This window comes from Mustela putorius, unplaced genomic scaffold, assembly GCF_011764305.1.
Source record: "Mustela putorius furo isolate JIRA1106 unplaced genomic scaffold, ASM1176430v1.1 tig00000250_pilon_pilon_pilon, whole genome shotgun sequence".
NCBI lineage: Eukaryota > Metazoa > Chordata > Mammalia > Carnivora > Mustelidae > Mustela > Mustela putorius.
In genome coordinates this window covers 600,691-744,869 of record NW_025421328.1, presented here as the reverse complement: position 1 = coordinate 744,869, position 144,179 = coordinate 600,691, and the positions used below count along the sequence as shown (strand labels likewise).

The 144,179-nt window shown below is 39.0% G+C and overlaps 1 protein-coding gene across 3 annotated transcripts; it reads left to right on the top strand.

The window, feature by feature from the left end:
- Positions 1-59,883: 59,883 nt before the first annotated feature.
- ZC4H2 (zinc finger C4H2-type containing) lies at positions 59,884-128,526 on the top strand. Of its 3 annotated transcripts, XM_004781755.3 has the most exons (6): positions 59,937-60,066; positions 60,916-60,971; positions 122,673-122,844; positions 124,740-124,912; positions 125,788-125,950; positions 127,083-128,526. In XM_004781755.3, the coding sequence occupies exons 3-6, from the start codon at positions 122,689-122,691 to the stop codon at positions 127,194-127,196; spliced, it is 606 nt and encodes a 201-aa protein (XP_004781812.1). In that variant the 5' UTR covers positions 59,937-60,066; positions 60,916-60,971; positions 122,673-122,688; the 3' UTR covers positions 127,197-128,526. The 3 variants fall into 3 exon arrangements, with proteins under 3 accessions (XP_004781811.1, XP_004781813.1, XP_004781812.1); XM_004781754.3 differs by lacking the exon at positions 60,916-60,971 and having other exon boundaries at positions 59,884-60,066; XM_004781756.3 differs by lacking the exons at positions 60,916-60,971; positions 125,788-125,950 and having other exon boundaries at positions 59,900-60,066.
- Positions 128,527-144,179: the final 15,653 nt, after the last annotated feature.

Below are 144,179 nucleotides of genomic sequence, written 5' to 3'. Positions count from 1 at the left end.
TTTCATGAGTCCTGAGATTGACCTCTGCATGGAGCTATGCACTCAGTGGGTAGTCTGTGTGAAGATTCTCTCCCTTCGCCCCTCACCCTTCACATGCATGGTCTCTCTCTCTCTCCCTCTCTCAAATAAATAAATCTTTTAAAACAACAGTTGGAAGTATTAGAAACTAGAAATTAGAAATTGTAGATCATTTATTATAAGTATAATTTAAAAAAATACTGGAAAGACAGGGATTATAGTACTGAGTGTGAAACTAGAAATTAGAAATTGTAGATCATTTATTATAAGTATAATTTAAAAAAATACTGGAAAGACAGGGATTATAGTACTGAGTGTGAAAATTATTATGAAGTGAAATTATATGTGTTTTCTTTTCTTTTTTTTAAGATTTTATTTATTTATTTGAGAAGGAGAGAGGGGGAGAAGCAGGCAGAGAGAGAGGGAGAAGCAGGCTCCCTGCTGAGCAGAGAGCCCGATGAGGGGCTCTATCCCAGGACCCTGAGATCATGACCTGAGCCGAAGGCAGAGGCTTAAACCACTGAGCCACCCAGGTGCCCCTATTTTTTTCTTTTTTTGATCATTTATGCAAATTCTAAACTGTAGAACATGTTCAAAAATGCTTTTTAAAATAAATTCAGGAGGGAGGAGCAAGATTGCAAAGAAGTAGGAGACCCTGTTTCAACAGGTCCCCTAAAGTGAGCTAAATATCTACCAGAACACTCTGAACACCCATGAAAGCAGCCTGAGTTGTAAGTTTATTCACTTCTGGATCTCTATGTGGGCAGAATTTAATCAGTGGAGAGGTAAAGCAGAGTTTGAATGCTCAGACTGATATCCAAGGAAGATAAACAGAAGGGGGAGGGAGCCACCAGAAGCGACCCATTGGAAAGTAATATTCCAATATGAAAGTGCCCTGTGATTAGGGACCAGCATTAACTTGGAGTCTGGTCAAAAGCACTCAAAAAGAGCAAAAGATCTTAAGCGGCAACTGGAGGATTCAGGAGGGCACAGGCACAGGCCCATGTTCCCAGGACTGTCACCACCTAACCACCTGTGCCAGAAAGAGCCTGGCGGGGGCTCCGGTCCGTGGTCCCTGAGCACTCAGCTTTCCACTGTTTGCACCACCGCTCGGGCTGGGGCACTCCTGCCTATGCCTGATAGAGGCTGGTGTGGGCTCCAGCAGGTGGTCTCTGGACCCACAGCCTTTGGCAACCTGTACCACCACCAGGTGTGAGCAAACCTGGCACGGGTGTGGGCTCCAGAGAGCAGTCCCTGCAGTGGCACCACCCAGATTCTGGCTTGCCTGAACCAATATCACTTGTGGTATAAGTGGCATGGGCGTGCAGAGATAAACAGGAGCCTTGGGCCACCACTGTGATGGTGGCTGAGGGTGTGTATGGCCTATGGGAGGTTGCGCTGTTCAGCAGAGTTTGCAGAGGGGGAAACTGTGTGTTCTGGACCACGCAGAGGGGAACAGACTGAGGCTACTCTCAAGGCAGAGGTCAGACAGTTTACCCGGCACTAAACCCACCAAAACTTTGCAGTTTTGCTTTTTGCAAAGCCACCAAAGAACAAAACCTCCAGAGAACTAAAGCCTGAAAAACTGGTTTCTACAGAGCCCAGCCCCTTGATAGGGGGTAGGGAAACTCACCCCAAGCAAGAATGACTGAAAAACAATGCAGCAGTCCCTGCTGCCAGAAGACAAGTCAAAAGAACAAGAGGACAACCACTACAAGGTCCTCATAAAACTGTAAAACCCTAATAACAGGGGAAAACAATATATTAAACACTCAGTATTGTCCTAGAACCTATATATTTCATAGATATAACTTTTCAATCTTTCTTTTTCTTTAAATTCATTCTCAAAATTCTTGTTCTTTTAATTTTTAACCCACTTACCATTATAACTAGAGGTTTAATGCAACATATTCCATAATAACTTTTTAACTTGAAATTTTTTCATACATATAACTATGTTTCTTTTTTTCTTTTTTTAATATGCATGTAGATATAAGCTTCACGGTAATCTTTTTTTCCTATTCAATACTACCCTATATATAAACTTGTTTTAATTTCCCTGTATCTCTGGAAAGTTGGCTCCTTTAACAAAAATAACAAGATTCACCCAGGAAGAACTGAAATAACCTTCCTCACACACATGGAGGGTTTAGAACCACCTTCCTATCTTACTCTTCTGTACATTTGCTTTTGTTTTTATACTATGTAAATCTTATTCTTGGGGTTCATTTTAGCTAAGTTTTTCTTTTTTTTTTTTTCTTTTACTTTTGTCAGTCCCTTGGTTTATTCGTTTTTGTTTATGTACTTTATAAATCTTACTTTGGGGGTCTCATTTTGGCTGGGTTTTCTTTTTTTTTTTTTTCTCTTTTTCTATCTCTTTTTTTCTTTTTTCTTTCCTTTTGGTGGTGACTTCTGGTTGCTCCAAAACTTTTCAGGGTGCGCCTTGCCTGGATTGTACTTTATATATTCAGCTATACATCCCCTCAACCACTTCTCACCAAAATGACTAGGAGGGGGAACACCCAACAGAGGAAAAATTCAGAGACTCTGCTCTCTGCAACAGAAATATTGGATAAGTACATGAACAGTATATTAGAAATGAATTCAGAGTAACAATTATCCAGACAATGGCTAAGTTGGAGAAGACCATTAACAGCAACATAGAAACTCTATGGAAGTGAGGGTTGATCTGGCAGTACAAAAAAATGCAGTCAATGAGATCCAATCTACTCTAAATACTCTAACATCTAGGGTAACTGAGACAGAGATAGAATTAGTAATCTAGATGACAAACTGATAGAGAATAAGGATCTGGAGGAGGCCTGGAACAAATACCATAGAAGCCCTAAAAAGAGAATTAGGGAAATAAATGACCATGAAACATTCCAGTGTCAGAATTACTGGGATCCCTGAGGAGGTGGAAAAAGAGAGAAGACTAGATGAAATAGTTTAACAAATTCTGGATGAGAATTTCCCTAATCTGGGGAAAGGAACAAATGTTCATGTCCTAGAAGCAGAAAGGACAACCCCCCAAATCAACGAGTCTACAAAGACCTCCAGGCACTTAATTGTGAAATTTATAAATCATAATTTCAGACAAGAGGTCTTACAGCCACTTAGGGGGAAGAGATTCTGTACATAGAGAGGAAGGACTGTCAGAATAATGTCAGACCTGTCCACAGGAACCTGGCAAGACAGGAAGGGCTGGCAAGACATATTCGGTGCACTAAAACAGAAGATCATGCAGCCAAGAACACGTTATCCAGCAAGGCTGACATTCAAAATGTATGGAGAGATAAAGAACTTCCAAGACCAGCAAGGTTTAAAAGAGTATGTGACCACCAAGGCAGCACAACAAGAAATATTAATGGGGGTTCTGTAAAAGAAGAAAGAACCCAAGAGTGACAGAGAACATAAATTTACAGAGACAATATATAGAAACAAAGACTTCTCAAGCAACATATGTCAATAAAAACATATCTTCAATAATCACTCTCAAAGTAAATGGCTGAAATGCTCCCATTAAACAGCACAGGGTTGCAGACTGGATAAAATGACAGGAGCCATGCTTATACAGTCTTCAAGGACACATTTGGAACCAAAAGATAACATATAGACTGAAAGTGAAGGGATGGAAAAGCATTTTTCATGCCAATGGGCCTCAAAAGAAAGCTGGAGAAGCAATTCTCATATCAGATGAATTAGATTCTAAGCTAAAGACTGTAGTCAGAGATACAGGACACTACATCATTCTTAAAGGGTCTATCCACCAAGAAGTTCTAACAATTGTAAATATTTATGCCCCCAATATGGGAACACCCAACTACAAAAGCCAACTGTTAATCAAAATAGTCATATTGATATGAATACATATACACTCCACTTTCAGCAATAGACAGATCATTTAAGCAGAAAATCAGTAAAGAAACAAGAGTTTTGAATGACACATCAGACCAGATAGACCTCACAGATATATACAGAACATTCCACCCTAAAACAACAGAATACTTATTCTTCTCTAGTGCACATGGGACTTTCTCCAGAATAGACCACATACTGAATTACAAATCAGGGCTCAACTGATACCAAGGATTGAGAGTATTCCCTTCATATTCTCAGACCACAATGCTTTGAAACTGGAACTAGCCACAAGAAAAGATTGGAAGGGATTCAAACACTTGGAAGTGAAAGACCATCCCGCTCAAGAATGTTTGGATCAACCAGGAAATCAAAGAAGAACTTAAAGAATTCATGAAAACCAATGAGAATGAAAACACATTGGTCCAAAACATATGGGATACAGTAAAATTGGTCCTAAGGGAGAAATACATAGCCATCCAAGCCTCACTAAGAACAGTTGAGAAATCCAGAATACACCAGCTCTTTTTACACCTTGAAGGACTGGAGAATCAACAACAAATTAAGTTAACCCCACACACAAGAAGAGAAATAATCAAGATTAGAGCAGAGATCAATTATCATTGAATTGAAACTAGAAATAGAAACTAGAGATACAGTAGAACACATCAATGAAACTAGAAGCTGGTTCTTTGAAGGAATCAATAAGATTGAGAAGTCACTAGCCAAACTAATTCAAAAGAAAAGACAGAACCCAAATTGCTAAAACTATGAACGAAAGGGGAAAGATCACAACCAACACCAAGGAAATAGAAACAATAATGAGAAATTATTATCAACAGTTATATGCCAATAAGTTAAGCAACCTAGAAGAAATGGATGCATTCCTGGAAACCTATAAACTTTCAAGACTGAAACAGGGAGAAATTGACAACCTGAATACACCAATATCTAGTAACAACATTGAAGCAGTGATCAAAAACTTCCCAAAAATGAAGAGCCCAGGACCTGATGGATTCCCTGGGGGAATTCTACCAAACATCCAAAGAAGAAATAATACCTATTATCCTAAAGCTGTTTCAAAAAATAAAAACAGAAGGAAAACTTTAAGACTCTTTCTATGAAGCCTGCATTACCCTGACCCCTAAACCAAGCAAAGACTCCCTCAAAAAGAAGAATTTCAGGCCAATATCCCTGATGAATATGGATGCCAAGATTCTTAATAAGATCTTAGCTAATAAGATCCAACTGAAAATTAAAGAAATTATCCACCATGACTAGTGGGAATTTATCCCTGGGATGCAAGTGTGGTTGAACATTCACAAATAAATCAATGTGATAGAACAAATCAATAAAAGAAGAGAGAAAAACCACATGGTCTTCTCAATGGATGCAGAGAAAACATTTGACAAAATACAGCCTCTGTTCCTGATTAAAACTCTTCAAAATATAGGGATGGAGGGAACATTCCTCAATTTCATAAAATATATCTATGAAAAACCTACGGTCAATACATTCTCAATGGGGAAAAGCTGACAGCCTTCCCTTTGAGATCAGGAACACAACAAAGATGCCCATGCTCACTACTATTGTTCAGCATAGTACTAGAAGTCCTAGCAACAGCATTCAGACAACAAAAAGGAATAAACATTATTCAAATTGGTAAATAAGTCAAACTTTCTCTTTTCACAGATGACATGATACTTTATGTGGAAAACCCAAAAGACTCCATCCCCAGACTACTAGAACTCATACAGCAATTCAGTAATGTGGCAGGATACAAAATTAATGTACAGAAATCAGTTGCTTTCTTGCACACTAACAATGAAACTTTAGAAAGGGAAATGAGAATTAATTCCATTTACTATAATACCAAGAACCATGAGATACCTTGGGATAAACATAACCACGAAAGTAAAGGATCTGTACTCAAGGAACTGCAGAACACTCATAAAAGGAACTGAAGAAGACACAAAAAGTTGGAAAAGCATTCAATGCTCAAGGATTGAAAGAATAAACACTGTTAAAATGTCTATAGTGCCCAGAGCAATCTACACTTTCAATGCCATCCTGATCAAAATACCATTGGCATTTTTCAACGTGCTGGAGCAAACAATACTAAAATTTTGATAGAACCAGAAAAGACCCTGAATTCTTAAGGAGATGTTGAAAAAGGAAAACAAAGCCGGGATCATCAAGTTGCCTGATTTCAAGTTTTACTACAAAGCTGTGATCACCAAGGCAGCATGGTGCTGGCACAAAAACAGACACATAAACCACTGGAACAAAGTAGAGAGCTCAGATATGGACCCGAAGCTCTATGGTCAACTAATCTTTGACAAAACAGGAAAAAATATCCAGTGGAAAAAAGACAGTCTCTTCAATAAAGGGTGCTGGGAAAATTGGACTGCTATGTATGGAAGAATGAAACCTGACCATTTTCTTACACCATACGCAAAAATAAATTTGAAATAGATAAAAAGATATCAATGTGAGGCAGCAATCTATCAAAACCCTAGAGGAGAACATAGACAGTAATCTGTTCAACATCAGCCACAGCAACTTCTTTCAAGACATGTCACAAAAGGCAAAAGAAACAAAAGCAAAAATGAACTTTTGGGACCTCATCAAGATCAAAAGCTTCTGCACAGCAAATGAAACAGTCAAAAAAACAAAGAGGCACCCCAAAGAATGGGAGAAGCTATTCGCAAATGACAGTACAGACAAAGGGCTGATATCCAAGATCTATAAAGAACTCCTCAAACTCACCTCTCAAAAAACAGATAATCACATCAAACAATGGGCAGAAGACATGAACAGACATTTCTCCAAAGAAGACATACAAATGGATAACAGACACATGAGAAAATGTTCATCATCATTAGCCATCAGGGAGATTCAAATCAAAACCAGTGCACTTTTAAAATCCATTCATTTCAAATGTAGTCCATCCTTGACCACACCTAGAATTCCTTTCCAAGGATTTCCCTTCACAAACCTTCTAAAACTTTCCTTTGCATTCATATTTTGTCCCCAAACATTCTTTTTTTTTATTATGTTATGATAGACACCATACAGTACATCATTAGTTTTTGATGTAGTGTTCCATGATTCATTGTGTATAACACCCAGTGCTTCATACAATATGTGTCCTCCTTAACACCCATCACCAGATTCACCCATCCCCCCACTCTCCTTCCCTACAAACCTTCAGTTTGTTTCCTGGAGTCCATAGTCTCTCACGATTCTTCTCCCTCTCTGATTCCCCCCCCCCCGCCGTAATTTTTCCATTCCTTTTTCTAATGTCCTCTGTGCTATTCCTTAGGTTCCACAAATAAGTGAAATCATATGATAATTGACTCTCTGCATGACTTACTTCACTCAGCTCAGTTTCTTCCAGTCCCATCCATGTTGCTATAAAAGTTGTGTATTGGTCTTTTCTGATGGCTAAGTAATATTCCATTGTATATATGGACCACATCTTCTTTATCCATTCTTCTGTTGAAGGGCATCTTGGCTCTTTCCACCATTTGGCTATTGTGAATATTGTTGCTATGAACACTGAGATGCATATGGCCCTTCTTTTCACTACATCTGTATCTTTGAGGTAAATACCAGTAGTGCAATTGCTGGGTCATAGGGTAAATCTATTTTTAATTTTTTGAGGAAACTTTATACTGTTTTCCAAAGTACCTGTCCCAAACCATTTCTTTCCAAACAACCTGTCTCACTTAGGACAAAATTATCCTCTTCTACCTCCAACAAAATTAATTCTCATGTCTTATAACTTTCTTGCATACCTACTACTTTTCTACCTACAGATTTGCTTCCCTTATTCCCATCAGTCTTAATTACACTTAGTAGATTTTTGCACTCTTAAAAAACTTAGACTCCAGTGAAGACTAAGCAGTAAGCAATTGTAACCTGTTAAGCCAGAATTCTTTAAATGTTAATTTTATGAATCAATCAAGTGCAAAGAATGCTTTCCAACAGACCCAAATATCTTTAGTTTAGTTTAGTTTTGTTTGATTTTGCAATAAGTCAAAAGCACAAACCTACATCCTTTGATCAATGCTTTAACACTTTATCTTATTGGAAAAGGCCTAGATGTCCAAAGAATTTAACCTCATTTGTCATCCAAGCAAAACTTTAAAGTTTCAGGTTACCGAAGGCTATCTTAACAATTACCCATGAAACTTTTGAGACAGAGAAGATTAACCATCATTTTCTATTCATCAGAAGCAGGTCACTTGATCAAGCCTATGGTCAAGGAGAGGGGACTTCACAAAACGATGGATTCCAGGAGGCAGGGATTATTGGGGACCCTTGTAGAGACCACCTCCTACAGACTCTTCTATATTCCTTCTTAGGGAACCTCTCCCAGGTGCATCCCCAACAAGGCAGCCCTTATCACTATGTTCCCTCATTTCCCGTAAACAGGGAAATGTAAACAGTTAAAAAAATAAAAAGAGTAAACAAAGACCAGGTAGCTTGATGCAAGGAACTGAGCTTGGCAAGTCATTGTAGCAGAGATCTTTAGCTGTTGGTAATACCTATTTTCATATTCTTTCTTAAATATTTAAGAACTGAGATTTTTGTTCAGGGCAACAATGTGCCTAGCTCTTTTTCTCTGCCCCTTCTGTAGCTTGAGGTGACTATGAGACTTAGTTCTGGCCGTTGAAATGCAAGGAAAAACTTGATAAGAATTTCTTGGAATGTTTTGTTTTCCTGATTTAAAAAAAAAAAAAGGACAGGAAACATTTTCTTCTCTACCTGTCTTCCCTTTCCCTGCCATGATTATGGCTACGATAGCTGGAATTCAAGCAACCATGTGAGGTAAGACTATGAAATACTGACTCTAACATGATGAAATAGTCTATCAACAGCAAAAACTCCCTGCATCTAAACTTGTTTAATTCAATTTATTTAAATGAAACAAAAACAGTCCATCTATTTCTCCTACCCCTTCATCCCTCACCTTTGACAACCACCAATCTATTCTCCAGATCTATGAGCTTTCTTTTTTTTTTTTAAGATTTTATTTATTTATTTGCCAGAGACAGAGAAAGAGAGAGCGAGCGAGCACAGGAAGACAAAGAGGCAGGAAGAGGCAGAGGGAGAAGCAGGCTCCCTGCCGAGCAAGGAGCCCGATGTGGGACACGATCCCAGGACCCTGGGATCATGACCTGAGCTGAAGGCATCTGCTTAACCAACTGAGTCATCCAGGCGTCCCTCTATGAGCTTTCTTATTTATTTATTTACTTTCAGATTTCCACATGTAACAGAAATCATATGATGATTATCTTTCTATTACTTGTTTCACTTAGTTTAATGTTCTCAAGGTCCACCCATGTTGTATTAAATAGCAAGATTTCATTCTTTTTTATGGCTGAAAAATATTTGTGTGTGTGTGTGTGTGTGTGTGTGTACAACAGTTTTTTAAACCGTTCGTCCATTGTTAGATTTACTAAATGAAAAAAAAAATCCTTATTTGTTTAAGTCACTCTAGTCATTCCTATTTATTGTTGCTGAAAGCATGCCTATCTTGTGTAGTCATATAGACTGGAGGGCTGAAACTTCCATTTTTGAACAACCATAACTGGTTGTAATAAATTAATGATTGGTTCTGATAAGTAAGAGGAAGCTGGATTGCAAGAAAAAATGGGGTTGTTGAGCAGATGTTTCAAGGGAAAAAGGTAAGATATGCAGTTCAGTAAAATGAATAAGAGCAAGAGACCGAAAAATAAGTCTCAGATTTCATTTATTTATTTAACAGAGAAAGAGAGAGCGGCAGCAGAGGGAGTGGGAGAAGATGACTCCTTGCTGAGCTGTGAGTCTAACACAGAATTTGACCTGAGCCACAGGCAGACATTTAACTGACTGAGCCACCCGGGCACCCTAGAAAAATTTTCCAGTCCCTTGAGACATGATCTAGTTCCTCTAATTGGGTTCCACAAGATGGTCTGCCATATCATTACAATAAAATACTTTATCCTTCTGTTAATTTCTGTAACTGGCAAACAAAAATGCCTAGGGTGAACACTTGAGTTAATAAAAAAGTCAGGGGACTGGTGTAAGGTGGTATCTCAATGTGGTTTTAATTTGAATCTCCCTGATGGCTAGTGATGATGAACATTTTTTCATGTGTCTGATAGCCATTTGTATGTCTTCATTTGGAGAATTGTCTCTTCATATCTTCTGCCCATTTTTTGATATGATTCTCTGTTTTGTGTGTGTTGAGTTCCAGGAGTTCTTTATAGATCCTGGACATCAGCCTTTTGTCTGTACTGTCATTTGCAAATATCTTCTCCCATTCGGTAGGTTGACTCTTTGTTTTGTTGACTGTTTCCTTTGCTGTGCATAAGCTTTTGATCTTGATGTAGTCCCAAAAGTTTATTTTCGCTTTTGTTTCCTTTGGCTTTGGAGACATATCTTGAAAGAAGTTGCTGTGGCTGATATCGAAGAGGTTACTGCCTATGTTCCCCTCTAGGATTCTGATGGATTCCTGTCTCACGTTGAGGTCTTTTATCCATTTTGAGTTTATTTCTGTGTACAATGTAAGAGAATGCTCAAGTTTCATTCTTCTACATATACCTGTCCAGTTTTCCCAGCACCATTTATTGAGGAGACTGTCCTTTTCCCACTGTATATTTTTTTCCTGTTTTGTCAAAGATTATTTGCCCATAGAGCTGAGGTTCCATATCTGGGATCCCTACTCTGTTCCACTGGTGTACATGTCTGTTTTTGTGCCAGTACCATGCTGTCTTGGTGATCACAGCTTTGTAATAAAGCTTAAAATCAGGTAACATGATGCCCCCAGTTTTATTTTTGTTTTTCAACATTTCCTTAGTGATTCAGGGTCTCTCTTTTTTTTTAATTTATTTTTTATTTATTTTCAGCATAACAGTATTCATTATTTTTGCACCACACCCAGTGCGCCATTCAATTCATGTCCTCTCTAATACCCACCACCTGGTTCCCCCAACCTCTCATTCCCTGCCCCTTCAAACACCTCAGATTGTTTTTCAGAGTCCATAGTCTCTCATGGTTCACCTCCCCTTCCAATTTCCCTCATCTCTCTTCTCCTCTCTAACTCCCCATGTCCTCCATGCTATTTGTTATGCTCCACAAATAAGTGAGACCATATGATAATTGACTCTCTCTGCTTGACTGATTTCACTCAGCATAATCTCTCCCAGTCCCGTCCATGTTGCTACAAAAGTTGGGTATTCAGCCTTTCTGATGGAGGCATAGTACTCCATAGTGTGAATGGACCACATCTTCCTTATCCATTCATCCATTGAAGGACATCTTGATTCTTTCCACAGTTTGGCGACCGTGACCATTGCTGCAATAAACATTGGGGTACAGATGGCCCTTCTTTTCACTACATCTGTATCTTTGGGGTAAATACCCAGTAGTGCAATGGCAGGGTCATAGGGAAGTTCTATTTTTAATTTCTTGAGGAATCTCCACACTGTTCTCCAAAGAGGCTGTACCAACTTGCATTCCCACCAACAGTGTAAGAGGGTTCCCCTTTCTCCACATCCCCTCCAACACATGTTGTTTCCTTGCTAATTGTGGCCATTCTAAGTGGTGTAATTTGATATCTCAATGTGGTTTTAATTTGAATCTCCCTGATGGCTAGTGATGATGAACTTTTTTTCATGTGTCTGATAGCCATTTGTATGTCTTCATTGGAGAAGTGTCTGTTCATATCTTCTGACCACTTTTGGATATGATTCTCTGTTTTGTGTGTGTTGAATTCCAGGAGTTCTTTATAGATCCTGGATATCAATCTTTAGTCTGTACTGTCATTTGCAAATGTCTTCTCCCATTCTGTGGGTTGCCTCTTTGTTTTCTTGACTGTTTCCTTTGCTGTGCAGAAGCTTTTGATTTTGATGAAGTCCCAAAAGTTTATTTTCACTTTTGTTTCCTTTGCCTTTGAAGACATATCTTGAAAGAAATTGCTGTGGCTGATATCGAAGAGATTACTGCCTATGTTTTCCTCTAGGATTCTGATGGATTCCTGTCTCACATTGAGGTCTTTTATCCATTTTGAGTTTATTTTTGTGTACGGTGTTAGAAAGTGGTCAAGTTTCATTCTTCTACATATAGCTGTCCAGTTTTCCCAGCACCATTTATTGAAGAGACTGTCTTTTTTCCACTGTATATTTCTTCCTGTTTTGTTGAAGATTATTTGCCCATAGAGTTGAGGGTCCATATCTGGGCTCTCTACTCTGTTCCACTGGTCTATGTGTCTGTATTTATGCCAGTACCATGCTGTCTTGGTGATCACAGCTTTGTAGTAAAGCTTGAAATTAGGTAACGTGATGCCCCGAGTTTTATTTTTGTTTTTCAACATTTTCTTAGCAATTTGGGGTCTCTTCTGATTACATGCAAATTTTAGGATTATTTGCTCCAGCTCTTTGAAGAATACCAGTGGAATTTTGACTGGAATGGCATTAAAAGTATAGATTGCTCTAGGCAGTATAGACATTTTAACAATGTTTATTCTTCCAATCCAAGAGCATGGAATGGTCTTCTATCTTTTTGTGTCTTCTTCAATTTCTCTCATGAGTGTTCTGTAGTTCCTCGAGTACAGATCCTCTAACACTTTGGTTAGGTTTATTCCCAGGTATCTTATGGTTCTTGGTGCTATAATAAATGGAATCGATTCTCTAATTTCCCTTTCTGTATTATCATTGTTAGTGTATAAGGAAGACACTGATTTCTGTACATTGATTTTGTATCTTGCCACGTTACTGAATTGCTGTATGAGTTCTACTAGTTTCGGGGTGGAGTCTTTTGGGTTTTCCATATAAAGAATCATGTCATCTGCGAAGAGAGAGAGTTTGACTTCTTCATTGCCAATTTGTATACCTTTTATTTCTCTTTGTTGTCTGATTGCTGTTGCTAGGACTTCTAATACTATGTTGGACAAGAGTAGTAAGAGTGGGCATCCTTGTCGTGTTCCTGATCTCAATGGGAAGGCTGCACGCTTTTTCCCATTGAGGATGATATTTGCTGTGGGTCTTTCATAGATATCTTGTATGAAGTTCAGGAATGTTCCTCTATCCCTATACTTAGAAGTGTTTTAATCAGGAACAATTGCTGGATTTTGTCAAATGCTTTTTATGCATCAATTGAAAGGACCATGTGGTTCTTCTCTCTTTTCTTATTAATTTGTTGTATCACATTGATTGATTTGCGAATGTTGAACCATCCTTGTTGCCCAGGAATGAATCCCACCTGGTCATGGTGGATAATCTTTTTAATGTGCTGTTGGATCCTGTTTGCTAGGATCTTGTTGAGAATCTTAGCATCCATATTCATCAGGGATATTGCTCTGAAATTCTCCTTTTTGGTAGGGTCTTTGCCTGGTTTGGGGATTAGAGTAATGCTGGCTTCAAAGGAAGAGTCTGGAAGTTTTCTTTCTGCTTCAATTTTTTGAAACATCTTCAGGAGAATAGGTGTTATTTCTTCTTTGAAAGTTTGGTGGAATTCCCCAGGGAATCCGTCAGGTCCTAGGCTCTTGCTTTTTGATATACGTTTGAACACTGGTTCAATCTTGTTACTAGATATTGGTCGATTCAGGTTGTCAATTTCTTCCTGGTTCAATTTTGGGAGTTTATTTTCCAAGAATGCATCCATTTCATCTAGGTTGCTTAGCTTATTGGCATATAACTGTTGATAATAACTTCTGATGATTGTTTCTACTTCCTTGGTGTTCATTGTGATCTCTCCCTTTTCACTCACAATTTTATGAATTTGGGCTTTCTCTCTTTTCTTTTGGATTAGTGTGGCCAATGGCTTATCGATCTTATTGATTCTTTCAAAAAACCAGCTCCTAGTTTCATTGATACATTCTACTGTATCTCTGATTTCTACCTCATGGATCTCAGCTCTAATCTTGATGTTTTGCCTTCTTATGTGTGGAGTTGGTTTGATTTGTTGTTGATTCTCCAGTTCTTTAAGGTGTAGAAACAGCTGCTGTGTTCTGGATTTTTCAATATTTTTGAGGGAGACTTGGATGGTTATGTATTTCCCCGTTAAGACTGCTTTTGCTGTCTCCCATAGGTTTTGGACCAAAGTGTCTTCATTCTCATTGGTTTCCATGAATTGTTTCAGTTCTTCTTTGATCTCCTGGTTGGTCCAAGCATTCTTAAGCAAGGTGGTCTTTAGCTTCCAGGTGTTTGAGTTCCTTCTGAACTTTTCCTTGTGATTGAGCTCCAGTTTCAACGCATTGTGATCTGAGAATATGCAGGGAATAATCCCAGTCTTTTGGTATTGGTTGAGCCCTGATTTGTGATCCAGTATATGGTCTATTCTTGATAAGGTTCCATGTGAACTTGAGAAGAATGAGTATTCTGTTGTTTTAGGGTGCAATGTTCTGTATATATCTATGAGGTCCATCTGGTCCAATGTGTCATTCAATGCTGTTGTCTCTTTATTGATTTTCTGCTTCGATGATCTCTCTATTTCTGAGAGAGGCGTGTTAAGATCTCCTACTATTATTGTATTCATATCAATATGACTCTTTATCTTGATTAACAGTTTTCTTATGTAATTGGCTGCTCCCATATTGGGGGCATAGATATTTACAACGGTTAGATCATCTTGGTGGATAGTCCCTTTAAGAATGATGTAGTGTCCTTCTGTGTCTCTGACTACAGTCTTTAGTTTAAAATCTAATTTATCTGATATGAGAATCGCTACCCCAGCCTTCTTTTGAGGCCCATTGGCATGAAAGATGCTTCTCCATCCCTTCACTTTCAGTCTGGGTGTATCCTTAGGTTGGAAATGGGTCTCTTGTAGACAACACATGCGTCCTGTCGTTTTATCCAATCTGCAACCCTGTGCCATTTTATGGGCTCATTTAGGCCATTCACATTGAGAGTGATTATTGACAGATACATTTTTATTGACATCGTGTTACCTTTGAAGTCTTTCTGTAGATTGTCTCTATATTTCTTTTCAATGCTATTCTTAGGATTTTTCCTCTTTTATAGAACGCCCCTTAATATTTCCTGCAGTGTTGGCTTGGTGCTTGCATAGTCTTTTAAGCCTAGCCGGTCTTGGAAACTCTTTATCCCTCTATCCATTTTGAATGTGAGTCTTCTCATTTAGTAACCTGAATATGTCTTGCCAGCCCTTTCTGGCTTGCCAGGTCTCTGTGGACAGGTCTGACGTTATTCTTATGGGCTTTCCTATGTAAGTAAGGAGCCTCTGTCCTAGCGGCTTTCAAGGGATTATACCTACAATTATGATTCCTCAATTTGACTATCAGGTGCCTTGATGTTTTTCTGGAATCTATAATTTTGGGTGGAGGCCGTTTGGCCTCTAGTACATGAACGTTGGTTCCATTCATGAGATTGGGAAATTTTTCATGAATAACTTGTTCCACTCTATCTTCTAGATCTTTCCTTCTCTTCCCCTTCAGGGTTTCCAATAATTCTGATGTTGGAACGTTTCATGGCATCATTTATTTCCCTGATTCTGTTTTCATGGCTTCTAAGCTGTTTGTTCCAGGCTTCCTCTTGATCCTTTCTCTCTATCTGTTTGTCCTCCAGATCACTAATTCTGTCTTCTGTCTCAGTTACCCTAGCTTTGAGAGAATTCAGGTTAGATTGGAACTCATTGAGAGCATTGTGAACCTCAGCACTGGTAGCTTTTAGCTCTGCCCTAACGTTGTGAACATCCTGTCTGGTCGCTTTCAGCTCAGCCCTAATCAATTCTGTTTGGTCATCCATGGCTTTCTCCAACTCAGCTATCGCCTGGATAATTGTTAGCCTGAATTCTCTTTCCGACATATTGTCTTTGTTGATAGCCATTAGCTCTGTTGCAGAAGGCCCATCCTCTGTATTTTTCTTCTGTTGGGCATTCCTCCTCCTAGTCATTTTGGTGAGAGATGACTGAACAGATGTAGCTTGATGTATAGACCATGGTGCAGTCAGGGTGCACCCTGGAACACTTCTGAGCAATCAGGATTCCCCACCCAAATGAGAGAAAAAAGAAAAGAAAAAGAAAAAAGAGAGAGAAAGACAGGAAAGAAAGGGAAGATAAAAGAGAAGGTTCAGCCCAAATGGGCCCCAAGGTAAGATTTATGAAGTATACAAACAAAAACAGACAAACAAAAAGACTGATAAAAGTATATGACAAGAGAAAAAAAAAATATATATGCAAATAAAGGAAGAACCTCGTCAAAGAACCCTGAGTGTAAAATTTATATACTATCAGGACAAACACAAAAACACAGAAACACTGGTGGAAGAAAAAGATGGGAGTATGGTTATAAATTTTCAGTGTGGGCGATGAAGTTTGTTCTGATTATTCCTGGATGTATCTTGATATCTTTGTTAAAGGACTCAACTTTCCTAAGATCAAGGGGGATTAAAAATTGGTTTACCTATGGGGGTAGTATTGATTGGGGAAAGGGAATTACTTTGAAGTTTAACTCTATATGAATATTAGAAAATAAAAATAAAAAAGGAATAAACTAGACTAAACTAAACTAAAATTAAAAAGAAATTTAAAAAATAGAATTGCAAAAGAACAACACAAGTGTATGTATCAAAAAGTTCAGGTTAGAAGGTTATTATGGAATTTGATGTACTGGACAGATCACTGTAATGCTAAATAGGTTAAAAAATTATCTATATTAAAAACATGGGCCAGAATAGTGGGAACGAAATTGAGAATAAAAGTTGTCCAATGAAATAGTGGTGGTTGTTCTCTTGTAGTCTTTTTTTTTTCTTTCCTGGTTGGTTTTCTGGGGGAGGGATCTGCCACGTGGGTTTTCAATCAGTGATGTTCCCTGAGTTAAGTCTTCCCACCCCCCTCAAGGGGGTGGGCTCTGAGGAAACTGTGTGTTTTTTTAAGCTTTTGTTCTCTGGAGGTTTTTATGTTTCTTCACTTATTTTTTTCTCTTGCCTTGACCGCTTTTGATGGTTTTTGTAGGTTTAGAGGAAAGCAAACTGCACCCTGACCTCTCTTTCAGAGAGAAGCCTCAGTCTGGCTGCAGAGCCCATATAAATTCCCCTTGGCCACTGCCAGAGAGGTTCCAGGCAGCAATCACACACTGAGATTTTCCCGCTGGACTGTGCTGGGAGTCCCTGGTCTTTCTGGGTCTAAGAGCGCCCAGCTTGCGCGCACCTTTCAGGGGAAGCTGTGGGTCGAACGCACATCTCAGGATGCAGGTCCAAAAGCACAAGGCTAGTCCTTCGCACAACTCTCTCAGGGGAGAGTTTGGGGCGCACGGCTTAGGCTCTGAAACAATGGCGTGGGTCAAAGAGCGCTGGCTGGGCCTTTGTACCTCTCTTAGGGGAGGATGAGGGGCACGTGCATCTCAGGCTCTGTAGCAGGGCTCTTACATTCTGCCATCTGGCCTGGCTCCCATCCCCTCACAGGAGCCAGATCCCATGCAATCTCAGGCTCACTGGCAGCTCAAGGACCAAGGCCTGGTTTCTCCGTTGCACTCTCTCTGGCTCAGCACCAGGGAAGGCTGTCCTGGGACCGGGGACTTAAGCCCCATCCCTAGCCACCCCGATTCCCACAATTCCCCCCCGACAATGATCCTTTGCTCTTTTGGAGTGCTTTCAACCAGTCTCCAAGTTAATGCTGGTCCCCACACGTGGGGCACTCTCAGATTGGGTATTAGTTTCCAATCGGTCACCTCTGGTGGCTCCCTCCCCCTTTAGTTGATCTTCCGATATCAGTCAGCCATTCCCACTCTGCTTTACCTGCCCACTGGCGTCTTCTGCCCCTGTAGACATCTAGATGTGTATAATTCTGATATCAGGCTGATTTCATGGGTGATCGGAGTTCTTTGGTAGGTAATCAGCTCATTTTAGGGTACAGGTTGAAAAGTCGCCTCCTCCTACTTCCCTGCCATCTTGTCCCCCCTCGGGGTCTCTTGTGATTCCATACAAATTTTAGGATTATTTGCTCCAGCTCTTTGACAAATACCGGTGGAATTTTGATCAGAATGACATTAAAAGTATAGATTGCTCTAGGCAGTATAGACATTTTAACAATGTTTATTCTTCTGATCCAAGAGCATGAAATGGTCTTCCATCTTTTTGTGTCTTATTCAATTTCTTTCATGAGTGTTCTGTAGTTCCTTGAGTACCGTTCTTTTACCTCTTTGGTTAGGTTTATTCCCAGGTATCTTATGGTTCTTGGTGCTACAGTAAATGGAATGAGAATCCACCTTACACCAGTTAAAATGGCCAAAATAAGCAAGACAGGAAACAACATGTGTTGGAGAGGATGTGGAGAAAGGGGATCCCTCTTACACTTTTGGTGGGAATGCAAGTTGGTACAGCCTCTTTGGAGAACAGTGTGGAGATTCCTCAAGAAATTAAAAATAGAACTTCCCTATGACCCTGCAATTGCACTGCTGGGTATTTACCCCAAAGATACAGATGTAGTGAAAAGAAGGGCCATCTGTATCCCGATGTTTATAGCAGCAATGGCCATGGTCGCCAAACTGTGGAAAGAACCAAGATGTCCTTCAACGGATGAATGGATAAGGAGGATGTGGTCCATATACACTATGGAGTATTATGCCTCCATCAGAAAGGATGAATACCCAACTTTTATAGCAACATGGATGAGACTGGGAGAGATTATGCTGAGTGAAATAAGTCAAGCAGAGAGAGTCAAATATCATATGGTCTCACTTATTTGTGGAGCATAACAAATAGCATGGAGGAAAAGGGGAGATGAGAAGGAGAAGGGAGTTGAGGGAAATTGGAAGGGGAGGTGAACCATGAGAGACTATGGACTCTGAAAAACAATCTGAGGGGTTTGAAGGGGCAGGGGGTGAGAGGTTGGGGGAACCAGGTGGTGGCTATTAGAGAGGGCACGGATTGCATGGAGCAAAAAAAAAACTGGAGAAGATGGCGGAGAAGTAGCAAGCTGAGACTGCTTCAGCTAGCCGGAGATCAGCTAGATAGCTTATCTAAAGATTGCAAACACCTGAAAATCCATCGGCAGATCGAAGACAAGAAGAACAGCAATTCTGGAAACAGAAAAACAACCACTTTCTGAAAGGTAGGACCGGCGGAGAAGTGAATCCAAAGCGACGGGAAGATAGACCCCAGGGGGAGGGGCCGGCTCCCGGCAAGCGGCGGAGCAACCGCGCACAAAATCAGGACTTTTAAAAGTCTGTTCCGCTGAGGGACATCGCTCCAGAGGCTAAACCGGGGCGAAGCCCACGCGGGGTCAGCGTGGCCTCAGGTCCCACAGGGTCACAGAAGGATCGGGGGTGTCTGAGTGTCGCAGAGCTTGCGGGTATTGGAACGGGAAAGCCGGCTACAGAGACAGAGCTGACAGTAAGCTCGCAGCTCGGGGTTACCTTGAACCGGTCGCAGGCTCGGTGAGCTCGGAGCGCGGCCGGAGGTCAGGCAGATGGGGGTACCTGGGCGCTGTTCTCTGAGGGCGCACTGAGGAGTGGGGCCCTGGGCTCTCGGCTCCTCCGGGCCGGAGACCAGGAGGCCGCCATTTGTATTCCCGTCCTCTGGAACTCTACGGAAAGCGCTCAGGGAACAAAAGCTCCTGAAAGCAAACCCGAGCGGATTACTCACCCCGGCCCCGGGTAAGGGCGGTGTAATTCCGCCTGGGGCAAAGACACTTGAGAATCACTACAACAGGCCCCTCCCCCAGAAGATCAACAAGAAATCCAGCCGAGACCAAGTTCACCTACAAAGGAGTGCGGTTTCAATACCAAGGAGAGCAGCAGAATTCCAGAGGAGGAGAACGCCAAGCACGGAAGTCATGGCTTTTTTCCTGTGATTTTTTTTAGTCTTGCAGTTAATTTAATTTTTTCTTTTTCATTTTTTTTTTCTCGCCTTCGGGTAAAATTTTTTTTTAACTGTTACCTTTTTCTTTTTTAACGATTTTTTACTAGTTTATCTAATATATATATATATTTTTTTACATTTTTCTTAGGTGTTTTCTTTTTTTTAAAATTCTTTTCTTTTCTTTTCTTTTTTTTTCTCTTTCTTTTCTTTTTGTTTTTTTTTCTTTCTTCCTTTTTGAACCTCTTTTTATCCCCTTTCTCCCCACTCACGATTTTGGATCTCTTCTAATTTGGTTAAAGCATATTTTCCTGGGGTTGTTGCCACCCTTTTAGTATTTTACTTGCCACTTCATTTACTCTTATCTGGACAAAATGACAAGACGTAAAAATTCAACACAAAAAAAAGAACAGAGGCAGTACCGAAGGCTAGGGACCTAATCAATACAGACATCGGTAATATGTCAGATCTAGAGTTCAGAATGACAATTCTCAAGGTTTTAGCCGGGCTCGAAAAAGGCATGGAAGATATTAGAGAAACCCTCTCGAGAGATATAAAAGCCCTTTCTGGAGAAATAAAAGAACTAAAATCTCACCAAGGTGAAATCAAAAAAGCTATTAATGAGGTGCAATCAAAAATGGAGGCTCTAACTGCTAGGATAAATGAGGCAGAAGAAAGAATTAGTGATATAGAAGACCAAATGACAGAGAATAAAGAAGCTGAGCAAAAGAGGGACAAACAGCTACTGGACCACAAGGGGAGAATTCGAGAGATAAGTGACACCATAAGACGAAACAACATTAGAATAATTGGGATTCCAGAAGAAGAAGAAAGTGAGAGGGGAGCAGAAGGTACACTGGAGAGAATTATTGGGGAGAATTTCCCCAATATGGCAAAGGGAACGAGCATCAAAATTCAGGAAGTTCAGAGAATGCCCCTCAAATTCAATAAGAATAGGCCCACAACCCGTCACCTAATAGTAAAATTTACAAGTCTCAATGACAAAGAGAAAATCCTGAAAGCAGCCCGGGAAAAGAAGTCTGTAACATACAATGGTAAAAATATTAGATTGGCAGCTGACTTATCCACAGAGACCTGGCAGGCCAGAAAGAGCTGGCATGATATTTTCAGAGCACTAAACGAGAAAAACATGCAGCCAAGAATACTATATCCAGCTAGGCTATCATTGAAAATAGAAGGAGAGATTAATTAAAGCTTCCAGGACAAACAACAACTGAAAGAATTTGCAAATACCAAACCAGCTCTACAGGAAATATTGAAAGGGGTCCTCTAAGCAAAGAGAGAGCCTACAAGTGGTAGATCAGAAAGGAACAGAGACCATATACAGTAACAGTCACCTTACAGGCAATACAATGGCACTAAATTCATATCTCTCAATAGTTACCCTGAATGTTAATGGGCTAAATGCCCCTGTCAAAAGACACAGGGTATCAGAATGGATAAAAAACCAAAACCCATCTATATGTTGCATCCAAGAAACACATTTTAAGCCCGAAGACACCTCCAGATTTAAAGTGAGGGGGTGGAAAAGAATTTACCATGCTAATGGACATCAGAAGAAAGCAGGAGTGGCAATCCTTATATCAGATCAATTAGATTTTAAGCCAAAGACTATAAGAAGAGATGAGGAAGGACACTATATCATACTCAAAGGGTCTGTCCAACAAGAAGATTTAACAATTTTAAATATCTATGCCCCCAATATGGGAGCAGCTAACTATATAAACCAATTAATAACAAAATCAAAGAAACACATCAACAATAATACAATAATAGTAGGGGACTTTAACACTCCCCTCACTGAAATGGACAGGTCATCCAAGCAAAAGATCAGCAAGGAAATAAAGGCCTTAAATGACACACTGGACCACATGGACATCACAGATATATTCAGAATATTTCATCCCAAAGCAACAGAATACACATTCTTCTCTAGTGCACATGGAACATTCTCCAGAATAGATCACATCTTCGGTCCTAAATCAGGACTCAACCGGTATCAAAAGATTGGGATCATTCCCTGCATATTTTCAGACCACAATGCTCTAAAGCTAGAACTCCACCACAAAAGGAAGTTTGGAAAGAACCCAAATACATGGAGACTAAACAGTATCCTTCTAAAGAATGAATGGGTCAACCGGGAAATTAAAGAAGAATTGAAAAAAATCATGGAAACAAATGATAATGAAAATACAACGGTTCAAAATCTGTGGGACACAACAAAGGCAGTCCTGAGAGGAAAATATATAGCGGTACAAGCCTTTCTCAAGAAACAAGAAAGGTCTCAGGTACACAACCTAACCCTACACCTAAAGGAGCTGGAGAAAGAACAAGAAAGAAACCCTAAGCCCAGCAGGAGAAGAGAAATCATAAAGATCAGAGCAGAAATCAATGAAATAGAAACCAAAAAAACAATAGAACAAATCAACGAAACTAGGAGCTGGTTCTTTGAAAGAATTAATAAAATTGATAAACCCCTGGCCCGACTTATCAAAAAGAAAAGAGAAAGGACCCAAATAAATAAAATTATGAATGAAAGAGGAGAGATCACAACTAACACCAAAGAAATACAAACTATTATAAGAACATACTATGAGCAACTCTACGGCAATAAATTTGACAATCTGGAAGAAATGGATGCATTCCTAGAAACATATAAACTACCACAACTGAACCAGGAAGAAATAGAAAGCCTGAACAGACCCATAACCAGTAAGGAGATTGAAACAGTCATTAAAAATCTCCAAACAAACAAAAGCCCAGGGCCAGACGGCTTCCCTGGGGAATTCTACCAAACATTTAAAGAAGAACTAATTCCTATTCTCTGGAAACTGTTCCAAAAATTAGAAATGGAAGGAAAACTTCCAAACTCATTTTATGTGGCCAGGATCACCTTGATCCCCAAACCAGACAAGGATCCCATCAAAAAAGAGAGCTATAGACCAATATCCTTGATGAACACAGATGCGAAAATACTCAACAAAATACTAGCCAATAGGATTCAACAGTACATTAAAAGGATTATTCACCACGACCAAGTGGGATTTATTCCAGGGCTGCAAGGTTGGTTCAACATCCGCAAATCAGTCAATGTGATACAACACATCAATAAAAGAAAGAACAAGAACCATATGATACTCTCAATAGATGCTGAAAAAGCATTTGACAAAGTACAGCATCCCTTCCTGATCAAAACTCTTCAAAGTGTAGGGATAGAGGGCACATACCTCAGTATCATCAAAGCCATCTATGAAAAACCCACCGCAAATATCATTCTCAATGTAGAAAAACTGAAAGCTTTTCCGCTAAGGTCAGGAACACGGCAGGGATGTCCATTATCACCACTGCTATTCAACATCGTACTAGAGGTCCTAGCCTCAGCAATCAGACAACAAAAGGAAATTAAAGGCATCCAAATCGGCAAAGAAGAAGTCAAATTATCACTCTTCACAGATGATATGATACTATATGTGGAAAACCCAAAAGACTCCACTCCAAAACTGCTAGAACTTATACAGGAATTCAGTAAAGTGTCAGGATATAAAATCAATGCACAGAAATCAGTTGCATTTCTCTAAACCAAGAGCAAGACAGAAGAAAGAGATATTAAGGAGTCAATCCCATTTACAATTGCATCCAAAACCATAAGATACCTAGGAATAAACCTAACCAAAGAGACACAGAATCTATACTCAGAAAACTATAAAGTACTCATGAAAGAAATTGAGGAAGACACAAAGAAATGGAAAAATGTTCCATGCTCCTGGATTGGAAGAATAAATATTGTGAAAATGTCTATGCTACCTAAAGCAATCTAGACATTTAATGCAATTCCTATCAAAGTACCATCCATCTTTTTCAAAGAAATGGAACAAATAATTCTAAAATTTATATGGAACCAGAAAAGACCTCGAATAGCCAAAGGGATATTGAAAAAGAAAGCCAACGTTGGTGGCATCACAATTCCGGACTTCAAGCTCTATTACAAAGCTGTCATCATCAAGACAGCATGGTACTGGCACAAAAACAGACACATAGATCAATGGAACAGAATAGAGAGCCCAGAAATAGACCCTAAAATCTATGGTCAACCAATCTTCGACAAAGCAGGAAAGAATGTCCAATGGAAAAAAGACAGCCTTTTCAATAAATGGTGCTGGGAAAATTGGACAGCCACATGCAGAAAAATGAAATTGGACCATTTCCTTACACCACACACAAAAATAGACTCAAAATGGATGAAGGACCTCAATGTATGAAAGGAATCCATCAAAATCCTTGAGGAGAACACGGGCAGCAACCTCTTCGACCTCTGCCGCAGCAACATCTTCCTAGGAACAACGCAAAAGGCAAGGGAAGCAAGGGAAAAAATGAACTACTGGGATTTCATCAAGATCAAAAGCTTTTGCACAGCAAAGGAAACAGTTAACAAAATCAAAAGACAACTGATAGAATGGGAGAAGATATTTGCAAACGACATATCAGATAAAGGACTAGTGTCCAGAATCTATAAAGAACTTAGCAAACTCAACACCGAAAGAACAAATAATCCAATCAAGAAATGGGCAGAAGACATGAACAGACATTTCTGCAAAGAAGACATCCAGATGGCGAACAGACACATGAAAAAGTGCTCCATAGCACTCGGCATCACGGAAATACAAATCAAAACCACAATGAGATATCACCTCACACCAGTCAGAATGGCTAAAATCAACAAGTCAGGAAATGACAGATGCTGGCGAGGATGCGGAGAAAGGGGAACCCTCCTACACTGTTGGTGGGAATGCAAGCTGGTGCAGCCACTCTGGAAAACAGCATGGAGGTTCCTCAAAATGTTGAAAATAGAACTGCCCTATGACCCAGCAATTGCACTATTGGGTATTTACCCTAAAGATACAAATGTAGTGGTCCAAAGGGACACATGCACCCGAATGTTTATAGCAGCAATGTCCACAATAGCCAAACTATGGAAAGAACCTAGATGTCCATCAACAGATGAATGGATCAAGAAGATGTGGTATATATACACAATGGAATACTATGCAGCCATCAAAAGAAATGAAATCTTGCCATTTGCAACAACATGGATGGAACTAGAGTGTATCATGCTTAGCGAAATAAGTCAAGCAGAGAAAGACAACTATCATATGATCTCCCTGATATGAGGAAGTGGTGATGCAACATGGAGGCTTAAGTGGGTAGAAGAAGAATAAATGAAACAAGATGGGATTGGGAGGGAGACAAACCATAAGTGACTCTTGATCTCACAAAACAAACTGAGGTTGCCGGGGGGAGGGGGTTTGGGAGAAGGGGGTGGGATTATGGACATTGGGGAGGGTATGTGATTTGGTGAGTGCTGTGAAGTGTGTAAGCCTGGTGATTCACAGACCTGTACCCCAGGGGATAAAAATATATGTTTATAAAAAAAAAAAAAACTGGAAAAAAAATGTCCTTAGCCTTTCACATAGTTTCCTGTGGTTAAAATCTTAATAAAGCTCTTTTTTCAAAAAACAAAACAAACAACAAACAAACAAACAAACAAAAACAACAAAAAAATGCTAAGACAATTTAATATATCTATGTATTTATTTACAAATTTATGTGTTTTATATAAGTCAAATCACATTTTAAATGCAGAATAATGCATAATAAATCTTTCCATTTGTTAAAAAAAAAAAAAACAAGTCAGGAGACTGAAAGATTGCAATTAGTCCAATGTACTAAATTTCCCAATGGCTTCTATAGTTCTAGAGCCATCTTTGACTGGAGTCTATCAGAAAGCTCTATCAAAGATGGCATACATTATCCCCTGCATCTAAACCTTACTGACCCATCAGTGCAACTGACTCTTCAGCCCCCACAGAATACTTAGTTCCTTGATGTGCATCTGTAGATCTCAGTTTGTGTTCTGATCTATAAGGGTGTCACCTTTTTGTTTACCACTCATGATCTGATTGTCACACAAAGGCCGTAAGAACTCTTAGAGAATACCTTCTCTGCCTCACACTTTATATAACAGAAGGACTAGGTCTCAGACCTCTCCCTCTACTGGGGCCCCTCTAAATCTAGCTGATTCTCTCACAGACAACTGGGCCAATAATAAGATCAGAAAAACTGAGCTAAGAGAAAGGATTTAACAAAGAGGTAATATGTTATAACACAGTGGGAAAAGAGCATGGGCTTCAGAGTCCGACAGACTCAAATCCAGGCTCAGCCACTTCTTAGCTGAGTGATTCTAAATAAGTAGGTCACCTCTTTGAGCCTCAGATTCAACAGTAATATAGGAATAATAATACCTAGAGAGGTAATAATAATGAGGAATAAAACTGGTAATATTTCTAAAAAGTACATTACCGTATCGTGTGCCTGGAAGGATTAGGTATTCTTTCAGTGAAAAAATACCTAAAGCTTATACATTTTTCTCTGCCTAATGAAGTCTTATCCAACTCTCAAGACTCAACTCAAACTCCATTTCTTCAGAAAGCCCTGATATTGAAAATGAAAAAAAAAAAAAAAAAAAGAAAGAACTAACTTACCAACAATGTTACTTAAGTTATTGAAATGTCCTCATTTTATGTGATTGGACTTAATTAAGTACTATTTTTTAAGAATTGAAATATTAATTTGGAAACAATAACTATAGAAATAAATTCTGTGTTTATACAAAATAACCTTTTTTTGTTCCATCAGTGATATTTTCTTTATATTGGCTTTAAATTATATATTTTACTGAATATATCTGAGGAAATACATAATCCAAAAGCTGTTAATAAACAAACATGTGATCTCTCTCCTAAATTAAATTTAATTATTTAAGTGGCTTAAATATAAATATTTTGGAAAAATTCCTGCTTACCTACCTTCTTTAAAAGACTAGATAGAGATCCTCTGAGCTTCAGTAAGAGAAATAGAGAATTGAAGAGGAGAACAAGCTAGTTCATGGGCGCTCTTAAAAAGTATGTCATTCCCTAATCCCACCCTCCTCCTATCAAGAAATGGCTTCAGTAAGACTAGAGCTGACAGAAAGATTGGGAATGAAAAGCAGGTAACACTCGTGCTTGCTTTTTATCTGAAAACTTGAGAGTAGGGGACCATCTTGCAAGGGTTTCTGTGATATTATGGTGTAAAAACTCAAAATGGAGAAGACTATTTATGGTTACAGAAACAGATAGCCTAAACCAAAATATTCCATAGACTTGGAGTGGTAGAAAGGGCACCTGACCTTTCCCGACCATGCTCAAGAAAAAAAAAGGTACACGTGTCAGCAAATGTCAGCACAGAATACCAGAGGCATGCATTATGTATGTTCTTGGAACTTAAATCAAACCCAGAGAAAAATGAAAAGGAAGATTAGAAAATCCTGAATTGTTAGAGTGAGACTAAGGAAAACCCTGATGTGACTTAACGTAAGTTTGGTTGTGGAGCAATAAATTTATACATTTTTGCACATCTGAGTAAACAGATTGAAAATAAATAAATAAATAAATAAATAAGGATCCTGAAGTAATAAGACATCCAGTTCCAGGGTGGAGATCAACAGAACCAAAACAAAGAGATATTTACTTAGGACCAAAAAAGAAAATAAGGTTTACACTAATTTGTGAATGATGGATACTTGGAATTTGATGTGTATCTTTTAATGGTTGTTTTATACATTACCTTATGTTAATAGAGAGGAAAATTTATATTGTTCTGATTCAAGAGAATAAGTTTAATAATTCTCAGTATATCCCTTTGGTGTCTTTGAAAATTCTGGAATTAAATGTGACCCCTCCAGTCTTTCCTACCTAGGCTGTTTAGTGCCAGAAATTATAAATTATAAATAATTATAAATTATTTATCCTATCTTGAAAGGATTCCCTTGACACAGTTTCATAGGTATTGAGGGAAGACATGGAACTCATGGGTTAAAGACAAAGGAATTTATTACAGTACAGCAAGCATCATGATCATCATGTTTCTGTTCCTTCCCTTTTTCACCCAAGTTCCAGCGGGGTCATACAGGGGGGCCAAAGTGGGCAATGCACATGCAGTGGATTTGTATCAAACGGAGGGATCCTTACTTTTTATAATGGTTAGTAAGCAAACGTGCCTGACTTTTGCTTTGGAGGGAAGTACTACCTTTATTATACTGGACAGTAAACAACCTGTTCTTTGCTCTGGAGGAAGGCAATATCTCTTATTTTCAAGGTTGTTGTCTATAAAAATATCCTTGAAAAAATATTTGAAAACAAAAGGGCCATTAGTACCGCTGCTTACAAAATGTATAAAGGCATAAGAATCCCAAGAGTTATCTCCTAACATGTAGACTTGTCCTTACCATTATAGCCAAGATTCTGATGCCCAGAGACAAAAAAGCCAGGTAGGACTCTTTTTAGGATGGTGTCAGTAAGATGTCTAATTCTGCTTGGTTGTCTAATTCTGTTTGGATGTCCAACCTAATAAAAAGTAGTTACTATGGCTGGAGATAAAGGGCTTTCTGGAAAGTACTGTTAAATGAAGCTAGAGAGTCAGGCAAAAGCCAACAAATTACTCCAAATTTTGTCCTGAAAGCCTATAAGGATCCATAAACAGAATTGATGGACAGGAGGAAAGGGATTAGATAGAAGTAAGATTACAGGATTACCAGAGTGACATGATAAGATTAACATTTTTTAAAATTTTTTCAGTTTATTTATTTTCAGAAAAACAGTATTCATTATTTTTTCACCACACCCAGTGCTCCATGCGATACGTGCCCTCTATAATACCCACCACCTGGTACCCCAACCTCCCACACCCACGCCACTTCAAACCCCTCGGATTGTTTTTCAGACTCCATAGTCTCTCATGATTCACCTCTCCTTCCAATTTACCCCAACTCCCTTCTCCTCTCTAACACCCCTTATCCTCCATGATATTTGTAATGCTCTACAAATAAGTGAAACCATATGATAATTGACTCTCTCTGCTTGACTTATTTCACTCAGCATAATCTCTCCCAGTCTCATCCATGTTGCTATAAAAGTTGGGTATTCATCCTTTCTGATGGAGGCATAATACTCCATAGTGTATATGGACCACATCCTCCTTATCCATTCATCCGTTGAAGGACATCTTGGTTCTTTCCACAGTTTGGCGACCATGGCCATTGCTGCTATAAACATTGGGGTACAGATGGCCCTTCTTTTCACTACATCTGTATCTTTGGGGTAAATACCCAGTAGTGCAATTGCAGGGTCATAGGGAGGTTCTATTTTTAATTTCTTGAGGAATCTCCACACTGTTCTCCAAAGAGGCTGTACCAACTTGCATTCCCACCAAAAGTGTAAGAGGGATCCCCTTTCTCCACATCCTCTCCAACACATGTTGTTTCCTGCTTTGTTAATTTTGGCCATTCTAACTGGTGTAAGGTCATATCTCAATGTGGTTTTAGTTTGAATCTCCCTGAGGGCTAATGATGATGAACATTTTTTCATGTGTCTGATAGCCATTTGTATGTCTTCATTGGAAAATGTTTGTTCATATCTTCTTCCCATTTTTTGATATGTTTACCTGTTTCGTGTGTGTTAAGTTTGAGGAGTTCATTATAGATCCTGGATATCAACCTTTTGTCTGTATTGTCATTTGCAAATATCTTCTCCCATTCTGTGGGTTGCCTCTTTGTTTTCTTGACTGTTTCCTTTGCTGTGCAGAAGCTTTTGATTTTGATGAAGTCCCAAAAGTTCATCTTCACTTTTGTTTCCTTTGCCTTTGGAGACATATCTTGAAAGAAGTTGCTGTGGCTGATATTGAAGAGATTATTGCCTATGTTCTCCTCTAGGATTCTGATGGATTCCTGTCTCACGTTGAGGTCTTTTATCCATTTTGAGTTTATCTTTGTGTATGGTGTAAGAGAATGGTCGAGTTTCATTCTTCTACATATAGCTGTCCAGTTTTCCCAGCACCATTTATTGAAGAGACTGTCTATTTTCCACTGTATATTTTTCCTGTTTTGTTGAAGATTAATTGACCATAGAGCTGAGGGTCCATATCTGGGCTCTCTACTCTGTTCCACTGGTCTATGTGTCTGTTTTTATGCCAGTACCATGCTGTCTTTGTGATCACAGCTTTGTAATAAAGCTTGAAATCAGGTAACGTGATGCCCCCAGCTTTATTTTTGTTTTTCAACATTTCCTTAGCGATTCGGGGTCTCTTTTGATTCCATACAAATTTTAGGATTATTTGCTACAGCTCTTTGAAGAATACCGGTGGGATTTTGATCGGAATGGCATTAAAAGTATTAACAGATTACCATTTTTTACTGTTATGTTAGAAACCATACAATACATCATTAGTTTTTGATGTAGTGTTCCAAGATTATAACACCCAGTGCTCCGTGCAATATGTGCCCTCCTTAATACCCTCCACTATGTTCACCCATTCCCCCCGCCCAAAACACTCGGTGTGTTTCTCAGAGTCCACAGTCTCTCATGGTTCATCTGCCCTTCTAATTCCCCAATTCATTTATCCTTTCCTACTCCAAATGTCCTCCATGTTATTCCTTATGTTCCATAATAAGTGAAACTATATGATAATTGACTTTCTTTGCCTGACTTATTTCACAGAACATAATTTCTTCCAGTCCCATCCCTGTTGATGCAAAAGTAGAGTATTCATCCTTTCTGATTGCTGAGTAATATTCCACTGTATACATGAACCACAGCTTCATATACTATTTCCTTCTAACACTCGAGTTTTACAATCTTATGGTATCTGTAAAGCTGCTCTGCCCCTGTTCTTCCAGTTGGTCTTCTAGGGGAGGTGCCTGCTGTGCTGCTTCTCAGGTGCCTTTGCCTGGGTAGAGTTGCACTGCTCCTCACCAGGTGGCTGGGCTCAGTGTAAGCTGGTCCTCTGTGCTTTTTGTTCTCTGAAGGTTTTCCTTCCTTCTTTGAAGGATCAAAATAAAAATGGCTATGTCCCAATCTCCATCCCAAGAGTCAAAAGATCACAGCCCCCTTTCTTTAGTAAACCTTCAGGGATAAACCATTCATTTTTTATGTGCCAAACTCTGTAGATTCCTACTGTACAGGCCCGCAGTGATCCTCCTGGGGGAAGTTAAATAGTCCCCTGTTACTGCCCTTTGTAGGGCCCCAGCACTGAGATCAGTCATGGGATCTTGCATGTACTGCTCTTTCCCTCCCAGAGAAGATAGGTCACCCTGTACTGTTCTTTACAGGGACCTCACCCTGAGAGTTTTTCCCTGGTCATGCATGCAGTTGTTCTGCCCCTCCCAGGGGATGACACACATCTCTGGGTAGAGAGCAGTCACCCATTCAGTCCTAGCTGGCAGTTTATGATGAATAGAGCTGAGTGCCCCCTCCTGGGCTTTCTGACCACAAGTTTCTCTGCTCCACTGCTTGGGAACTCTAATGACTCAGACATTCCCATTAGTTCTTTGACTCCTGAGATCCTAGGACCACACTGACCCACCTGGAATTCTGCCAGTTTCATCCCCTGAACACCTTTCAGGCAGGGATGCTTCTCAACTGGAGCAGATTTCTAAGGATTTCCATTTTGTCCTCCAGGGCTATAACACACTTTCTGGTGCCTACTTGTCAATGCTCTCTCTTGCCTCTATTTATCTTCCAATATCTCCCCTCAGATTCACTTCTCCACACCTCCTACTTTGCAAAAAGTGGTCAATTTTCTACTTGTAGAATTCCAGATATTTTTTTTCTTACATCTCAGGTTGAATTCATTGGTGTTCAGAATGGTTTGATAGCTATCTAACTAAATTCAAATGACCAGATGAAATGAGGTCTCCTACTCTTCCACCATCTTTCACATGGTCAATCATCATTCTTCCCCAAGATTTACTGTTATGGGTTTCTTAAAGCTGTGATAGTCTGTCTAGTGACTTTGTTTAATTTGCAGAGCTGTATTTCTTATTGTGTATGGCTTTTGAATTTTTATTTTCTTAGCTGGTGTCCCCCTTGTGTAAACATATTGCTCTAAATGTCAGGACCTTACCAAGAAAACAATCAAAATGTCACCTCTTCCTGTCTTTGTAGATTGATGATGTGGTGGGCTCTTTCTTTGACACTTAGCCTGCACCTCACCTGTACTCATCAAACCTAAGAATCAGCTCAAACTTACACGTTTAAGGTCTTCACAAGACTTTTGTGAGCATGCATCTTGCCCTGTATACTATGTGGCTTTCTAAATTCCTCCAAATACATGGGTACTTTATTAAAGATTTATTTATTTATTTTAGAGAGCAGGAGGGATAGAGGGAGAGAGAGTTTTAAGTACATTCTGCACTGAACAGGGAGCCTTATATGGGCTTGATCTCATAACTCTGAGATCACAACCTGAGCCAAAACCAAGAGTCCAATGTTTAACTGAATTCACTACCTAGGGACCCCAACATAGATACATTTGAATGCCCTAACTTTCCAAGGAAGCTCTCCTCCAAATTTTTCTCCCAGGCCTCAGGGGGTCTATTGCATATCTGCACAGTAGTCTTGCCCCCATTAATGTGTGGTCTGTTTGCCATGACCAGGTTTTTAAGCAACATCCACCAGTTTTCTGGCCTGGGTAAATTCCAAGTTAGGTGAAACAGACATGAATGTTTTCATCAGTCTTTTCGTGAGCCCACAGAGAGATTAGAAGAGCTTATATGATAAATTGCAAATGAAGTCTGTTGTGCTTCTTTTGGAACCAGGTACTAGAGTCTCACTTCGCAAATGCAACTGGCCTCTTCAAAATCATTGTCAATCTGAGGAGAAGGTAGGATAATGACAAATAAAAACACTACAAGATTTCCTGCAATATCTTTCCACAAGAATTTCTTGATTAAAAAACTCTTGATTGCTGTGAACCTTTGACTGTTTTCCAGAATTCTAAAAAAGAAGGTTGTAATGATATTTTGCTTGTTTTTCATTGCTTTGTTAAGGGATGGAAATGGAGCTGCCTGCTCTTGTCATTTTCCTGATGTCACCTAGAATCCATTGTTTTTTTAAAGATTTTATTTATTTATTTAACTTAGAGAGATAAAAAGTAGGAGGAGAGGCAGGCAGAGGGATAGGAGGAAGCAGACTCTCTTCTGAGCAGAGAGCCCAATGCCTTGATTCCAGAGAGCCAGAGGCCTTGATTCCAGGACCCTGAGACCATGACCTGAGCTGGAGGCAGAGGCTTAACCCACTGAACCACCTAAGCTCCCCTAGAATCCATTGTTTTAAGGAAAAGGAAATCCTGAGAAACTTTTCTTTTTCCAATGAATCCTATGGGAAGCATGATTGGGTTTGCAATTTCATTCTGCCTTTGGCTGCTCAGAAACTCAGAGATAGATTATGGCTAGTACCAACAATTATGCAAGAATTCCTTTTTCTGCATTTGCCCCTGCCTTTATCTTTTTTTTTTCTTTTTGAATATTGATTGATTGATTTATATTGTGTTATGTTATTCATCATAAAATAAATTGTTAGTTTTTGATGTGGTGTTCCAAGATTCATTGTTTACATATAACACCCTCTGCTCCATGTAATATATGCCCTCCTTAACACCCAGCACCATGCTCAACCATCACCTACTTTCTCCCCTCTAAAACCCTCAGTTTATTTGTCAGAGTCCAAAATCCCTCATGGTTTGTCTGCCACTCTGATTTCACAACTTCACTTTTCCTCTCCTTTTTCTAATGTCCTCCATGTTATCCCTTATGTTCTACAAATAAGTGAAACCATGTGATAATTGACTTTCTCCGTTTGACTTATTTCACTCACCATAGTCTCCAGTTCCCTCCACGTTGATGCCGAAGTTGGGTATTGATCCTTTCTTATGGCTGAGTAATATTCCATTGTATGTACGGACCACATCTTCTTTTTTTTTTAAGATTTTATTTATTTGACAGACGGAGATCACAGAGAAGTAGGCAGACAGAAAGGAGGAAGCAGGCTCCCCGCTGAGCAGAGGGCCCAATGTGGGGTTCGATCCCAGGACCCTGGGACCATGTCCTGAGCCAAAGGCAGAGGCTTTAACCCACTGAGCCACCCAGGTGCCCCAAGACCACATCTTCTTTATCCATTCTTTTGTTGAAGGACATTTGGCTCTTTCCAAGTTTGGCGATTGTGGAGGATATTGTTGCTATGAACATTGGAATGTATAAGGCCCTTTCTTTCACTACATCTGTATCTAGGGTAAATACACAGTGCTGCAATTTCTGGGTCACAAGGAAACTCTTTTTAATTTTTTGAGGAACCTCCACACTGTTTTCCAAAGTGGCCGCACCAACTTGCTTTCTCACCAACAATGTAAGAGGGTTCCCCTTTCCCTACATTGTCTCCAACATTTCTTGTTTCTTGCCTTGTTTATTTTTGACATTCTAACTGGTGAAATGTCATATCTCAATGTGCTTTTGATTTGAATTTCCCTAATGGCTAATAATGATGAACATTTTTTCATGTGTTTGCTATCAAGTTGTATGTCTTCATTGCGGAATTGTCTGTTCAAGTCTTCTTCCCATTTTTTGACTGATTATCTGTTTTTGTGTGTGTGTTGAGTTTGAGGAGTTCTTTATAGACCTTGGATATCAGCCCTTTGTCTGTAATGTCATTTGCGAGTATCATCCTCCATTCCATGGGTTGCCTCTTTGTTTTGTCAACTGTTTCTTTTGCTGTGCAGAAATTTTTTATCTTGATGAAGTCCCAAAAGTTCATTTTCACTTTTGTTTCCTTTGCCTTTGGAGATATGTCTTGAAAGAAGTTGCCATGGCCAATGTCAAAGAGGTTACTTCTTATGTCCTCCTCTAGGATTTTGACAGATTCCAGCCTCATGTTGAGGTCTTTCATCTATTTAGAGTTTATCTTTGTGTATGATGTAAGAGAATGGTCAAGTTTCATTCTCTTATACATAGCTGTCCAATTTTCCCAGCACCATTTATTGAAGAGACTGTCTATTTTCCACTGGATATTTTTTCATACTTTGTCGAAGATTATTTGACCATAGATTTGCGGATCTATATCTGGATCTACTCTGTTCCAGTGGTTTATGTGTCCATTTTTGTGCCAGTGTCATGATGTCTTGGTGATCACAGCTTTGTAATATAGCTTGAAATAATAAAATGTGATGCCCCCAGCTTTGTTTTACTTTTTCAACAATTTCTTGAAAATTCAGGGTCTTTTCTGTATCCATATAAGTTTTAAGATTGTTTGTTCCAGCACTTTGAAAAATGCCAGTTTAATTTTAATCGGGATGGCACTGAAATATAGATTGCTCTAGGCAGTATAGATATTTTAACAAGGATTGTCATTCTTTTTTTAATTTCATTTTATTTTTTCAGTGTTCCAAGATTCATTGTTTATGCACCACATCTAGCGCTCCCTGCAATATATGCCCTACTTAACACCCACAACTAGATTCACTCAATGATTATTCTTCTGATCCATGAGCATGGAATACTTTTCCATCTTTTCCAGTTTCTTTCATGAGAGTTCTGTAGTTCCTTGAATACAGATCCTTTACCTCTTTGGTTAGGTTTATTCCCAAGTATCCTATGGTTCTTGGTGCTATAGTAAATGGAACTGATTCTCTAATTTCCATTTCTATATTTTTACTGTTAGTGTATAAGAAAGCCACTGATTTCTGTGCATTGATTTTGTATCCTGCCATATTACTGAATTGCTCTCTGAGTTGTAGTACTTTGGGGATGGAGTCTTTTGGGTTTTCTGTATAAAGTATCAAGTCATCTGTGAAGAGAGAGAGTTTGGCTTCTTCGTTGCCAATTTGCATACTTTTTATTTATTTTTGTTGTCTGATTCCTGTTGCTAGGACTTCTAGCACTATGTTGAACAACAGTGGGGAGAGTGGACATCCTTGTGTGCCTGATCTCAAAGGGAAGGCTGTCAGCTTTTCCCCATTAAGAATGATATTTGCTGTGGGTTTTCCATCGATAGATTTTATGAAGTTGAGGGATGTTCCTTATATCCCTATATTTTGGAGAGTTTTAATCAGGAACAGATGCTGTATTTTGTCAAATGCATTTTCTGCATCAATTGCGAGGACCATGTGTTTCTTATCTCTTCTCTCATTGATTTGTTCTATCGCGTTGATTGATTTGTGAATGTTGAACCACTCTTGTCTTCCAAGGACAAATCCCACCTTGTCATGATGAACAATCTTTTTAATGTACTGTTGGATCCTAATAGCTAGGATCTTGTTGAGAATCTTGTCATGTATATTCATCAGGGATATAGGCCTGAAATTCTCCTTTTTGAGGGGATCATTGCCTGATATGGGATCAAGGTAATGCTGGCTTCATAGAAAGAGTTTGGAAGTTTTCCTTCTGTTTATATTTTCTATATTTGAAACAGCTTCAGGAGAATAGGTATTATTTATTCTTCAAATGTTTGGTAGAATTCCCCAGGGAATCTGTCAGGTCCTGGGCTCTTGTTTTTTGGGAGGTTTTTTTTTTTAATTTATTTATTTATTTTCAGAAAAAACAGTATTCATTATTTTTTCACCACACCCAGTGCTCCATGCAATCCATGCCCTCTATAATACCCACCACCTGGTACCCCAACCTCCCACCCCCCCCGTCACTTCAAACCCCTCAGATTGTTTTTCAGAGTCCATAGTCTCTCATGATTCACCTCCCCTTCCAATTTACCCCAACTCCCTTCTCCTCTCTAACACCCCTTGTCCTCCATGATATTTGTTATGCTCCACAAATAAGTGAAGCCATATGATAATTGACTCTCTCTGTTTGACTTATTTCACTCAGCATAATCTCTTCCAGTCCTGTCCATGTTGCTACAAAAGTTGGCTATTCATCCTTTCTGATGGAGGCATAATACTTCATAGTGTATATGGACCACATCTTCCTTATCCATTCGTCCGTTGAAGGGCATTTTGGGAGGTTTTTTATCACTGCTTCAATCTCATTACTAAACCTTGGTCTATTCATGTTGTCAGTTCTTTCTGTTTCAGTCTTGGAAGTTTATAGGTTTCCAGGAATGCATCCATTTCTTCTAGATTGCTTAACTTATTGGCATATAACTGTTTATAATAATTTCTGATGATTGTTTCTATTTCCTTGGTGTTATGATCTCTCCCCTTTCATTAATAATTTTATTAATTTGTGTCCTTTCTCTTTTCTTTTGGATTAGTCTGGCTGGTGATTTATCAATCTTATCGATTCCTTCAAAGAACCAGCTTCTTGTTTTGTTGATGTGTTCTACTGAATCTCTGCTTTCTAACTCATTGATCGCCATTCTAATCTTAATTATTTCCCTTCTTGTGCATGGGGAAGGCTTAATTTGTTGTTGATTCTCCAGTTCTTTAAGGTGTAAAGACAGTTGGCGTATTCAGGATTTTTCAATTTCTTTCTTTCTTTCTGTTCTTTTCTTTTCTTATTTTATTTATTTATTTATTTATTTTTTTTAGCGAGGCTTGAATGGCTATGTATTTCATCCATAGGACCACCTTTGCCATATCCCATAGGTTTTGGACTGATGTGTCTTCATTCTAATTGGTTTCCATAAATTGTTTAAGTTCTTCATTGATTTTCTTGTTTATCCAAACATTCTTCAGCAGGATTGTCTTTAGCTTCCAAGTGTTTGAACTTTTTCCAAACCTTTTCTTGTGATTCCCCTCCAGTTTCAAAACACAGTGGTCATAGAACATTCAGGGAATGATCTAAATCTTTCAGTATCAGTTGTGACCTGATTTATGTCCCAATAAGTGGTCTATTCTGGAGAAAGTCCATGTGCTTTCGAGAAGAATGAGTATTCTGTTGTCTTAGGGTGAAATGTTCTGTATATATCGATGAGGTCTATCCAGTCCAATGTGTCATTCAAAGCTCTTCTTTCTTTGTTGGTTTTCTGCTTAGATGATCTGTCTGTTGCTGATAGTGGCATTTAAGATCCCCTACAATTAATATATTCTTATCAATATGTCTCTTTATTTTGATTAACATTTGGCTTGGGTAGTTGGTTGCTCCCATGTTAGGGGCATAAATATTTATAATTATTAGATATTCTTGGAGGATAGACCCTTTAAGAATGATGTGGTGCCCTCCTGTATCTCTAACTACAGTCTTTAGGTTAAAATCTGATTTATCTGATATGAGAATCACTACCCCAGTTTTCTTTAGTGGCCTATTGGCATGAAAGATGGTCTCCATCTCTTCACTTTCAGTCTGGGTGTGTATTTAGGCTCAAAATGAGTCTTTCATAGACAGCATATGGATGGTTCCTGTCTTATTATCCAATCTGCAACCCTGTTCCATGTTATGGAAGCATTTAGGCCATTCTCAATTATCATATTGAGAGTGATAATTGAAATATATGTTTTTATTGTCATCATGTTGCCTGTGAGGAAATTGGTTCCATAGATTGTCTCTGTGAATTCCTGTTCTATATCACTCTAGGGGTCTTTCTTCTCTTATGAAACCCTCTTCCTATTTCTTGTTGTACAGGCTTGGTGGTCACATATTCTTTTAGTCTTTGCCAGTCTTGAAAGTTCTTTGTCTCTCCGTCCATTCTGAATGTCAGCATTCCCAAATAAAGTATTTTGGATGCATGTTTCTCTAATTTAGTGCCCTGAATATGTCTTTCCAGCCCTTTCTGGTTTGACAGGTTTCTGTGCACAGGTCTGATGTTATCTTGAATTTCCTCCCTCTCTATGTTAGGAATCTCTTCCCCCTAGCTCCCCTTGTGACAATTTCTCTGAATTTGCAATTCAGGATTTTCACAATTACATGTCTGGAGGTCTTTCTATCCTTGTTGGTTTAGGGAGGGGTGTCCTCTCTGCCTCTAGGACATCAACACTTGTTCTATTCCCCAGATAATATTAATTCTCATCTATGATTTGCTCAACTATATCTTCTAGTCCTTTCTCTTCACCCACTCAGGGATCCCAATAATTCTGACATTGGAACATTTTATGGCATCATTTATTTCCTTAAGTCTGTTTTCATTGTATTTATGCTGTTTGTTCCAGGCCTCCTCCTGATCCTTCTTTTCTATCAGTTTTTCTTCTAGATCACTAATTCAATCTTCTGCCTCATTTACCCTAGCTGTTAGAATATTTAGATCAGATTGGATCTCACTGATAGTATTTTTAAATTCTGCAAGATCAGCTCTTACTTCTGCCCTTAGAGATTCTATGTTGCCACTAATGTTTTTCTCAAACTCACCAATGGTCGGAATAACTGTTACCCCAAATTCTATTTCCAACATCTTGCCTGTGTGCATATTTAATAGTTCTGTGGAAGAGGTCACAGTCTCTGAATTTTTCTCTGTTGGGGATTCCTTCTCTTAGTCATTCTGGTGAGAGGTGGTTGAGGGGATGTATCACTGAAAATAACAAATGTAATCCAGGCAAGCTGCGCCCTGGAAAGTTTTGGAGCATTCAGAAGTCACCACTAAAAAGAAATATGAAAAAGAAATTTAAAAAAAAACAGCCAAAATGAGCCCCAAGAGTAACATTTATTAAGTACAAAAATGAGAACAAACAACAAGAACAACAAATAAAAAGAAAAAAGAAAAACCCAGCCAAAATGAACCCCAAGAATAAGATTTGTAAGGTACAAAAACAATACCAAACATACAGAAAGACAGTCAAAAGAGAAAGAAAAAAATAAAAACACAAAATAAAAAGGTAAGGGTGATGGGAAGCTGGTTATAACACCTTGACGTGAGTAAGGAATGGTATTTCAGTTCTTCCTGGGTCTTGCTATCTATATTTTGATATATAGTTATATCAATATCGATATATCTATATCTGTGTGTATATATATACATATTATATATATATATATATATAAAAGTATATGTATGAAAAAAGTTTAAGTTAAAAAGTTCTATGGAATATGTTGTATTAAACATCTTATTGAATAGGTAAGTAGATAAAAATTAATTAAATAAGTAAAAGAACAAGAATCATGAGAATAAATTTAAAAAAAAAAGAAAATTTGTATCTAAGAAATATGCAGACTGTGAGGCAATACCAGGAGCTTAATATATTGTTTTCCCCTGATGTTGAGGTTTTACAGTTTTATGGGGACCCTGTGGTTTTGTCCTCTTGTTCCTTTGATTTGTCTTCTGGCAGAGGGGGCTGTCCTATTGTTTTTCAGTCAATCCTGCTTAGCTGAGCTCTGTGGAAACTGGTTTTTCCAGGATTTTGCTCTCTGGAGGTTTTTATTTTCTCATAGCTTTTTGTGCCTTTGCAGAGGGTTAGAGCAATGTAAATGGTCTGCAACCAGACCACAACCTCAGAGAAAAGCCACAATCTGCTACTCTCTGCATGGTCCAGAGCACACAGACACCCCCTGCAAATTCTGTTGAACACTGCAGCCTCCCACAGGCAGTGTGCACCCCAGCCACCATCTCAGTGGTTTCCCAAGGCCCCTGCTTGTCTCTGTACCCCCATGCCACCAAAACTGAAAGTGGTACTGGTCCAGGTGAGCCTGCTCCTGGAGCTGCCTTTCCCAGGACCACTAACTCCAGCCCATGCCAGGTGCGTTTAGCCCCAGTGGTGGTGGAGGCAGTGGAGGTGGTTGTGGTGGTCACAGGCAGGCCCAGGGACCACTGACTGGAGCCCACAATGGGCCTGCTCAAGTATGGGCAGGTACCAGCTGCAGGAGGGTGCTTGGAGGAGGAGGGTACCAGGTGCAGGAGGCAGTCCTGGGACTGTGGACTTGGGTCTGTGCCTATGGCTGCCTGGTCCCAACAATTGTCCTGTAAGTCCCTTTGTTCTGTTTGAGTGTTGTTATCAGTCCCTTCCTGACTCACAGCCAGGTTATTACTTGTTTAAGTTATTACTTGTCCTCAAGTGCAGGCACTTTCGCATTGTTGTATTACTTTCTAAAGGCTCCCTTCTGGTGGCTCCTTCCCCCTTCTATTTATCCTCTGATATCTGCCTGCCCACTCCCAACCTCTCCATTGATGATTTTGTGACCCCATAAAGATCCAAAGGTGTGTAATCTCACATCTCCGGTTGAATACATGGGTGTTCAGAGTGCTCAAATAGATATCTACTTTAATTCAGGGGACTGGTTGAAATAAGGTCTCCTACTCCTCTGCCATCTTGCCCCTCCTCAATCTCTGTCCTTTTCTTATTTTATGCATTTATTTCCCATTATTTCTCTTTCTTTCTCCTCTTCATTTATTCAATTTTTTTTAAGATTTTATTTATTTATTTGACAGAGAGAGATCACAAGTAGGCAGAGAGGCAGGCAGAGAGAGAGGAAGGAAAGCAGGCTCCCTGCTAAGCAGAGAGCCTGATGCGGGACTCAATCTCAGGACCCTGAGATCATGACCTGAGCCGAAGGCAGCGGCTTAACCCACTGAGCCACCCAGGCACCCCCATTTATCCAATTTTTTAACAATGTGTGTATCTCTGTAAACTTCATGAAATTCTTTTTGTGGAAGGAGGTGAGATATAAATAAGAGAATATGATTAAAATGCCAGTATTTTCACTTACTACCTATCCATCTTAAAACTGGGAAATAATTCATCTTAAGTATCTGTTAAGATCCTGTTGCTTTAACACTATTTAAGGGCATCAGTGAAAAAAGAAAGCCTAGAAGAACACAAAAAACATGGCTTAGCTAATAATTCATAATTGTGTTTCTGAACATGTCTTTCAACTAAATGTCCATAAGCTGGGATAGATGAAGATTACTGCAACAACTCAGCAATACAAGAGTACAAAGTTTCTGGACATTGACTAATATAAAGAAAAATGCATCTTGGATCCCTAAGAACACCCCGATTTTAAAAACACAGACATAAGAAACTAAAATTTTATATAACTTATTCATATAGAGTATTACATAGTGTTAAGTATATGAGCCCTTCACCCAGTTTGCCTCTGTTTGATCCTAGGGGTGTCACTTATCAACTAAGTGATCTTGGACTAGTCATATTATCTACCTCTCTCTGACTCTGTTTATGCAGCTATAACATGAGTATAATGGTAATGCATAGTTCATGAAGTTCTTTTAAGATAAATTTATTTATACATTGTGCCTAGAATAGTAAGTACTCAATAAATGTTATTATTCAATGATGAATCATCATGCAAAAAAAAATGAAGTGATATTTCCATAACTAGCAAACAAAAAAGTTAATTTTTAAAACGAAAACACAAAATTTTAAAAATTCTGATGTAGACCCCTAGTAATGACCCAAGTAAAGGCACTGGTAAGCAATAAAAGCAGGGTGAAGAATAATGAACCCTGGTAGTGCTTTGTATCTGTGGGAGGAAAGGAAGGAGTTAAACTTGGCAGTATCAACCATAGCAACCATCAAATACAAATGGGAAAGTAGCAGAAACTTAGCTCTACAGATCTGAGCAAAAGTAGGGCAGAACCAGCAAGTTGGAGTTAGGGAATGAGATCAATGACATGACCAGGTCTGGTCCCTGAGGCCACTGGGTCATTAGTATACCTGGGAGAAAGAAGGCTTGGGACAGTCAGCTATTGTGAAGGAACACCCAAATTTGAGAATGTGAGTAATTCTAAACCCCACAGAGCAGTGGGCAGAGATATATGTCTTGCCAAGTGCTCAGAAACAGGCAGTTTGGAGCCTAGATAGCAGCATTAAAGGATTCAACTACAATTTTAACAGACATGTGGATGGCATACATGGAGGGATTCTCAATCACAGCCTAACATAGGACAGGGTCAGGAGGTATGGGGGATGAGAAGACCCATTTGGCCTATAAGTTACATTCATGTAAGGTCTTAAGTTGAGAATTTTGGCATTATCTCCAGATATGTTTAAATACTGTCGCTGGTACAAGACATGATTTGACAATGTTTTTGAGATATAATTCACATAACATAAATTTCACCCTTCTTAAAATGTACAATTACTTTTTAAATTCAGTGGTTTTTATTACATCTACAGTGTTGTGCAACAATTTCCATTGTCTAATTCTACAACATTTTCATAACCACTGAAAGAAAACCCATACCCATCAAGAAGTCACTGTATTCCTCACTCCTCCTGGCAATCTACCTTCTGTCTACAGACTTGCTTATTCTGAATATTACATATAAGTAAAATCTTACAATCTGTGGCCTTTTGTAGTTGGCCTCTTTCACTTAGCATGTTTTCAAGGTTCATCCATGTTTTAGCAGGTTATAAGTATTTCATTCTTTAATGGATAAATAATATTTCATTTAAGGATAGACTATATTTTAGTTATCCATTTGTCAGTTGATGGACTTTGGGAGCATATTTCTACCTTTCAGGGTTTTATGAATAATGCTGCTATATTCATATACAAGTTTTTCTGTGGACATAGGCATAGGTTTTCATTTCTTTTCTTTTTCTTTTTTCCTTTTTTTTTTTAATTTGGTTTTCTTTTCTCTTGGGTGTATGTCTAGGTGTGGAATTGATGGGTTACATTGTAACTTTGACTTATTGAAGATCTATCAACTTTTGCTTTTTAATATTTCCAAGAGGCTTCAAAAATGGAATTAAATCTGAGACTCTTCACCACTGAGAAATCCTATCTTTAGTCAGTTTTCACTACTGGGATGATCTTCGGGTTCCAAAAGAAAGAACTATACCAATATAACACTGCCATGTGCAAATGGGGTCTTACTTTCCTTCTTCCCATACATTGTCTCGTGTATCTATTTACTTCACAGAGGTAGGGAGGTGTAAAATGGATTTTTACATGTCTTTTAGATACATTGTATTTTCCAGCTTACAAAACTTTTCTGACAAGAAGGTCTTATTATTCCCATTGGGCAGATGAGGAAACTGAGTCTCCTAGAGGTAAAGTGACTTGTCAAATGACCTAAAGTACTGAGTTTCTGGTCTTGCATTAGATGCTAAGAATTTCAACACTTGGTCGAGGTTCCTTTACACTAAAGTGTATGCCTTTTAACACCTCTAGAAGAGGTGAAGATCACTGATAAATTTGGGCTCATAAACTGAATCCAGATTGCTTCAACAATGTTGAAAATTGATCTTTATGCCAAAAGGAAAATAAATACACATGGACAGAAGGAGACAAGGAATTCTGTTTTTCCCTGTGAAGGTAGAATTACTAGGAATAATTTATCTGAAGGAAATTATTCACTCCCCACCTGTACAGTGTGAATCCACTGAAGGCCTGGTCTATGCTAGGCCATGGGATACAGAAAAGAAAGTAAAAGGCTGGCCATAAGGGGAAATGAATGAGGCTTTTGTTTTGGGAAGAATTTTAAGGGGATCCAACAAACAGAGTAATCAAGATAAACCATATTTTTTTCTTATTTTTTATTTTTAGATAATTGTAGATTCATATACATCTCTAAAAATAACACAGATAGATCCTGGGTACACTTTATTGTGTTTTCCCCAATGGTAACTCCTGCAAAATCTATAATACAATATCACAAAGAGAATATTGATGATACAGTCAAGATACGGAACATTTTTACCAGTGCAAGGATTCCTCATGTTGCCCTTTTATAGTTACACCCACTTCCCTCTTTTAATCTTGGCAACCATTTATTTGTTCTGTTTCTATAGTTTTTTCATTTCAAGAATGTTACATAATAGAACCATATAGTATGTAACCTTTGGAGATTGGCCTTTTTTTCACTCTGCATAATTGTGTTTTTATTGCTTAGTAGTATTCCATGGTATGAATGTACCGTAGCTTGTTTAAACATTCATGTGTTGAATAGCATCTGGTTTATTTCCATGTTTTGGTTATTAAAAGTAAAATGGTTATAAACATATGGCTTTAGTGTAAATATAAATTTTCACTTTTCTAGGATAAATGCCCAAGAGTGCAATTACCATATTGTATGATAATTACATGTTCTTTTTTTAAAAGAGACTTCCAAACTGTTTTCCAGAGTGACCATATCATTTATATGCTCACTAGCAATAAATAAGTGATCCAATTTCTCTGACTCCTTGCCAGCATTTAGTACTATCACCATTTTTTAAAAATTTAGCCTTTATGATCAGTGTGTAACAATATTTCATTGTGGTCTTAATTTTACTTCCTAAATGGCTAACGATGTTGAACATTTTTTCACTTACTTAGTTGTTATCTGCACATCCTCATCTGTGAAATATCTCTTCATATCTTTTGCCCATTTTCTAATCAGATTGGTTGTTTTTTACTGTTGAAATTTTTTTAAATTTCTTTTCAGCATAACAGAATTCATTGTTTTTGCACCACACCCAGTGCTCCATGCAATCCGTGTCCTCCTTGATACCCACAACCTGGCTCACCCAACCTCTCACCCCTCGCCCCTTCAAAACCCTCAGATTATTTTTCAGAGTCCATAGACTCTCATGGTTCCCCCCCCTTTCCAATTTCCCTCAACTCCCTTCACCTCTCCATCTCCCTATGTCCTCCATGTTATTTGTTATGCTCCACAAATAAGTGAAACCATATGATAATTGACTTTCTCTGCTTGAGGTATTTCACTCAGCATAATTTCTTCCAGTCCCGTCCATGTTGCTACAAAAGTTGGGTATTCATCCTTTCTGATGGAGGCATACTACTCCATAGTGTATATGGACCACATCTTCCTTAACCATTTGTCCGTTTTTACTGTTGAAATTTGAGGGTTCTGTATATAGTCTAGATGCTAGTCCTTTGTTGAATATATCATTTTCATATATTTTCTTACAGCTTGCAGCTTGTCTTTTCATCTTCTCTTAGCAGAAGTTTTAAATCTTAATAAAGCCCAATTTATCAATTTCTCCTTTTATGGTTTATGCTTTTGGAATAAATATAAGAAGTATTTGCCTAGCCCTAAATTCCAAGGATTTTCTCCTGTTTTTCTTTCCTAAAATTTTTATACTTTTACATTTTGCATTTAAGTCCATCATCAAGTTTGAGTTAATTTTTGCATAAGATGTGACGTTTAGGTCAAGATTAATTTATTGTTGTTGTTTTGCCATTGGATGGCCACTTGGTCCAGCATCGTTTATGGAAAAACCCATCCTTATTCCACTGAAATGCTTTTGTACCTTTGCCAAAAACCAATTGGGTGTATTTGTCTGAATCTGTTTCTAGGCTTTCTATGTTTTTCCATTGATTTCTGTGTTTATTCCTCCACCAATACCACAGGGTACTAAAGACTGTAGCTATTTAATAAGAGTTGAAGTAGGTTATCATGATTTCTTTCACTTCATTCTTCTCTTTCAAAATTGTTTTTACTTCTTCCAGTTCCTCTACCTTTCCATACCAATTTTAGAATTATCTTGCCTCCAGCTACTCCTATTTTTGTGTATTTTTATATCAGTTACATTAAACTTATATATCAATTTGGAAAGTGTCAACATTTTGTCCCAGTGCTAATCATTAGGTTCTCACCTTTCTCCCTATGTCTTAATTTGTAGCTCAATTCTCCAATCCCTATACAATGGAGACCTGTTTTTATCTCACTGGACAGTGTGTCTACCTTCCTCCATTATTTTCATATCAGAGACTAACCGAAGTCTAGTGGCTAGAGCCCTTGTCTTTATGAACACACTACTTTGGAGGCAGCTACCTACTGGGATCTTCCAACTATGTTAGTCATTCGGAGCCTTCTTGCTTTACATCTAGCACTGGTGGGCATACTCCTGTTAATTCATATTACACTCCAACTAACTCTCTGGTCTGTGTCTTGTCAGGTAATATACCTAGTCCAGCTTTTTATGTAGGGCCTAGGTCTTCCCTAAACACTGATCTGACACCAACGTGCATTTGTTGTAACCAATGTGCATATGTGGAATGAGGAGAATTATTGGCCCTGGATTCTGGTCCTCTTCAGCTTTACTGGGTTTTCCACTGCTAATAAGGCCACACTAAGCAGGGCTTCTTAAAATGCACATGCACACACACACGTACACACACAGAAGAGTTTATTTATTCATTTGAGAGAGAAAGAGAGAGTATCTGAGAGAGGGAGCACAAGTTGGGTGAGGGGCAGAGGAAAAGAGAGGAGCAGACTTTCTGCTAAGCAAGGAGCCTGACCCAGGATTGCATCCCATTCCAGGACCCTGGATCATGACCTGAGCCAAAGGCAGATGCTTAACCAACTGAGCCACCCAGGCACTCCTAGGCAAGACTTCTGGCTTGGGACTGGAAGACTTAGAGCCTAAAAGGAACTTTGGCAAAGCTGTTTTTGACAAACAAAAGATAATCATGTTTGTTTCAATAGCATTTGTTTTCTTATTATATTTCTTTGGTCTTTGGCCAGGTCCTGCTTACTCTGATCCTCAGTTTACTTACCGTTAAAATAAAGACAAGCAGGACTAAATTACTGTTTTTTTTAAATCCAGTATGTTTATAAGCAACATAGCACTATGTTGAAAAATCTCTTTTATGAAAACCCCAAATATAAAAGCAATACTAGCTGCGCTCTAGTTGAACCAGGAATGGGGTGGCTTCCCTTTACTCTGAAGCTTTTGGAGCTTTCTCAAAACTAATTTGAAAACCATTGAGCTAGTTGACTTCTGAGAGGCCTTTCCTGAGCTGATATTCACTACCTTTGTGGCACTAAATATACCAAGAAGTAAGACTGTCACGAGGAGGAGAAATGTTGAGTCAGTCTTTATTCAAGATGTGTTGATTTAGAAGGGCTATGGTTCTAGGAATATGCATGCCTTTGCCTGTCATAGGGAAATTGATTCAAGGTTTTTAATGGAGCCTGCAGAAGTCCCAGCTCTGATAATATCTGTCTGGGAACACCCTCCTGATTATCCAGTTTGGAGTTCCTTCATCTTTTCTATGTGACCCCAGAGCATGCTAACCACTTCTTCATGATAACACAACTCACAGTGTACTGCTATTGTTTGTTTACCAGGCCATATCAAACTAGGCTTTAAACATTCTGAAAGGAAGAACTGTTCTTATTTCTCTGGACCTCCAGCCCCTAGAATAACACCTAAAATAAACAGCTTATTCAATAAACATTTGTTGAAGTGAAATGTTGGATCAAGAAAAAAATATTTCTACAGTATAGAGATTCCTCAAAAAGTTAAAAATAGAGCTGTCTTATCACCCAGCAATTGCACTACTAGTTATTTACCAAAAGGATACAAAGGAAGTGATCCAAAGGGGTGCAATCACCCTAATGTTTATAGCAGCAATGTGCACAATAGCCAAATTATGGAAAGAGAACAAATGTCCATTGACAGATGAATGGCCAAAGAAGATATGGTAAATATATATGTAACACACACACACACACACACACACACACACACACTGGAATATTACTCAGCCACCAAAAAATGAAATCTTACCATGTCCAGTAACATGAAAGGAATTAGAGGGTATTATGCTAAACAAAAAATGACAATCAGAGAAAGACAATTATCATATGATTTCACTCAATGTGGAATTTAAGAAACAAAGCAGGATCATAGAGGAAGGGAGGGAAAAATAAGACAAAATCAGAGAGGGAGAAAAACAATAAGAGACTTTTAATTATAGGAAACAAATTGAGGGTTGCAGGACATGAGATGGGAGGATAGGATAAGTTGCTGATGGACATTAAGGAAGGCATGTGATGTAACGAGCATTGGGTGTTATATGCAACTGATGAATAACTGAACTCTACCTCTGAAACTAATGATACACTATATGTTAATTGAATTTAAATAAAATTAAATTAAAAGAAAAGAGAAGAAAAAATGTTTCTTAAATTCCTTTCTTCCTTCCTTGAATAATTTTGCCCAAGAAACCCAAATCATCCCAATTATTCTCCAAAAAGCTTACCTTAATTTAAAGAAGGCAAACATGTTAATTAAATTTTTAGCCTTCAATAAAGTTAGTGTATTGATTTTTATCTGATTTATGATAAAGTTGAGATGGATTTTTATGTGCCAATGTACTATCAGTAGGGTTTGTCTAAGATTATTAGATTAACATAAATAGCAGATCATGTGATCAATGTGTATAGTAAATTAATGGCCATTTTATAGGACCAAGAGTATGATTTCTCTATTTTGTTTATTTATTTGAGAGGGAGAGACATAGTGACAGGAGTGGGGCATGGGAGTGTGGAGAGGGAAAAGCAGACTCCCCACTAAGCAGGGAGCTTAATTCCAGGATGCCAGGATCATGACCTGAGCCAAAGACAGATTCTTAACCAACTGAGCTACCTAGGTGTCCTGTGATTTCTCTATTTTTAAAGGATGTCAGAAATTTTAATTTTTTGAATATTCAATTTTATGACAGATTGGCTGCCACATCATTGCTGTACTTATTTGGCATTTTTCATTTCTAAGCAGATAGGCTCAATCCTTCCTTTCAATCCTTAAGATCTAGAGGATAATGGGAACCTAACTGATGTTAGCTAGGCTGCCAATGGTGGTAAATAAGAAGGTGACAAGAAATTTATTGAACTATATCCATCTTGTAATAACAAATATTTCTATATTGCTTACTATGCTGGTAACTAGAACTGGGTTTTAGCCAGTTCCAAGTATTAACTCAAATTTCTTTGCAACTCTAAAAGGTAGTTATAATTGGTATTACCCAAATTTTCCAGATAAGAACAAAATTCAGAGAAAGCAAGTGATTTGTCCATAAGTCAAACAGTTAAACATATTGGGGCACCAACATGCAGCCTGACTACAGAGTCTGGGTGTCTCAGCACTCTGCATACTGCCACCTGTGCTAAAAAAGGAAGGACTATATGCAGCAGTCAACCTGTGTAATTATATGGGCTCCATGCAAGGGGATATTGAAAACTCAGGGAAAAGAGATTTGCCTTTTCACTTATCTTCCAATCAATTCACTTGAAGATGCCTGATGGTGTTTCATTAATTTAGATTTATTCCTTTCACTTAAGATTTAGTCTGCTGTTCATAATGCAACCAACACTTGGGTGAGGTAACACTAAGCCTTAAGAGTTTTTATTTCATAGTCTGTTTTTATTTTTATTTTATGAGTATCACTTTTTATTGTACAGTTTCAATCTTTACATAGTTGAATCTGTCCATATTTTCCCTTTGGGTTGTTTCTCTGTTTACAAGTTATCATCCCTCTAAGCTTCTACTATAATTAAAGCTGTTTTTGCCTTATATTCAGGGAGAGATGATGACTCCAACCTTCACACCATATACTGCCCGGTCTGAAGTGAAACTTCTATCATTGTCTTCTTATGCATAAATCAAGACAAACTATCATTTTTCATGATCTGCTCCTACTTCTATTCATTAAATTCTCTCTGAATTTTGGGGCACAAGAAACTCTGAGAATTAGGAGAGGTGGAGAGGACAGTAAGTGTATTAATAGGTACTGAATGACTACAGTATTTCAGCCATTGTGCTGGTGCTTTTCCACACCTTATATTTTTTCATTTAATCCTTAAACAGCTGTATGAGGGGGAGGAGGGACCTATGGGTAGTTCCAAGTTGCCCCAAACTGGGAAAAATATGAAAGGACCCTGATAACATTCAGCCCTTCTAGAATTCCAGCTCTATACTTAGTCTTGGAGATATAAAGCAGGCATTTTGCAATGATGGCCTGAAGGTCATTTGAGTTAGACATACAGCTTGGTCATCCTCAAAAAGGTAAGAATTGAAGGAAGAGGGAGGGCTGTTGTTACTTCCCTGAGGGAAAAAGCAGAAAAAAAAAGAGAAGAGATTTGATGTCAGTACCTTGAGGATTGTTTCTATTTTGAAGTCAGGAAGAAGAAAAGGAGAAAAGTAGGAGAAATGCACTCAAGAGAAAAGCCAAGGGAATGAATGCCATTTCAGTATGATGTCACTCCGAGAACATGGTTCTAACCATCTTCGTGGGCAGCAACATAGAGCCTAGAAACAAGCCTGCTGCTCCTCTACCATAGAAGCCAAATCAGAACTATGACAGATTGAAAAAAAAAAAAGAAAGAAAGAAAGAAACATATAGATGAAAGCATTTAGTAAAACAGCAAATGTATTCACACTCAAGTGAACACAAATCTTGGAAAATTCTGACCATTACCAGCTTATGTACTTGGGAGCAATATCCAAGGAGTAAGAAAAGTGATAAATGTAGTTATCCAACTATACAGCTCTCTTATCTACCTAGAAATCCTCAAAGATAAATCAATCTTCAAAGATCATAGAATCCAAAAGTGACTAAACTAGAATACCAGACCAACTAGTCTAACCCCATTGTGTTAAAAATGTTAGAACAGCACATAAATCAGTGGCATTTCTTTACACCAACACTAATATGGAAGAAGGATAAATTAAGGAGTCAACCCCATTTACAATTCCACCCAAAACCATAAGATACCTAGGAATAAACGTAACCAAAGAGGCAAAGAATCTATACTCAGAAAACTATAAAGTACTCATGAAAGAAATTGAGGGAGACACAAAGAAATGGGGAAATGTTCCATGTTCATGGATTGGAAGAACAAATATTGTGAAAATGTTTATGCTAACTAAAGCAATCTATGCATTTAATGCAATCCCTATCAAAATCCCATCCAATTTTTTCGAAGAAATGAAACAAATAATCCTAAAATATATGTGGAACCAGAAAAGACCTCGAACAGCCAGAGAAATATGGAAAAAGAAAGCCAAAGTTGGTGGCATCACGATTCCAGACTTCAAGCTCTATTATAAAGCTGTCATCATCAAGACACTATGGTACTGGCACAAAAACAGACTCATAGCTCAATGGAACAGAAAAGAGAGCCCAGAAATAGATCCTCAACTCTATGGTCAACTAATCTTCAACAAAGCAGGAAAGAATGTCCAGTGGAAAAAAGGCAGTCTCTTCAACAAATGGTGATGAGAAAATTGGACAGCCACATGCAGAAAAATGAAACTGGATCATTTCGTTACACCACACACAAAAATAGACTCCAAATGGATGAAGGACCTCAATGTGAGACAGGAATCTATCAAAATCCTTGAGGAGAACACAAGCAACAACCTCTTTGACCTCAGCCACAGCAACTTCTTCCTAGGAACAACACCAAAGACAAGGGAAGCAAGGGAAAAAAATTAACTATTGGGACTTCATCAAGATCAAAAGCTTTTGCACAGCAAAGGAAACAGTTAACAAAACTAAAAGACATCTGACAGAATGGGAGAAGATATTTGCAAATGACGTATCAGATAAAGGGCTAGTATCCAAAATCTATAAAGAGCTTATCAAACTCAACACCCAAAGAACAAAGAATCCAATCAAGAAATGGGCAGAGGACATGAACAGACATTTCTGCAAAGAAATCATCCAAATGGCCACAGACACATGAAAAAGTACTCCACATCACTTGGCATCACAGAAATACAAATCAAAACCACAATGAGATACCACCTCACACCAGTCATATTGGCTAAAATTAACAAGTCAGGAAATGACAGATGCTGGCAAAGATGTGGAGAAAGAGGAACCCTCCTACACTGTTGGTGGGAATGCACGCTGGTGCAACCACTCTGGAAAACAGCATGGAGGTTCCTCAAAAAGTTGAAAATAGAGCTAACCTATGACCCAGCAATTGCACTACTAGGTATTTTCCCTAAAGATACAAATGTAGTGATCCAAAGGGGCACATGCACCTGAATGTTTATAGCAGCAATGTCCACAATAGCTAAACTATGGAAAGAACCTAGATGTCCATCAACAGTTGAATGGATAAAGAAGATATCATATATATATATTCCACGACATCGCAAATGGCAAGACTTCATTTCTTTTGATGGATGCATAGTATTCCATTGCAGCCATCAAAAGAAATAAAGTCTTGCCATTTGCGATGTCGTGGAACTAGAGGGTATTATGCTTAGCGAAATAAGTCAATCGGAGAAAGACAGCTATCATATGATTTCCCTGATATGATGAACTGGAGGCGCAACATGGGGGGCTTTGGGGGATGGGAAAGAAATAAATGAAACAAAATGGGATCAGGAGGGAGACAAACCATAAGAGACTCTTAATCTCACAAAACAGAGGGTTGCCGATGGAGGGGGGTCGGGAGAGGGTGGTGGGGTTATGGACATTGGGGAAGGTAAGTGCTATGGAAAGTGCTACAAAGTGTGTAATCCTGGCGATACACAGACCTGTACCCCTGGGGCTAATAATACATTACATGTTAATAAAAAAATAATAAAAAATGTTGGAACAGAGCACAGAGAAGGAAACAGACTTCCACAGGTCACACAGAGAGTTAATGGTAAAACTGGGCAGAGAAGCCAGGTCTCTTGCCTCCTTCTCTCCTTTGCATGATTCAGAGTAAATGAGAAATGAACAAGGAAAGGAATGGTGGCAAATGTTCCCAGTAAGTTGATGAATTTTTAAAAGTATATGTGTTAGAAAATAGAATCTGAGAAAGTTATTTATAGAGCAGGCCCTGGAGTTCATCATCTAGTGTGAGGTTATTTTACAAATAAAGGAAACTGTGGCCCAGGGAATTCTTGGCTAGTTAGTGGTGCAGCCAGCCCCTCAACACAACTCTCCTGCTTCCTTATCCTGCCCCTTCATGGAAGCTGATCTATACAGATTTAGAAAACCTGCATACATTTAAGAAATTAATACAAAAAAGCATGTTGTTCTCATGATATCTCACCTGTGCTTGTCAGAATACAAGGGCTGTGGGAACAAGCACATAAGGAGGAAGTTCAAGGAAAGAGAGAATGACTGTATCCTTTAGAACAGGATAAACAGGAAAGAGCAAGGGCAGATGGCTTAAATGACTCACATCTACTGGGAGTTGGGGGAATGGAAGATGCAGGGAAACAAAGAAGAAAGGACCCTAGATTCACATCTTGTTGGTCTTAGAAAATGGAGCTTTTAAGCATGTATACTCTGTTAGATATTTTCTTTTATGTTCCAAGGTACATTAGAGAGTGCCATCCTATCATTTTAAAGATGGGAAGATTGAGACTCAGTAGGGGAAGGGAATTTTCCAAGACACAGGGAAGGAGTGTGAAAGTGGGATTTGAATCCCAGGTCATAGACTCAGTAGTCAGTGTATCTTTTTCCTTGAGTTCTGGAGGAAGTTGATGAATGTTTACTGAGAAAATTCAGTAGAGGCATACTAGGCTACTTTTATAATATATTTCTTCACAATAGGGTTTATGGACTTGGAGTGGATCTTCCCTATTCTAACAGCATTGCTTTATGCTCTGGACTTTCATTGAGGTATTTAGGTCAGTGGCATTGGGTAAGTGAGAAAGAATAGAAGAGCAAGACAGTTCAGCGACAAAAGGTCATCAAAAATAGCAAGAATCTCAGCTGAAATATTGCCTGAAAATACCTAGCACAATCCATGCAGCAGGTGCAAATTACATGCTCATCACCCACAATTCCCATCTCCTAAGGTAATCTTGGGTAAGTCTTCAATTACCCCCTTCCATATGCATTATAAGAATTACTAGGCCAGATTAATTGAAGAGATAGAGAACATAAACTTATCTGGAAGACTGTGAAAATGGGATTGCCTGTCTCTGCTCCCAACTCACTGGTTGACCCCAGACAGATCAGTTACCATATCTGATCTTCAGTTTTTCCATATGCCACATGTGGGAGCTCTTCTAAATCTAATGTCCTATGGTTCTCTTCCATTCTTCACTATCTCAGTTAATGGCACTACCCTATTATCCACTCTATAAATCCAGGAGTCATTTTGGTTGCCCTATCTTCCCCTCTATACTTTATCCAATCCATGAGCAAATCATACCAGTTCTGCATCCAATAATATGTTTCCAGTCAGTCTGTTTTTCTTCATACCCACTGTTACTACCCCAAACCATCACCTATTTCCTGGATAACTGCAATATCCCTTGGATGGTTTTTCTGCTTCCACTCTTGACCCAGTACAATCTATTATTTTCACATCAGTCAGAGTGATCTTTAAAACTTAGATGATGGGGCACCTGGGTGGCTCAGTCTGACTTTGGCTCAGGTCATGGTCTCATGGTCCTGGAGTAGAGCCCTAAATTGGGCTCTGCACCCTTGGAAGGTCTGCTTGTCCCTATGCCCTTCCCCCTGCTGGTGCTCACACTCTTCCTCTCTCTCTCTCAAATAAATAAAATATTTAAAAAAATAAAAATAGAAATAAAAATAAAACTAGATCATGTGACTCCATTACTTAAAATCTTCAATGGATACCATTGCAATTAGAATAAAATCCAAACTTCTCACTAGTGTTTAGAAGATATTATCTCTGCCTATCTCCTCAATCTAATACTGCTGCTCCCCTCAGTCAGTCAGAGTCCTGCCTACTTTCGTAAGTCAAACATGTTTCTGCCTCAGGACCATTACACTGGCTGTTCTCTCTGCCTGGAATACTCTTTCTCCAGATCATTGGATGACTGGTTCCTTTTCAGTGTCATCTCTGAAGAGAACCGTTCCTTGGCAATTCTTCCTAAATTATTACACTACTGTAATTCCGTTTTCTTCTTTTAGTTTGTTTATTGGCTTTATCTACACATAAAATTAATATATATTTTTTTCTTCCATGATTATTGTCTTTTCCTTCCACTAGAATGTAAACTTCATGAGGACAGAAAACCTAGGGAAGCAATAGAACATAGTGGTTAGGAGCATGACTTCCAGAGCCAGACTGTTTAAATTCAAATCTCAGTTCTTATTAGCTGAGTGACTCTGGGAAAGTTACCTAAGTTCTCTATGCCTTAGCTTGCCTGTCTATAAAATGGGGATAATAACAGTAATACTTCTTTGAGTTCTTGCAAAAATTAATCTGAATTAATACATGCAAAACACTACATCCTCAATATCTACAAGAGCATCTAGCATATAGTAGGTGCCCCCAAAATATTTGGAGGTTGACTGCAAGAATAAATCCTTGATGCCTCCTACTCCTTTGTTCCTTTCCTGCCTCGTTTCCTTTGGGAAGATTTCCTTTTACTATAACCCTGCCCTCTGTTCAGGACTTAGTTTGTTCTCCTGTTATGTGTACTCACAGAACCCAGACTTCTTCCAATCCCTAATTGCTGGTTATTGCTATATAATTTTGTGTGATATTTGTCATATAACTGGTCTCTCTCTCAAACAAACAAACAAACCAACCTGCAACTTGCTGAGGGCAGGGCCTATGTCTGTTATATCTATTATGGTATCTTGCCTGCCTACCATAGCGCCTGACATAATAGGTACACAATAAATGTTTTTTAGCTAAATGATCCCAAAACTTTGACTTATTTTTCTCTTAGAAATGTTACTTAATATGGGGTGCCTTGGTGGCTCAGTGGGTTAAGCCTCTGCCTTCAGCTCAGGTCTTGATCCCAGGGTCCTGCCTACTTGTGATATCTCTCTGTCAAAAAAAAAAAATTAAAAAGAAATGTTACTTTAAAAACATGATTTGAGAAACTTAATAAGCACTTTTTGAAAGGCATTTCAGATTTAAAGTTGTCACACCTCTGCCTCCTCTTTTGGCTCAGTTTGGTATTGAAGCACAGGAAAAGATACATGAATTCAAACATTTTGGCCTCTATTCTTAAATCTTGATCTATTTCCCGAAAGCAAAATGTAAACAAGCATCTGGCTGGCTTCTCCTTTGCTAACTTCTTGCATTTTAATGATACTTACCCCAACATTCCTTGTCCTTCTTACCTGTTTCTTATTAATAAGGACAATGTTGGACCTGATAGAACTAATTTTTCCCCCACTACCTCAAATCAATCAGTTTTTCTAAATAAAATAATGCATTAGAACACACTGTTAGTAGGGCTCCTAAATATTCTCTCATCCATTACAGACTTCTAATCAATTGAGAGTTATTAAACACTTACTGTAGGAAGGTTACCAGCTTGGCTTAAAGGTTTTGTTTTAAGTACTGCTTCAGGAGAAGGAGCAGAAAGCTATAATTTCTTTCTATTCCCCTCTCTTATCTTTAAAAATTCCCTTCCCTTCTTGCTAGCCTGGTTTCTTACAACTCAGTAAAGAGTAGATGAGATACCTGTTATTAAAGAGGTTAAGAAGCCAAGATAAACTCACAGATGTTAAGAGGCTTAAGAAACATTTCCTTAATTGGACAACTTGATTGTGACACATAGCATAAACCTTTCAAGCTTTAGGTGCTCCCAAGATCCCTACTCCTAGATTAACTTTTCATCTCCTTTTAATATCTATGGATTGGGAGCATAGTACATACTTGGTGCTCTGCAGGTTCCCCAATTGGAGAATACCACCTGGCTGAAGTAACAGAGACATTTGGATTCCTTGGGGACCACAGCAGCTTGATATTGACAGTATGGGGCTACAGAAAGAGCACAAGACCCTGAGTTAGGAGTCCTGTTTCTGTGTCAGACAGGGTGGGTGACTTTGGGCAAGTCTTTTGCCTCTCTTAGACTGTTCCCTTGTCTGTGAAATAGCGATTTAATGAGGCTTAAAAGGCAAGATATTTGCAAAATTACTTTCAAAATCAGTCTGTGAAGCTATTAATACATTTAATTTAAACAGATGCAAAGCCATATCTAGACCCTTACCAGATATATGAACAGAGCAAGACTAAGATTCTAAGAGTGAGTGGATAGTGAGATAAAGAAATATTCGTTTTAAAATCTCTAAGGAAATTCCTAAATTGCTTCCCACACATCACCATACACACCTTCCATTTCTCCTCAAACCATTGTTAACTTGTATTATAATGCAATTTATTTTTGACATAAATACATAATCTAAAACCCCAATTTTACTTTTGATCTCCATATTTTTTCATACATATTCCCTTTTTAATCTACAGCTAACTGGGTCCAACGTGAGCCCAGGCTCTAGTTTTGCAACTTAATGTGTGGCCCTGGGCCAAACCACTTTCTTTATATGAGTCAGTTTTCTTCCTTGTAAAAGGGGATGAATCTACTTACCACCTTCATAGAGGTTTTGAAGATGAAATAAGTGACTGCACGTGCGCCTCTCAGCACACTAGCTGATACAGGCCAGGCATTTACATGGACCTGTTCCCTTTACCTTCCTCTTATAAGACAGGGCTTGGGCCAATTCTTGACTCTGGACTCTATGGTAGGGTAGCTCAGACCCAGTCTTTGTGGTCAACTAACTGTAGAGTCTTCAAATGCTAGCTAGTAGCACTATATGACAAGGATCTTCAAGACCATAAAGAAAGTATCGGGTGACACTGCCAAGAATTTCTTTGTTGTGAAAGGTATGTCTAGGATTCAAAGAAGATAAGGGCATCCCCCCCCCCCAGAGATACCTTTAAATCAATGTGGACATTCAGGATGTACTGAGATTTATATTCCACTAACTTTTTTCTAGCACCTAAAAAATATCAGACCCTGTATTCTGTACCATTGGGGAAGTTTTCACTGCGTACTCACAACAAGCCTTTAAAGTAGGGCTAAATAGAGAGTTCTGATTCACCTTTAGTTGGGAGTGAACCAAAGTCCTCTTTTTGTCTGAAGCCCGGTTCTCTGGGCCTATGCTCTCAGAGTAACTCTTTCTCACATGCTCTCATCACCTCTAAACCATTTTTTTTCACTTTGCCTCTAGAGTCACCTCCCTAAGACATCCCTCCAATCTTATTATTCCCATGCTTTGAAACATAAAATCATTTGGCATTATTTGGCACACAAGTAAGCATTTAACAAATGTGTATTCAATAAATTTGTGCCTATATGATTAAGTCCAAATTCTTTAGTGTGACATTCAAGGTCTTTCACATTCTGGGCCCAGCCGACCTTTTCTAAATACTTTTCCCACTCCTCTTTCCCACCTCCACACCCCTTATGTGAACCTTATACTGTGACACTGCTTGTTCTTTCCTTTCTACATGTGTTGTGCCTTCTCCTGAAAAGCCCATCTTCCTCAATGGTCTGGCAAATTCTCAGTCACTTTTTTTTAAATTTATTTATTTGACAGACAGAGATCACAAGTAGGCAGAGAAGCAGGCAGAGAAAGAGAGGGGAAGCAGGCTCCCTGCTGAGCAGAGAGCCCTATGCAGGGCTCTATCCCAGGACCCTGAGATCATGACCTGAGACAAAGGCAGAGGCTTTAACCCACTGAGCCACCCAGATGCCCCTCTCAGTCACCTTTTAAAAACTATTTACATCTTCTCTGCTCAGGTTACACCATATCCATTCCTGTATTATGATAGAACACTGTACTATAATTAATGGGTCACTTTACAGTCTCCTTTTCCTCAAAGCTAAGGACTTGTTTTTATTTATTTTTGCCTCACCCAATGATCTCTCCCCACCACACCCCCCCACCAGTATCTCCTTCATTGACTGGCAAAATCTGTCTCCAACATCCAAACTGGAAGGAGCCAAGATATCCTTCAACAGATGAATGGATAAAGAAGATGTGGTTCATATGTACAATAAATATTCCTCAGTCATTAGAAAGGATGAATACTTACCATTTACACTGACATAGACAGAACTGGAGGGGATTATTGTAAATGAAATAAGTCAATCAGCGAAAGATAATCATATAGTTTCACTCATATGTGGAATATAAGAAATAAAACAGAGGATCATAGTGGAAGGGAAAGAAAACTAAATAGAAAGAAATCAGAGAGGGAGAAAAACCATGAGAGACTCTTGACTCTGGGAAATAAACTGAGGACTGTGGAAAAGGGAGGTGGGTGGGGGATGAGGTAACTGGGTAATGGGCATAAAGGAGGGCACCTGATCTTATGAGCATTGAGTTTACACACAACTAATGAATCATTGAACACTACACCAAATTGAATTTTAAAAAAGAAAAAGAAAAGAATAAAAAGATCTGAGCTCAGTAACTGTTTTTAGAATGGATGGAGGACTGAAAGGAACTAGGTCACTCCCCCATTCCCCCAGCTTTAGCAGCTGCTCCCTCCTCCCTCTCCCGCCTCTTCTCTAATCCCACCCCCCTCATCTCCATCTGAATGCCAAAGCTACTAATTCCCGGGCTGCAGCCAGTACATTCAACATCTCAAGAGAATTCTTCTGCAGGATTTCTTTGCAGACTGACAGCATCCACCAATTAGGGACTCCTGGTTACCTTTTGGGAGTGTGTAGGCATAGGGGCCCCAGGAAGGGTGTGAGTGAGTGTGTCTCTTATCTCTGCAGTTGCCTTCTGAGGTATTTTTTCCCATTTTTTCCGCAGGGGCCAGTCGAATAGCCTAATTCCCTTGAACACCTCACAACCTTTGACACAATTATCCGTGACAAATTAATCTAAAATGTGACTGCAGGAAGAGAAACTGGCATATCTCGCTTGGCCTTCTGGGATTTGTAGTCCCGCTCCTCCGTGGGCTGCCTGGCTAGTCCTGGAGCTGCGGACTACAGCTCCCAAGGCTGCTTTGAATCCCTACCGCACAGACTCAGAGCCCCATGCCCGAAGGCGTTGGTTGCGCCGTGTCTATTGTATCCCTGGTCGTGTGTGTTTGTACATTTCTCGGGACGTGAAATTGAGAGTGAAAAGCATGGCAGATGAGCAAGAAATCATGTGTAAATTGGAAAGCATTAAAGAGATCAGGTAAGCGGAACGTTGCAGCGCCCCCTCAGACCCCTTGAGGCCCCCAGAATCCCCCCGCTGCGGGAGGGATAGAGCAGAGTTACCAACAGAAAGTATCTATTGTTAAGCTACTTGTGGAGAGGGGCGGGAAAGGAACAGATTCACGGAATTCAAGGATGGGAGGGAGGGGGGAAAGTGTCGGAACTGAACCAAGCGGAGAGTCTGACCAAGAGAGACCATTTGCCAGATGTCAGAGAGAAAGCCAGATGGAGACACACGGGGGTTGGGGAGAACACGGCATGGGTGGAGTGGGAGTGGGCTGTGGGTGGTGGTAGTGGTGGTGGTGGTCGTTCCAAGACAGCTTTTTTCATCTTGGAGTGGGAGTTGGGGGGACGGCATTCTTAGATCCATTTTTCAAAAATATTTATTTATTTATTTGTTTGTTTGTTTGTTTATTTATTTAGTGTTTGTTGGCTCCGTGGTGTATGTGACTCCTTTCTCTTTCCGAGTAAAGAATTTTTTCAGCTTCATTAACTTCAGGACCTAGAGCTCAGCCTAGCCTTTTGAGAGCAACAGCGCATTTGGGCTGGTGGTGGCCGCCAGGGACTGAGAGCTGAGGATGCAGAAGTATCTGGCAGGCTGGGGCTAGTAGGACCGCTAGCACTTGCGCGTGATTATTTTTTGCATTCACACATTCACCACCTTCTTCCTCTCCTACCCGTTGCTCTGTAAGGGGGGTGGGAGCAATGGAGACGGAGGAGGTGGTTGCTGTGCCAGATGGTGGGAGCTCAGCTGCAGCTTTGAGGCGCCAGAGGTGAAGCGCAGGCCAACAAAGTGGGAGTTGCCTGCGTCCTGACCCTTTCCTTCCAGGCGCAGCTTGTGGCAAGGCGATGATGTTGTTCTTGCTCAGAACACAGTGTAGTCAGGTAAGTGAACTGTTTGGGCTGGTAGCAGGTTTTCCTTCACCTACTCTGCTTTGCCAGAACAAGTCCCCCATCCAGGACCCCAGCTTCCACCCTCATTCTGAGGGTGGACTGGGTTGGACAGTTTCCCTTTAGTGCTTTCATGGAACCTAGGGGAAATGATGTGGATATCAAGTGTGCCTCTTTAAGAAATAAGACCTTGGAACAAGAAGCTTAACCCTTGGAGTAAATGTCTTTGATGAGACTCACACATGTGAGTATAAGGAAGCATTTGAGCTTTTTTTTTGTCCTTTGAAAGGTTGCATCTCTACTTTTACAAGGGTATAAAGGGAAGGGAACTATTATTTATTGAGCACCTGGTGTACACAGTTCATTGACCCACTATTGATTATTTCCGCAAATGTCCTGAGAAAGAATCAGGACTAGGAAGGTACTTAAAGAAATAGTGGCTAAAACTTCTCAAATTGAGCAAAGAACATGAACTCCAGATTCAACAAGCAAAGCAAACACTCTCAGGAAAATGTGAAAAAATTCACACCAAGACACATCATAATCAACCTTCTAAACAAAGGGCAAATAAAAGATTTAGAAAGCAACAAAAAAGAAACAACACTTTATCTATACCTTCAGGGGAAAAATTTTAGAAGACAATAACAGATTTCTCATCAGTCAGTGATGAGGTCCTAGCAGAAAGTGACACAAATTTTCCAAGTATTGAAGGAAGAGAATCATGAACCCTGAATGAAATTCCAAATGAAACCCAACATCCTATATCCAGTGATAATGTCCTATATGAATAAAAGGATTAATCAAGACATTCTGAAATGAATTGAAGCAGGGAATTTATCAATAGGAGGTCTACTTTATAAGAATGTCTAAAGTAAGTTCCTCAAATACAAAATAAACAATAAAAGGACATTTACAAGGAAGAATACAGTGAGAAAAAGCATGGGTAAATACAAAAGAAGTCTTTTCCTCTTGAGTTGTCTGAATTATGCTTGATGACTGCATCAAAAGTTATCATACTGTCTCATGCGGTTCTCAGTGTATGTAAACATTTAAGATATTCATGTCACAAATAGAGGAGTGTAAAGGGAGGTGAGGTTTGTATATTTCACTTGAGCTGATACAATGATGACATTAGATGACTGTGATAAATTATGCATGCATAATGTAATAAGAAGAAACACTAAAAACTGTACAAAGAGATGCATGCATTCAAAAACATTATAGATAAGTCAAAATGGAATTTTAAAAAGTGTTCAAGCTACCCACAGAAAAGCAGGGCACAAAACCAAAACAAACAAAAACAAAAACTAAAACTAAAAACTAAAACAAAAACTAAAACCAAGAAGAACAAACAGGTAACTAAAATGGCAGGCTGAGCCTTAACATATCAATAATTATGTGCATATAAATGGTCTAAATACACTGATGTGAAAGAGTGGATTAAAAAAATTTAACCATATGTTATCTATAAAGAAATGCACTTCAGATATAATGATATAGGTAAGCTGAGAGTAAAAGTTGGGGAAAAATTACTATGGAAACTTTAATTAAAAGAAACCAGGAGCAGCTATGTTAATGTTAATGTTAATAAAGCAGATTTCAGAGCAAAGACAAATCCCAGGAACAGAGTGGGATATTACATAATGAGAAAGGGTCAAGCCACCAAGAAGACATAACAATTCTAAATATGTATGCCCAAAAGTCATTTAAATTAGTTTGCTTTAGACAATTTTGCAGTAATATACAGAGATTACATCAGTTGGTTTAAGAATTTAAAGTGGGGAAAGTACTATAAATACATATTTTATGTTCACACATGGGAAAGGTAAACATGTATGGGAGGGGGAAAGAAGTAGTGTAGGGGAAGGGGTAGAAGGAACTGGAGAAAGGAGCTCACATTTGTTGTTGATCATCTAATTTCAGAGCTCTTGGCTCATTTATATTTATTCTTCCTAGTGAAAATCTGTGGTAGGAATTATTATCCCCATTATACAGTAAGGACACTGAGGTTCAGAGAAGTAATATAACCTATTTATGGTCATAGAGCTAGGAAAGGAAGAGAGAATATACTCTCCCATTCACGTGGCATACATATTTTAACAAATGCTGATACATTAACTATTATTTACAGTCTCAAATCCCTAGAAGTTATGATCAGAGCAGCCTATTTCTGTTAAAAAATAATAATAATGTCACTTCTGAGCTTAAGTAGCAGTGATTATGGCAACATCACCAAAAGAACTAATTAAGACAAGCTAGAAGCTAGACAGACCCTCAGACCAGGACCAGAAATAAACACATTCATACTCAGTGTTCATGCATACCGATGGTAGAATTTGAAATGGAAAATGTTTTAGGAATAGATTTTCCAACCACAGGCCATTCCCCACTCCTGACTCTGACCACATATCCAGCCCTGTCCTTCCTCCCAATCTCAACCACACTCCCAATACTGTGCTTCAGACCACAGGCCCCAAATCTCACACTGATCTGTTTTGCCAGCCCATTCATTAGGCTTTCAATTGGTGGTAAGGGAACATGCAGATATGTAGAAAGGGGATGAGGAGATTAGAACAAAAGAAAGGAGATGGAGAAGAGGGAAGAAAATAAGCTATGAGGCAGACAAGGTGCAACCACCACTAGATGAAGTAGAGCCCTTCACCAGCTCCTCAAATATTAGTAAATATCTCCTTATCCTGCACATGCCATTCATATGCACACATTCACCCAGGTCTTAGTGCATGCATATCTATACACAATAAGTTTTCCTCACTTAAGAAAGGAAAACACATTTTGGAAGTATAAACAGGGGTACCTTATTTTATTGTACTTTGCAGATAGTTTTGATTTGTTTTTATAGATTAAAGGTTTGTGTCAACTCTGCATCAAGCAAGATTTTGTGTGACATTTTTACTATAGCATTTGCTCACTTAAAGTCTCCATGTTATATTTTGGTAACTCTTGTAATATTTCTAACTTTTTTCATTATTATTATATTTGTTTTGGTGATCAGTGGTTAGTAATCTTTGATGTACTATTGTAATTGTTTCAGGTTGCCCTGAACTGCACCCATATAAAATGATGGACTTAATCAGTAAATGTCTGTTCTGACTGCTCAACTGCCCAATTGTTTTCCATCTTTCTCCAACTCCTTGAACTTTCCTGTTCCATGAGACATATCAATATTGAAATTAGGCCAATTAATAAGTCTACAGTGATATCTAAGTGTTCAAGAGAGAAATACATCTCTCACTTTAAATAAAAAACTAATTAATAAACTTATTGAAGGCAAGTCAAAAGCTGAGATAGACCAAAAGCTAGGCTTGTTGTGACAAACAGTAAATGAGGTTGGGAATGCAAAGGAAAAGTTCTTGAAGAAGTTGAAAATGCTGCTCCAGTGAATGATAAGGGAGCAAAACAACCTTATTTCTGATATGGAGAAAGTTTTAGTGGTCTGGATAGAACCTAAAATATGCCACAACATTCCCTCCAGCCAAATCCAAATCCAGAGCAAGACCCTAACCTTTTTCATTTCTGTGAAGGCTGAGAGAGGTGAGAAAACTACATAAGAAAAGTTTGAAGCTAGCAGAGGCTGGTTCATGAGGTTTAAGGAAAGAAGCCTTCTCCATAACAGAGAAGTATAAGGGGAAGCAGCTCAAGTACTGATGTGGAAGCTGCAACAAGTTATCCAGAAATGTAGCTAACATAATTAATGAATGTGAGCACACTAAACAACAGATTTTCAGTGTAAATTAAATAGCCTTATATTGGAAGTAGATGTCTTCTAAGACTTCTATAGCTAGAGAGAAGTCAGTGACTAGTTTGAAAGCTTCAAATAGGCTGACTCTCTTGTTAAGGGCTGATACAACTGGTGACTTTAAAGTTGAAGGCAAGGCTCATTTACTGTTCTGAAGATTCTAGTGCCCTTAAGAATTATTCTGAATCAGGGTGCCTGGGTGGCTCAGTCATTAAGCATCTGCCTTTGGCTCAGGTCATGATCTCAGGGTCCTGAGATCGAGCCCTGCATTAGCTCCCAGCTCAGTGGGAAGCTTGCTTCTCCCTCTCCCATTCCTCTTACTTGTGTTCCTGCTCTTGCTGTCTTTCTCTCTATCAAACCAATAAATGAAATCTTAAAAAAAAGGGGGGGGGCGCCTGGGTGGCTCTGTGGGTTAAAGCCTCTGCCTTCAGCTCCGGTCATGATCCCAGGGACCTGGAATCGAGCCCCACATCGGGCTCTCTGCTCAGCGGGGAGCCTGCTTCCTTCTCTCTCTCTGCCTGCCTCTCCGCCTCCTTGTGATTTCTGTCTGTCAAATAAATAAATAAATCTTTAAAAAAAGAAAAAAAAAGAATTATTGTGAATCTATTCTGAATCTATTCTGCCTGTGGTCCATAAATGGAACAACAAGCCTTGATGAGAGCACATCTGTTAACAACATAGCTTACTGCATATTTTAACCCTACTGTTTTTTTAATTTAATTTTATTTTTTCAGTGTTCCAAGATTCATTGTTTATGCACCACAGCCAGTGCTCCCTGCAATATGTGCCCTTCTTAATACCCACCACCAGGCGCACCCAATGATTATTCTTCTGATCCATGAGCATGTAATACGTTTCCATCTTTTTGTCTTTTTCAATTTCTTTCATTAGTGTTCTGTAGTTCCTCAAATACAGATCCCTTCTTTGAATGTTTGGTGGAATTCCCCAGGGAATCCGTCAGGTCCTCGGCTTTTGTTTTTTGAGATGTTTTTGATCACTGCTTCAATCTAAAAAAAAGAAACTAGTATTACTAGATATCAGTCTATTCATGTTGTCAATTTCTTCCTGTTTCAATCTTGGAAGTTTATAGGTTTCCAGAAATGCATCTATTTCTTCTAGGTTGTTTAACTTATTGGCATGTAATTGTTGATAATAATTTCTGATGATTGTTTCTGTTTCCTTGGTGTTAGTCGTGATCTCTCCCCTTTCATTCATAATTTTATTAATTTGTGTCCTGTCTCTTTCTTTTGACTTAGTCTGGCCAGTGGCTTATCAATCTTATTGATTCCTTCAAAGAACCAGCTTCTAGCTTCATTGATGTTTTCTACTGTATCTCTAGTTTCTTAATTTTTAAAAATTAATTTAAATTATTCATTTAAGTCTAGTTTCTTAATTATTTCCCTTCTTGTGCATGGGGTTGGCTTAATTTGTGGTTGATTTTCCAGTTCTTTAATGTGTAAAGAGAGTTGGTGTAGTCAGAATTTTTCAGGTGTTTTTTTTTTTTTTTTTTTGAGTGAGGCTTGTATGGCTATGTATTTACACTTAGGATTGCCTTTACTGTAAACCATAGGTTTTTGACCAATGTGTCTTCATTCCCTTTGGTTTCCATGACTTGTTTATGTTTTTATTTGATTTTCTGGATGATCCAAACATTCTTGAGCAGGATGGTCTTTAGCTTCCAAGTGTTTGAATTCCTTCCAAAACTTTTCTTGTGTTCCAGTTTCAAAGCGTTGTGGTCTGAGAATATGCATGGATTAATCTCAGTCTTTTGGTATAAGTTGAGCCCTGATTTTTGACCCAGTATGTGGTCTATTCTGGAGAAAGTTCCATGTGTGCTCAAGAAGAATGAGCATTCTGTTGTTTTAGGGTGAGCTGTTCTGTGTATATCTATGAGGTACATCTGGTCCAATGTGTCACTCAATGCTCTTGTTTCTTTATTGATTTTCTGCTTGGATGATCTGTGTGTTACTGAGAGTGGCATGTTAAGGTACCCCTACAATTAATGTATTCATGTAATTATGACTATTTTGGTTAACAGTTGGCTTCCATAGTTGGCTGCTCCTATTTTGGGGGTATAAATATTTACAATTGTTAAATCTTCTTAGTGGATAGACCCTTTAAGAATGATGTAGTCTCCTTTTGTATCTCTGACTACAGTCTTCAGCTTAAAATCTAATTTATCTAAGAATCACTACCCCAGCTTTCTTTTGAGGTGCATTGGCATGAAAGATGGTTCTCCATCCCTTCAATTTCAGTCTTGATGAATGGTTAGGTTCCAGATGTGTCTCTTGTAGACAGTATGTGGATGGGTCCTGTCGTTTTATCCAGTCTTCAACCCTGTGCTGTTTTATGGGAGCATTTAGGCTGTTCACATTGAGAGTGATTATTGAAAGATAAGTTTTTATTGATATTGTGTTGCCTGTGAAGTCCTTGTTTCTATAGATTGTCTTTGTAAATTTCTGTTCTATGTCACTCTTGTATTCTTTCTTTTTTTATAGAACCCCTCTTAATAGTGCCGGCTTGGTGGTCACATACTCTTTTAACCATTGCCAGTCTTGGAAGCTCTTTATCTCAATCAATTTTGAATGTCAGCCTTGCTGGATAAAGTATTCTTGGCTGCATGTTCTTCTCATTTAGTGCCCTGAGTATGTCTTGCCAGCCCTTCCTGGCTTGTCAGGTTTCTGTGGACAGGTCTGACATTATTCTGATGGACCTTCCTCTGTACATAAGGAATCTCTTCCCCCTAGTTGCCCTTAGGACCTGTTTTCTAAAATTATGATTTGTGAACATCACAGTCAAGTTTCTGGAGGTCTTTCTAGATTTGTTGATCTTGGGAGGTGTTTCTGCCTCTAGGACATGAACATTTATTCCACTCCCCAGAATGGAGAAATTTTCATGTTCAGAATTTGTTCAACTATATCTTCTAGTCTTCTCTCTTTCTCCACCCCCTCAGGGAGCCTAATAATTCTGACATTGAAATGTTTCATGGCATCATTTATTTCCCTAATTCTGTTTTTGTGGCTTCTACACTGTTTGTTCTAGGCCTCCTTCTGATCCTTTTTCTCTATCAGTTTGTCCTTCTATCTTCTGATTCAGTTATCCCAGCTGTTAGAGTATTTAGATTAGATTGGATCTCATTGATAGCATTTTGAACTTCTGCCAGATCAGCTCTCACTTCTGCCCTTAGAGACTCTATGTTATCACTCATGGTTTTCTCCAACCTAGCCATTGCCTGGATAATTGTTACCCTGAATTCCCTTTCCAACATACTGTTTATATCCATATCCAGTGGTTCTGTGGCAGAGGGCACAGTCTCTGAATTTTTCCTCTGTTGGGTGTTCATTTTGATGAGAGGTGGTTGAGGGGTTGTAAAGCTGAGTATATCAACCACAATCTAGGCAAGGTGCACCCTGGAAAGTTTCAGAGTAATCGGAAGTCATTACCAAGAAGGAAAAAAAAATAGAGAGAGAAAGAGAAAAATCAGCCAAAATGAGCCCTAAAAGTATGATTTATAAGGTATATGAACAAAAACAAACAAACAAAAAGATGACAAAAGTAAATGACAAGAAAAAAAGAAGAACCCAGCCAACATGAACCCAAGAATAAGATTTATATAATACCAGAACAACAACAAATACACATAAACACTGACAGAAGAATAAAATGCAAGGGTGGTTATAAATCCTCGATGTGGGCAAGGAAGGTTATTTCATTTCTTCCTGGGTGTATCTTAATATCTTTGTCAAAGGACTCAACTTTCCAAAGATACAGGGAAATTGAAACTGGTTTATATATAGTGGTAGTATTGAATAGGGAAAAATGATTACCTTGAAGCTTATATCTATATGTATATTTTTAAAAAGAAAAAGATACATAGGTATATGTATGAAAAAGTTCAACTTAAAAAGTTATTAAGGAATATGTTGTATTAAACCTCTAGCTTTAATGGTAAGTAGGTTAAAAAAATTAAAAGAACAAGAATTGTGAGATTAAAAATTATATAAGTTGTATCTATGAAATATACAGATTTTAGGGCGATACCAGAGCTTAATATGTTGTTTCCTCCTGATGTTGGGGTTTATGCTTTATGGGTACCCTGTGGTGGTTGCCTTCTTGTTCTTTTGGCTTGTCTTCTGGGGGAGGTACCTGCTGCTTCATTCTCCTGTCAGTTAGTCTTGCTTGGTTGAGTTACCCTGCAGGTTATCAAAGGGCTGGGCTCTGTAGAAAACGGTTTTTCAGGTTTTTGTTCTTTGTTTTGTGGCTTTTCCGAGGATCAAAGCAAAGAAAGAATCTGTCTGCACCCAGACCTCTGCCTCCAAGAAAATCCTCAGAATGTTCCCCTCTGGGTGATCCAGAACACACAGACTCCCCCTCTGCAAAGTCCACTGAACAATGCAACCTCCCACAGATGGTGTGAACCCCCAGCCACCATCCCAGTGGTCACCTGAAGGCCCCCAGTTGTCTCTGCACCCCCATGCCACTAAAACCAGGAGCAATATTGGTCCAGGGAGCCTGTTTCTGGTTGCTGCCTTTGCTGGAACTGCTGTCTGGAGTCCAGGCCCACACCGAGCTTGCTCAGACCCAGTAGTTGCACGAGTCAGGGAAGGCTGTCGGCTGAGGGATCCAGACTGGAGATACTGCTGGGTTCTCTCAGGCACAGCTAGTCATCGAAGGCTGCCATCCTAGAGAGTGCCAGCCGGCCCTCACATCAGGCTCTCTTAGGCATGGGCGGGAGTGCACCCAGCTGAGCAGTGGTGTAAGCAGCAGAAAGTCTCAGGCTCAGGGCCCAGGGACTGGAGGCCCTGCCGGACTCTCTCTGGCACAGGTGGTCTCCATTGGTGACCATCTTGGGATCATTGGCTAAGGCACGTGCCCATGACCATCTGATTCCACCAGGTGCCCCTTAAGATCTTTTGCTCTTTTTGAGTGCTTTTAACTAGACTCCAAGTTAATGCTGCTCCCCAGTCACTGGGCACTTTCTTATTGGGGTATTACTTTCCAATGGGTCACTTCTGGTGGCTCCCTCCCCCTTCTGTTTATCCTCCAATATCTGTCTGAGTGTTCTCATTCCCCTTTACTTCTCCACTCATGTCTTCTGCACCCTTAGAGATCCAGAAGATAATCTTACATCTCAAGCTGATTTCATGGGTCTTCAGAGAGTTCTGGTAGATATTTAGTTCACGTTAGGGGACCTGTTGAAACAGGGTCTGCTACTTCTCTGTCATCTTGCCCCTCCTCCCAGGCTTACTGTTGAGACCTAATATTAAGGAAAAAATAATGATTCCTTCCAAAATTTTGCTACTCATTGGCACCTGGCCATCCAAGAGCTTAGATGGAAACAAACATCAAAATTAATGTTGTTTCTATTTCTGAAAACACTGCATCCATTATGCAGCCTATGGATTAAGGAGTAATTCCACCTTTAAGAAATACATTTTCTAAAGGTATAGCTGCCATATGATGATTCCTTTGATGTATCTGGGCAAAGTAAATCGAAACCTTCTGGAAAATGTTCGTTCTAGATGTCATTAAGAACACTCATGGTTCATGGAAAGTAGTCAAAATATCAACATTGACAAGTGTTTATGAAATTAATTGCACCCTCCTGAATGACTTTGAGGGGTACAAGCCTTCAATGAAGGAAGTAACTGCAGATGTAGTAGAAATAACAGAACTGAAATTAGAAGTAGAATCTGAAGATTTTACTGGATTGCTGCAATCTCTTGATAAAACCTTAACAGATGAGGAGTTGCTTCTCTTGGATGAGCAAGGAAAATGGTTTCTTGAGATAGAATCTACTCCTGGTGAAGATGCTGTAAAGATTGTTGAGATAACAACAAAAGATTTAGAATAATATATAAATATTAGTTGTTAAAGTAACAGCAGTGTTTGGGAGGATTCACTCCAATTCTGAAAGAACGTCTGTGGGTAAAATGGTATCAAACAGCATTACATACCACAGAGACATCTTTCATGAAAGGAAGAGTCAATTGATATGACAAATGTCATTGTCTTATTTTAAGAAATCAGTTGAGTATAACACTCAGTGCTCATCAAATCATGTGCCTTCCTTAATGTCCATCACTCAACTGAACCTTCCCCTTACCAACCTCCCTTTCACCAAACCTCACTTTCTTTCGTGTAGTTAAGTCTCTCATGATTTTTCTCCCTCTCTGTTGACTTCCCATTCAGTTTTCCCTCCCTTCCCCTACAACCCTGTGTGCCATTTTTTATAATCCACATATGAGTGAAGCCATATGATAATTATCTTTCTCTGATCAACTTACTTTGCTCAGCATAGTACCACCTAGTTCCATCCACATCCATGTAAATTGTAAGTATTCATCCTTTCTGATGGCTGAGTAATAGTCCGTTGTATATGTATGTCACTGCTCTATCCATTCATCTGTCAACATCTCGGTTCTTTGCACAATTTGGCTATTGTGGACATTGCTGTTATAAACATTGAGGTACAGGTGCCCCCACTACATTTCTATCTTTGGTGTAAGTACCTAGTAGTACAATTACTGGATAATAGGGTAGTTCTATTTTTTACTTCACGAGGAACATCCATACTGTTTTCCAGAGTAGCTGTACTAGCTTACATTCCCACCAACAGTGTAAGAGGGCTCCCCTTTCTCTGAATCCTCGCCAATATTTGTTCTTTCCTATATTGTTAATTTTAGCCATTCTGACTAGTGTGAGGTGCTAACTCATTTAGTGTGAGGTGGTAACTCATTACAGTTTTGATTTGTACTTTCCTGATGACAAGTGATCTTGAGCATTTTTCAGGTCTTTGTTTGTCATTTTTGTCTTTTTTGGAGAAATGTCTGTTCATGTCTTCTGCCCTTTTCTAGACTGGATTATTTGTTTTTTGGTGTTGAGTTTGATAAGTTGTTTATAGATCTTGGATATCAGCCCTCTATGTGATGTGTCATATTCAAATATCTTCTCCCATTCTATAGATTGCTTTTTAGTTTTGTTGACTCTTTCTTTGCTGTGCAGAAAAGTTTTATCTTGGTGAAGTCCCAATAGTTCATTTTTGGTTTTGTTTCCTTTGCCTTTAGAGACGTGTCTTGCAAGAAGTTGCTGTGGCCAAGGTCGAAGAGGTTGCTGCCTGTGTTCTTCTCTAGGATTTTGATGTATTCCTGTTTCACATTTAGGTCTTTCATCCATATTGAGTTTTACCTTTGTGTATGTTGTAAGAGAATGGTCAGTTTCATTCTTCTGCATGTGGCTGTCCAATTTTCCCAGCACCATTTATTGGAGAAACTGTCCCTTTCCATTGGATATTCTTTCCTGCCTTGTTGAAGATTAGTTGACCATAGACTAAAGGTTCCATTTCTGATCTCTCTTCTGTTCCTTTAACCTATGTGTTTGTTTTTTTGTGACAGTACCATGCTGTCTTGATGGTCACAGCTTTGTAATATAGCTTGAAGTCAGGCATTGTGATGCCCCCCAGCTTTGGTTTTATTTTTCAAACTTCCCCTGGTGATTCAGGGTCTTTTCTGGTTCCATTAAAATTTTAGATTTGTTGTTCTACCTCTGTGAAAATGGCACATGGTATTTTGACAGGGAATGCTTTGAATGTGTAGATTACGCCAGGCAGCATAGACATTTTAATAACATTAGTTCTTCCAACCCATGAGCATGGAATGTTTCTCTGTCTCTTTGTGTATTCCTCAATTTATTTCATAAACAATCTGTAGTTTTTATCTCTCTGGTTACTTTTATTCCTAGGTATCTTACAGTCTTTGGTGCAATTGTAAATGGAATCAATTCTTTGATTTCTCTCTCTTCGATCACGTTGTTATTATATAGCTATGCAATTGGTTTGTGTGCATTGATTTTATATCCTGCACCTGTTCTTCCAGTTGATCTTCTCGGGGGGGGGGGTCCTTCTGTGGTACTTCTCACGTATCTTTCCCTGGACAGCTCTGTACATCCCTTTGCCAGGGGGATGGGCTAAATATGATCTGGTCCTCTGTGTGGCTTTTGTTTCCTGAAGGCTTTCCTCACCTGTTTAGAGGATAAAAACGAAAATGGCCGTGACCCATTCTCCAGCTCCAGAGTTGAGAGATTGCAGTCTCCTTTATTTAGTAAACCCTCTGGGATAAAATGTCTTCACTTTCTTGCATGTCAAACTCTGCAGAATGTGTGGTGCATGCCCACAGCAGTCCTCCCAGGGGGAGTCTGAGGGTCTTACGTTACTGCCTTTTGTAAGATCCTGGCACTAAGAGTGGTCCTGGGATTGTGCCTGTTCCCACTTCACACCACCCCAATGGAGGACAACTGAGTGCCTCCATACTGTTTTTTTACAGGGATCTATCTATCTATCTATCTAACTAGATAATTTGAATACGTTGAAAGGAAGCAAAAAATGAAGACTATATCTATAAAATGTAAAGGTAAAACTGAAATTAAAAAAAGACTTAAAAAACAAAGTGTTGATAAAATAACAAATTAATTGGAAAGGAAAAAAGAATAGGAAAATTTAAACTTTAAAACAATCATGAAGGGAAAACCTCAAATTCTATGTACTATTTTCCCCTAATGCTGGAGTGTTGCAGTTCTGTGTGTTCTGGAACCTTGGTATTTGCCTGATGTTCCTGCTGGTCTTCTGGGAGGGACCCGCTGCACTGAATTTCAGGTGTGTTTGCCTGGGTGGAGTTGCACTGCTCCTTTCCAGGGGGCTGGGCTCAGTGTAAGCTGCTCCAGGTTGCTTTATGTGGCTTTGTTCCCTGAAGGCTTTCTGAGCTGCTTTAGGGATGAAAACAAAAATGGTGGTGCCCCAATCTCTAGCCCCAGAGCCGAAAGATCAGGGCCCCGTCTCGCCAGTCTGGCCCACATCCACATTTCCAATCTTATCTGCTACTACTTCCTTTCATTCAACCTATCTTTTATCTATATGAACTATCCTTGCTCTCTTACACACTTTCACTCCCCCAGGCCTTTGCCATTGTAAATCCCTCCTTTTTGAATGCCCTTCCCTCATTCCAACCCTGTAATTCCTACTCATTCTTCAATGTAGACCTAGAATAGGTCTTGTCCAAAACCTTCCAAATTTGGCAGTCCAAATGGATCACCACCTTTTTGGGCTCCCATAGGGAGATTTATTGTTGCACACAAGTTATTCTGTTACCAAGTTTTGAATTGGCATGTATATCCTTTCATTCCTTCCTTCATTCAGTCATTGCTGTGGCAGTTTCAGCAGGCTCCTCTGTCACCTGGCTTGAGAACTGACACAACCTTAGTGCTCACTCAATAGCCAGTTACAGGAGATCTGGTACCTCTGGAATTTAGGAATGGACAAGTCAAGCCAAGGGAATGGGAAAGAGTTGACATTTGTTAGTGAGCTGTAAGAAAGTCTTCAAACTCAACTGTTCTAAGGTATTTGCTTTTCTCACAGTAGCTGTTTTCCCAGATGAGCAAATAAATATTAAATGGAAGAACATTTGATGCTTAAGGAGTATTCTAGCTAGACTAGAGAAGGCAGGAAAAGCTTGCTCCCCTTTCTTCATTCAGTGACATTTATCTATCACTTGTTCTGGGTCATACACTAGACTGGTATATTCTGTGGGGACCATTAAGGTGAATTAGACTTGTTCTCAAGGATCTTAGAATTAAGGTGAATAGCTGTGAACTCTCCCCTGAGTTCCGGACTCATATATCCAACTTCCCACTTAACCAACCCCATTGGATGTGTCACTGCCATCTCAAATATTCTCCAACAGAATTTTCAGTTTCACTCCCACTGCAACATTGTCCTTTCCTAGTCTGCTCCATCAGTAGTAAATGTCTCCCCACCCCCAAATCTGGTATCATTCTTCATCTGTCCCTCTCTCTGACCCCCTACATTGAAACATTAGCATAGTGATTATCAAACATTAACACACTGGTTTTGCATCAGACTCTACCTGGAGGACCATTGAAATAGATTGCTGGGTCCCATCTCCAGAGTCTCTGATTCAGTAGATCAGGGTGGAGCCTAAGCATATGCATTTCTAACAAGTTCCCAGGCAATAGTGTTACTGCTGTTTCAGGGATCACACTTGAAAACCACTGCATTAGTAAGACCTGGTAGGATATACCTACATAATATATTCTGAGTCTCCACTTCTCACCATTTTTGTAGCTCATCAACAAATCTGTGCAGTTTTCTGTGTGAGTAAGGGCTAAGGTTTGCAAGTAAGTAAGCACTGTAAGTAAGAGTGAATAAGGGTTTTGTGAGGACTAAGTCACCTCTAAAGCTGGATGACACATGAGCCTGCCAAGTCTGGCCCAGGAATGGATATTCCATTAACCTCTCTATACTTCCTACTCCATGTTAGCCAGCGAAAAGCCATTGGAAAGAAGTCAGCCAGATGACTGGTTTTTGTTTTGACTCAGGATTCTGTTTGGATAGCTGTGGGAGCTCAGGTATCTTGGTTCAACAGTTAGGTAAGACTATGACCCCAGTGACTGTGGATTAAAAATAAAAGAAGTATATTGTGGATTTCCTGTGATTTTGCAGCCACATCTGGTGCACTTTATCCTCTTTGGAGGATTTCATTACAATACTTTCCACATAAAATCACATCTTTAATGACTTGGATGCTTTCCTCTCTTCGTAAAGCCAAATATGTTACAGATTCTACCTCACAGAGTCTTCTGAGATCTCTGTGTGAGGCTACACGGAGTTCTACTTCTCAGGCAGAATTTCCAAGGTTCCAGGAGGTTCCATGATATTCCCTATTTCACCCTGAAAACTGCTGTCTAAACCAGAACAAGATTTACTTCCATTGCCTTATTTTCTATCACTTGAGATCTATCATATGAGGAAAGTTCCTTGGTATGGTGGAAAAGCTGATTAGGCTCACAAGTCTCCACTTCCTGGCTTTGTGATCTTTGACAAGCCACTTTAGTTCTCTCAACCTCAGAATTTTCATCTGTAAAAATGAAGCTAAACATACCTATCCATTTTATCATGATGGGGAAATTAGATGACATATAAAATGCTTAGCACCATTGCTGGTACATAATACACACACGCACACACACACACACCCCTACTATTATTAAACAGAACTTTAATGAACACCCAATTGCTTCTCAGTTCCTGGCACTTATAGACTCCTAATAAATATTGACTGAATGAATCAAATCTTCCCCCACCCACAGTAATATCTTTCTTTCTTTGAGACTACTTAAATTTCAGTCAATACCCTAAACTTACTACCTATTTGGTTTCATTTTGTCACTCCAAATATAATTGCTGAACCCTGCTCATGGCCAAAGCACTATGATGGAGAAAAGTATGAAACTGTGCCAGTCTCCAGAAAGCTCTTGTGTATATAATTATCTGAATCTTAAATTGCTTCATGTGTAACTCTACATTTAGAGGACCCAGAAGGCCATAGCTGCATTCTCTTGGGCTACTTCTTTGCCTTTTTTGGACATTTGTTTCTTCATCTCTGAAATGAAGAGGATAAATTTTATTGGTGGCTTTGAAATATGTTCTGAGGAGTCCTGGGATTTCCATGGAGGTATATGATGAACCACTAATAGAGTCAGAGTTGGATTTGAAGAGAGAATAAGGACTCTGGTGGTCCCGCTTCCATTTTAGCCATAACGGTTACATTTTTTTTTTCTATTTTCTACATTGGATCACACTTTTATATTTTATTTCTGTTCATCAGTCACCCACAGGATCCAGCACACAGTTGGAACAACTGGTACTTGATTAATAAACTTTCTTTGTCTACTTGATTGATAGAATATGTGAATAGAAGGAAATTAGCATGATGTCTATTCTGTAGATTTGGGAAATTTAATCTTAGCCCAAACTACCCAGTTACTGGACAGAGCATGGAAAGTGGGGCATTAGATACTAAGCCTGAAGAGCATAGTAAAGACAATTGTGTACAAGGGTGACATGTCTGCATTCTTTGTTTCATCGTTAACCCCATCCTTAGTCCTCTTGGGTACCTCAATTGACAAACTCCATAAAAAAATCTATTTCTTTTACACAAGGGTTTTGACATGTCATTTATTTCCTGGAGAAACAGGAACAGAGTAGAAACAGCTTAGACTTTGGCTCAGACGGTGTTGTGAATTTAGATTTAATTCTGAGTACAGTAAAAATTCATTGGAGGATATATGTTTAACAGATCTATCGAGTTGTAATTTACATACAGTAGAAAACATCCATTTTTGGTGGCCACAATTCAGTGCTTTTACTTTACAGAGCTGTACAACTATCACCCCAATACAATTTGGGAACATTTCCTCATCCCACAAAGAGCTCTTATGCCCAATTTAGATTCATCTGCATTCTCACCCACAGCTTTAGGCAACAAGTAATCCACTTTCTGTTTCTATAGATTTGCCATTATAGGACTTTGCATATAACTTAGCATGATGGTTTTGAGGCTTTGTACACATTGTAACATATGCTACTGTTTCTTTCCCTTTTATAGACAAATAGTTTTTCATTGTGTGGGTGTACCACATTTTGTTCATTTGCTGAACAATTAATGAACATTTAGGTTGTGTTCACTTTTCAGCTTCTATGAATGTTTCTTTGAACATAGGCATATAAGTCATTGTATGGAACTATATTTTATTTTTAGGTTTTTATTCAAATTCCAGTTAGTTAACATACAGTATAACACTAGTTTTAGGTGTACAATATAGTGATTCAACATTTCCATACAACACCTAGTGTTCATCACAAGTGCCTTCCTTAATCCCCATCACTTATTTAACCCATCCCTCCCATTCACTTCCCCTCTGGTAACCATCACTTTGTCCTTTATGGTTAAGAGTATCATCCTTGGTTTGTCTCTCTCTTTTTTTCTCTTTCTTCTTTTGTTTTGTTTCTTAAATTCCACATATGAGTGAAATCATTACGTATACATCTTTCTCTGACTGACTTATTTCACTGAGCATAATATTCTCTAGCTCCATCCATATCATTGCAAATAGCAAGATTTCATTCTTTTTATGCATGAGCAATATTCCATTGCCTATATATACCATAACTTATTTATCCATTCATCAGTCAGTGGGCACTTGACCTGTCTCTATAATTTGGCTATTGTAGGTAATGTTACTAAAACATCAGGGTGCAAGTATCCCTTTGAATTAGTATTTTTATCTAATTAAATACTAAATACCTAGTATTGCAATTGCTTGTTTATAGGGTAGCTCCATTTTTCACTTTTTGAGGAACCTCCATATGTTCTTCCAGAGTGGCTGCACCACTTTGCATTTTCATCAACAGTTTTTCCACATTCTTGTCCCTGTTTTTTCTTCTTTTGTTAATTTTAGCCATTCTGACATGTGTGAGATGATATGTCATTGTAGTTTTGATTTGTATTTTTCTGATAGTGAGTAATGTGTTGAGCATCTTTGCATGTGTCTATTGGCCATCTGGATGTCTTCTTTGGAAAAATGTCTTCGCTTTTCCATTCCTTAACTGGGTTATTTGTTTCTTGGGTGTTTGATAAATTCTTTATAGATTTTGAATAATAACCCTTTATCAGATATGTCACTTGAAAATATCTTCTCCCATTCTGAAAGTCACCTTTTAGTTTTGTTGATTGTTTCCTTCACTGGGCAGAAGCTTTTTATCATGGTGAAGTCTCATTGGTTAATTTTTTTTTTTGTTCCCCTTGCATCAGGAGACGTGTCTAGTAAGAAGTTGTGACAGCCAATGTCAAAGAGTTTGCTACCTGTGTTCTCCTCTAGGATTTTGATGGATTCCTGTCTTACAATTATGTCTTTCATTCATTTTGAATTTATTTTTATGTATGGTAAAAGATGGTGGTCCAGTTTCATTTTTCTTCATATGGCTGTCCCATTTTCCTAACACCCATTTGTTGAAGAAATTGTCATTTTTTTCCATTGGATATTCTTTCCTGATTTGTCAAAGATTAGTTGACCACATTGTTGTGGGTCCATTTCTGGGTGTTCTGTTCCATTGATCTATGTGTCTCTTTTTGTGTCAATACCATAATGTCTTGATGACTGTACCTTTATAATATAGCTTGAAGTCGAATTGTGATGCTTCCAGTTTGCTTTTATTTTTCAAGATTTCTTTGGCTATTCAGGGTCTTTTGCTGTTACATACAAATTTTAGGATTATTTGTTCTAACTGAAAAATGCTGTGATATTTTGATAGGGATTACATCGAATGTGTAGATTGCTTTGGGTAGTATAGATATTTGAACAGAATTTATTCTTCCAGTCCATGAGCATGGAATGTTTTTCCATTTCTTTGTGTTACCTTCATTTTTTTCCATAAGTGTTATATAGTTTTCAGAGTAGAAATCTTTTTACCTCCTTGCTTGGGTTTATTCCTAGGTATCTTATGGTTTGTGTTGCAATTGTAAATGGGTTTCTCTTTCTGCTGCTTCATTATTGGTGTATAGAAATGCAACAGATTTATGTACCTTGATTTTGTATCCTTCAGCTTTACTTAATTCGTGTATCCGTCCTAGCAATTTTGGAGTGGAGGCTTTTTGTTTTCCACACAAAGTATCACATCATCTGTGAAGACTGAGAATTTGACTTCTTTTCCAACTTGAATGCCTTTTATTTTTGTGTCTGATTGCTGAAACTAGGATTTATAGTACCATGTTAAATTAACAGTTGTGATAGTGGATGTCCTGTCTTGTTCCTGACCAAAGGAAAAGCTCTCAGTTTTCTCCATTAAGAACGATATTAGCTGTGGGTCCTTCATATATGGACTTTATGATGTGGAGATATGTTTCTTCTATCCCTACTTTGTTGAGGATTTTTATCAAGAATGGATGTTATACTTTGTCAAATGCTTTTTCTACATCTGTTGATTGAGATTGTTCTTATCCTTTCTTTTTTTAATGTGTTATATCACATTGATTGGTTGGCAAATATTGAACTGTCCCTGTAGCCCATGAATAAATCCCACTTGGTCATAGTGAATAATTCTTTCAATGTACTGTTGTATTTGATTTGCTAGTATTTTGTTTGTATTTTGTTGAGAAATTTTATATCCATATTCATAGGGGATATTGGTCCGTGATACTCTTTTTTAGTGAGGTCTTTGTCACATTTTGGAATCAAGGCAATACTGGCCTCATAGAATGAATTTAGAAGTTTTACTTCCATTCTATGTTTTGAAACAGTTTCAGAAGAATGAGTATTAATTCTTCTTTAAATGTTTGGTAGAAGGGGCCCTTGGGTAGAAGATGCAGTTAAGCATCTGCCTTTGGCAGAGGTCATGATCTCAGGGTCCTGGGATCCAGCCTGGTGTCTCTCTGCTCACTGGGGAGTCTGCTTCTCCCTCTCTCTATGTCCATCTCCATTGCTCATACTTTCTCCCTCACTCTCTTTCTCTCTTGCTCTCCCTGTCTCAAATAAACAAATAAAATCTTTAAAAATAATAACTGTTTGGTAGAATTCACCAGAGAAGTCATGTGTCCCTGGACTTATCTTCGTGGGGAGATACTGATTTGTGATTCAAATTCTTTGCTGGTTGTCTTTTCAGTTTTTCTATTTCTTCCTGTTTCAGTTTTGGTGGTTTATATGTTTCTTGTAATTTATCTGCTTCTTCCCAATTGCCCAATTTGCTGACATAAAGTTTTCATAATATACTCTTATAATTGTTTGTATTTCTGTGATGTTGGTTTTGATCTCCTTTTTCATTCATGATTTTATTTGTTTGGTCCTTTTCCTTTTCTTTTTGATAGGTCTGGCTAAGGGTTTATCAATTTCATTAATTTTGTTAAAGAAGCAGCTCCTGGTTTTGTTGATCTGTTTTACTGGTTTCTGTTGTTGTTGTTTCTACATATTTTATTTCTGCTCCAGTCATTATTAATTCCCTTCCCTGCTTGGTTTAGACCTCATTTTCTCTTCTCTTTCTAGCTCCTTTAGGTGTAGGGTTAGGTTGCATATTTGATATTTACCTTACTTTTTGAGGTAGACCTATATTACTGTATAGTTCGCCCTTATTACCACCTTGGCTGCATCCAAAATATTTTAGAACTTCCTGTTTTTACTTTCATTTATTTCCATGTATTTTTAAAATTTCTTCTTTAATTTCCTATTTTTTGAATGACCTTCACATTCTCTAGTAAGGTGTTCTTTATCCTCCACATATTTGTGGTCTTTCTAAATATTTCCTTGTGGTTGATTTCCAAGTTTCATAGTATTGTGGTCTGAAAACATACATGTTACGATGTCAGTTTTTTATACTTGTTGAGGCCTAATTCATGACCTAGTAGTTGATCTATTCTAAAGAATGTCCTATGTGCACTTTACAAATATGCATCCTGCTGCTTTAGGATGAAATGTTTTGAATATATTTTTTCTGCCCATTTGGTCCAGTGTGTGTTTCAAAGTCATTGTTTCTTTGCTGATTTCCTGCTTAGATGACCTGTCCATTGATGTAAGTGGCTATTAAATTCCCCTAGAATAATTGCATTATTACCAATGAGTTCCTTTATGTTTGTTATTAATTGCTTTGTATATTGGATGCTCCCAATTCAGGAGGATAACAATTTATAATTGTTAGATCTTGTTGCATAGACCCCTTTATTATGATGTAGTGCCCTTCTTGATCTCTGTTTGAAAAGATTTATTCATTTGTCTGTTTGAGAGACAGTGAAAGTGCAAGGGGGGAGAGAGCAGAGTGAAAGGGAGACAATCTCAAGCATATTCCCCACTCAGCTCAGAACCTGCAGCTTGATCTCACATCCCTGTGATCATGACCTGAGCCAAAATCAAGAGCCAGATGCCAAACCCACTGAGCCACCCAGATGCCCCCCCTTCTTCATCTTTTGTCACTGTCTTCAGTTTAAAATCTAGTTCATCTGATGTAAGTGTAGCTACTCCAGCTTTCTTTTGATGTCCATTAACATGATAAGTATTTCTCCATCCCCTCACTTTTAATCTGCGGGTGTCTTTAGGTCTAAAATGAGTCTCTTGTAGGCAACATGTAAAATGTGTCTTGGTTTTGTATCCATTCTGACACCTTATGTCTTTTGATTAGAGCACTTGTTTCATTTACACTCAGGGTAATTAGTGATATATGTAAATTTAGTGCCATCTTATCGCTTGTTCTGTCATTATTTCTGGAGATTTTCTCTGTCCCCTTCTAGTCTTTTTCCCACTCAGCAAGTCTCCATTAATATTTCTTGAAGGGCTGTTTTAGTGGTCATAAACTCCTTTAGTTTTTGTTTCTCTGGGAAAATCATTATCTCTCCTTTTATTGTTAATGACAGGCTTGCGGGATAGCTTTCTTCTGGTCTGCCATGTTTTTATGAAGAGGTGTGCTGTTAACCTTATTTGTCTTCTCTTGTAAGTTAGGGACTTGTTTTCCCTTGTTGCTTTTAGTCTTGATTTTTTGCTTGTTCGTTTATTTGTTTTTAATCTCTATATTTTGCAAATTTAACTAAAGACATATTGGTGTTGGCCTGCTTTTCTTGATTTTGATGAGAGTTCTGTATGCTTCCTGGATTTGGAATTCTGTTCATTCTCCAGATTAGGGAAATGTTCAGCTATAACTTCCTCAAATAAACCTGCCCCCCTTTCTCTCTCTCCTCATTTTCTGAGATTCCTATGATATGATTGCTATTACATTTCATGTAGTTCTGGGGTTCCCTAAGTCTACTTTCCTGATGCAAGATTTTTATTTCCCACTTTTGATCAGCTTCATTATTTTCCATAATTCTATTTTCTGTATCATTTATTTGGAAGAAGTCTTCTATCCTTGAGTTCATTATAGCCAGTTGGTTTTGAATCTTGGTTATTGCATTTTTCGTTTCAACCTGATTCATTTTTTGCTCCTTTATCTCTATGGCATTGATCTCCCTGATGTCATCTATGCTTTTCTGAAGTCCAGCTAGTATCCTTAAAATTGTTGCTTTAAGTTCTGAATCAGGAATATCACCTATATCTGTTTCAATTAGGTCCCTGGAGATTATGTTTTCCTTTTCTTGCTTTTGGGATGAATTTCTCCATTTGGCATTTTGTCTAGGTCTTTGTCATCTTCTCTATGCTAGGAAAGCCTGCTATGCTTCCTGCTCCTGCGAATAATGACTTTATGAAGAAGAGGTCATATAATGTCCAGAGCCTTGTTCTTCAGGAATTGTCTCTTGTGTATGTTGCATGTACTCTGCTGCTGTGTTATGACTGCTTTATCAGGTCAGTCCTCTACACATTTTTTTCTTACCTGCAGTGGGGAGTGTTTGCACCTTGGCCAGAGTGTGGTGAGTCTTAAATGAAGTGTGCTCTGGTCTTCTTGTTATAAAAAACCTGATACTATTTCCACCAGTGCTGAAGATTTGCAGAACTTTATGGCCAGTAGACATGGTGTGTAATGGGCTGTGTGGTGGAGTTTTTGCTGGTCTTCTGGGAGAGGGTCCCAGTGCACTGGTTCTCAGCCACACTTGCTTGAGAAAAGCAGTACCAGCAAAGAACAGGTGAGACAAGGTTTAGACCTCCAGTGTTGACCCTGTGCTATTTATTGAAGTTAGATTATGCTAAGGGACAGGAGAAAGAAGTGGTGCCAGCCAGCTTGTTTTCAGAGAGGTTAATTCATGTTCACTTTTGTCAGGGAAGCCCTCCTAGAAGAGTGAATAAATTTGCCTCAAGTATCCTAAGCATTTTTCAGGTCACTGCTTATACACTCTGTATCTAGGTCACTTGCTTGTCTGGAGAAGTGCAGCGCACTTTGGGTTATCCCATCCAGGCCAGCTGAGTTTTAAAACTCCAAAGTTTAAAGACCTGGCATGGAGGGGACCTATGCTGGTCTTCTGCGGGAGGGTCTTACTATCCTGGGATTGATGCAGATTTGACCCAAAAAGGCAGTTGTGCCAGAGCTCAGGCACATGGAATTTGGAGCAAAGAAAATGGCTTTGCTAAGCGGCTAGTGTCTGGGTTAGCCACCCTCAGCAGATGTCTCTCTGCTATGCTGAGGTGCAGGGGAGGGTAATGTCCCCCACCAGCTCCTTTGTCCCCAGAGAGGCACTTTCTCATATGTGCTCCAAGAAGGGGGAACTGTCTCTCCCAGTGTGTCTTGGGAAATCCTGAGATGCTGCCATCTGCCTGACTGCCTTCTCTGCAGGAGCACTGATGTGTCCTCAATGCTATATACCAGCTACACCATGCACCACTAAAACTCTGGTCTTTGAGCTCTGCTGGTTGGGAAAAGAAAAAACAAAACAAAACAAAACAAAAAACAAAAAACACTAAAAAAATCAGCCCCTCTTGTTTTCCCAGTCATTGTCTTTGGACATGTGTTTTCCTTGTGTGATGCCCTGTGCTCCTCTCTTCTTTCTCTTTCTAATCTCCACAAAGAGTCTGTTTCTTGATTTGCCTCTCTCTTTTTTCCCTTTGTTTTGTTTATTAAATTCCACATATTAGTGAAATTATGTAGTATTTGTCTTTCTCTGACTACTTATTTCATTAGCATAATACACTCTAGCTCCATCCATGTTCTTACAAATAGCAAGATCTGATTCTTTTTTTTAATTTATTTTTTATTTTCAGCATAACAGTATTCATTATTTTTGCACCACACCCAGTGCTCCGATTCTTTTATATGGATAAGTAATATTCCTCTGTGTGTGTGTGTGTGTGTGTGTATGTGTGTGTGTGTGTGTGTGTGTGTGTATCCATTCATCAGTTGATGGACACTTGGGATGTTCCCATTATTTGGCTATTGTACATAATGCTTCTATAAACATGGGGGTGCATCATTCCTTCGAATTAGTATTTTTTTAAGATTTTATTTATTCATTTGAAAGAGACAGAGAAAGTAGAGGGGGAGGGAAAGGGAGAGGGAAAGCAGACTCCCTGCTGAGCTGGGAACCTGACATGGGGCTTGATCCCAGGACCCTGAGATCATGACCTGAGCTGAAAGCAGATGCTTAACCATCTGAGACACCCAGGTGCCCCTGAATTAGTATTTTTATATTCTTTTGGTAAATACCTAGTAGAGTAATTGCTGGATCATAGGGTAGTTATATTTTTCACTATTTTTTTGAATTTTTTATTTTTTATAAACTTATATTTTTATCCCCAAGGGTACAGGTCTGTGAATCGCCAGGATTACACACTTCACAGCACTCACCAAAGCACATACCCTCCCCAATGTCCATAACCCCACCCCCCTTCTTTCAACCCCCCTCCCCCCAGCAACCCTCAGTTTGTTTTTGAGGCACCTCCATATTGTTTTCTGGAGTGGCTACACTACTTTGCATTCCCATCAACAGTGCAAAGGTGCTCCCATTTCTCCACATCCTCTCCAACACCTGTTGTTTCTTGCGTTGTTGATTTTAGTCATTCTGACAGGTGCAAGGTCATATCTTATTGTAGTTTTGATTTGTATTTCCCTAATAATGAGTGATGTGTTGAGCATCTTTTCATGTGTCTATTGGCCATTCTTTTTTTAAAATTTTTTATTTTTTATAAACATATATTTTTATCCCCAGGGGTATTGGCCATTCTAATGTCTTCTTTAGAAAGATATCTATTCATGTCCTATGCCCATTTTTAAATTGGTTTATTTGCTTTTTTGGGTACTGAGATTTATAATTATATATCTGATACTTCCCCTTATTAGTTATGTCATTTGCAAATATCTTCTCTCATTCCATATGTTGCCTTTTAGCTTTGTTGATTATTTGCATGGAAATACATTTTAATTTCTCCTGATTAGATTCCTAGGAGTGGAATTTCTAGGTCATACTATAAGCATACATATAACATTTAATGGCATTGGAAACTGTCTCCAAAGTGCTGTGGCAAATTCCATCACTAGAAGTAGTGTATGAAGATTGCACTTGTTCTACCTCCCTGACACTTGTTAATTGGGTGTCTAAAAAAGGACATTTTAGCCATCATAGTGGTGTGAAGTAGTAATTCTTTGTAGTTTACACCACTATGATGACTAAAATGTAATCTTTGCCCAAGAAAAATTCACAAAACCTTTCTCTATGTTTGTGTCACAAATATTTTCTTCTGAGTTTTCTTCCAGGAAGCTTATTTTTTTAGGTTTCACACATTGTCCTATGATCCACTTTAATTGTTGTATATGATGCAGAATATAAGTAAAGTTTGTTTGTTTGTTTGTTTATATTCTGCATGTGCATATACAGTTGTATCAGGACCAGTTGTTGAAAAGGACATTCTTTCTCCATGGCATTGTTGTTATACCTTTGTCAGAAATCAGTTGTCCATATATTTATGGGTTTACTTCTGGACTTTCTTTTTTGCTTCATAGTTCCATTTGTGTATCTTTATGACATTATGTCACTGTTACTTTTTTAACTTATTATTGAAGTATAATGGACATATAATGTTATATTAGTCTCAAGTATGTAACAGAGTAATTCAACCATCTGTACATTACTAGTTGTTCACTACTATAATTTTTGTCATGATCTGTCACCTTTCTACATCATTACAATATTATTGATTATATTTTTGTGCTGTACTTTTTACCTCCATGACTTATTTATTTTATAACTAGACTTTATACTTTTTAATACCTCTTATCTGTTTCACCCAGCTTCCCCTGTCCATCTTTTCAGTGGTACACACCAGTTTGTTCTCCATTTTTAATACTTACTGTTTTTTTGTTTATTTATTTTTTGATCCCACAATATGAGTGGAATCATATGGTATTTGTCCTTGTCTGAGTTATTCCACTTAGCTGAATATCCTCTAGGTCCATTAATGTTGTCACAATGACAAGATCTCCTTCTTTTTATGACTGATATATATTCCATTATATATTTATATACCACATTTTCTTTATGCATTCATCTATTGGTACACACTTGCATTGCTCTCACTTCTTGATGTTGTAAATAAAACTCAATAAATGCCAGGGTTCATACATCTTTTTGAATTAATGATTCTTTTCTTTGTGGAAATACCCTGTAGTCGAATTATTGGGTCATTTGGTATTGCTATTTTTAATTTTTTGAGGAAACTACAAATTTTTTCACAGTGAGTGTACCAATTTACATTGCCAATAACAATATATGTATTTTAGAAGGACACAATGCATTCCTTACTTCCCACTCTGTGCCCCCCCCAGACACTTCCTTCTCACATGTAAAAGTTGTTCATTCCTTCTCATAACCCCAACTCTCTTAGTCCATTGAAGCATATATTCTGAGCATATAATCTCATCTAAATATCATCTAAATTATGTTTGGGTAAGTCTTGTGGTATGATTCATCCAGAGTCAAAATTCCTCTCCATCTGTGAAAACAAAGTATCTGTTTCCCAAGTATAGTAGTAGGACAGGTATAGGATAGACATTCCCTTCTTAAAAAGGAGAAATCCAAAAGATCGGATTGATGGTTCCCAATGAAGTACAAAACCTAGCATGTTAAGTTCCATTAAGGCTCAAGAAGCAACTTCTTTGGCTAGATAATTTGAACAGCATCACCCCTACAGCTGCTTGTGGCAGCCACATCTTGACAGCTCTTTGCAGTCACCTTTTCCCTGAAACACTAGTCAGAGGTATCCTGGCCTCTGAGACTGAGGAGAGGAGCCCACCCTTTGAAACTTAGGAAAAAACAGCTTTGCACCTGGGTCTGTTCTGGGCCTGTGGTGCAAGTGGCAGCCCTGATGATCTTTGAATTATGTTCAGTATAATTCTTTCCTTTACTTGAAAGATAAAGTATGTTTGAGTCAAATAAGTCTATTGTCCTTTCCTGTAGAATCCTGGAGTTCCAAAAACTTTATTTTATATTTCTCCTTTCCTTGGTCCATACTGACAGTGTCTGTGCTTGTGTAATCTCATTTCTGTTCCTGAAGTCTACTGAGATACCTGATTAAAATGATAAGTAATCTCCTCATAGAGTGATTTCCAGGCACATCCTTAGTGTTCTTTCCATAGCATGTTTTATCATATTTTGCAATACAGATAGAATTAGAGTTTTCTAAATCTTCAAGTTCTGGTTCCTTTTTGCTTAATGATTCTTTCAGTTTCTCCTTCCCCTCTTGCATTTAACTATAAGCAACAAGGAGAAGCCAAACCTCACCTTCAACATTTTCCTTAAAAATCTCTTCAGCTAAAAATCCAATGTCATTCCTCACATTTACTACCTTTCACAAAACACTAGAAAAAAATTCAAATTCTTTGCCACTTTCTAACAGATCACCTTTCCTCCAGTTTCCAAAAGCATGGTCTTCTTTTCTCTATGACAACTCATGAGAAATACCTTTAATGTCCATATTTCTAGCAACAGTCCCTTCAGTGCAATCTGGGCTTTTTTAACATGCACCCCAAACATGTCCAGCCTCTACTCATACCCCAGTTCCAAAGCCACTTCCACATTTTTAGGTATTTTTAAAAGTAACACCCCACTTCACAGTACCAAAATCTGCTCAGTCTTCTACAACAAAATATCACAAACTGGGTGACTTATACAACAGACATTTATTTTCTCACTTATGGAGGCAGTTATGGTCAAATGTAGCAAACTAGCTTTGTGTGAAGGCTATCTTTGGGACTGTCAGTCTGCCACCTTGTTGCTGTGTCTTCATATGGCCTTTCCTTGGTGCATTTAGAGAAACAGCAATTTTTGGTATCTCTTTTCTTATAAGAGGACCAATCCAATTGAATTAGGGTACCACATTTATGACTTCATGTAACCTTAATTTCTTAAGGACCTCAGAGTAAATGCATTCACATTGGGAGTTAGGACTTCAACATGGGAATTTTTGAGAGACACAATGCAGTCCATAACCAAACCTTAAATTTTATATGTAGCAAAAATATCCATATCTACCCTAAAATAAAGGGAAGTTTTAAAAGGAAAAAGAAGAACAAAACATGAAATATGAGAAAGAAAAAAAATGAAAAAATAATATGTGATTAAAATACAATACATTTTCCTCCTCCTGTTTAGTTTTCTGAATTATTTCTGATAGTGGAAGCAATAATGTATGTATGTAGAAGAAATGTATGTAGAAGAAATACTTCAGATAGTTATAAACAGTGGAAGGCAAAGGGGCATAAAGGTAGATAATATTTCTACTATCATACCAATAAAATGATGACACAGGGGTGCCTGGGTGGCTCAGTGGGTTAAGCCTCTGCCTTTGGCTCAGGTCATGGTCTCAGGGTCCTGGGATCAAGCCCCAGGTTGGGCTCTTTGCTCAGCAGGGGGTCTGCTTCTCCCTCTCTCTCTGCCTGCCTCTCTGACTACTTGTGATCTCACTCTGTGTCAAATAAATAAATAAAATATTTTATTTAAAAAAATGATGACACAACAGAATACAAAATTATGAAATGTAATACCTAGAGGAACCACTAAAAAACTATAGAAAGAGATAAACTTAAAAACGCTATAGAGAGATAGCACCTTACACCAGTTAGAATGGCTAAAATTAACAAGAGGGTAAACAACATGTGTTGGAGAGGATGGGGAAAAAGGGGAACCCTCTTACACTGTTGGTGGGAATGCAAGTTGGTGCAGCCACTTTGGAAAACAGTGTGGAGATTCCTTAGGAAATTAGAAATAGAGTTTCCCTATGACCCTGCAATTGCACTACTGGGTATTTACCCTACAGATGTAGTGAAAAGAAGGGTCATCTGTACCCCAATGTTCATAGCTCCAATGGCCACAGTCGCCAAACTGTGGAGAGAACCAAGACACCCTTCAACGGAGGAATGGATAAGAAGATGTGGTCCACATATACTATGGAGTATTATGCCTCCATCAGAAAGGATGAATACCCAACTTTTGTATCAACATGGACAGGACTGGAAGAGATTATGTTGAGTGAAATAAGTCAAGCAGAGAGAGTCAATTATCATATGGTTTCACTTATTTGTGGCGCATAAGGAAAAACATGGAGGACATGGTGAGCTGGAGAGGAGAAGGGAGTTGGGGGCAATTGGAGGGGGAGATGAGCCATGAGAGACTGTGACTCTGAGAAACAAACTGAGGGTTTTGGAGGGGAGGAGGGGAGGAGGTTGGGTGAGCCTGGTGGTCGGTGTTATGGAGGGCACATATTGCATGGAGCACTGGGAGTGGTGCATAAACAACGAATTCTGGAACACTGAAAAGTAATTTAAAAAATAAATAAAAATTTTAGTAGAAACACAATAGACAAAATATGACTCTGAAATAAAATTAATTAAACACAGGACAATAGCTAAAAAAGACTGACTCAAATAAAAGATCAAGTGATAAACAAAAATGGATTGATACAACTTAAGTTTTAACTTGTCAATAAGTACACTATATAATGACCTAAATACAGCAATTAGATACTGATTAGCCAAGATAATTTTAAAAAGTGACACATTTATATGCTATCTACAGGAAACTCACTTCAAGTATATAGATGTATGTATGTTGAAAGTACAGATAGTGGAAGAAGATACACAATGTGCTCATTAATCAGGAAAACAGGACTGGAAACACTAATATCAGATAAAGTAGATTTCAGAGCAAAGAATTTTTTTCATTTATTTATTTTCAGTGTAATAGTATCATTATTATTTCACCACACTCAGTGCTCCATGCAATCCGTGCCCTCTATAATACCCACCACCTGGTACCCCAACCTCCCACCCCCCCGCCACTTCAAACCCCTCAGATTGTTTTTCAGAATGCATAGTCTCTCATGATGCACCTCCCCTTCCAATTTCCCCCAACCCCCTTCTCTAACTCCCCATGTCCTCCATGCTATTTGTTATGCTCCACAAATAAGTGAAACCATATGATAATTGACTCTCTCTGCTTGACTTATTTCACTCAGCATAATCTCTTCCAGTCCCGTCCATGTTGCTGCAAAAGTTGGGTATTCATCCTTTCTGATGGAGGCATAATACTCTATAGTGTATATGGACCACATCTTCCTTATCCATTCATCCGCTGAAGGGCATCGTGGTTCTTTCCACAGTTTGGCGACCGTGGCCATTGCTGCTATAAACATTGGGGTACAGATGGCCCTTCTTTTCACTACATCTGTATCTTTGGGGTAAATACCCAGGAGTACAATGGCAGGGTCATAGGGAAGTTCTATTTTTAATTTCTTGAGGAATCTCCACACTGTTCTCCAAAGAGGCTGCACCGACTTGCATTCCCACCAACAGTGTAAGAGGGTTCCCCTTTCTCCACATCCCCTACAACACATGTTGTTTCCTGTCTTGCTAATTTTGGCCATTCTAACTGCTGTAAGGTGATATCTCAATGTGGTTTTAATTTGAATCTCCCTGATGGCTAGTGATGATGAACATTTTTTCATGTGTCTGATAGCCATTTGTATGTCTTCATTGGAGAAGTGTCTGTCCATATCTTCTGCCCATTTTTTGATATGCTTGTCTGTTTTGTGTGTGTTGAGTTTGAGGAGTTCATTATAGATCCTGGATATCAACCTTTTGTCTGTACTGTCATTTGCAAATATCTTCTCCCATTCCGTGGGTTGCCTCTTTGTTTTCTTGACTGTTTCCTTTGCTGTGCAGATGCTTTTGATTTTGATGAAGTCCCAAAAGTTTATTTTCACTTTTGTTTCCTTTGCTTTGGAGACATATCTTGAAAGAAGTTGCTGTGGCTGATATTGAAGAGATTACTGCCTACGTTCTCCTCTAGGATTCTGATGGATTCCTGTCTCACGTTGAGGTCTATTATCCATTTAGAGTTTATCTTTGTGTATGGTGTAAGAGAATGGTCAAGTTTCATTCTTCTACATATAGCTGCCCAGTTTTCCCAGCACCATTTATTGAAGAGACTGTCCTTTTTCCACTTATATTTTTTTCTGATTTGTCGAAGATTATTTGCCCATAGAGTTGAGGGTCCATATCTGGGCTCTCTACTCTGTTCCACTGGTCTATGTGTCTGTTTTTGTGCCAGTACCATGCTGTCTTGGTGATCATATCTTTGTAGTAAAGGTTGAAATCAGGTAATGTGATGACCCAGTTTTGCATACATAGAGGTGGATCACATAAGGATAAAAATGTCAATTCACCAAAAAGACATAGTAGTCCTAAGTGGGTGTACACCAGACAAAAGAATTGCCAAAGGCATGAAGGAAATCTCACAGAACCAAAGGAAAAAAAATAGATAAATCCAATTATAGTTGAAAATTTAGCATTCCTCTATCATTTGGTAGAACTAGACAGAAAATCAGCAAGGTTATAAAATGCCACAATACCGTCAGCAACAGGATCTACTTAACATTCATAGAACACTTAGCCCAAAGACAAGTTATATATTCAAGTGCCCATGGAATATGTGCCAAGACACATAGGCCATATACTGGGATACAGAATAATGTCCCCAAAATTCAAAAGAATGGAAAACAGAGTGTTCTCTGACATTAATAACAACATACTCAAGAATAAAGACATAAAAACCTTTATAAAATATTAACAAATAGATTTTATCATATATAAAAAGAATTATATACCATAATTAACTGGGATTTATTCCAGAGTTGTAAGGCTGGTTTGCTACTAAAAAAGTCAATGTTACTTGTCATATTAACAGACTAAAAAAGAACAGTCACATGATTATGTCAATTAACACAGATAACTGCATTTGATAAGACTCAACACATTTATGATAATATAGCTTAGAAAGCTAAGAATAAGGGAGAATTTTCTCAACTTGATAAAGTGTACCTATAAAAGCTTTCCAGATAGCTAGCATTATACTTCATTGTGAAAGAAGTATAATGCTATCCCTCCAAGGCCAAGAAGAAAGTAGGGATGTCCATTCTCAGCACTGCTAGTCAGTATAGTACTAGAGGCTTTACACAGGACAATTAGTCAAAAAATTAAAAAAAAAACCCTACAAATGAAAAGGAAGAAATGGAATTGTCCTTGTTTGCAGATAACATAATTGTCTATGCAAGAAATCCCAATAAGTTGAAAACAACAGAAATGTAAAAAAAAGTCCAAATCTAATAGCTACAATAATCAAGGCTATGTGGTATTGGCAAAGGGATAGATGAACAACACTGAGGACTGAGAATTTGAGCCACACAGTGTGGCTAACTGATTTGTTTTTAATTTTTTATTTTTTATAAACATATATTTTTACCCCCAGGGGTACAGGTCTATGAATCACCAGGTTTACACACTTCACAGCACTCACCAAAGCACATACCCTCCCCAATGTCCATAATCCCACCCCCTTCTCCCAAACCCCCTCCACCCAGCAACCCTCAGTTTGTTTTGTGAGATTAAGAGTCACTTATGGTTTGTCTCCCTCCCAATCCCATCTTGTTTCATTGATTCTTCTCGTACCCCCTTAAGCCCCCATGTTGCATCACCACTTCCTCATATCAGGGAGATCATATGATAGTTGTCTTTCTCTGCTTGACTTATTTCGCTAAGCAAGATTTCATTTCTTTTGATGGCTGCATAGTATTCCATTGTGTATATTTACCACATCTTCTTGATCCATTCATCTGTTGACGGACATCTAGGTTCTTTCCATAGTTTGGCTATTGTGGACATTGCTGCTATAAACATTCAGGTGCACGTGCCCCTTTGGATCACTACGTTTGTGTCTTTAGGGTAAATACCCAGTAGTGCAATTGCTGGGTCATAGGGCAGTTCTATTTTCAACATTTTGAGGAACCTCCATGCTGTTTTCCAGAGTGGCTGCACCAGCTTGCATTCCCACCAACAGTGTAGGAGGATTCCCCTTTCTCCGCATCCTCGCCAGCATCTGTCATTTCCTGACTTGTTGATTTTAGCCATTCTGACTGGTGTGAGGTGATATCGCATTGTGGTTTTGATTTGTATTTCCCTGATGCCGAGTGATATGGAGCACTTTTTCATGTGTCTGTTGGCCATCTGGATGTCTTCTTTGTAGAAATGTCTGTTCATGTCCTCTGCCCATTTCTTGATTGGATTATTTGTTCTTTGGGTGTTGAGTTTGCTAAGTTCTTTATAGATTCTGGACACTAGTCCTTTATCTGATATGTCGTTTGCAAATATCTTCTCCCATTCTGTCAGTTGTCTTTTGATTTTGTTAACTGTTTCCTTTGCTGTGCAAAAGCTTTTGATCTTGATGAAATCCCAATAGTTCATTTTTGCCCTTGCTTCCCTTGCCTTTGGCGTTGTTCCTAGGAAGATGTTGCTGCGGCTGAGGTTGAAGAGGTTGCTGCCTGTGTTCTCCTCAAGGATTTTGATGGATTCCTTTCGCACATTGAGGTCCTTCACCCATTTTGAGTCTATTTTTGTGTGTGGTGTAAGGAAATGGTCCAATTTCATTTTTCTGCATGTGGCTGTCCAATTTTCCCAGCATCATTTATTGAAGAGGCTGTCTTTTTTCCATTGGACAGTCTTTCCTGCTTTGTCGAAGATTAGTTGACTGTAGAGTTGAGGGTCTATTTCTGGGCTCTCTATTCTGTTCCATTGATCTATGTGTCTGTTTTTGTGCCAGTACCATGCTGTCTTGATGATGACAGCTTTGTAATAGAGCTTGAAGTCCGGAATTGTGATGCCACAAACGTTGGCTTTCTTTTTCAATATCCCTTTGGCTATTCGAGGTCTTTTCTGGTTCCATATAAATTTTAGAATTATTTGTTCCATTTCTTTGAAAAAGATGGATGGTACTTTGATAGGAATTGCATTAAATGTGTAGATTGCTTTAGGTAACATAGACATTTTCACAATATTTATTCTTCCAATCCAGGAGCATGGAACATTTTTCCATTTCTTTGTGTCTTCCTCAATTTCTTTCATGAGTACTTTATAGTTTTCTGAGTATAGATTCTGTGGCTCTTTGGTTAGGTTTATTCCTAGGTATCTTATGGTTTTGGATGCTATTGTAAATGGGATTGACTGCTTAACTTCTCTTTCTTCTGTCTTGTTGTTGGTGTAGAGAAATGCTACTGATTTCTGTGCATTGATTTTATATCCTGACACATTACTGAATTCCTGTATAAGTTCTAGCAGTTTTGGAGTGGAGTCTTTTGGATTTCCACATATAGTATCATATCATCTGCGAAGAGTGATAATTTGACTTCTTCTTTGCTGATTTGGATGCCTTTAATTTCCTTTTGTTTTCTGATTGCTGAGGCTAGGACCTCTATTACTATGTTGAATAGCAGTGGTGATAATGGACATCCCTGGCGTGTTCCTGACCTTAGCGGAAAAGCTTTCAGTTTTTCTCCATTGAGAATGATATTTGTGGTGGGTTTTTCATAGATGGCTTTGATGATATTGAGGTATGTGCCCTCTATCCCTATACTTTGAAGAGTTTTGATCAGGAAGGAATGCTGTACTTTGTCAAATGGTTCTTGTTCTTTCTTGTTCTTTCTTTTATTGATGTGTTGTATCACATTGACTGATTTGTGGATGTTGAACCAACCTTGCAACCCTGGAATAAATCCCATTTGGTCGTGGTGAATAATCTTTTTAATGTACTGTTCAATCCTATTAGCTAGTATTTTGTTGAGTATTTTCGCATCTGTGTTCATCAAGGATATTGGTCTATAGCTCTCTTTTTTGATGGGATCCTTGTCTGGTTTTGGGATCAAGGTGATGCTGACCTCATAAAATGAGTTTGGATGTTTTCCTTCCATTTCTATTTTTTGGAACAGTTTCAGGAGAAAAGGAATTAGTTCTTCTTTACATGTTTGGTAGAATTCCCCCGGGAAGCCGTCTGGCCCTGGGCTTTTGTTTGTTTGGATATTTTTAATGACTGTTTCAATCTCCTTACTGGTTATGGGTCTGTTCAGGCTTTCTATTTCTTCCTGGTTCAGTTATGGTAGTTTATATGTTTCTAGGAATGCATCCATTTCTTCCAGATTGTCAAATTTATTGGCGTAGAGTTGCTCATAGTATGTTCTTATAATAGTTTATATTTCTTTGGTATTAGTTGTGACCTCTCCTCTTTCGTTCATGATTTTATTTATTTGGGTCCTTTCTCTTTTTTTTTTTGATAAGTCGGGCCAGGGGTTTATCAATTTTATTAATTCTTTCAAAGAACCAGCTCCTAGTTTCGTTGATTTGTTCTACTCTTTTTTTGGTTTCTATTTCATTGATTTCTGCTCTGATCCTTATGATTTCTCTTCTCCTGCTGGGCTTAGGGTTTCTTTCTTGTTCTTTCTCTAGCTCCTTTAGGTGTAGGGTTAGGTTGTGTACCTGAGACCTTTCTTGTTTCTTGAGAAAGGCTTGTACCGCTATATATTTTCCTCTCAGGACTGCCTTTGTTGTGTCCCACAGATTTTGAACCGTTGTATTTTCATTATCATTTGTTTCCATGATTTTTTTCAATTCTTTAATTTCCCGGTTGACCCATTCATTCTTTAGAAGGATGCTGTTTAGTTTCCATGTATTTGGGTACTTTTCAAACTTCCTTTTGTGGTTGGGTTCTAGCTTTAGAGCATTGTGGTCTGAAAATATGCAGGGAATGATCCCAATCTTTTGATACTGGTTGAGTCCTGATTTAGGACCGAGGATGTGATCTATTCTTGAGAAAGTTCTATGTGCACTAAAGAAGAATGTGTATTCTGTTGCTTTGGGATGAAATATTCTGAATATATCTATGATGTCCATCTGGTCCAGTGTGTCGTATAAGGCCTTTATTTTCTTGCTGATCTTTTGCTTGGATGAAATGTCCATTTCAGTGATGGGAGTGTCAAAGTCCCCTACTATTCTTGTATTATTGTTGATGTGTTTCTTTGATTTTGTTATTAATTGGTTTATATAGTTGGCTGCTCCCATGTTGGGGGCATAGATATTTAAAATTGTTAAATCTTCTTGTTAGACAGACCCTTTGAGTATGATATAATGTCCTTCCTCATCTCCTATTATAGTCTTTGGCTTAAAATCTAATTGATCTGATATAAGGATTGCCACTCCTGCTTTCTTCTGATTTCCATTAGCATGGTAAATTCTTTTCCACCCCCTCACTTTAAATCTGGAGGTGTCTTCGGGCTTAAAATGAGTTTCTTGGAGGCAACATATAGATGGGTTTTGTTTTTTTATCCATTCTGATAGCCTGTGTCTTTTGACAGGGTCATTTAGCCCATTAACATTCAGGGTAACTATTGAGAGATATGAATTTAGGGCCATTGTACTGCCTGTAAGGTGACTGTTACTGTATATGGTCTCTGTTCCTAGCTGATCTACCACTTGTAGGCTCTCTCTTTGCCTAGAGGACCCCTTTCAACATTTCCTGTAGAGCTGGTTTGGTGTTTGAAAATTCTTTCAGTTGTTGTTTGTCTTGGAAGCTTTTAATCTCTCCTTCTATTTTCAATGATAGCCTAGCTGGATATAGTACTCTGGGCTGCATGTTTTTCTCGTTTACTGCTCTGAAAATATCATGCCAGCTCTTTCTGGCCTGCCAGGTCTCTGTGGATAAGTCAGCTGCCAATCTAATATTTTTACCATTGTATGTTACAGACTTCTTTTCCCGGGCTGCTGTCAGGATTTTCTCTTTGTCACTGAGACTTGTAAATTTTACTGTTAGGTGACGGGGTGTGGGCCTATTCTTATTGATTTTGAGGGGCATTCTCTGAACCTCCTCAATTTTGATGCTCGTTCCCTTTGCCTATTGGGGATATTCTCCCCAATAATTCTCTCCAGTATACCTTCTGCTCCCCTCTCTCTTTCTTCTTCTTCTGGAATCCCAATTATTCTAATGTTGTTTCGTCTTATGGTTTCATTTATCTCTCGAATTCTCCCCTCGTGGTCCAGTAGCTGTTTGTCCCTCTTTTGCTCAGCTTCTTTATTCTCTGTCATTTGGTCTTCTAAATCCCTAATTCTTTCTTCTGCCTCATTTATCCTAGCAGTGAGAGTCTCCATTTTTGATTGCACCTCATTAATAGCTTTTTTGATTTCAACTTGATTAGATTTTAGTTCTTTTATTTCTCCAGAAAGGGCTTTTGTATCCCTCGAGTGGCTTTCTCTAATATCTTCCATGCCTTTTTCGAGCCCGGCTAGAACCTTGACAATTGTTATTCTGAACTCTGGATCTGACATATTACCAATGTCTGTATTGATTAGGTCCCTAGCCTTCGGTACTGCCTCTTGTTCTTTTTTTTGTGTTGAATTTTTCCGTCTTGTCATTTTGTCCAGATAAGACTATATGAAAGAGCAAGTAAAATACTAAAAGGGTGGCAACAACCCCAGGAAAATATGCTGTATCCAAATTAGAAGAGATCCCAAACTGTGAGGGGGGAGAAACGGGATAAAAAGAGGTTCAAAAAGGAAGAAAGAAAAAAAAAAGAAAAAAGAAAAAAACAAAAGAATTTAAAAAAAGAAAACACATAATAAAATTATAAAAAAGAAAAAATATATATATTAGATAAACTAGTTAAAAAACGTTAAAAAAGAAAAAGGTAAAAGTTAAAAAAAAATTTTACCAGAAGGCGAGAAAAAAAAACAAAAAATGAAAAAGAAAAAAATTAAATTAACTGCAAGACTAAAAAAAATCACAGGGAAAAAGCCATGAGTTCCGTGCTTGGCTTTCTCCTCCTCTGGAATTCTGCTGCTCTCCTTGGTATTGAAACCGCACTCCTTGGTAGGTGAACTTGGTCTTGGCTGGATTTCTTGTTGATCTTCTGGGGGAGGGGCCTGGTGTAGTGATTCTCAAGTGTCTTTGCCCCAGGCAGAATTACACTGCACTTACCAGTGGCCGGGGTGAGTAATCCACTCGGGTTTGCTTTCAGGAGCTTTTGTTCACTGAGCGCTTTCCGTAGAGTTCCGGAGGACGGGAATACAAATGGCGGCCTCCTGGTCTCTGGCCCGGAGGAGCCAAGAGCCCAGGGCCCCACTCCTCAGTGCGCCCTCAGAGAACAGCGCCCAGTTACTCCCGTCTGCCTGACTTCCAGCCACGCTCCGAGCTCACCGAGCCTGCGACCGGTTCAAGGTAACACCGAGCTGTGAGCTTACTGTAGGCTCTGTCTCTTTAGCCAGTTTTCCTGTTCCAATACCCGCAAGCTCTGCGACACTCAGACACCCCCGATCATTCTGTGACCCTGCGGGACCTGAGGCCACGCTGACCCTGCGTGGGCTTCGCCCCGGGTAGCCTCTGGAGCGATGTCCTTCAGCGGAACAGACTTTTAAAAGTTCTGATTTTGTGCGCGGTTGCTCTCCTGCTTGCCAGGAGCTGGCCCCTCCCCCCGGGGTCTATCTTCCCTTCGCTTTGGATTCACTTCTCCGCCAGTCCTACCTTTCAGAAATTGGTTGTTTTTCTGTTTCCAGAATTGCTGTTCTTCTCTTCGATCTGCCGATGGATTTTCAGGTGTTTGCAATCTTTAGATAAGCTATCTACCTGATCTCCGGCTAGCTGAAGTAGTCTCAGCCTGCTACTTTTCCGCCATCTTGACTCCTCCTGGCTAACTGATTTTTGACAGAGATGCAAAATAATCCAACATAGGAAGAACATCTTTATAACAAATGGCGCTGGCGCAATTGCATATCCATAAGCAAGGGAAAAAAAGGGGGGGATCACAGCCTAAACTTCACACTTTATACTAAATTAACTCAAAGTGGCTCATAGATATAAATGTAACTATATAAAATTTAAAAGATAATATAAGGGAAAATCTGCAGAACCTGGAGGTTGGTGATGAGCCTTAGACCTGACACCAAAGCATTATCTATAAGAGAAAAATTTGATAAATTGGACTTCAAATTTTTTTTAATATTCTGCTAAAAACCTGGTTAAGATGTGGAACATAAGCTACTGACTGGGAGAACATATTTGCAAACCACATATATGACAAAGTACTTATGTCTAGAATATATATAGACTCTCAAGACTCAACTGTTAGAAAATAAATAATCCAATTAAAAATGGAATAAACAATAGCCATTTTATGGAAAAAGATATACAGTTGACAAATAACTACATGAAAGGACGTTCAACATCACTAGCCATTAGGGAACTGCAAATTAAGATCACTTTGAGGGGGGCACCTGGATGACTCAGTTGTTAAGTGTCTGCCCTCAGCTCAGGTCATGATCCCAGGGCCCTGGTATTAAACCTTGAATCAGGCTCCCTGCTCAGTGGGAAGCCTGCTTCTCCCTCTCCCACCCCCCAACTTGTGTTCCCTCTCTCCCTGTCAAATAAATAAACAAAATCTTAAAAAAAAAAAAAAGATCACTTTGAGGTATCACCACATGCCTACTGAAACAACTCAAGTAAAATGGCTGACCAGGTAGAGGAACTGGATCACTCATGCATGATTGGTGAGCATGTGAAATGGTACAGCCACTCTGGAAGACAGATTAGAAGTTACTAGAAAAAATAAACATGTAATTACCATACAATCCCGCAATTTCAGTCTTGGTCGTTTATTCTAAAGAATTGAAAAATATGGTCACACTAAAACTTCTACATTGATATTCATAGCAGCTTTGTTCATAATTTACAATTTACAATAAAATCAGCACAGATGTCCTTTTGTGGGCATTGTTTAGAATTGTCCATTGTGATAATAAAGAGCAGATCCGCTTTAGTTGGTTCTATGAGTACATTTAAATCTCTACACACAATGTACCTTCTATTATCTACACCCAGGAAGGACTGCTTCCATTTTCCTGCCCTTGGTATATCACTGCTGAGAGGTAACGATAGTATACCAGCAAAGCCACATGACACTGCTGTCCCTCCACTAAAGCCTGGGCTAGATTCCTCCCACAGAAACAGACTTTAGAAATAGCATTAAAGAGCGGTGCCTGGGTGGCTCAGTTAAATGTCTGCCTTCGGCTCAGATCATGACCTCAGGGTCCTGGGATCAGGCTGAGATGAGCTCGCCACAGTCTGCTTCTCCCTTTCTCTCTCCCTCTCTACTCTCTCTCTCTTGCTCTTTCTCAAGTAATAAATAGATAGATGACAAAATAAAACTGGGGACATCACGCTACCTGATTTCAAGCTTTACTACAAAGCTGTGATCACCAAGACAGCATGGTACTGGCACAAAAACAGACACATAGACCAGTGGAACAGAGTAGAGAGCCCAGATATGGACCCTCAACTCTATGGGCAAATAATCTTAAACAAAACAGAAAAAATATACAGTGGAAAAAGGACAGTCTCTTCAATAAATGGTGCTGGGAAAACTGGGCAGCTATATGTAGAAGAATGAAACTTGACCATTCTCTTACACCGTACACAAAGATAAACTCTAAATGGATAATAGACCTCAACGTGAGACAGGAATCCATCAGAATCCTAGAGGAGAACGTAGGCAGTAATCTCTTCAATATCAGCCACAGCAACTTCTTTCAAGATATGTCTCCAAAGCAAAGGAAACAAAAGTGAAAATAAACTTTTGGGACTTCATCAAAATCAAAAGCATCTGCACAGCAAAGGAAACAGTCAAGAAAACAAAGAGGCAACCCACGGAATGGGAGAAGATATTTGCAAATGACAGTACAGACAAAAGGTTGATATCCAGGATCTATAATGAACTCCTCAAACTCAACACACACAAAACAGACAAGCATATCAAAAAATGGGCAGAAGATATGGACAGACACTTCTCCAATGAAGACATACAAATGGCTATCAGACACATGAAAAAATGTTCATCATCACTAGCCATCAGGGAGATTCAAATTAAAACCACATTGAGATATCACCTTACAGCAGTTAGAATGGCCAAAATTAGCAAGACAGGAAACAACATGTGTTGTAGGGGATGTGGAGAAAGGGGAACCCTCTTACACTGTTGGTGGGAATGCAAGTCGGTGCAGCCTCTTTGGAGAACAGTGTGGAGATTCCTCAAGGAATTAAAAATAGAACTTCCCTATGACCCTGCCATTGTACTCCTGGGTATTTACCCCAAAGATACAGATGTAGTGAAAAGAAGGGCCAACTGTACCCCAATGTTTATAGCAGCAATGGCCACAGTCGCCAAACTGTGGAAAGAACCAAGATGCCCTTCAGTGGACGAATGGATAAGGAAAATGTGGTCCATATACACTATGGAGTATTATGCCTCCATCAGAAAGGATGAATACCCAACTTTTGTAGCAACATGGACGGGACTGGAAGAGATTATGCTGAGTGAAATCAGTCAAGCAGAGAGTCAATTATCATATGGTTTTACTTATTTGTGGAGTATAACAAATAGCATGGAGGACATGGGGAGTTAGAGAGGAGAAGGGAGTTGGGGGAAATTGGAAGGGGAGGTGAACCATGAGAGACTATGGACTCTAAAAAACAATCTGAGGTGTTTGAATTGACGGGTGGGTGGGAGGTTGGGGTACCAGGTGGTGGGTATTATAGAGGGCACAGATTGCATGGAGCACTGGGTGTGGTGAAAAAATAATGAATACTGTTTTGCTGAAAATAAATTAAAAAATTAAAATAAATATATAGATAGATGATGATAGATAGATAGATGATAGATAGATGATAGATGATAGATAGATAGATAGACAGATAGATAATCTAAAAAAAAAAGAAACAGCATTAAAGAGAGGCTGTTTCTGAAACCAATTTTCATAACTCTGTTTCCTTTCTCTAAATAGGAGACTTGGCCCTTTGCCCCTTAATCAAGGTTTCTAGTCCTTGCTATTTCTTGCAAGGCATTGACAATTACAAAATGCTCCAAAACACCATGGATAGAGGCCGACATCATGGTTACCCTGGGCCTCATACCCAATGGATGGAGCTGCCATTTTGCTGGGGACAGCCCTCCTTCTCCGAAAAAGGAAATAACACTGATACTTTAAGGAAGACTTTCTGCCTTTGATTTTCCAATTCCAGGGAGCACTTGACTAAGAACCAATCAGGTGAAAAGTCTTTAGTTTATTTTGATTTAATCTGGGACTGTAGTGTCTTTCCTGCCTTAAAACACGAGGTTCCATAAGCAGAATTAAGCGTGGAGGAAAGGAGGGAAGATAACATGAAAGGCACTCATCCAAACAGGGAAAGATGTACCATGCTGGTTTCTATGAAGCATTAGTGGGAGAGATCTCTCACCCTGATTTCATTTAGTAGTAGTTGACATCTTAACTGAGTTGTTTACAAATTAGGAAGGATCACCCCAGTTCTATAAAATTATTTATGTTGAAGTTAGGAGGTGGCTTATGATAATGATTATTATTATAATCTTAGCAAGTGTTAAGATATCTTGCTTCGCATGCTAGTACATGTACACACATGCACATGCACACAAATGCACACATGCACATGCACACACACAGACCCTATTCATTGTAGGCTTTTTAGAATAAAGTTAAAACCACTGTGGGAGATAACCATAGCAGAAGAGTTGGGCAGAGAGGGAAGAGAAGGGCACTATAATTTGTTCACTCCTCACCAAGTGCCACACACTCTGCTTGGGAACTTTACATGTTTTGGCTCATTTAACCCTCACCACATAACCAGTGAAGTAGGTGCTATTATTATTCCTGTGTTACTAATGAGGAAATTAAGTCTGCAAGAAGTAAAGTGAGATAATTAGATTTATATCACTCTTTTGATGCTTGAAATATTACAATTATTCTCCCTCTTCCAAAAAATAAAAGTCCCAAATCCTCAATCTCCAGGCCACGTTCTGGCATCCATCCTAGTTCTATCTCAGACCCCCTCCCTCTTATAGTAAAACTCCACCCACACTGACCTTTGTTTAATTCCTCTAGTGTGCCATATTCTTTTGTGCTCCAAGGACATTGCCCGTGCTGTTTTTTCTGCCTGGACTGCTTTCCTCTGTGACAACCTGCACTCACCAGCTACCTCCAACTCATTTTCCAGGTCTTAGCTTAATGTCACATCCACAGATTCCCAGGAAAGCGTCCCCTGACTACCCTCTTGACTCTGCAGTGTCCCTTTGTTGTGTTTTTCCATTGAATTCTGCATCTCATCCCATAGTTTTTCATGAGACAGTGTGTTCAGGAATTTAAATTAAAAAAAAAAAAACTGTTAAGGGTCCCCTTTTTTTTGCCATTATAATTTTACTGTAGAGGAAATTCTGAGATCACACTTTTTCACTCTGTGTCTGCCATTCCTTCCTGCATTACTACCTTAAATGCTCTTCATGATCATCTACTACTTATTCTAAATTTAAATTCCATTAGCCAACTTATACTACATTAACAGTTTCAGATATAGTGTTCAATAATTCATCAGTTGTGTACAACACCTAGAACTCATCACATTACATGCCCTCCTTAATGCCCATCACCCAGTTGTCCTATTTCCCCACCCACCTCCCCTTCCTCTACCCTCAGTTTTTTACCGAGAGTCAAGAGACTCCCATGGTTTGTCCCACTTTATGATTTCTTCCATTCAATTTTCCCTCCCGTCCCCTATTATCCTCTGTGCTACTTCTAATACTCCACATATGAGTGAAACCATATGGTAATTGTCTTTCTCTGATTGACTTATTCACTTAGTATAATCAACTTCAGTTCCATCCACGTTGATGTAAATCGTAGGTACTCATCCTTTCTGATGGCTGAGTAATATCCCATGGTATATATAAACCATATGTTCTGTATCCATTCATCTGCTGAAGGACATCTTGTCTTTTTTCCACAGTTTGGCTATTGTAGACATTGCTGCTATGAACATTGGGGTGCAGGTGCCCCTTCTTTTCACTACATTTATGTCTTTGGGGTAAATAAAAAGTAGTGCAATTCCTGGGTCATGTGGTAGCTCTACTTTTAACATCCTGAGAAACCTCCATACTGTTTTCCAAAGTGGCTCTACCAGCTTGCATTCTTACCAACAGTGTAAGAGGGTCCCCCTTTCTCCACAACCTCTCCAACATTTGTTGTTCCCTGTCTTATTAAATTTAACATTCTAACTGGTATAAAGTGATATCTCACTGTGGTTTTGATTTGTACTTCCCTGATGACAAGTGATGTGGAGCATTTTTTCATGGTTCTTTTAGCTATTTGTATGTATTATTTGGAGAAGTGTCTATTCATGTCTTCTACCCATTTCATAATCTGATTATTTGTTTTCTGGGTGTTGAGTTTGAGACATTCTTTATAAATCTTGGATATCAGTCCTTTATCTGTTATGTCATTTACAAATGTCTTCGCTTGTTCTGTAGGTTGCCTTTTAGTTGTGTTGACTGTTTCCTTTGCCGTGCAGAAGACTTTTATCTTGATGAAGTTCCAATAATTCATTTATGCTTTTGCTTCTCTTGCTTTTAGAGACATATCTTGCAAGAAGTTGCTGTTGCTGATGCTGAAGAGGTGATTGCCTGTGTTCTCCTCTAAGCTTTTGATGGATTCCTTTCTCACATTTACATCTTCCATCAATTTTGATTTTACATTTGTGTATGGTGCAAGAAATGGACAAGTTTAATTCTTCTGCATGAGGCTATCCAATTTTCCCAGCATCATTTATTGAAGAGACTATCCTTTTCCATTGGATATTCTTTCCTGATTTGCCAAAGATTAGTTGACCATAGATTTGTGGGTCTATTTCTGGGTTCTCTATTTTATTCTACTGATTGATGTGTTTCTTTTTATGTCAGTACATGCTGTCTTAATTATCACAGCTTTATAATATAGCTTGAAGTCAAGCATTGTGATGCCCCAGCTTTATTTTTCTTTTTCAACATTCATTTCTAGTTCTATATAAATTTTAGGATTGTTTCTTCCAGGTCTGCAAAAAATGTCAATGGTATTTTGATAGGTATTGCATTTAAAGTGTAGATTCTTTCAGCAACATAGACCTTTTCACAATGTTTTTCCTTCCAATCCATGAGAATGGAATGTTTTTCCATCTCTTTGTATTCCTCAATTTCTTCATAAGTCTTCTGTAGTTCTTAGAATATAGATACATTACCTCTTTGGTTAGGTTTATTCTTGGCTATCTAATAGTTTTGGTGCAATTATAAAGGAGTAAATTCCTTAATTTATCTTTCTTCAGTCACATTGTTCATATATAGAAGTGGAACTGATTTCTGTGCATTGATTTTATATCCAGCCACGTTGCTGAATTGCTGTATAAGTTCTAATAATTTGGGGGGTGTAGTCTTTGGGGTTCTCCACATAAAGTATCATGTCATCTGTGAAGAGAGAGAGTTTGACCTTTGCTTTGCCAATTTGAGAGCCTTTTATTTATTTTTGTTGTCTGATTGCTTAAGCTAGAACATTTGGCACTATGGTGAACAGTAGTGGTGAGAGTGGGCATCCCTGTCATGTTCCTAACCTTAAAGAAGAGGTCTCAGTTTTTCCTCTTTGAGAATGATATTTGCTATGGGCTTTTCATAGATGCCTTTTGTGATATTGAGGTATGTTCTCTCTATCCCTATATTTTGAAGAATTTAAATCAGGAGACGATGCTGTATTTTGTCACATACTTTTCCTGCATCAATTTAGGGATTCATATGCCTCTTGTCTCTTCTTTTGTTAATCTATCTTGTTGATTGTTTTGCAAATGTTGAACCACCCTTCATCCCTGGAATAAATCCCACCTGGTCGTGGTGAATAATCTCCTTAAGGTACTGTTGGATCCTGTTGGCTAGGATCTTGTTGAGTATTTTAGCATCCAGGTACATTAGGCGTATTTGTCTGTAATTCTCCTTTCTGATGTGGTCTTTGTCTGGTTTTGGGATCAAGGTAATGCTGGCCTCATAAATGAGTTTGGAAGTTTTATTTCTATTTTTTGGAACAGCTTCAGTAGAAAAGGTATAATTTCTACTTTAAGTGTTTGGCTGAACTTTCCTTGGAAGCCATCTGGCCTTGGATTCTTGTTTCTTGGAAAGTTTTTGATTACTGCCTCAATTTCATTACTGGTTCTGGTCTATTTAGATTGTCTAATTTTTTCTGTTTCAGTCTTGGTAGTTTATACATTTCCAGGATTATATCCATTTCTTCCAGATTGCCTAGTTAGTTGGCATATAGCTGTTGGTAATAATTTCTACTAATTGCCTCCATTTCTTTGATATTAGTCATGATCTCTCCTCCTTCATTCATGATTTTACTAATTTAGGTCCTTTCTCTTTCTTTTGGATAATTCTGGCCAGAGTTTTATCGATCTTATTAATTGTTTCAAAGAACCAGCTTCTAGTTTTGTTTTTCTGTTACACTATTCTTCCAGTTTCTAGTTCATTGATTTCTGTTCTTTATTACTTCTCATTGACTGTTTGGTATAGGCTTTATTTGCTGTTTTTTCCCCAAACCCTTTAGGTGTAATGTTAGACTGTGCATTTGGAATTTTTCTAATGTTTTGAGAGAGGCTTGGATGGCTATGTATTTCCCTCTAAGGACTGCCTTTGCAGTATCCCTTAGGTTCTGAAGTTATGTGTTTTCATTCTCATGTGTTTGCATCAAACTTCCTGATTGACCCACACATTCTTTAGCAGGATGCTTTCTGACCTCCAAGTGTTTGTGTTCCTTCCAATGTTTTCCTTGTGCTTGAGTTCCAGTTTCAATGCATTGTGGTCTGAAAATATGTAGGGAATAATCTCAATCTTTTGGTATTGGTTGAGACCTAATTTGTGACACAGTGTGTGATCTATTCTGGAGAAGGTTCCATGTGCACCCGAGAGGAATGAGTAGTCTCTTGTTTTAGAATGAAATGTACTATATATATCTACAAAGTCCATCTTGCCCAATGTGTCCTTCAAAGGTCTTGTTTCTTCATTGATCTTTTGCCTACATGATCTATCCATTGCTGTGAGTAGAGTGTTGAACTCTCCTACTATTAATGTATCATTAAATATGATTATTTCAGTTAACAGTTTGTATTGGCTGCTCCCATATTGGGGGCATAGATATTTACAACTGTTAGATTTTTTTATTGGATAAAGCCTTTAAATATGATATAGTGTACTTTTACATCTCTTGCTACTGCCTTTCGTTTAATATCTAATTTGTCTGATAAATGGATTGCTACCCCAGGTCTCTTTTGAGGTCAGTTGGCATGATAAATGGTTTACCATCTCCTTATTTTCAATCTGGAGTTTTCTTTAGGCTCAAAGTGAGTCTCTTGTAGACAACATATGGATGGGTCCTGCTTTTTTTTTTTTTTAATTTGTTTTCAGTGTTCCAGAATTCATTGTTTATGCACCAAACCCAGTGCTCCATGCAACATAAGCCCTCATAGTACTCACCACCAGGCTCACCCAGTCCCCCACCCCATGCCCCTCCAAAACCCGCAGTTTATTTCTCAGAGTCCACAGTCTCTCATGGTTCTTCTCCCCCTCCATTTTCCTCAACTCCCTTCTCCTCTCCATCTCCCCATGTCCTCCATGTTATTTCTTATGCTCCACAAATAAGTGAAACCATATGATAATTGACTTTCTCTGCTTGACTTATTTCACTCAGCATAATCTCTTCCAGTCCTGTTCATGTTGATACAAGAGTTGGATATTCATCCATTCTGATGGAGGCATAATATTCCATAGTATATATGGGCCACATCTTCTTTATTCATTTGTCCATTGAAGGGCATCCTGGCTCTTTCCACAGTTTGGCAACTGCAGCATTGCAGCTATGAACATTGGGGTACAGATGGCCCTTCTGTTCACTGCATCTGTATCTTTGGGGTAAATACCCTGTAGTGCAATTACAGAGTCATACAGAAGCTCTATTTTTAATTTCTTAAGGAATCTCCACACTGTTTTTCAAAATGGCTGCACCAACTTGCATTCTCACCAGTAGTATAAGAGGGTTCCCCTTTCTCCATATCCTCTCCAACACATGTTGTTTACTGTCTTGTTAATTTTGGCCATTCTAAGTGGTGTAAGGTGATATCTCAATATCATTTTGATTTAAATCTCCCTGATGGCTAATGATGAGGAACACTTTTTCATATGTCTGTTAGCCATTTGTCTGTCTTCTTTGAAGAAGTGTCTGCTCATGTCTTCTGCCCATTGTGCAACGTGATCTTCAGTTTTGTGTGTGTTGAGTTTGACGAGTTTGTATAGATCTTGGATATCAGCCCTTTGTAGTGCCATTTGCAAAAATCTTCTCCCATTCCGTGGGTTGCCTTTTTGTTTTTTTGACTGCTTCCTTTGTTGTGTAGAAGCTTTTGATCTTGATGAAGTCCCAAAAGTTCATTTTCGCTTTTGTTTCCTTTCCTTTGGAGACATATCTTGAAAGAAGTTGCTGTGGCTGATGTTGAAGAGGTTACTGCTTATGTTCTCCTCTAGGATTCTGATGGATTCCTGCCTCACATTCATGTCTTTTATCCATTTTGAGTTTATCTTTGTGAACGGTGTAAGAGAATGGTCAAGTTTCATTCTTCTACACATAGCTGTCCAATTTTCCCAGCACCATTTATTGAAGGGACTGTCTTATTTTCACTGGATATTTTTTCCTGCTTTGTCAAAGATTATTTGACCATAAAGTTGAAGGTCTGTATCTGGGCTCTCTACTCTGCTCCACTGATCTATGTGTCTGTTTTTGTACCAGTACCATGCTGTCTTGGTGCTCACAGTTTGTAGTAAAGCTTGAAATCAGACAACGTGATGCACCCAGTTTTGTTTTCCTTTTCCACAATTTCCTTAGCAATTCAGGATCTCTTCTGGTTCCATACAAATTTTAGGACTGTTTGTTCCAGCTCTTTGAAAAATGCTGGTGGAATTTTGATTGGAATGCCATTGAAAGTATAGATTGCTCTAGGCAGTATAAACTTCTTAACGATGTTTATGTTTTTGATCCATCAGCATGGAATCATATTTCATCTTTTTATGTCTTTTTCAATTTCTTTCATGAGTGTTCTGTAGTTCCTCGAGTACAGATCCTTTACCTCTTTGGTTAGGTTTATTCCTAGGTATCTTATGGTTCTTGGTGCTATAGTAAATGGAATCAATTCTCTAATTCCCCTTCCTATATTTTCATTATTAGAGTACAAGAAAGCAACTGATTTCTTTGCATTTATTTTGCATCCTGCCACATTACTGTATTGGTCTATGAGTTCTAGTAGTTTGTGGGTGGTGTCTTTTGGGTTTTCCATATAAAGTATAATGTCATCTGTGAAGAGAGAGAGTTTGACTTCATTGCCAATTTGAATACCTTTTATTTATTTTTGTTGTCTGATTGATGTTGCTAGAACTTCTAGTACTACATTGAACAAGAGTGGTGAGAGTGGGAATCCTTGTTATGTTTCTGATCTCAAAGGGAAGGCTGTCAGCTTTTCCCTATTGAAAATAATATTAACTGTGGGCCTTTCATAGTTGGATTTTATGAAGTTGAGGAATGTTCCCTCTATACCTATACCTTGAAGATTTTTAATCAGGAACAGATGCTGTAACTTGTCAAATGCTTTTTCTGCATCAATTGAGAGGACCATGTGGTTCTTCTCTCTTCTCTTATTGTTTTGTTCTATCACACTGATTGATCTGGAAATGTTGAACAACCCCTGCCTCCCACTAATAAATCCTACCTGGTCATGGAGGATAATATTATTAATGTACTGTTGGATCCCATTAGCTAAGATCTTGTTGAGAATCATAGCATCCATATTCATCAGATATTAGTTTGAAATTCTCCTTTTTGGTGGGTTATTTTCCTGGTTTAGGGCTCAGGGTAATGCTGGCTTCATAAAAAGAGTCTGGAAGTATTCCTTCTGTTTCTATTTTTTGAAACAGCTTCAAAAGAATAGGTATTATTTCTTCTTTGAATGTTTGTTAGAATTCCCCAGGGAATCTTTCAGGTCCTGAGCTCTTGTTTTTAGGGAGGTTTTTGATCACTGATTCAGTCTTGTTACTAGATATTGGTCTATTCAATTGTCAGTATCTTCTTAATTCAGTTTTGGAACTTTGTGTGTTTCCAGGAATGCATCCATGTCTTCTAAGTTTCTTAATTTATTGACATATAACTCTTGAAAATAATTTATGATGATTCTTTCTATTTCTTGGTGTTAGTCATGATCTCTCACCTTTCATTTATAATTTTAATAATTTGGGTTCTTTCTCTTCTTTTGGATCAATTTGGTCAGTAGTTTATAGATCTTATTGATTCTTTCAAAGAACCACCTTCTAGTTTCATTGACATGCTCATGGATCAGAAGAATCAACATTGTTAAAATGTCTATACTGCCTAAAGCAAACTATACTTTCAAGGCCATCCTGATCAAAAATCCACTGGCATTTTTCCAAGTGCTGGAACAAACAATCCTAAAATTTGTATGGAACCAGCAGATACCCCCAAAAAGAAAAACAAAACTGGGTGCATCATGTTGTCTGATTTCAAGCTTTACTACAAAGCTGTGAGCACCAAGACAGCATGGTACTGGCACAAAAACAGACACATAGACCAATGGAGGAGAGTAGAGAGCCCAGATACAGACCTTCAACTTTATGGTCAAATAATCTTTGACAAAGCAGGAAAAAATATCCAGTGGAAAAAAGACAGTCTCTTCAATAAATGGTGCTGGGAAAATTGGACAGCTATGTGTAGAAGAATGAAACTTGACCTTTCTCTTACACCATTCATAAAGATAAACTTGAAATGGATAAAAGACTTCAATGTGTCTAAACATAGGCAGCAATCTATCAAAACTCCTAGAGGAGACCATAAGCAGTAACCTCTTCAACATCGGCCACAGCAACTTCTTTCAAGATATGTCTCCAAAGGCAAAGGAAACAAGTGAAAATGAACTTTTGGGACTTCATCAAGATCAAAAGCTTCTGCACAGCAAAGGAAACAGTCAACAGGAGGAAACCCATGGAATGGGAGAAGATATTTACAAATGACACTATAAACAAGGATTGATATCCAGGATCTATAAAGAACTCCACAAACTCAACAGGCAAGAAACAGATAATCACGTCACACAATAGGCAGAAGACATGAACAGACACTTATCCAAGGAAGACATACAAATGGCTAACAGATATATGAAAAAATACTCATTATCATTAGCCATCAGGGAGATTCAAATCAAAACCATCTTATGCCAGTAAGAATGGCCAAAATTAACAAGACAGTAAACAACATGTATTGCAGAGGATGTGGAGAAAGGGGAACCCTCTTACACTGTTGCAGGGAATGCAAGTTGTTGCAGTCACTTTGGAAAACAGTGTGGAGATTCCTTAAGAAATTGAAAATAGGGATGGGGGCAAGATAGCAGAGAAGTAGGAGATGCTGTCTCAACTTTTCCCCTAAAGTGAGCTGATTATCTACCAGAATACTCTGAACATCCATGAAATCAGCCTGAGATGTAGGATTATACACTTCTGGATCTCTACAGGGGAAGAAGATGCCAGTCATGAGTTAAAGCAGTGGAGTTTGAACAATCAGGCTTATATTTGAGAATAAACAGAAGGGGGAGGCAGACACCAGAGGCCATCCGTTGGAAAGTAATACCCCAATATGACAGTGCCCTATGACTGGGGACCAGCATTATCTTGAAGTCTGGTTAAAAAGCACTCAAAAAGAGCAAAAGGTCTTAAGGGGCAACTGGAAGAATCAGGCAGTTATGACCACAGGCTTAAGCCCATGGACCCAGCACAGCTATTGCCAGTGACCACTCATGCCAGAGAGAGTGCAGCAAAGCCTCCAGGCCATGGGCCCTGAGCCCCAGGTGGGCATGAGAGAGTCTGAGTGGACACCAGTCAGCGCTCTCTAGAATCACAACCTTTTTCACTGTGCATGTCTGCTGTGTGACCGACCAGGGCCTGGGCCATGCTCCACACACTCCCCTGAGAGAGGTCTGTGTGGGCACGGTGATCTCTAGGACTGGCCTGTGGTCTCTAGGATTGGCCAAGAGTCTGAACACTCCCAGCTAGGGCCAGAATGAAGATCTCACTGCTATCTCTGGTTGGGATCTTTCTGACGGCCTAGACCTGCCCAGAGAGCAGCCCAGCAAAGGCAGCCACTGGAAGCAGGCTCTCTGTACCAATATTGCTTGCAGCTTTGGTGGCACAGGGGTACAGAGACAAGTAGGAGATCCTGAGACCCCTGAGACAGTGGCTATGGATGTGCTCTGCCGGTGGGAGGTGGCAGAGGGGGAGTCTGTGTGCTGTGAATCATCCAGAGGGGAACATACTGAGGCTTCTTTCTGAAATGGAGGTCTGGGTGCAGTTTGCTTAACTCTAATCCTCCAAAGAACTGACAACAGCCACCAATGGGGGGGAAAAAAGGAAAAAACAAAAAAACAAAAACAAAGACAAAAAACAGGTATAGGGAACGTCCAGAAAACAAAAGCCTGAAAGGACGGTTTCCTCAGAGCTCAGCCCCTTCTTAGAGGGCAGGAGAACTCAACCCAAGCAAGGATGCCTGAAAAACAATGCAGCAGGCCCCTCCCCCCAGAAAACCAGCCAAAGAAAACGAGAGGACAACCACCACAGGGTCCCCATAAAACTGTAAAACCCCAATATTAAGGGGAAAGAAGATATTAAACTCCGAGTATTGCCCTAAAACCTGTATATTTCTCAGATACAACTTTTAATCCATTAACATTATTCTTATTTTCTTTTTTTTATTTTTAGCCTATTTACCATCATAATGAGAGGTTCAATGCAACAAATTCCATAATAACCTTTGAACTTGAACTTTTTTGAGACATATATCTGTGTTTTTCTTTTGCTTTTCTATTTTTCTTAATATTCATTTAGAGAAAAACTTAAAAGTAATCCTCTTTCCCTAATCAATACTACCCCTATATATAAACCAGTTTTAATACCCCTTTAGTTCTGGAAATTTGAGTCCTTTAACAAAGATCTCAAGATACACCCAGGAAGAATCAAAATAACCTTCCTCGCCCACACAGAGGATTTATAACCACCCTCCCATCTTTTTCTTCTATCTGTGTTTCTGTGTATTTGTTTTTGTTCTGGTATGATATAAATCTTATACTTGGGCTTCATTTTGGCTGGGTTCTTTTTTTCTTGTCATTTAATATTGTTGGTCTTTCTTTGTCTGTTTCAGTTCATATGCCTTATAAATTCTACCTTTGCGGCCCATTCTGGCTGGGTCTTCTCTCTTTTTTTTTTCTTTTCTTTTTCTTTTCTCTCTCTCTCTCTCTTTTTCTTTTTCCTTTCTTTTTGGCAGGGACTCCTGATTGTTCAAAGCATTCCAGAGTTCATCTTGCCTGGATCATGGTTGATACATTCAGCTACACATACCCTCAGCCCTCTCTCACCAAAATGACTAAGAGGAGGAATGCCCAACAGAGGAAAAATTCAGAGACTGTGCTCTCTCCATCAGCTATTGGATATGGACATAAACAGTATGTTGGAAAGGGAATTCAGGTTAACAATTATCCAGGCAATGGCTAGGTTGGAGAAAACCATTAATGACAACATGGACTCGATTAGGGCAGAAATGAAAGCCACCAGGGAGGAAGTTAAAATTGCTGTCAACGAGTTCCAATCTAATCTAAATTCTCTAACAGCTAGGATAACTGAAGCAGAAGATAGAATTAGTGATCTAGAGGACAAACTGATAGAGAAAAGGGATCAGGAGAGGCCTGGAACAAATAGCTGAGAAGCCATGAAAACAGAATTAGGGAAATAAATGATGCCATGAAATGTTCCAAATTCAGAATTATTGGAATCCCTGAGGAGGAGGAGAAAGAAAGAAGACTAGAGGATAGAGTTGAACAAATTCTCCATGAAAATTGTCCCAATATGGGGAATGTTCCAGAACCAGCATTCATGTCCTAGAGGCAGAAAGGTCTACCCCCCCAAGATCATAGAATCTTGAAAGACCTCGGGACACCTGATTATGAAACTGATGAATCATAATTTTAGACAGGAGCTCTTGAGAGCAGCTAGGGGGAAGAGATTCCTTATGTACAGAGGAAGGCCCATCAGAATAACATCAGACCTGTCCACAGAAATCTGGCAAGTCAGAAAGGGCTGACAAGACGTATTCAGGGCACTAAATGAGAAGAACATGTAGCCAAGAATACTTATCCAGCAAGGCTGACATTCAAAATGGATGGAGAGATAAAGAGCCTCCAAGACTGGCAAGGATTAAAAGAGTATGTGACCACCATGCTGGCACTACAAGAAATATTAAGGGGGGAGAGGTTTATAGAAGAAGAACCCAAGAGAGTCATAGAACAGAAATTTACAGGGACAATCTTTAGAAACAAGGACTTTACAGGCAACATGATGTCAATAAAAACGTATCTCTCAAAAAAAAAACGTATTTCTCAATAATCACTCTGTATGTGAATCGCCTAAACACTCCCATAAAACAGCATAGGGTTGCAGATTGGATAAAACGATAAGACCCATCCATATGTTGTCTACATGAGACCCATTTTGAACCTAAGGATACATCCAGACTGAAAGTGAAGGGATGGAGAACCATCTTTCATGCCAATGGGCCTGCAAAGAAGGCTTGGGTAGCGATTCTCATATCAGATAAATTAGATTTTAAACTAAAGACTGTAGTCAGAGATACAAAAGGACACTACATCATTCTTAAAGGGACTATCCACCAAGAAGATCTAACAATTGTAAATATTTATGCTCCCAATACAGAGCAGCCAACTACATAAGCCAACTAGTAATCAAGATAAAGACTCATATTGATATAAATACATTAATAGATGGGGATTTTAACACACCACTCCCAGTAATAGATCATCCAAAGATAAAATCAATAAGGAAACAACAGCATTTATGGGTCCTGCTTTTTGATCTGATCTGAAACCCTGTGCTGTTTGATGGGAGCTTTCAGTCTGTTCATGTTGACAATAACTATTAAAAGATGAATTTAGTGCCATAATATTGCTTATAAAGTTCCTGTTTCTGTAGATTGTCTCTGTAAATTTTTGGTCTATATTCTTCTTTTATAGACTCCCCACTATATTTCTTGCAGGGCCGGCTTGGTGGTCACATATTCTTTCAGTTTCTCCCTGCCCTGGAAGCTCTTTATCTCTCCGTCCATTATGAATCACAGCCTTGCTGGATAGAGTATTCTTGGCTGCACGTTCTTCTCATTTAGTACCCTGATTATGTCTTGCCAGCCCTTTCCAGCTTTCCAGGTCTCTGTGGATATGTCTGATGTTATTTCAATGTTCCTCCTTCTGTATATCATAAATCTCTTACCCCTAACTGCTCTCCAGATAGCTTCTGTCCCTATAAGATTTGCAAGTTTCTCTGTTATATACTGGGGTATTGGTCTGTTTTTATTGATTTGGAAGGGGTCCTTTCTGCCTCTCGGACAAGAATGCTTGTTTCCTTCCCCAAATTAAGGAAGTTCTGAGCTATGATTTGCTCATATATATCTTCTAGCCCTCTCTCTCTCCACCCCCTTAGCGGTCCCAATAATTCTGACATTGCAATGTTTCATGGTGCCATTGATCTCTCTAAGTCTTTTCTCATGGGCTTCTAGCTATCTATCCCTATCTTCCTCAGCTTCCTTCTTTTCTATCAGCTTATCTTCTAGATCAGTTATTTGTTCTTCTGTGTCATTTACGCTGGCTGTTAGAGTATCCAGTTTAGACTGCATCTCATTCATAGGATTTTTTTAATTTGGCCTGATTCGATTTCATTTATGCCCTTAGAGATTATTTCTTGCTGCTAATGCTTCTATCAGGCCTAGCTGTTGACTTCATAATTGGTACCCTGAAGTCTATCTCTGACATCTTGCTTGTATCCATATCCCTTAGATCTGTAGCAGAGCATGTCGTCTCTGGCTCTTTTCTTTTTTGGGAGTTCCTTCTCCTAGTTATTCTGTTGAGGGATGATTGAGAGAATTTACAGAGTCCAAAATATCAATCACAACCAAGGCAAAATGCACCTACAAAAAAATCTGAAGTGGTAGAAACTATCACAGATATGCCACCAAAGCCAAGATGATCCAAAACAATAAAAAAGAAAAGAGATAAGAGAAAAAATAAAGAGGGGATCAGGAGAAAGATTATAATCTCTCAATGTGAACCGAGCAGGGGGTGTGGCTGTTCCTGCTTGATTTTTGTTCAGTGTGTTAGAAGACACTATTTCCCAAAATTGCAAAGAAATCAGAACTTACATGCATACCAAGATAAAATTGAATAGAGTGAAAAACGGGCTTATATGGGGCATAAATCTATAAAAATATATAGAAAATAGAAATAAGAGTTATAGAAATAAAAATAAAAATAGAAACAAATATAGAGAAGGAAAATTAAAGTTAAGTGACTTAAAAATATAGGCTGGAAAATACAAATCTTTTTGAAATGGAAGTGGGGTTAAAAAAAGGAAAGAAAAAATAAGAAAAGAAACTAAAAATGAAATGTAAAATTTTTATCTGAAATATGAGCGAGCCAGGAGGAAACACCTGGACCTCCCTGTATGATTTTCCTCTGGCACTGGAATTTTACAGTATTGTGGCAAGTAAGCTCATCATTCATAATCTGCCTTCTGGGTGAGGGGTATGCTTCTTAGCTTCTCAGGAGTCTTTTCCTGGGTGAAGTTGTCCCATCCCTTATCAGGGGGATGGGCTTAATGTGAGTGGATTGGCTGCATAGCGTTCGTTCCTTGTCATCTTTCTGCTTCTCTTTAGAGGGTCACAACAAATGTGGCCTTTCAGGACTCTCCGGCCCAGAGCTGCAATGTTGAGGTCCACCCCTCACCCCCATAAAATTCTACAGGCCAGTCCTTCTCCACCGCTGCATGTACCAGACTCTACACACTCATGCAATTCGTGCCTCCCCCACCTCTCCCAGGGGAGTCATGGGGACCTGCAAGTATCTGCTTTGTGATTCTGCAATTGGTAACATCCATTGGCTCATACGTGCACCCTCTTTCACATCTCCCAGGTTATATTGTGTGCTGCCCCAGTGTTCCTTGGGGGTGACACTGCCCTGAATGCTGTTGCCCAGTCATGGGAGCAGGTCTTTATGTACCAAACTGATGAATCCCGTGATTCCCACCAGGTGCTCTTCTCCCAAGGGAGCCATGGGAACCCGTGAGCACCTCTGCACCATGTGACTCCACAACTGCCAGCAGCTGTGGGCTCGCATGTGCACCCTCCTCTGCAGCTCCTAGATGACACTGTGTGCTGCCCCACCCCTGGGTGGCCCCAGTGTCTCCTCATAGGCCACTCTGCCCTGAAATCTGTCCTTGTCATGGGTGCAAGCAGTTCTATATCTCCCCTAAGATGTTTGACAGCCCGCACCTTTTAGTCTTTTTCAGGATGGTCAGGCAGAGGGCGGCCTTCCTAACAGGTTGGCCCCACAGTTTATGGTGTTCAGAGCTGAAAGCCCCCTCTGGGCTTCCTGAACACAACCAGTCCCCCTATTCCATTGCTTAAGCACTCCATTGGTTTAGGCTCTCCCATTCTTCCCGAGTCTTCTGGAACCCCAAAACCACAATGGTCCACCTAGAATTTGGCCCTACTCACTCCCTGTGCCCTTTTCAGAAGAGGGTGCCTCTCACTAGGATGGATTTCCAAGGGTTTCATTTTTTTTTTGCTCCAGTGTTATATCAATTTCCAGTGGCAGGCTTGTGGAGGCTTCCTCCCCACTCTGCTTCTCTTCAGATATTTTTCCCAAACATTCGAGATCCCACACCTCCTACTTCAAAAAAAGTAGTCATTTTTCTGCTTGTGGAGATCCAGATAAATCTACTTACATCTCAGGTTGAATTCATGTATATTCAGAATGGTTTGATAGATATCCAGCTATACTTGAGGAACTAGATGAAATGAAGTCCTCCACTCAGTCACCATCATGCCCCCCTCTCCCAAAGTCCCTGTTTCTGTGTAAATTTCTGGTCTATATTACTCATGGGTTGTGTCTTCACTTATAGGGTCCCTCTTCCTATTTCTTGCAGGGCTGGCTTGGTTGTCACATATTCTCTCAATTTCTGAGTGTCCTGGAAACTCGTTATCTCTCCTTCCATTCTGAATGAGAGCCTTGCTGGATAAAGTATTCTTGGTTGCATGTTCTTCTCATTTAGTACCCTGAATATGTCTTTCCAGCTCTTTCTGTCTTGCCAGGTTTCTGTGGTTAGGTCTGATGTTATTCTGATGTTCCTCTCTCCATACATAAGAAATCTCTCCCTAGCTACTCTCAGCATAGCTTCTTTGGTTTAAGATTTGCAAGCTTCACTATTATATGTCAGAGTGTTCATCTATTTTTATTGATTTTGAGAGGGGTCCTCTCTGCCTCATGGACATGAATGCTTGTTTCCTTCCCAAGATTAGGGAAGTTTTCAGTAATAATTTGCTTGAATAGACCTTCTAGAGTCTCTCTCCACCTCCTCTGAGATCCCTGTAATTTGGACATTGGTTTGTTTCAAGGCATTATGAAATTCCTGAAGCCTTCCTTCATGGGCAATTAGTTGTCTTTCTCTATTTTCCTCCACTTCATTCCTTTCTATTAGCCTGTCCTCTAGATCACTTATTCTCTCTTCTGTCCCATTTACCCTAGCTGTTAGAGCATTCAGTTTAAACTGCATCTCATTCATAGCATAGTTTGGCCTCTTTAGATCTTATTTCCACCCTTAGAGATTCTGTATTTTCATTTACACTTTTTAAAGCCTAGCTATTAACTTTTTGATTGCTATCCTGAATTTTATCTCTGACATCTTGCTTATATCCGTATCGATTAGCTCTGTTGCAGAGAACACTGCCTCTGGTTCTTTCCTTTATTCTGCCCAGGAAAGGATGGCTGAGTGAATGAACAGAGTCCAAAATATCAACCATGAGCCAAGACATATTCATCCTGGAAAAAATGTGGAGTGGTTTGAAGCCATCAAAGAAAAGGAAATAAACCCAAGATGAGCCAAAACAATAAAAAGGGAGGGTAGATACTATAATCTCATAGGGTAGACAAAGCAGTGTGATCTTGTTCCTGATTGAATTTTGGCTATAGTGAAAAAAGGACTAGAGTAAGGCATAAATCTATAAAATGTGGATGTGAGGGGGGAAAATTAAAAAGGTAATTTAAAAATATAAGTTGGTAAAATAAAACTCTAGTTGCAATGGGGAAAATGTTCATAAAAATAAGAAATATAAAATTTTAGACTAAGGGATAAATGATTTGGGAGAAAACACCTGGAACTCAATATATTGTTTTCCCCTGGTGCTGGAGTTTTACAGTCCTGTCAGATATATAAGCCTGTCATTCACCAGTTCTTCCTGGGAGGGGCCTGCTGTTTTGGCTTTCTAGTGTCTTGCTTGGGTGGAGTTACCCCACCCCTTGTCAGGGGGATGGGCTTAAGGTTAGCTGGTCTTCTGTGTGGCTTTTATTCCCTGGTGGCTTTCTTCACCTCTTCAGAAGGTCAGAACAAAACCAGCTGTGCCAGGATCTCTGGCCCAGAGCTGCAAGATCATGGTCCCCCTTCTTCAGTAAACTCTCCAAGTCAACCATACTTCTTTAGTAAGCCCTCCAAGTCAAACCATCTCCACTTCCGTGTTCACCAAACCCACAGACTCTCATCGTTTGCCCCCACTGAAATTATCCTGGGGGAGCCCCCAGGGTCCATGAGCAACACTTCACTTTGTGTCTGCAACTGGGAGCTACTGGGAGCTTGCATGCATGTCCTGCTTCACTGCTCCCAGGTCACAGCTGGATGCCATCCTACTATCCTTTCTGGGACCACCACTGCCCTGAGAGCTGTTGCTCAGTCATAGGCTCAGCTGTTTTGTCACTCCCAGGGATGTTAAATGGCCTACATGTCCCAGTCTTTTTCAGGGTGCTTAGGAAGAGAACAGCCTCCCTACTGGTCTGCCTTGCAGTTTATGGTAACTGGAGCTGAGAGTCCCTTCTGGGCTCACTGACCATAACCAGTTTTCCCACTCCACTGCTTGGACACTCTTTCAGATCAGGCAGCCCTGTTTTTCTTTGTTTCTGGTATCCTGAGACCACAGTGATGCACGTAAAATTCTGCTCTTTTAATCCCTGTTCCCTTTTCAGAAAGGGATGTCTCTCCCTGGAGAAGGTTTCTAATGGTTCTGATTTTTGCACTTCTGGTAACCAGCTTATGGAGGCTCCATCCCCTGTCTTTTTATCTTCCAACATTTCCTGAAGATTCATGATTCTGCACTTCCTACCTTGCAAAAAGCTGTTGTTTTTCCATTTGTAGAGTTCCAGATGTATTTTCTTACATCTCAGGCTGAATGTATGTGTGTTTAGAATGGTTTTATAGATATACAGCTAAATATGAGGGACTAGATGAACTGATGTCCCTTACTCTCCCACCATCTTGCCTCCCCCCTTTTTTTAATTTAAAGTCAATTAACCAACATGTAGTATATCATGAGTTTCAGTTGTAGTGTTCAAGAAATCATCAGTTGCATATAACAACTGTTATTATTGTTGTCTAAAAACAAATAACCAATCAAGGGCAGAACACAGATTTATATCCAGGCCTGAATCTAAAGCTTGTGTTCCCTTCCTAATATTGCTGTGCTTAATACAGAAAAAGGTTGTAGGGTGAGCACTGCCACAAACTGGCTCTACGACTTAGTGTGATATACTGTATAACTTTGAATCTCATTAGTTTCTTATCTGTAAATTGGGATAAGGATAGATGAAATTCAGATTGTTCTGCATGTAATCTAGAGGAAGAAATTGAATGTCTAGATAGGAGGGACTCTAAATAGTTAGTTGATTGACCAATACAAATCAGTTTCATCCTTTGCAAGACAGTTGAACAGGTATACCAAGAACCCTCAATATGTTTATGCTGTTTAGTCTGGGCAACCCCACTTAGGCAGTGTGGAATAGTGGGTGGCATTAGAGAGCCCTGCATTCAAATGTTTACATCCCATTTACTAGTTCTTTCTTTTTTTCTTTTACAAATAGGATAATAACACCCAACGTTTTTACCCTTTCCTAAGGTAACAAAATATAGTAATATGAAAAAAAGTTTTGAATAAAGAAAAAATTTTCTCCCATTGCCCTATCCACATAATACAGTACTCTTTGTGGTTCTGTACCACTGATGGTCACCTCTTAAGGCAGTATCCACAGGAGAGAGAAACTAAAGACAAAAACAGGCTAAAGCCAGAGGCCAGTGTGTAGAGCAAGAGCACCCATGGGATGGGCTGGAGCAAAGATGAAAGCCAAGTACTAATGCAGAGGACAGGAGATGCTAAACCTGAGTGATGAATAACAGCTAGGCAGTACCTAAAAACCAGAGAGCACAGAGAGCCAGTGGGAGGAAAACAATGTGCTCTATAGGAGCCTCCTTCCAAAGCTTTGTGGCTCTTTCATTTAGGCAGGCTTCAAATGGTGTTAAAAGTCTTTGAAACTGTGCCAGTATACTTTGTGCATGTATACTTTGAAAAATTCAACCTAACTGTATATACTTTTTAATTGAGTATATCTTCAACATTTTCCATGTCACAGGTCTTCATAATGATTCTTTTAATGGCTTCCTACATATTGCAATTTTGCTCATAGTCCAGAATGAGTATTCCTGCATATTAACTTTTTGTTTCCTCTAATTATTTCCTTAGAATAAATTCACAGGTGTGCACTTACTGAACCAGAGAGTATACAATTGGGATTTAACAACCATATATAGGTTTTTTTTTTTTTTTAGGAAAAGAAATGAACTATAGTTCTTCCATTACCCTTCCTCTTCTGGAAGAGAGGAGTAGACCCTGTAGAGCAGTGCTGTTCAATTAACCACATGTGATGGTTTAAAGTTACATTAATTAAAATTAAATAAAATTCAAAATTCAATTCTTCAGCTGATTTAGCCACATTTCAAGTACCCTGTATCTACATGTGCCTAGTGTATGGGAAAGTATAGATATAGAACATTTCCGTCATTGTAGAAAATTTAATGGACAATGCTCCTTTAAAAGTTTCTCAAGGGTCATGTTTAGCATCTCGGGTGGGAGTTATTTGTGGTGTGGGACTTTCCTGTGCACTGAGAGTCTATTTAGCATCTCTGGCCCTTGCCCACTACATGCCAATAGTGCTCTTTCTTGAATCAGTCTAATAACAAAAACCATAACATTATCCCCTTTTGAGACCCACTGACCTTCAATCGTAGAATAAAGGATCTTCTACTTTTGGGGGAGGCTGGAGAAAAAAAGGCTTAGAAAGATGGCTTAGAAAAATAGACTTGGCTGAGGGCCTAAGTCCATACTCCATTCCCATTTTCCTCTCTTTTCCTGCTCGTCTGTTTCTTGCTTTTGGTAATTGTAGGAACAAGACTCTGCAGATGGAGAAGATCAAGTCACGTTTGAAGGCTGAGTTTGAGGCCCTTGAATCAGAGGAGAGGCACCTGAAGGAATATAAGCAGGAGATGGACCTGCTGCTACAGGAGAAGATGGCCCATGTGGAGGAACTCCGACTGATCCATGCTGATATCAACGTGGTATGTGGATGGCTTCCCGAAGCCTACCTCTGGGCCCTTTGAGGAATAGACAGTAGTGAGTACTATGGCCTCTTCTTGAGATGTGGCTGAGGCCAACTTGGGGAAGTAAGCATCAGTTGTGATGGAATGGAAGAATCCAGGAGTTCGAGATCTAGCTCTGGCTCTGTCACTGACTGACCATATATCACTGGACAAGTCCCTCTTTCTCCTGGGCCCCATTTTCTCACTTTACTATGACAGGGATTCAGTCACCTGTAAGGTCTCTTTCAGCACTACTGTGTTCTTATCCTGGGAGTCTGGGAGTTGAGAGATAGCCTTGGAGTAATGCAGAGCAGGCAGCTGCCTCTGAGGTCTAGCTCAAAGGGCTCCAAATCTTCCAAGTAAGCTAAACAATCCTTGTCAGCCTACTAAAGTGTAGCCCCCTCATTAGAGTTTCTCTTTTGGAGATACCTGAAACAGGGGAATAAACTGCCTGCTAAGGTGATAAAGTTCCCCAATTTTTGGAGTTATTCAAGGATAGTCTGAATGATCACCTGTCTGGACTACAGAATTGATGAACCAGGAGGAAAAATGGAAGTGTTGACTTATAAAGTCCTCTCCAATCCTTAGAGCCTAGGACAATGAGAAACATTTTTCTTTTTCTTTTTTTTTTAGAAATTACATTTGAGGGGTGCCTGGGTGGCTTAGTGGGTTAAAGCCTCTGCCTTCAGCTCAGGTCATGATCCCAGGGTCTTGGGATCGAGCCCCACATTGGGCTCTCTGCTCAGCAGGGAGCCTGCTTCCTCTTCTCTCTCTCTCTGCCTGCCTCTCAGCCTACTTGTAATCTCTGACTGTCAAATAAATAAATAAAATCTTTAAAACAAAAAAGAAATTACATTTGAAGGAGTTTTTATTATTCTTGGAAAACTTATTTCTATGGCAATACTTATTTCCTCACATTGCCAAGCCTGGGATCTTAAAGGAAATAGGACTATGATTTGGATAGTAGGTACTTGGTATTTTCTATCATAAGATCACAGGATTCCAGGGTTTCATGAGCTGCTGCCAGCGAACAGAGTATACAAATCCAATACAAATAAAAAAGTATTAGTCACAAAGGGGCTGAAAATCTAAGCCAGTGGAAGTCAAACTTAAGCATGAATCCAGTTCACCTGAAAAGGTTCCTGAAACATAGATTATTGGACTCTACCCCAGGATTTCTGATTTCTATATGTCTGGGGCCATGCTTAAGAATTTGCATTCCTAATGAGTTTCCAGATGATGCTAATGCTGCTGATTTGGTGACTACATTTTGAAAACCAGCCTTGGAAGCTTAAGCCCTGTGTCTTTGTCTATGCTTTCCCCCTAAGAAGCATTTCTCTGGGGAAGTTTCTTAAGTTTCTTCTTTCTGAGTCTCAATTCTCTGATCAGTAAAATGATGGTGGGATGAACTAAATGAACTCTTAAGTGCTCATTTAAGGTGCTATATTTGAATAATAACTAACATTTATTGAGAGTTTACTCTGCAGTAGCCCCTTTACTGAGAGCTTTATATAAATTCAATCACTGAATCTTTATAAGATTTATATGAGGTAGATACTGTTATTCTTTTTCCAATCCAGGCAGTGAGTTTTCTCAAGTTTATTGTTTCTCAGATCACAGAGACAATGGAGAATATTCCCTGTTTACTCAAATCAGTCTGGATTAGAGATGTAGAAACTATTGTTATCATCTTATAAAAATGGAAAAAAACCAAGGCTTGACAAGAGCCACATAGAATAAATATATGGTAAATGAAGGACTTAACCATAGATTGGTCTGGATCTGGGGCCTGGGCTATTTTATTCACTTAGCTGTAGATCCTTGCAGAGAATGATAGTGTCTTTTCTCTGTACCTACCTCACTCTGTGTTCCAGATGGAAAACACCATCAAACAGTCTGAGAATGACCTAAATAAGTTGCTAGAGTCTACCCGGCGGCTACATGATGAGTATAAGCCACTGAAGGAACATGTCGATGCCCTACGCATGACTCTAGGCCTGCAGAGGCTCCCTGACCTATGTGAAGAGGAGGAGAAGCTCTCCTTGGAGTAAGCTGCCTATTTCCTGTCCCTGTAACTTACACACAACACATACACATACAAACACATACACACACAAAAATACAGAGGTGCATAGGTACACATAAAGCCTTATTTAAAAGTCATGTAACACAGTCCTAGCTTCAGGCCTGTTAGTTACGGACTCATTTTATGACCTTGGGCAAGTCTCTGTGTATCAAAGTTAGGATGATTAGACTAGTATTACCAAGTAATTTTTAAAATTCTTTGTGCAATTTTGATAACACAAGACTGTGTCTATGACTGTGTGTGTGTGTGTGTGTGTGTGCGCGCGCTCGCGCGCGCGTGTGTCTCAGGTCACCTCACAAGTCAAGGTCTAACAGGGGCATCTAGAAACCTTTGAAAACATAGAAGCCTGGGCATTTATGGTCTTCAGGGGCTAGCCTGCAGCTTCATCTTAAGACCCAGAATTAAGAACTACACTAATCTTACAGAGAGAGTTCAATTCAGTAGAAGGAAGCACACTTCCTTAAAGTAGGGCAGGCTGTCTGTGAAAGTGGTGAGCATCATATTCCTAGAAGTATGTCAACAAAGGCCTGAGGATACTTAATGAGACTATTGTAAGGGTTCATGGGATGAACAATAGGCAAATGCCCTTTAAGGACTTTGCTAGCCCTGGTAGTCTTTATTTTCTGGATCTGTCAAAACCAAGGAGGAGGAAGATTACCCTTCCCAGCAGACAATGGCCCAGATACCCAATGAGAAGAATCTTTCCTGGGGAGTGTGCAGAAACTCTATAGTGAGCCACAGCCCAACCCCTTTGGTTCTGTGGCATGGAGTCTTTAAGAGGGGCAAGGTTATCCTTGCTTTCAGAATGATCCAGCTAATGTCTTTCATCTCCAAAGTTACTTTGAGAAGCAGAAAGCGGAGTGGCAGACGGAGCCTCAGGAGCCCCCCATCCCTGAGTCTCTGGCCGCTGCAGCCGCTGCTGCCCAGCAACTCCAAGTGGCTAGAAAGCAGGACACTCGGCAGACAGCCACCTTTAGGCAGCAGCCCCCACCTATGAAGGTAAGTGATCTGGCTAGGGGTTGTGGAGGAAGCAAAGTATCTTCATGGAGCCCCATGGAAGGCTAGGACTGGGGCTTTGTGGTTACCAATTTGGTGCCTTTCTAAAGTAGCCTTTGCTTGGGACACAGAGGAAGGGTTGGTGTTTACGTGCTATAGCAGACCATCTCGTTTTATTGTTTCATATTCCCTAAGGGGCTACAATGCAGGAAAGTTGGTGGCTCTCCTAAGCATAATTTTTAAAAGTTAGAAATAAGACCTGTGCAAATATATAGTGACTGTGTTGTTAATGAGGTAGTCATCAGGATTACAAAACTGGTTCCAAAAGCATTTGAGAAACAGATAACTATATAGTAAGAAAAGGAAAGGAATGCTGAACTAATTTTGCAAAATTAAATATAGAACTGGTTGATGTCCTACAGGGCAATAAACTATAACCTTTGTGATTATCTTTTCTTTGGAACAGAAATATTCTGCATTTCTACTGGGCAAAAACCATTTGTAGCTTATTAGCATAAGTCACAGTTTGGGCCCTGATCAATAGTAAATAGTCAAACAAAGGGACAGTCTCCTAGAGCAGGGGTCAGCAAACTAGAACCCACAGGCCAAGTCTGACTTGCTCCCAGTTTTTGTAAATAAAGGTTTACTGGCATACACATATGTTTTTTTTTGTGTTTATGTATTATCTGTAACTTCTTTCATGTAAAACAATTATAGTTGAGTAGTTGCAGCTAACACAATGTAATCTGAAAAGTCTAAAATATTTACTCTCCTGGCATTTGCAGAGAAAGTTTACTGATACCTATCCTAGAGAATTAAATAATCCTTAATAGGGCCTGTTGGTCCATGTTCCAATATAATGTTAAAATGCTATGTAATTCTCATTTTGCCTTATTTCCAAATTCTGGATATTTTACCTCAATAACTCTCTTTGACCCTCATCTCCTTATAACCTTTACTTCCCTTACATCTGGCACTGACCTCTTTACTTGGGTCTCACTTGTTGAGAAGTAGTAGTAATCTCTTCCTGTTGGGAAGTTATAATTTCTTTCTGGACCCTTGGGGATCAGAAGGCTGAACCATTGTCTAGAAGAATCTAATTACTAACTTTCTTTATCCTGTGTTCTTCCACCAGGCCTGCTTGTCATGTCATCAACAAATTCATCGAAATGCACCTATATGTCCTCTGTGCAAAGCCAAGAGCCGGTCCCGGAACCCCAAAAAGCCAAAACGGAAGCAGGACGAATGAAGAGATGGAGAACACATAGAGCTCTGCTACCATAACCCTTCCTCTTGGCCAGAGTGATCAATGTCCTTATTTGAAACCACCCTACCCCAACTCTACTGAGTTTTCTATTTGATGTGATGGAAACATGACCCCTCTCACTTTGTTCTTATTTCTTTCTTCTCTTGGGGTTTCTGACTTAAGAAGAGATATGTTTCAGGTGCCAATGACAGTGTATCTGATGAGCCCTTCTCTCCCACCCACATTTTAATCCCTGCCCTTGTTCGAAGCTGAGGGAAGGGCAGAAGGGCCAGATATGATTCTCTCCTCTTGTGTCTGAGGCCTGGGGCCTACAGGTTGAGGGCTGGAGGAGGACCTTGTTTCAGGTGAAGGCTCCAGTGTGCCCCCTCCCTGTACTTTTGCCTTAGGCTCTGAAGGGACAACAGTCTTCTTGCTGGACTTTCCAGAAGACTTGGTGTATATATCTTCCTCATATGCCCCCTAATTTAATCTCATCTAAGCAAGGCCCAGAGGAAAGTTGGACAAGCCCTCCTTTCCATTCATTTGGGAGGCTTGGCTGCTATTATGGAGTTCACTTCCATGCCAGTCCCCCAGATATGCTGAAGTTCTCAAACACAGGTTGTGTGTCCAGAGATCTTGAGGCCTGCAGGCTTTTCCCATTACCTTCATTTTTCAAATAAGTCACAGAAATTCCCTCTGCAAGTCCTAAATAACTTGCTGCCTAAATCATTGGGCTCTGCCATAGGGAAACCTTAGGATGAGAAGGGCCCAGCACATCTGTTTTACCAAATGTTCAAAACCACTTTTGTTCAAAACCATTATTCTGGCATTTACTCAATGATATATCCTAGGGGTTAGAGGCATGAGTTGAGATTCAAGTGAGTGCTGACCATTTTACATATGTAAAAGGGTGGGACTTCCCTTCCATTCATCTCTCCCTCTCTTGAGTCTGCCCTCTTATGTAAGGTAAGGTAGCCTCAGCTCAGGTCAGCTGCAGGCTATCCCCTTTCCAATAGATTCTGTTGGTGGCCTTCCCTTACAAAAGAAAAGGCACTGGACTCCCCAAGCCTTCAGTTCTCCTCTCTACCAAAATCAGATTGCTAGTCAAGTCACTCTCAGACTTAAAGGACAGAGATAGGGGTTGTCTTTAGATCCAAGTCTCAGTCCCTGACTGGGTAAAGGGGGTATTTTCCCTTCCTTTCTTAACTGTAATTTTAAGTTGCCCCAGTGGTTTTTTTTTATTCATACTATAAAAAGTTCCTCCACTCTTTGAAAGTAAGAGTGTTATGTCTGTACAAATTCTTTTAAATAAACATTTGTTCATTGAAGTGAATGCTGACAATTGTAAGTACCACGTAATAGAAAAGATACAGTGACTTTTCCCTTTCTGGGTAGCTCTTAACTTTTACTCACTCAACCCTGTAAGTAAAGGAACCAAACATACCAGTGCACAATAATTTATTATTGTTATAATTCTCATTTATTCACTATTTACACTGTGCCAGATCTCTGCAAGATGTTTTATGTACATGATTGTATTTAATTTTTAAAACAATCTTTCAAGCTAAGTATTTTTATTACCATTTTCCAAAAAGGTAAACCAAAGCACAGAGAAATTAAATAACTTGCCCAGAGTTGAATAACTGGTAAGATACTAAATAACTTAAATACATACATACATACATACATAACTTAAATAAATAAATAAATAAATGAGTTAAATAACTGGTTAAGTAACTGGGCTTTAAAGAACTAAAGAGAAATTTCAAGATTTGAATCCAGATTTGATTCTAGAGCCCATATGTTTCTACTCTTCTCTATGATCATTTTATTTCTTTAAGCCATTCTCCCTTTGGGTTGGCTTGATGATAGGAGTAGTTGAAATAACTCTAAACTAGAAATTAAGGTCTAGGAATCCAGTGATCGATGCAAGAATACAATGGCCTGGTTCCCCATAGAGATATAATAGGGAACAACAGTGAAAGACCATTGTAGTTTCAGAGCAAGACCATCCTAGTTTCAGAGTTCTCCATAGGGTGTACTGAGGTTTCCATTAAGACTGGACTGTAGTTCATCAGCACCCTCTGCTTAACCTTGCCTTCTCTAATGTTTCTCCTCTACAAGTGTTAATTCCAAGGCCTCCCTAATTAACATCCTGTACATTAAGTAGTCCCATAGCTTCCCAGTAACCCATTAGCTGACCAAAATGCCTCTGTGCCTCAGTGTCCTCAGAATATAATAATACCCACTTCTGGGGCTGTTGTAAGAGATGTTAGGTACATAGTAAGTACTCAATAAGTGTTAATTTCCTTCAGATAGATTGAATGACTAGTCAAAGAAATACTATTTTTCTTACCTGATATTATGTCATCACCCCAGATTTTGTTCATCTATGAGCATGCTTTTGAGGTGGCCTGGGCTCACTGTGGGCAAAGGGAGGACACTCAGCTGTGTGACTGGGGGTATATCCTAACCTGTATAGGCCTCAGTAGGTCCCTATAAGTATATGAGAGGTGGTTAATTGCTTTGCATCCTTGGACACTGGAGGTCAGATGTGTTAATTCTAAAAGTCAATTTTCACACCACTAAATAGATAGCCATTTCCCAGAGATGCTTCTGAATGGGAAGGAACAATCACGTGTTGAGCATCTATACCTGTTAGCCACCGAGTGGGGTTCTATTACCTTACTTAGTTTCCTTGGTTCATTTATCAACTGTTGTGAAACAAACCAAAACTTAGTGGTTTTAAAGCTACTCATGATCTGCAATTTATACAAGACTTGCTGGGAATAGCTTATTTATATTGCATGTGATGTTGCCTCAGACAGCTTGGCTAGGTCTGAAAGATCCATCATGTCGACACTCTCATGTCTGGCACCTCAGCTGGGCTGCCCAGTCTTCCCACATGCCTTATTAGTATTTTATCCTCCACAGCCTCCCCTCCTTTTGGCCTCTCTTCTAAGTAGATTAGTCATATTTTTTCATGTGGTGCCAGGCTTCCAAAGGGTAAAAAACAAAGCCTTTTGTGGCATAAAACCAGAAAGTGATATAGCAATGCTGCTGCTGCACTATAGCAGTCTAAACAAGTCACACAGCTAACCCAGATTTAAGAAGTGGGGAATATCCTAACGGGAAGGGCGACATGCTTGTCAGAGATGGGAGAGATTGCTGGCCATATCTGCAGACAATCCATCACAATTCCCAACAACCTGTTATTTGTGCCCATTTTATAAATGATGAAACTGTGGCTCAAAGAGGTAAATTAATTGCCCAACAACTAAGAAAAATGCACAGCCCAGGTCCCTCTTACTCTAAGGCTGTGTTGCTTCTACCTAACTACACTACTGGCAGGAAGTCTGAGACCTGCTTAAAGCAAAATGGAATTAAAAGAGAGAAGGAATTAAAAATAGAATGAAATAAGAAAACAATGGGGATGGACAAGAGAGAAAATTTGAGGGGCACCTGAGTGGCTCAGTCGGTTAAGTGTTTGCCTTCAGCTCAGGTCATGATCCCAGAGTCCTGGAATCAAGTCCCACATCAGGCTCCCTGCTCCCCCTACCCTTCCCCCTGCTCATGATCTCTCCCTCTAAGGCTCAGATAAATAAATAAAGTCTTTGAAAAATGAAAAAAAGAGAAAAGGTTGAGAAGGTGGAGAGTAAAGGAAGTTAACTGCATGGTAGAATTATTTACACTTCAAGCACCTTTTCAACATTCTCTTTTGATGCTTATATACTTATGTTAATACCCTGTACTGCTAGTACAGCGTGTATTATTATCATCCATATTTTAAAGATGAGACCCAGAGAGGGGAATGGACTTGACCAACGTCACAAAGCAAGTTAAGAGCAACTAAAACCACAACTAGAACTCTGGTCTTCCAGTCTTGGAATAACCCAGTCTGAGGACTTCTTTACATTTTTGACACAGTGGGGATGATTTTTTTTTAACTTGAAGTTTTGTGTTTTCTTACCATATTTCATTTTTTTTAATTCAAAATTTGACTTAAAATTCAAGTTAACACATAATGTAGTATTAGTTTCAGGGGTAGAATTTAGTAATTTATCGTTTACATTTAACACCCAATGCTCATTACAAGTGCCCTCCTTAATGCCTAAAACCCATTTACCACATCCCCCCACCCACAACCCCTCCAGAAATCATGAGTTTTCCCCCTATACTTACGAGTCTCTTAGTATTTGCCTCCCTCTCTAATTTTATCTTATTTTATTTTTCCTTCCTTTTCTATTTTGATCTGTTTTGTTTCTTGAATTCCATATATGAGTTAAATCATAGTATTTTTCTTTCTCTGACTCATTTTTATTAGCATAATACACTCTAGTTCCATGCATGTAATTGTAAATGGCAATATTTCCTTTTTTATGGCTAATATTCCATTAAATGTATATACCACATCATCTTTATCCATTCAACCATTGGTGGATATTTGTGCTATTTCCATATTTGGGCTACTGTGGATAGTGTTGTTGTAAACATTGTGGTGAATTTACCTCTTTGAATCACTATTTTTGTATCCTTTGGTTAAATACCAGGTAGGGCAACTTGTGGGTCACATGGTAGTTCCAATTTACCTTTCTGAGGAATCTCCATACTGCACCAGTTTGCATTACCCCATCCAAACAGTGTAAGAGGGCTCTCCATTCTCTGCATCCTTGCCAAAATCTGTTGTTTCTTCAGTTGTTAATTTTAGCTATCTTTTTTAAAAAATAAATTTTTAATTTATATTTAAATGTAAATTTTTAAATATAAACTATTTATTTAAATTCAATTTAGTTAACATATACTATATTCTTGGTTTAGAATTTAGTGATTGGGTAGAATTTACTGATTCATCAGATGCATATAACTCCAAGGGTTCATTACATTAATGCCCATCACCAATTTTGCCTTCTGCCCACCAATCTCCCCTCCAGCAACCCTCAGTCTGTTTCCTAGAGTTCAGCATCTCTTACAGTTTGCCTTGCTCTCTATTTTCTGTTATTTTATTTTTCCTTCCCTTCCCCTGTGTTGAGCTGTTTTGTTTCTGAAATTTCACATATGAGTGAAATTGTGTGGTATTTGTCTTTCTCTGACTGACTTATTTCGCTTAGCACTTCACCTTCTACTTCAACTGATGTCCATGCAAATGGCATGATTTCGTTTTTTGATTTCTGAGTGACATCCCATTACATATATATATGTATATATATGTATATATACACACATACACATATACAAACACACATATATGTATATATATGTACAAATATACACACACATACGTATATATGAGTGTGTGTGTGTGTGTATATATATATGAATGACATCCCATTTTATATATATATATATGAAATTCATATATATATGAATGACATCTTTATCCATTCATCTTCTGATAGACAACTGGGCTATTTCCATATTTTGGCTATTGTGGGCATTGCTGCTATAAACATTGGGATGCCACTTCAAATTACTGATTCTACCTTGTGGATAAATACCTAGTACTTCAGGTGCTGTGTCATGGTGTAGCTCTATTTTTAACTTTTTGAGGAACATCCATTCTGTTTTACAGAGTGGCTGTGCCAGTTTGCATTCCCAAAAACACTGTAAGAGGGATCTCCTACCTCCCCATCCTCACAAGCATCTGTTTTTTCCTAAATTCTTAATTTTAGCAATTCTGATTGGTGTGAGTAGTATCTCATTGTGGGTTTTTTTTTTTTTGTATGTCCCTGATGCCAAGAGATGTTGACCATTTTTTCATATGTCTGTTGGCTTCTTTGGAAAATGTCTGTTCGTGTCTTCTGTTCATTTTTTGACCGGATTACTTATTTTTGGGGTGTTGGGTTTCATAAGTTCTTTACAGATCTTGAATACTAGCCCTTTATCTGATATATCACTTGTAAATATCTTCTCCTATTACATAGGTTGCCTTTTAGACTTTTTATTGTTTCTTTGCTCTGCAAAAGCTTTTTATTTAGATGAGGTCCCAATAGTTCATTTTTCCTTTTGTTTCTCTTGAATTTTGAGCCATGTCTCACAAAAAAATTGTTCCACTGTAGGTCAAGGAGGTTGCTGCCCATGTTCTCCTCTAGGATTTTGATGGATTGCTGTCTCACAGTTAGGTCTTTAATCCATTTTGTGTTTATTTTTGTGTATGGTGTACAGTGGTCTAGTTTCATTCTTCAGCATGTGGCTGTCCAATTTTCACAGCACCATTTGTTGAAGAGACTCTATTTTTTATATTGGATATTTTTTCCTGCTCTGTTGAAGCTTAGTTGACCATAGAGTTGAGGGTCCTTTTTTGGGCTCTCTCTTCTGTTCATTAATCTGTATGTCTGGTTTTGTGCCAGTACCATGCTGTCTGGATTACAGCTTTGTAACATAGCTTGAAGTCAGGCACTGTGATGTCCCCAGGTTCGATTTTCTTTTTCAATATTCTCCTGGCTATTTGGTTTCTTTTCTGGTTCTATACAAAGTTTAGGTTTGTTTCCTGTAGCTCTGTGAAAAATGTCAGTGTTTCTTTTTGATAGAGATTGCATTGAATGTGTAGATTGCTCTGGGAAGAATAGACATTTTAACAATAGTTACTCTCCCAATCCAAGAGTGGAATGGTTTTCTATTTTTTTTTCTTCTTCAATTTTTTTCATAACTGTTTTGTAGTTTCTAGAGTACAGATCTTTTATCTCTTTGGTTAGGTTTATTCCTAAGGGTCTAATGGTTTTTGGTGCAACTGTAAATGGGACAAATTCCTTAATTTCTCTTTCTTCTGCCTCATTGTTCCACTGTAGGTCAAGGAGGCTGCTGCCCATGTTCTCCTCTAGGATTTTGATGGATTACTGTCTCACAGTTAGGTCTTTGATCCATTTTGTGTTTGTTTTTGTGTATGGTATACAGTGGTCTAGTTTCATTCTTCAGCATGTGGCTGTCCAATTTTCACAGCACCATTTGTTGAAGAGACTTTCATTCTGCCAATGGATATTCTTTCCTGCTTTGTTGAAGATCAGTTCACCATAGAGTTCAGGGTCCATTTCTGGGTTCTCAATTATATTCTATTGATCTGTGGGTTGGTATTTGTCCTAGTACCATATACTCATTATGATTACAGTTTTGAAATACAACTTGAAGTGGGGAATTCTGATGCCTCCAGCTTTAGTTTTCCTTTTCAGCTTTACTTTTCTTATTCAATCTTTTCTATTTCCATACAAATTATAGGATTGTTGTTTCCAGTTCTGTGAAAAAATAACAATGGTATTTGGGTTTTTTTTTTATTTAAATTCAAGTAACCAACATCTAGAACATCATTAGTTTTGATATAATGTCCAATGATTCATCAGTTGCATGAAAAACCCATTGCTAATCACCTCACATGCCCTTAATTCCCATCACCCAGTTACCCCATTCTGCCACCCACCTACATTTCCACAACCCTCAGTTTTGTTCCCAGACTCAAGAGTCTCCCATTGTTTGTTTCCTTCTCTGATTTTTCCCATTCAGTTTTCCCTCCCTTCTCCTATTCTCCTCTGCCCTATTTCTTTTTTTTTATTTCTTTTCAGCATAACAGTATTCATTGTTTTTGCACCACACCCAGCGCTCCATGCAATATGTGCCCTCCCTAATACCCACCACCTGGTTCCCCCAACCTCCCAACCCCCGCCCCTTCAAAACCCTCAGGTTGTTTTTCAGAGTCCATAGTCTCTCATGGTTCACCTCCCCTTCCAATTTCCCTCAGCTCCCTTCTCCTCTACATCTCCCCATGTCCTCCATGTTATTTGTTATGCTCCACAAATAAGTGAAACCATATGATAATTGGTTGATAATTGATAATAATATCTCTGCTTGACTTATTTCACTCAGCATAATCTCCTCTGCCCTATTTCTTATATTCAACATATGAATGAGACCATATGATAATTGTCTTTCTCTGCTTGACTTGTTTCACTTAGCATAATACCCTTCAGTTCCATCAATATCTATGCAAATGGTAGGTATTCATCCTTTCTGATGGCTGAGTAATATTCCATTGCATATATGAACCACATATTCTTTATCCATTCATATGTTGAAAGGCATCTTGGCTTCTTTCACTGTTTGGCTACTGTGGACATTGCTGCTATAAACATTGAGATGCAGGTGCCCGTTCTTTTCACTACATCTGTATCCTTGGAGTAAATACCCAGTAGTGCAATTGCTGGGTCATATGGTAGCTCTACTTTTAACATCCTGAGGGACCTCTATACTGTTTTTCTGAGTACCAGCTTACATTCCCACCAACAGTGTAAGAGGGTTACCCTTTCTCCACAACCTCTCCAACATTTGTTTTTTTCTTGCCTTGGTAATTTTTGCCATTCTAACTGGTGTGAGGTGGTATCTCATTGTGCCTTAGATTTGTATTTCCCTGATGGAAAATTATGTGAAACATTTTTTCATGTGTTTGTTGGAGACACTTCTCTGGAGAAGTGTCTGTTCATGTCTTCTGGCCATTTCATGACTGGATTATTTGGGGTTCTTTTGGTGTTGAGTTTGAGAAGTTCTTTATAGATCTAGCCCTTTAACTGTAAATTTGTCATTTGCAAACATCTTCTCTAGTTCCATACATTGCTTTTACTTTTGTTGACTGTTTCCTTTGCTGTACAGAAGGTTTTTAACTTGATGAAGTCCCAATAGTTCATTTTTGCTTCTTTTCCCTTGCTTTTAGATAGTGTCTTGAGAGAAGTTGCTGCAGCGGATGTCGAAGAGGTTACTGCTTATGTTCTCCTCTAGGATTTTGGTGGATTCCTGTCTCACATTCAGGTCTTTCATCCATTTAGAGTTTATCTTTTTGTATGATGTAAGAGAATGGTCCAGTTTTATTCTTCTGCATTCCAACTTTCCCAGTGTCATTTATTGAAGAGACTGTCTTTTTTTTTTTCCATTTAATATTCTTTCCTGCTTTGTCAAAATCAGTTAACCATAGAGTGGAGAGTCCATATCTGGGCTTTCTATTCTTTTTCATTGATATATGTTTCTCTTTCTATGCCAGTACCATGCTGTCTTGATGACCACAGCTTTGTAATGTAGTTTACAGTCAGGCATTGTGATGCCGCCAGCATTGGCTTTCTTTTTCAACATGCTTTTGGCTATTCTGGTCTTTTTGGTTCCATACAAAAATTTAAGATTATTTGCCCCAGCTCTGTGAAAAACTATGTTGATGTTATTTCAATAAGGATTTCATTGGATATGTAAATTGCTTTGGGTAGCATAGAAATTTTTTTTATAATTTTTTATTTTTTATAAACATATATTTTTATCCCCAGGGGTACAGGTCTGTGAATCACCAGGTTTACACACTTCACAGCACTCACCAAAGCACATACCCTCCCCAATGTCCATATTCCCACCCCCTTTTCCCAAACCCCCTCCCCCCAGCAACCCTCAGTTCGTTTTGTGAGATTAAGAGTAACTTATGGTTTATCTCCCTCCCAATCCCATCTTATTTCATTTATTCTTCTCCTACCCACTTAAGCCCCCATGTTGCATCACCACTTCCTCCTATCAGGGAGATCATATGATAGTTGTCTTTCTCTGCTTGACTTATTTCGCTAAGCATGATACGCTCTAGTTCCATCCATGTTGTCGCAAATGGCAAGATTTCATTTCTTTTGATGGCTGCATAGTATTCCATTGTGTATATATACCACATCTTCTTGATCCATTCATCTGTTGACGGACATCTAGGTTCTTTACATAGTTTGGCTATTGTGGACATTGCTGCTATAAACATTCGGGTGCACGTGCCCCTTTGGGTCACTACGTTTGTGTCTTTAGGGTAAATACCCAGTAGTGCAATTGCTGGGTCATAGGGCAGTTCTATTTTCAACATTTTGAGGAACCTCCATGCTGTTTTCCAGAGTGGCTGCACCAGCTTGCATTCCCACCAACAGTGTAGGAGGGTGCCCCTTTCTCCGCATCCTCGCCAGCATCTGTCATTTCCTGACTTGTTGATTTTAGCCATTCTGACTGGTGTGAGGTGATATCGCATTGTGGTTTTGATTTGTATTTCCCTGATGCCGAGTGATATGGAGCACTTTTTCATGTGTCTGTTGGCCATCTGGATGTCTTCTTTGCAGAAATGTCTGTTCATGTCCTCTGCCCATTTCTTGATTGGATTATTTGTTCTTTCGGTGTTGAGTTTGCTAAGTTCTTTATAGATTCTGGACACTAGTCCTTTATCTGATATGTCGTTTGCAAATTATCTTCTCCCATTCTGTCAGTTGTCTTTTGATTTTGTTAACTGTTTCCTTTGCTGTGCAAAAGCTTTTGATCTTGATGAAATCCCAATAGTTTATTTTTGCCCTTGCTTCCCTTGCCTTTGGCGTTGTTCCTAGGAAGATGTTGCTGCGGCTGAGGTCGAAGAGGTTGCTGCCTGTGTTCTCCTCAAGGATTTTGATGGATTCCTTTCGCACATTGAGGTCCTTCATCCATTTTGAGTCTATTGTCGTGTGTGGTGTAAGGAAATGGTCCAATTTCATTTTTCTGCATGTGGCTGTCCAATTTTCCCAGCACCATTTATTGAAGAGGCTGTCTTTTTTTCATTGGACATTCTTTCCGGCTTTGTCGAAGATTAGTTGACTGTAGAGTTGAGGGTCAATTTCTGGGCTCTCTATTCTGTTCCATTGATCTATGTGTCCGTTTTTGTGCCATTACCATGCTGTCTTGATGATGACAGCTTTGTAATAGAGCTTGAAGTCCGGAATTGTGATGCCACCAACGTTGGCTTTCTTTTTCAATATCCCTTTGGCTATTCGAGGTCTTTTCTGGTTCCATATAAATTTTAAAATTATTTGTTCCATTTCTTTGAAAAAGATGGATGGTACTTTGATAGGAATTGCATTAAATGTGTAGATTGCTTTAGGTAACATAGACATTTTCACAATATTTATTCTTCCAATCCAGGAGCATGGAACATTTTTCCATTTCTTTGTGTCTTCCTCAATTTCTTTCATGAGTACTTTATAGTTTTCTGAGTATAGATTCTGTGGCTCTTTGGTTAGGTTTATTCCTAGGTATCTTATGGTTTTTGGTGCAATTGTAAATGGGATGGACTCCTTTAATTTCTCTTTCTTCTGTCTTGCTGTTGGTGTAGAGAAATGCAACTGATTTTTGTGCATTGATTTTATATCCTGACACTTTACTGAATTCCTGTATAAGTTCTAGCAGTTTTGGAGTGGAGTCTTTTGGGTTTTCCACATATAGTATCATATCATCTGCGAAGAGTGATAATTTGACTTCTTCTTTGCCGATTTGGATGCCTTTAATTTCCTTTTGTTGTCTGATTGCTGAGGCTAGGACCTCTAGTACTATGTTGAATAGCAGTGGTGATAATGGACATCCCTGCCGTGTTCCTGACCTTAGCGGAAAAACTTTCAGTTTTTCTCCATTGAGAATGATATTTGCGGTGGGTTTTTCATAGATGGCTTTGATGATATTGAGGTATGTGCCCTCTATCCCTACACTTTGAAGAGTTTTTTATCAGGAAGGGATGCTGTACTTTGTCAAATGCTTTTTCCGCATCTATTGAGAGTATCATATGGTTCTTGTTCTTTCTTTTATTGATGTGTTGTGTCACATTGACTGATTTGCGGATGTTGAACCAACCTTGCAGCCCTGGAATAAATCCCACTTGGTCGGGGTGAATAATCCTTTTTATATACTGTTGAATCCTATTGGCTAGTATTTTGTTGAGTATTTTCGCATCTGTGTTCATCAAGGATATTGGTCTATAGCTCTCTTTTTTGATGGGATCTTTGTCTGGTTTTGGGATCAAGGTGATGCTGGCCTCATAAAATGAGTTTGAAAGTTTTCCTTCCATTTCTATTTTTTGGAACAGGTTCAGGAGAATAGCAATTAGTTCTTCTTTAAATGTTTGGTAGATATTTAAAATTGTTAAATCTTCTTGTTGGACAGACCCTTTGAGTATGATATAATGTCCTTCCTCATCTCTTATTATAGTCTTTGGCTTAAAATCTAATTGATCTGATATAAGGATTGCCACTCCTGCTTTCTTCTGATGTCCATTAGCATGGTAAATTCTTTTCCACCCCCTCACTTTAAATCTGGAGGTGTCTTCGGGCTTAAAATGAGTTTCTTGGAGGCAACATATAGATGGGTTTTGTTTTTTTATCCATTCTGATAGCCTGTGTCTTTTGACAGGGGCATTTAGCCCATTAACATTCAGGATAACTATTGAGAGATATGAATTTAGTGCCACTGTATTGCCTGTAAGGTGACTGTTACTGTATATGGTCTCTGTTCCTTTCTGATCTACCACTTGTAGGCTCTCTCTTTGCTTAGAGGACCCCTTTCAAGATTTCCTGTAGAGCTGGTCTGGTGTTTGCAAATTCTTTCAGTTTTTGTTTGTCCTGGAAGTTTTTAATCTCTCCTTCTATTTTCAATGATAGCCTAGCTGGATATAGTATTCTTGGCTGCATGTTTTTCTCAGTTAGTGCTCTGAAAATATCATGCCAGCTCTTTCTGGCCTGCCAGGTCTCTGTGGATAAGTCAGCTGCCAATCTAATATTTTTACCATTGTATGTTACAGACTTCTTTTCCAGGGCTGCTGTCAGGATTTTCTCTTTGTCACTGAGACTTGTAAATTTTACTATTAGGTGATGGGGTGTGGGCCTATTCTTATTGATTTTGAGGGGCATTCTCTGAACCTCCTCAATTTTGATGCTCATTCCCTTTGCCATATTGGGGAAATTCTCCCCAATAATTCTCTCCAGTATACCTTCTGCTCCCCTCTCTCATTCTTCTTCTTCTGGAATCCCAATTATTCTAATGTTGTTTCGTCTTATGGTGTCACTTATCTCTCGAATTCTCCCCTCGTGGTCCAGTAGCTGTTTGTCCCTCTTTTGCTCAGCTTCTTTATTCTCTGTCATTTGGTCTTCTATATCACTAATTCTTTCTTCTCCCTCATTTATCCTAGCAGTGCGAGCCTCCATTTTTGATTGCACCTCATTAATAGCTTTTTTGATTTCAACTTGGTTAAATTTTAGTTCTTTTATTTCTCCAGAAAGGGCTTTTATATCTCTCGAGAGGGTTTCTCTAATATCTTCCATGCCTTTTTCGAGCCCAGCTAGAACCTTGAGAATTGTTATTTTGAACTCTAGATCTGACATATTACCAATGTCTGTATTGATTAGGTCCCTAGCCTTCGGTACTGCCTCTTGTTCTTTTTTTTTGTGTGTTGAATTTTTCCGTCTTGTCATTTTGTCCAGATAAGAGTATATGAAGGAACAAATAAAATACTAAAAGGGTGGCAACAAACCCAGGAATATATGCTTTAACCAAATTAGAAGACATCCCAAATCGTGATGGGGGAGCAAGGGGATAAAAAGAGGTTCAAAAGGGAAGAAAGAAAAAAAAAAAGAAAAAAGAAGAAAAAAGAATTAAAAAAAGAAAACAAATTTGAAAAATATAAAGAAATATATATATATTAGATAAACTAGTTAAAAAACTTTAAAAAAGAAAAAGGTAAAAGTTAAAAAAAATTTAACCAGAAGGCAAGAAAAAAAAATGAAAAAGAAAAAATTAAATTAACTGCAAGACTAAAAAAAATCACACGGAAAAAGCCATGAGTTCCGTGCTTTGCTTTCTCCTCCTCTGGAATTCTGCTGCTCTCCTTGGTATTGAAACCGCACTCCTTGGTAGGTGAACTTGGTCTTGGCTGGATTTCTTGTTGATCATCTGGGGGAGGGGCCTGGTGTAGTGATTCTCAAGTGTCTTTGCCCCAGGCGGAATTGCACCGCCCTTATCAGGGGCCGGGGTGAGTAATCCCTTCGGGTTTGCTTTCAGGAGCTTTTGTTCCCTGAGCACTTTCGGTAGAGTTCCGGAGGACGAGGAATACAAATGTTGGCCTCCTGGTCTCTGGCCCAGAGGAACCGAGAGCCCGGGGCCCCACTCTTCAGTGTGTCCTCAGAGAACAGCGCCCAGTTACTCCTGTCTGCCTGACCTCCGGCCGCGCTCCGAGCTCACCGAGCCTGCGACCGGTTCAAGGTAACACCGAGCTGTTAGTTTACTGTCGGCTCTGTCTCTTTAGCCAGTTTTCCTGTTCCAATACCCGCAAGCTCTGCGACACTCAGACACCACCGATCCTTCTGTGACCCTGCGGGACCTGAGGCCACACTGACCCCGCGTGGGCTTCGCCCTCCTTTAGCCTCTGGAGCGATGTCCCTCAGTGGAACAGACTTTTAAAAGTCCTGATTTTGTGCTCCGTTGCTCCACTGCTTGCTGGGAGCCGGCCCCTCCCCCCGGGATCTATCTTCCCATCGCTTTGGATTCACGTCTCTGCCGGTCCTACCTTTCAGAAAGTGGTTGTTTTTCTGTTTCCAGAATTGCTGTTCTCTTCGATCTGCCGATGGATTTTCAGGTGTTTGCAATCTTTAGATAAGCTATCTAGCGATCTCCGGCTAGCTGAAGTAGTCTCAGCCTGCTACTTCTCCGCCATCTTGACTCCCCCCCACCCCCAGTAGCATAGAAATTTTAACAATATTTTTTCCCAGTCCCTTAACATGTAGTGTTTTTCCATTTCTTTGTTTCTTCCTGAATTTCTCTCATAAGTGTTCTGTAGTTTATAGAGCACATATCTTTTACCTCTTTGGTTAGGTTTATTCCTAGGTATCTTAAAGTTTTTGGTTCAGTTGTAAATGTGACCAGTTCCTTAATTTCTCTTTCTTCTGTTTCATTGTAGTACATAGAAATGCAACTTATTTTTGTTCCTTGGTTTTATATCCTGCCACTCTGCTGGATTTTTGTATGAGTTACAGAAATTTTGTGGTGGATTGTTTTGGGTTTTCCACATAAAATATCATGTCATCTGTAAAGAGAGTTCGACTTCTTTGAAAATTTGAATGCCTTTTATTTCTCTTTGTTGTATGATTGCTTAGGCTAGGGCATCTAGTACTATGTTGAACAGTAATGGTGAGAGTGAGTATCCCTGTTCTATTCTTGACCTTAAGGGAAAAGCTCTCAGTTTTTCCCCATTGAGAATGATATTTGCTGTGGGCTTTTTATAGATGGCTTTTATGATATTGAGATATGTTCCCTCTATCCCTACACTGGAGAGAGTTTTAATTAAGAAAGAATAGTGTATTTTGTCAAATGCTTTCTCTGCATCAATTGCGAGATTCATATGCTTCTTGTTCTTTCTTTATTAATGTGATGTATTACGTTGATTGATTTGCAAATTTGAACCACCCTTTCATCCCAGGAATACATCCCATTTGGTTGTGTTGAATAGTCCTTTTAATGTACTGATGTATCCTATTGGCTAATAATTTGGTGAGAATTTTGGCATCCATTTTCATCATGGTTATTGGTCTGTAATTCTTTTTGAGGGGTCTTGGTGTGGTTTTGGGATTAGGGTAATTCTGGCCTCTTAGACGTCTTTGGAAGTTTTGCTTACATTTCTATTTTTGGAAACAGCTTCAATAGAATAGGTATTATTTCTGCTTTAAATGCTTGGTAGAATTCCTCTGTGAAGCCATCTGGCCCTGCACTCTTGTTTTTTGGTAAGTTTTTAATTACTGCTTCAATTCACTTGCTGGTTATGGGTCTGTTCAGATCTTCTATTTCTTCCTGTTTCAGAGTTGGTAGTTTGTAAGTTTTCAGAAATGCGTCCATTTCTTCCAAATTGCCTAATCTGTTGGCATATATTTGCTTATAATATGTTCTTAAAATTGTTTCTATTTCTTTGGTGTTGGTTGTGATCTCTCCTTTTCCATTCATGATTGTATTAATTTGGGTCCTTTCTCTTTTCCTTCTGAAAATTTTGTCTATGGGCTTATCAATCTTATTAATTCTTTCAGAGAACCAGCTTTTAGTTTCCTTATTCTGTTCTACTGTTCTCGTTTCCATTCCATTGATTTCTGCTCTAATTATTATACTTTCATTTTTTTATGCTTGACTTAGGCTTTATTTGTTGTTCTTGCTCCAATTCCTTAGGTTTAAGTTTAGTTTGTGTATTTGAGAGTTTTCTAATTTTTTGAGAGAGGCTGTTTTTGCAAAATAATTCCTTCTTATGACTGCATTTTCTCTAGACTAAAGGTTTTTGAACAGCTATATTTTCATTTTTTTCCATGAATTTTTTAAGTTCTTTAATTTCCTGGCTGACCCATCTTTTCTTTAGTAGGATGCTTTTTAGCCTCCAAGTGCTTGTGTTCTTTCCAATTTCCTCTTGTGATTGAGTTCAATTTTAAAGCATTGTGGTCTGAAAAATATGCAGGGAATTATCTCAATCTTTTAGTATTGGTTGAGACCTGATTTATGACCTAGTATGTGATCTATTCTCCAGCATGTTCCTGTGCTCTCAAGACAAATGTGTATTCTGTTGCTTTAGGATCAAATTCTCTGTATGAATCTGTGAAGTCCATCTGGTCCAATGTGTCATTCAAATCCTTTGTTTCTTTGTTGAACTTCTTAGATTACCTGTCCTTTTTTCTGAGTGGGGTGTTCATGTCCCCTACTAATATTGTATTTTTATCAATATGTTTCTTTAACTTGCTTATTAATTAGTTGATATAATTGGCTGCATCCATGTTAGGAGCATAAATAGGTATAATTGTTTGATCTTGTTGGATAGACCTTTAAGTATGATATAATGGCCCACTTCAACCCTTACCACAGTCTTTTGTTTAAAACCTAATTTGTCTGATATGAGGATTGCTACCTCAGCTTTCTTTTGAAGTCCATTTGCACTTTTATTTGTTCTCCTCACCCTCACTTTAAATCTGGTGGTGTCTTTTATCTAAACTGTGTATCTTCTATATAGTATATTGATTAGTCTTGCTTCTTTATCCAATCTGATACCCTGTATCATTCATTCATTCATTCATTCATTCATTATTTTTATGTGTATTTTTTAAAGATTTACTTATTTATTTGAGTGAAAGACAGAGGTAGTGAGAGAGAGCATGAGAAGGGAGAAGAGGGAGAAGCAGTCTCCCCACCAAG

Coding starts and splice junctions, on each gene's coding strand:
- ZC4H2 (XM_004781754.3), top strand. CDS start 60,014: ATGGCAGATGAGCAAGAAATCATGTGTAAATTGGAAAGCATTAAAGAG. Junction 60,067..122,672: donor GAAAGCATTAAAGAGATCAG/GTAAGCGGAACG, acceptor TGGTAATTGTAG/GAACAAGACTCTGCAGATGG. Junction 125,951..127,082: donor AGCAGCCCCCACCTATGAAG/GTAAGTGATCTG, acceptor TTCTTCCACCAG/GCCTGCTTGTCATGTCATCA.